The sequence below is a fragment of the Dipodomys spectabilis genome, unplaced genomic scaffold (assembly GCF_019054845.1).
Source record: "Dipodomys spectabilis isolate Male_0828 unplaced genomic scaffold, ASM1905484v1 ptg000069l, whole genome shotgun sequence".
Lineage (NCBI taxonomy): Eukaryota > Metazoa > Chordata > Mammalia > Rodentia > Heteromyidae > Dipodomys > Dipodomys spectabilis.
The window spans coordinates 4,499,680-4,641,436 of record NW_024870746.1 but is presented as its reverse complement, the minus strand read 5'-3'; the positions used below and the strand labels follow the sequence as shown (position 1 = coordinate 4,641,436).

At 45.5% G+C, this 141,757-nt stretch overlaps 3 protein-coding genes across 11 annotated transcripts in view; 2 read left to right on the top strand and 1 right to left on the bottom strand.

The window, feature by feature from the left end:
• The window catches only part of Pear1 (platelet endothelial aggregation receptor 1), a 23,985-nt gene extending 7,046 nt beyond the window's left edge, over nt 1-16,939 (top strand). For both annotated transcript variants that reach the window (XM_042682321.1, XM_042682322.1), the window contains exons 2-24: nt 3,152-3,248; nt 4,997-5,109; nt 5,718-5,822; nt 6,193-6,293; nt 7,142-7,234; nt 7,443-7,686; nt 7,986-8,106; nt 8,291-8,427; nt 8,540-8,752; nt 9,012-9,186; nt 9,281-9,401; nt 11,191-11,354; nt 11,446-11,548; nt 11,666-11,812; nt 12,020-12,145; nt 13,254-13,382; nt 13,493-13,621; nt 13,775-13,987; nt 14,733-14,821; nt 14,927-15,062; nt 15,229-15,297; nt 15,373-15,609; nt 16,062-16,939. In XM_042682321.1, coding sequence (XP_042538255.1) covers nt 5,006-5,109; nt 5,718-5,822; nt 6,193-6,293; nt 7,142-7,234; nt 7,443-7,686; nt 7,986-8,106; nt 8,291-8,427; nt 8,540-8,752; nt 9,012-9,186; nt 9,281-9,401; nt 11,191-11,354; nt 11,446-11,548; nt 11,666-11,812; nt 12,020-12,145; nt 13,254-13,382; nt 13,493-13,621; nt 13,775-13,987; nt 14,733-14,821; nt 14,927-15,062; nt 15,229-15,297; nt 15,373-15,609; nt 16,062-16,213 — 3,108 coding nt within the window. In that variant the 5' untranslated portion in view covers nt 3,152-3,248; nt 4,997-5,005 and the 3' untranslated portion in view covers nt 16,214-16,939. The remainder of the gene's footprint in view (nt 1-3,151; nt 3,249-4,996; nt 5,110-5,717; nt 5,823-6,192; nt 6,294-7,141; nt 7,235-7,442; nt 7,687-7,985; nt 8,107-8,290; nt 8,428-8,539; nt 8,753-9,011; nt 9,187-9,280; nt 9,402-11,190; nt 11,355-11,445; nt 11,549-11,665; nt 11,813-12,019; nt 12,146-13,253; nt 13,383-13,492; nt 13,622-13,774; nt 13,988-14,732; nt 14,822-14,926; nt 15,063-15,228; nt 15,298-15,372; nt 15,610-16,061) is intronic.
• Nucleotides 16,940-21,653: 4,714 nt separating this feature from the next.
• Nucleotides 21,654-32,986, top strand: Lrrc71 (leucine rich repeat containing 71). The gene is made up of 15 exons (XM_042682070.1): nt 21,654-21,813; nt 23,763-23,912; nt 24,299-24,427; nt 24,502-24,577; nt 24,767-24,844; nt 26,667-26,735; nt 26,961-27,120; nt 27,226-27,309; nt 27,406-27,495; nt 28,378-28,518; nt 28,703-28,796; nt 29,258-29,346; nt 30,858-30,972; nt 31,291-31,415; nt 32,714-32,986. The coding sequence occupies exons 1-15, from the start codon at nt 21,654-21,656 to the stop codon at nt 32,828-32,830; spliced, it is 1,677 nt and encodes a 558-aa protein (XP_042538004.1). The 3' UTR covers nt 32,831-32,986.
• A 1,367-nt stretch (nt 32,987-34,353) lies between these two features.
• On the bottom strand, nt 34,354-139,533 carry Arhgef11 (Rho guanine nucleotide exchange factor 11). 8 transcript variants are annotated; one of them, XM_042681691.1, is made up of 41 exons: nt 138,185-139,533; nt 84,430-84,521; nt 83,592-83,690; nt 80,096-80,145; nt 79,052-79,109; nt 77,818-77,996; nt 77,003-77,074; nt 71,382-71,501; nt 69,756-69,801; nt 69,087-69,163; nt 67,040-67,177; nt 62,502-62,576; nt 62,178-62,279; nt 61,048-61,146; nt 58,490-58,532; nt 57,292-57,388; nt 57,018-57,140; nt 54,672-54,695; nt 53,173-53,317; nt 52,766-52,865; nt 51,986-52,015; nt 49,029-49,155; nt 46,667-46,846; nt 46,534-46,581; nt 46,146-46,333; nt 45,750-45,896; nt 45,189-45,268; nt 44,906-45,031; nt 44,371-44,488; nt 43,433-43,611; nt 42,850-42,925; nt 42,353-42,520; nt 41,544-41,634; nt 41,140-41,265; nt 40,651-40,712; nt 39,658-39,867; nt 38,808-39,170; nt 37,542-37,637; nt 36,596-36,843; nt 36,225-36,414; nt 34,354-35,465 (listed from the first exon to the last, which is right to left on the bottom strand). In XM_042681691.1, exons 1-41 carry the CDS (start codon nt 138,214-138,216, stop codon nt 35,404-35,406), a joined length of 4,686 nt encoding a protein of 1,561 aa, XP_042537625.1. In that variant the 5' UTR covers nt 138,217-139,533; the 3' UTR covers nt 34,354-35,403. The 8 variants fall into 8 exon arrangements, with proteins under 8 accessions (XP_042537625.1, XP_042537626.1, XP_042537628.1 ...); XM_042681692.1 differs by having other exon boundaries at nt 52,766-52,862; nt 138,185-139,532; XM_042681694.1 differs by lacking the exon at nt 51,986-52,015 and having other exon boundaries at nt 52,766-52,862; nt 138,185-139,532.
• Nucleotides 139,534-141,757: the final 2,224 nt, after the last annotated feature.

Below are 141,757 nucleotides of genomic sequence, written 5' to 3'. Positions count from 1 at the left end.
GAGTTTTTGATGCAGAACAAGGAAGCACTGCCAGGTGGAGGCATGTCCCTGTAGTCCCAGTTATTCAGTGCTGAGGTGGGAAGATTTTCAGTTTGAGGCCAGTCTGGGCAACTTAGCAAGATCCTATTGAAAGAAAGAAAAGGGGGAAAGGAAGGGAAAGAGAGACAGAAAGAGTAAAACAGGAAGAGGCTCTAGCCCAAGGTTCTGATCCAGAGTGCTTACTGGAACCTCACCGAATCCTGGAAGATTTGAGGGAGCCTCCCATTTTACAGATGTGGAGATGGAGGCTCAAGCGATAGACAGGAGTACAAGATGAAAAGGGGAAGGGAGGAAGGAAGGGAGAACGAAGCGGGAGGGGAACGCGAGCGGGAGTTGGGGCTGGGCTGAGAGCTGGGGAAGCAGAATCCAGGCATCCTGCCTCGTCAACTGCCTCTGGCTTGAAGATGTACCTGGCCGGCAGCCCATCATTCTGGGGGGATCAGGTTCTAGGGGGGGAGCCTGGCCCCCTCCCATCCCTACTTCCTTTCTCTCTGTCAGCATTTTCGGCCCTATTCCCGGATCATCCTGGGGGTTCTTCAGAAAAATAAAAAACCCACAGTTTTTCCTGGAATTAATACTGAGAAGTTGTGATGGTGCCCAGGGGAGGGAAGGGGCCCTGTGGGGTGCTGGGTAAGAGAGGGACTGGGGGTGTGATCCTGAGGACAGTTAACATTAGTGGGGATGGCTCAAAGCACAGGATGAAAGCACCCCGTTTAACCTGCACAGTAGCCCGGATGGAGGAACACTGACACCCTTTCCATTCTACAGCGCTTGGAGCTGGAGTTGGGTGGAGGAGGCAGAGCTCAGGAATTGTCTTAAAGTCCTTCCTGCTGTCTCACTTCCATCAGTCCCAGTGCTGCTGCTTTCTATAGAGATAGGCCCTCTCTCCCATTGACCAAGAATTCTGCCAGCGTTCAGAGACCTCAGACTCATTGTTCTCCTCCCAGGGGCTGAGATGAAGTTTGGGGAAGAGCAGGGCCAGGATCTGGGCTGGGCCCTGTGTGGGCTGGGAAGAGGAGAGGCAGGAATGTTGGGCTCAAGCAGGCAGCTAGGGAGGGAAGAGGAGCACCCGGGCTGGCCAGGGGCCCAGCTGATCTGCATGTGGAGGTGGAGAGAGGCTCAGCTCAGTCTTATGCTCACTTTGCAATTCCCACGCCTCTATCAGGCAGCCCACCATCCCTCCCCTCTGGCCAGCCCCTTGACAGCTCCTCACTCTCATAACTCAGGCTGTTAAAAAAGCTACACAAAGCCCCTGGGCTTTCCTTCTGGGCTCAGGAAAGACTGGAATCATTGGGAGGCCTCTTGGCAGCTGTCTTGAGTTTGGATCCTCTTCTGACACCACTGGCTGTGTGGCCTACGTTTGCTGGCTGGCTGTTCTGTTTCCTTATCTGTAAAGTGGCCTCTAGTACTTTCTGCAGGGGCCTGATGGGAGCTTTATGGAGATGACCTATGCAAATTGCTCAGCACCCTTTTTGTCTCTACACATTGAACAATAGATACAGGGAGTCACATTTTTATTCATTTTTTTTTCTTTTTCTTTTTTGCCAGACCTGGAGCTTGAACTTGAGGCTTGGGCACTGTCTCTAAGCCTCTTTGTGCTCAAGACCAGTGCTCTACCACTTCAGCCACAGCGCCACTTCTGGCCTTTTCTGAGTAATTTATCTGCGATAAGAGTCTCACATACTTTCCTGCCCAGACTGGCTTTAAACCATGATCCTCAGATCTCAGCCTCCTGAGTAGCTAGGATTACAGCCAGTGCCTGGCTCACATTTTTATTCTTGTGAAAGGTTTGGGCTTCTCCAACCAGAGGCTTTGTGGAAGATAGGGGCTGAGGAGAGAATAGGTACCTTTGTATGCCAAGAAGTAGACCTGCAGTGGGGAGGTTGGGAGCCCCAAGGTGAGTGTACTGTGGGTCCCCAGGGCAGGGAAGAAAGGCAGATAGTGATGGACTAAAACCTCTTGGAATATAGTTACATGGGCCCAATGCTTCTGGGACTGGAAGGTTGTTAAGTGAGCACCGGGCAGAGTCATTGGCTCCCCAGCCTCTTGGGGAAAAAGTCTCAAAGAAGAACAAGTTTGGGAGTCCAGGCTGGGGCTATGTGCTCCTGATCTGGCTAGGGATGGCTAGGCCAAACCCTTCTCCCTTCCAGGACCCCCCTCATAGCTCTTCTCTGTCCTGTCCACTCACCGGTCTCCCCTAGCCCAACTTTGGCTTCCAGCCCTCTGGATTGAGCAGCTGATGCCTCCTCTACACTGCTTCCCTACCCTGAGGTAGCTTGAAAAAAGTTGGAACCTAGCCCCCAGCCAACCAGCTAAACTTTGGCCAGCCAGAGTCACCTTTTCTCCATGCCGCCACCTCCTTCTTCCTCCACAAGTCCATCCCAGAGATCCCAGGTAAACTGTGTCTTCTAACAGCTGATTGGTAGGAGGTGATCTTAGAGTCTGGGGACTGGTGCAGGCATGAGTCCTGCATCTTATCCTACTTGTACCTTAACCCAAGTCCTTCCTGATGAAACCTTTGTCCACCCCTCCATGACCACAGTGGCTAGGGTAGGGGGAGGCCACTGTGTGGCTTAGGGAAGAGGCTTCCACAGGGACAAGGATGATAACCTTGGCTTCAGGCAGACTGAGTTGAAATTTGAGCACTGGGACCTCCTGTCTGGGCCAGAGCTGGGAGGGTTAGAGATGTATTGGGGACTCAAGGTCCCTCCTAAGGGCCTGGCTGTCACGCATACCTGGGGGAGCAGTGAGGAGGTTTGATAGAGCGAGCTCCAGAGGTGGGCGGAGAGCAGGGCAGGGTGGGAAGGCAGGGTGAGGACACGGAGAGGAGGAACTGATTCTGGCGATGGAGCTGTGTGGGAAGTACATTTAGGCCACTGAAGCACATCTGAAGGGCAGCTTTGACTGTGGCTGAGTTCCCTGGTCACTGGGCCAAGTCCTGAACCTCCAAGAGTAGGCCAAGGGGCCAGTTCAGTAGCCAAAGGACCAGAAGATGGCCTCTGACTTTGGGTCCTTCCTGGAGTCCTATCGACTGCCTTGAGGGTTAGTGGGGGAGGGTGGAGTTCCCCATTCTCTGCACTTCCATCCAAACCAGGCTGTGTCCTATTTCCAGACTCCAGATCCTGAGCGCTGGGATCCCCCAGGAGGCCCTCTGGCTCTTCAGGCTCGCGCCAGCCCCTGGCTCACCTGAGTTCCCTTGATCCTACCTGGTGAGTTACTTGGGGGTTGGGTGGATTATGAGAAGGCTAGAGGTGGAGATGGACCCTATAGGAGGTATGATGGGGTGCAAGTGGCCCTGGATGACTGGAGGGAGTGGGTAAAAGTTTGCTATGGGGGAGAGGAGAGGAACCGGATTGCAGAGGAGCCCTTTCTAGATGATGGTGAGATTTGACTGCAGAAGGGTTAAAGGTATATGTATGGGGCGGGGGCGGAGAGAGTCTCTGCAGTGGGCAGCCTATCTCAGACTAAGACCTGCTGGGAAAGAGGGGGGCCTCCTGAGCGGAAATGAGGGAGAAGCTGGATCAGTGTGTGGGTGGGGGGCATGGGGTGGGGCTGGCTGTAAGCATTCCAGAGATACTCAGGGGGGTAAGGGGCCAACAACCACGACCTTTCTCTCTTCTTGAGGAAAAATTACAAGCAGATGTGTGCGCCCCGGGGAGGCTAGAGCAGGGAGCCTGTGCAAACTTTAAGAACATGAAGTGCAGAATCAGAAAGCACGGGGTGTGGGGGATGGACTCCAGCACCCAGCCTCTCTGGAGCCCAGGGGAGGAGCGAACGACTCATCCTTGGACCTGACCCTCTTCCCACCTGCTGGGCAAGGCTAGGGGTGCAGGGATAAAGAGAACCCATTTCCCTTTTGGCTGCCAGCTTTCAGAGGAAGGTGAGGCTCTCCAGCCTTCTGGTAGGGACAGGGACCTCTGTGTGCGGGATGACACCTAAAGCTGGATGTAAGGGTGTGATGGAAAATATTTCACAACTGGCTCTGGTGGGCAGTTTGGTTGTGATGTATGTGTAATGTTTACTGATTTCTGTGGTGTTAATTCCATTTCAAGTTCCTGATGTGATACCATGAAGTTAGGAAGGATACACAGAATTGCTTCTCCTGAGCCCAGAATGAGCTGGCTGCAACACACCAGTGGCAGTTAGGTGGCCTGGAACCAGCCCCATTCCCACCCCATAGAGCGGGAATCCTGTGAGACACACTATTTCCTCAGAACAATTTTGGCTGAAGAAGCCACCCTGTTGGAAAGTTCTTTCTGAGCCCAAATGGCTTCCCACACTGGTTGCAGTATCAAAGTGTCTTGAAGCTGGGCACTGGTGGCTCATGTCTGTAATCCTAGGTACTCAGGAGGCTGAGATCTGAGGATCATGGTTCAAAGCCAGTCCGAGCAGGAAAGTCTGTAAGATTCTTATCTCCAATTAACACCAGAAAACAGAAAGTGGAGTTGTGGCTCAATGTGGTAGGGTGCTAGCCTTGAGCAAAAAGAGCTCAGGGACAGCACCCAAGCCTTGAGTTCAAGCTCTACCATAGACCAAAAACAAAAGCAAAGTGTCTTGGGTGTGCCCTGGGCTAAGATCCTAGAGTCTTTGTCTCTGAAGTTCATGGACAGGAAACAGGCCTAGAACACTTACATGTGGGCAAGTGGTGCTTGGGGAGGGAGGAATTCAGAAGATAGGATGAGGCAGTCAGCTACTTGATAGATGAGCACTTCAGAAAGAACCAGGGTTATGGTGTCCAAGCAGACTACGAGCTGAGATCCTGTAGCATAGACATGTACCTCACACCCTGGAGTAAGATCTGGGGATGCTGGAGGCCAGGCAGCATGGGGATGGATGACCGGAGAGGTCAGCAGACTGGGCTCTTCTGCATGCCTGCTGCTCAGGTTGCCACAGACACTGTTCTCCTGACTGCTGCATACAGCACCACTTACCTGCTCTGTACCTGGCCTTGTTGCAGGCCTCCGAAATGTTGCCACCTCTGTGTCCCCTCCTTCTCCTCCTGGCCCTAGACCTGAGGCTGGCTAGAACACTCAACTCCAATGATCCCAATGCCTGCACCTTCTGGGAAAGGTGAGTAAGAGCCCTAACTTGTCCCTGGGGGTTCCTCCTCCCAGGTTCTTCTTTAGTCTGCCACCTTCCCATCATTGTTTCTTTCAGCCCTGCATGGCTGGCCTCTAATTCCTTCCCCATCTCTGCTCTTAGCCTCTGTCCTCCTCTCACTCTGTCCTTTTTCCATCCCTGTCCCTGAAAAACCCTTATGGGAGATCAGCTACAGGACAGAGCTTAGGGTGGGAGCCCTTTCTTGTGGAGCAGGCCCAGGGGCTTGCTAAGGGGGACAAGGGTGCTGGGAAATGGGTCTTAAACTGCTCATGATTACTCAGTCATTGCTTAGCTCCATCTTCCCAGGAAGGGAGCAGAAGAGGATGGAAAGCTCTGGACGACAAGGTGAGAAAAGTACACTGATAGGCAGCGTCCCCAGAACACTCCAATGCTGGGAGGACCTCTAGGCTTTAGAGGTGGGGAAGAATGAGGGCTTTATCCTAAGTTTAGGGGAGCAAGCCCAGATTTTGGGGTATTGGTTTCCCACTGGCCAAGCCCTCATCTCTGCTTCCCACTTCATCCCTGTGCCAGCTAAGGCATTACCCTACCCTCCTCCCTGACCTGTTCCCCTCTTTCAGCTTCACCACCACCACCAAGGAGTCCCACTCCCGTCCCTTCAGCCTTATTCCCACGGAGTCCTGCGAAAGGCCCTGGGAGGCTCCTCAGGCCTGCCCCCAGCCCACGTGAGTGCCTGCCCCTCCACGGGCAGGTGAGCTGCCTGCCCTGGCCCCTATACCCTGTTCTCTTCTTAGAACCTTTAGAATCCACAGGAAATATCTGACCTCAAGGCATTCTCAAATGTGTGTGTGTGTGTGTGTGCACGTACCCAATGGGATATATATGAATGTGCATTGTGTGTCTATGTGTTGTGTGTCTGTGGTGTGCATGTGTGCTGTACTGCATACATGTGTGTGTATGCTTGGTGGGGGAAAGGAGGGAATACTCTTCCCAGGTCCTCTCAGCCCAGGGTGTTGGACACTGGCCTCGCGCAGTGCTGTTTTGTGCTGAGGGTGGGCATCCAGGAGCACTGAGGGCAGCTCCTGGGCTCCCTAGGGTTGTGTACCGGACTGTGTACCGTCAAGTGGTGAAGATGGACTACCGCCCGCGCCTGCAGTGCTGCCAGGGCTTCTACGAGAGCAGTGGGGCCTGTGTCCGTGAGTGCTGCTTTGGGACGGGGCTTAGCCCACCCTTCTGAATTTTTCTATGCCCTGAAGGGTGGGGCGGCTCCTCTGCTCCTTGTCCAGCAGCCAGAGCAGCAGGTCCAGCAGATGGGGTAGAAATGGAGGTTGGCCTTGCCTTGCTCTGGAAGCCATTCATCTGGCAAGATACAGAGTTTGGGGCCAGGTGTTGACGTAGCCAAGGAGCTGGGATTCCCAGGAACTAGTCAGCATTTCACACCCCATAGCCATCTCTCCAGCTGACCTATCCCATCTCTCCATGTCCCTGAGCATGTCCCTGTCTGCATCTGTCTGTCCCAGAGTTTTCATCTTGTCTCTGGTTTCTCTCTGTGTCTGTCTCTGTATCTCTGTCTCTGTGTCTCAGGCTTGGTGTCTGGGTCTTTTTCTGTCTCTTCTGTTTCTGTGTCTCTATTGCTGTCTGACATTGACTTGTCACTGTCCAGTTTCTGCTGCTCCCCCTGTATTCCTGCCCTCCTTTCCCTTCAGCTCTGACCCATCACCAGCCTCCTCCTCCGGATTTTCCTCCCCCAAAGCCTGGCCCAACCCCATCTCAGTCCTCACCCTCTCTCTGGCAGCATCTGTGTCCAGCTCCAACTTGACAATCCCATTTTTCCAACCAGCTGCACAGAAAATTTCACACGAAGGGGCTGGGAAGTCAGAACTCTGGGTTCCTGTCAAGTTCTGATCCCACGTGCCTGGATCTAAGTCTTTTGTCATCTGAGAAGTGGCATGTGGTGAACTGTCCCCACAACTGAGCTTCAGAGAGAAGAGGTAGGAGGGGCAGGGCTGGAAGCATCCACTCATTCAACCCATCTTTGTCCCAGCACTCTGTGCCCAGGAGTGTGTCCATGGCCGCTGTGTGGCGCCCAATGAATGCCAGTGTGTGCCAGGCTGGCGGGGCACCGACTGCTCCAGTGGTGAGTGGCTGCCAACTCAGGTGGCTCCCTACCAGAGTTCAAGATCCCAGAGCAATTACCCAGAATCCACTGTAGCTGGTTGCCTTCTCCAGAGATGTGGTAGTGGGGTAGAGGAGGTGGATATGTAGGTGCTATGAGTCAGACACAGCCTAAGCGGGCTAGAGAGTGACTGGACCTCTGGTGATCCTCTTCTGTTCTCATCCCAAAGAGTGTGCCCCAGGAATGTGGGGGCTGAAGTGTGACAAGCCCTGCCTCTGTGGCAACAGCAGCTCCTGTGACCCCAAGAGCGGAGTGTGTTCTTGCCCCTCGGGCCTGCAGCCTCCAAATTGCCTTCAGTCCTGCTCCCCTGGACATTATGGCCCTGCCTGCCAATTCAGCTGCCAGTGCCATGGGGCACCCTGTGATCCCCAGACTGGAGCCTGCTTCTGCCCCCCAGGAAGAACAGGGCCCAGGTGAATAACTGGAGAAAGGACAACACACTAAGGAAGTAGCAGATTACGGGGCCACACAGATACACGTAGGCAGATGTGGGAACTCAGACAGGATCCCAAACATGGGGATGGAGTCGAGAGACAAGATGCAGGTCCCAGGAGAGACAACAGCCTGGGCAAAAGTGAGGAGGGGCCTGTAGAAGCACAGTGTGCAGGTGTGAATGGAGGTAGCTGTGTGCTGGTGGCCAGTCCTTGGAGGAAAGAGAGGAGACAGAAGGCACTGCTTGTTTACACCCTGACCCCACCTCCTTTTCCTGCAGTTGTGATGTGACCTGTCTACCGAGCACTGATGGCTTCTTTTGCCCTAGCATCTCTCCTTGTCAAAATGGGGGTGTCTTCCTGACCTCCCAAGGCTCCTGCAGCTGCCCTCCGGGCTGGATGGTATTAAGAATGGGGCTTGTGGGTACTGGATGGGAGTCTAAGGAGAATTCTGGGGATGCTCTGAGCAGGACTCAGGGGAGGGTGTCCTAATGGGGTGGGGTCTGGGTTGAACTGGGTGTCACAGAGTCTGGTGGCCATGGGGAGGGGGTTAGCTGGAGGCTCTGTCGACCTCTCACCCCCACAGGGCACCATCTGTTCCCTGCCCTGCCCAGAGGGCTTCTATGGACCCAACTGTTCCCAGGAATGTTACTGTCACAACGGTGGCCTCTGTGACAGATTCTCCGGGCAGTGCCACTGCGCTCCGGGCTACACCGGGGAGAGGTGAGCCGTGCAGCGGCGGGGAGGAGGTAGGGGAGGTGCAGAGGCTGGAGGAGGAGAGGGGCAGACCTGGAGGAGATAGGCGCAAGCAGGCTCACCCCGTCACCGCGCCCAGATGCCGTGAGGAGTGCCCCGTGGGCCGCTTCGGGCAAGACTGTGCCGAGATCTGCGACTGCGCCCTGGGCGCCCGCTGCTTCCCGGCCAATGGCGCGTGTCTGTGCGAACACGGCTTCACCGGAGACCGCTGCACCGAGCGCCTCTGCCCCGACGGCCTCTACGGCCTCAACTGCCAGACGGCCTGCAGCTGCGACCCGGAGCACAGCTTCAGGTGGGCGGCAGGCGGCCGGGGGAGAAGGCCTCGGGCGCACACCGAGCGCCCCGGGAGATGTCCGAGGGGCCACAGGTGTCACCGAGCGGGGAGCGCAGGGGCTCCGCGGAGGGGAGCACGCAGCCCCGGCGCCTCCTTGTCCCAGTCCGCTCTACCCCCGCCCCCCCGCGGCTCCCTTATCCCGAGGCTCCGCTCGCTCCCGCCCGGCGGAGAGAGGGGTCCCCGGCTCAGGCTCCGCCGCGCCCCGCCTCGCCCACAGCTGCCACCCGATGCACGGCGAGTGCTCGTGCCGGCCGGGCTGGGCCGGCCTCCACTGCAACGAGAGCTGCCCTCAGGACACGCACGGGCCCGGCTGCCAGGATCACTGCCTCTGCCTGCACGGCGGCGTCTGCCTGGCCGACAGCGGCCTCTGCCGGTGCGCGCCCGGCTACACGGTGAGGCGCGCCCCACGGCCGGCGGGGAGGGCCAGCCCCGGAGCCGCGCGGCCCTGCCCCGCGGCCCGCTCACCGGCCTGCCGCCCGCCTTCAGGGTCCTCACTGCGCTAGCCTCTGTCCCCCCGACACTTACGGGGCCAACTGCTCAGCCCGCTGCTCGTGCGAAAATGCCATCGCCTGCTCGCCCATCGACGGCACGTGTGTCTGCAAGGAAGGTGAGGGGATGAGGCGGGGATGGGGCGGCCGGGGGCGGGGCCGCGGGGCGAGGGCGGGGCGAGGGCGGGGCCGCGGGGGCGAGGGCGGGGCCGCGGGGCGAGGGCGGGGCCGGGGCGGGCGGGGGCGGGGCCGCGGGGCGAGGGCAGGGCCGCGGGGTGGGGCCGCGGGGCGAGGGCGGGGCCGCGGGGCGAGGGCGGGGCCGCGGGGCGAGGGCGGGGCCGGGGCGGCCGGGGGCGGGGCCGCGGGGCGAGGGCGCGGCCGGGGCGGCCGGGGCGGGGCCGTGGGGCGAGGGCGGGGCCGCGGGGTGGGGCCGCGGGACAAGGGCGGGGCCGCGGGGCGAGGGCGGGGCCGCGGGGCGAGGGCGGGGACGGAGACGGGGCCGCGGGGCGAGGGCGGGGACGGAGACGGGGCCGCGGGGCGAGGGCGGGGACGGGGACGGGGCCGCGGGGCGAAGGCGGGGCCGCGAGGCGAGGGCGGGGCCGCGGGGCGGGGCCGCGGGGCGAGGGCGGGGCCGCGGGGCGAGGGCGGGGCCGCGGGGCGGGGCCGCGAGGCGAGGGCGGGGCCGCGGGGCGGGGCCGCGGGGCGAGGGCGGGGCCGCGGGGCGAGGGCGGGGCCGCGGGGCGGGGCCGCGGGGCGGGGCCGCGGGGCGGGGCCGCGGGGCGAAGGCGGGGCCGCGGGGCGAGGGCGGGGCCGCGGGGCGAGGGCGGGGCCGCGGGGTGGGGCCGCGGGGCGAGGGCGGGGCCGCGGGGCGAGGGCGTGGCCGCGGGGCGAGGGCGGGGCGAGGGCGAGGGCGGGGCCGCGGGGCGAGGGCGGGCCCAGCGCCAGGGAAAGGCTGCCGGTGTGGGGAGGCAGAGTTTACTATGCGACAGCTGGACTGTGGGAAAGTATCCAGGCTATTTCCTTCCTGGAATATCCACTTTGCTTTTCTTCAAGCACACACACACACACACACACACACACACACACACACACGAATCGTACTTGTCCTTAAAGGCATAGGCCACCATGTGCCTCCTTAGTAACATATCTCACTCCCCCGCCCCCCCCCCCCCCCCGACAGAAACCCAATGGCAGTGCCAGTAAAGCCTTCAAAGGGTCGACCAAAGGGTGGCAATTTGTCAACCTCAAGGCTGAATTCTGGCACAGATGTGTTTTGTTTGGTTAGCTCTATAAACTTTAACAAACACCAAGTTGCCAATCTTCAGTATTCCCTATTGTTTGACCTCTGACCTGGGTTTATTTGATCTGGCCACGGTAAATATTTGGGTGTATTGCCAACCTCTTTCATTTTACAGAAGAAATAATGGAGACCTATGGTGGGGTATATCACTGAAAAGCATTTAGCCTGTGTGTGTGTGGGGGGGGGGGTGCACACGTGCATGCATGCACACGAGTACTAGTGCTTGAATTCAGGGCCTCACATTCTCACTTGGTGTTTTCATTCAAGGCTGGTGCTTTACCACTTGAGCCACAGCTCCACTTCCTTTTCTGGCTAGTTAATTGGAGATAAGAATCTCATAGACTTTTCTGCCTGGGCTGGCTTTAAACTGTGCTTCTCAGATCTGAGCCTCCTGAATAGCTAGGATTATAGGTGTGAGCTACTGGTACCCCGCTCTTCTAGCCTTCTGGTCAGCATCTAATAGCTCATATGCCAATCTTTTGTATGGTACAGTGAGCACCCGCTTGTACTCCCCTCATAGCAGAGAGCCTGGCATAGTCACTACCCTGTGTGGACTTGCCCAGGAGGGGAACAGGACCCCATGCCTACTTACAGGCTCTTCCCTTCAGGTTGGCAGCGTGGTAACTGCTCTGTGCCCTGCCCACCTGGAACCTGGGGCTTCGGTTGCAATGCCAGCTGCCAGTGTGCCAATGAGGGAGTCTGTAGTCCCCAAACTGGAGCGTGTTCTTGTACTCCTGGGTGGCATGGTGCCTACTGCCAGTTACCTTGTCCGGTATGTGCTCACAGCCTGTTTGTCTGGGGGAGGAAGAGGACATGGCATCTCTAGCTGACTGCTCCACCTTACTCTCCATTCCCACCCCAAGAAGGGACAGTTCGGCAAAGATTGTGCCAGTCACTGTGACTGTGAGCATGCTGACAGCTGCGAACCTATTCATGGACACTGCCAATGCCAGGCTGGCTGGATGGGTGAGCAATCAAAGTGTTCCAGTCCTAGGCCTACTGTGGAGTGGGAGCTGGGTCAGAAAGAGCCCTTGGGAAACCAGAGGGGCCCAGACCAGGCTCATCCTATGCTTTTCTCCCCAGGTACCCGCTGCCACCTGCCTTGTCCTGAGGGATTCTGGGGAGCCAACTGCAGCAACACCTGTACCTGCAAGAATGGGGGTACCTGCATCCCTGAAAATGGCAACTGCGTGTGTGTACCTGGCTTCCGAGGCCCTTCCTGCCAGAGATGTGAGGCTTCCTTTCCCCTCCCCATATTCCTCCTGCCCCACAGGACACAGTGCAGTGTCAGGTGCCAGAAGGTCCCCTCTACCTGTCTTGGTCTCTCCCTCTGAGTTTCATTTCCAGGACAGTTAGTATGTGGGAAAAAGGGATGGAGATGGTGGGTCCAAAGGCCAATTGGGCCCCTGCCTCAGTCACATGTACCTTCTTCCCCAGCCTGCCAGCCTGGCCGCTATGGAAAACGCTGTATACCCTGCAGATGCAACAACCACTCCTCCTGCCACCCATCCAACGGGACCTGTTATTGCCTGGCGGGCTGGATAGGCCCTGACTGCTCCCAACGTGCGTGCATGGTTGCTTGAGTGCCAGAGCATGCTGAGAGCCTGGGCGGAGCAGGGGATGGCTCCTTAGAATAAAGGGTCTGGACTCTCCTGAGTGAGCAATAGAAACAAATATTGGATATCGTCTGCACTTGGGGTACTAGTTCTAGGTGCTGAGGATGCAGCAATGAACAGAGAAGAATTCCATGCCCTTTGGCAGGGGAAACCTGAGAAAGCAATATTTTTTTTAATGGGAGTTTATCCTAAGCTCTACTTTGGATACATACATACATACATATATGTGTGTGTATAACATTTTCAATTTCTCTTTGTTCATTTAAATGCAAATACACAAAGATCATGTATATACATTTAAATGCATGAAGATCATGGAAAAGATTACCTCAAAGAGCCAGGCATGGTTGCACACACCTGTAAACCTAGCACTTGGGAGACTGAGGCTGGAGGATTGCAAGTTTGGCTTTGCAAATTTTGCAGGATTGCCAGCTTGAGATCTTGTCTCAAAAAAAATTGCATCGAGTAGCATGGATGTTATGTCTCTTATGTTTAAAAAACAAAGTAAGAGCTAAGCAATCCAGGGTACTTTAGAAGGCTTTTAGATATTTTGATATGGCCAAGTGCAGGTGTTAAGGGGAAAATGGGCGCGTGGGTCTGGCGCTGAGTGGAGACGCAGGGCTCCAGACAAGCATTTGTGAGTCCTTGGTGTGTAGATACTGTTCAAAGCCCCTCCCAGTGTTCCACCAGAGACAAGGCTGACTAAAAACTTCAGTGATAGCTGGGCGCCAGTGGCTCGCACCTGTAATCCTAGCTACTGAAGAGGCTGAGATCTGAGGATCATGGTTCTAAGCCAACCAGGGGAAGAAAAGTCCATGAGACTCTTATCTCCAATTAACCACTAGAAAACTGGAAGTGGCGCTGTAGCTCAAGTGGTAGAGCACTCGCCTTGAGCTGAAGAGCTCAGGGATCGTGCCCAAGCCCAGAGTTCAAGCCCCACGACCGACAAAACCAAAACTAAAACCACAACAAAAATTTCAGTGATGCTGAGAACTGGGAGTTCACCCAGGGAGAAATGGTCCTGCCCTGTGTGACAGACTTCTTGTCTCCTGTAGAATGCCCTTCAGGCCACTGGGGTGACAAATGTGCCCAGATCTGCCAGTGTCACCATGGTGGGGCCTGCCGCCCCCAGGATGGGAGCTGTGTCTGCACTCCAGGCTGGACAGGACTCCACTGCATGGAAGGTACCCACAGGAGGGGAACTCCATGCTTGTGCCCTCAGCCATGGCTCAAGAGGAGACTATAGCTTTTTGGTCCATGTGTTCTCTGCTTGTCTTCTTGACTGTCTCCCCAGGATGTCCATCGGGGATGTTTGGTGCCAACTGTTCGCAATCCTGCCAGTGTGGTCCTGGAGAGAAGTGCCACCCAGAGACAGGGGCCTGTGTGTGCCCCCCAGGGCACAGTGGTGCACCCTGCAGGATTGGTGAGTCCTTGGGCCCTTCTACCCACAATGTCTCTAGGACCCAGTCCTTTCATGACATTTCTGCCTCCCTACTGGATGCTTCTCCGATGCATGCACTCAAGCTCATCAACAGAACCAAAATGCCATGCTGAATCCCTACCCCATCTTACACAGGAAGCCTGGAGCCCTTCACCATGATGCCTACATCTCCAGTGGCCTATAACTCGCTGGGAGCAGTGATTGGCATTGCAGTGCTGGGGTCCCTTGTGGTGGCCCTGGTAGCATTGTTTATTGGTTACCGCCAATGGCAAAAGGGCAAGGAACATCAACATTTGGCTGTGGCGTACAGCACTGGACGGCTAGATGGCTCTGAATATGTCATGCCAGGTGAGCTGGCATGGAGTCACGAGGCACCAATGAGTGGTGGGCAGTGGGTTGCTTGGCCTAACTACAGGGGTAGGTGGGAAGCTGGGAGGAAGCTGGGAAAAGGTCAGGAAGACTAAAATACGGGTCCCCTGGACAGAGCAACTGTCACAGGGGCCCTAGCCCATATCTTTTCTTTTTCCTTCCTTCCTTCCTTCTTCCGTCCTTCCTTCCTTTCTTGTCAGTCATGGGGCCTGAACTTTGGGCATGGGCACTGTCCCTCAGCTCTTCAGTTCAAGGTTATCGCTCTACCATTTGAGCCACAGCACCACTTCTGGCTTTTTTCTGCTTATGTGGTGCTGAGGAATCGAACCCAGGGCCTCATGCATGCAAGGAAAGCACTCTACCACTGAGCTACCTTCCCAGCCCCTCCCTTCCTTTCCCTTTCCCTTCCCCCTCCCCTCCCCTCCCCTCCCTTCCCTTCCCCTCCCCTCCCCTCCCCTCCCCTCCCCTCCCCTTCGTGGTGCCAGGGTGTGTGAACTCAGAGTGAGTGCTGTTCCTGAGTTCTTTTGCTTAAGTCTGGTGTTCTACCACTTAGAGCCACAGCTCCACTTCTGGATCTTTGCTGGTTATCCAGAGACAAGTCTCACAAACTTTCCTGACCAGGTTGGCTTCAAACCATGATCCTCAGATCTCTGCATCCTAAGAAGCTAGGATTACACAAGGCAGCATGTTTCTAAGCTGCCTTGTGCCTATGTCTGTCTTACAGATGTCCCTCCAAGCTACAGTCACTACTACTCCAACCCCAGCTACCACACTCTGTCTCAGTGTTCTCCCAACCCCCCACCCCCTAACAAGGTCAGTGCTGGGGAGGGGATGCACTGCAGAGGGTTGGGCACAGATCTGGTTCTCTGGGAAGCCCTTTCCTTGTGTGAGCTCTCTCTGTGGCACTGTCCCCCTTAGGTTCCAGGCAGCCAGCTCTTTGCCAGCCTCCAGGCACCTGAGTGGTCAAGCGGAGCCCATGGACATGACAACCTTGCCACTCTGCCTGCTGACCGGAAGCACCGCCGGGAGCCCCCTCCTGGGCCTCTGGACAGGGGTAGGTGCCTGGAAGCCAAGACTTTGGGAGAAGGTGGGTGTTTTCAGCCCAGCCTGCTGCTCCATCCCAGTGTGTGCAGGGGAGGGTGAAAAGGCTCAGACTCTGTTCCAGAGGAGGCTGGACTCCAGAGGGGACCACAGTCTATGAGTTGCCTTTCCCTCCTCAGGTGGCAGCCTCCCAGACCGCAGCTACAGCTACAGCCATAGTAATGGTCCAGGCCCATTCTGTAATAAAGGTATGGGCAGAGGGACTGAGCTGGGTAAAGAAGCCAGTGTCTCCACTAAACCTAACTTCCTTCTTCAATCCTTAGGGCCTGCTTCTAAAGAAGGGCTGGGGGCCAGCATGGCTTCTCTGAGCAGTGAGAACCCCTATGCCACCATCCGGGACCTGCCCAGTCTGCCAGCGGGCCTCCGGGAGAGCAGCTATGTGGAGATGAAGGGCCCTCCCTCAGGATCTCCCCCCAGGCAGCCTCTTCAGCTCCCAGACAGCCTGAGGCGGCAACAGAGAGACAGTGGCACCTATGAACAGCCCAGCCCCCTGACCCATGGTGAGCCCTCTATCTCCCCTGGGCAGAGGCCAGAGAGAACTGGGCTGGGGGAGGTGGGAAGAGGAAAGGGACAGAGGGGGCACGATGTGGGGGCAAGAACAAGGCCTTTGGGGGTGAGATGTGGTGAAGTCACCTGGCCCTGTAGAACCTGTTTCTACTCTGCCCTGCAGAGTGGGATCCTACCTTTAGTGCTGAGGAGTTGAGATGGTGAAGGTGGTGCCCAGAGAAGTGAGAAGTGAATCAGATGACAGTGTCCAAATACCTTGGGTGAGGTGGGCTGGCCAAGGAGGCCTCTCCCCCTGGCCGCTCGGAGCCAAGGCTTCTGTTCAGCGCTACACAGCCAGGTGGCCAGAAACCCACCATCTCCAGGCAGGAGAGGCCTGATGGGGAGGGGCAGTGGGAGGTTGGAGAGTGAGCAAGTTCCTTCTCATCCCGTCCCCCTCTGTCTCCAGATCAAGATTCTCTGGGCTCCCAGCCCCCGCTTCCTCCAGGCCTCCCCCCTGGCCACTACGACTCACCCAAGAACAGCCATATCCCTGCACACTATGACTTGCCTCCAGTACGGCATCCTCCATCACCCCCACGTCAGCTCCAGGACTGTTGAGAAGCCAGGATGGTATGGCAGAGGCCAGCCCACCTGACCCTTGCTGCCAAGGCTGAGGACAGATCCTTGGGTACCCTGCCAGGAGCAGGGAGTGGACTGAAGGCTATGAACGTGAACATATTAATGAAGAAAGTGAATGGAGAGAAGGGATCCTGTCTCCCAGGTTCCACAAGGGAAGACACTGGTTGTAGCATGCTTGGATCCCTTTCCGGAACCCACTGTTCTCTGGGGGCCCCTCCGGGTCCTATGTGCATAAGCTGGTGTGTTGAACGACTCTGATTTCAGACTGATATTTTTGAATTGTATATTGGGTACCTTTCGTGTGTACGCCAGGCTGGGCTCTGTGCATGCGCATGTGTATATCTGGTTTCAGAGGGTTACTAGGCACAGGTCCTGCCCTCAGGCACACTGCATTTAGCCAGGAATTGGCTGTGGCAGTAAGCCCCTCACTGGCCCCTGATATTCCCTTAATAAGTCCTGCTGCTGCTGCTTCTCAGAATACAGGGGACTTGGGCTGTTCCCTCAAGTCTTCCTGTCTTCTTGTGTGCACCAATGCCCCTGGGCCAGTCAAAACGTTCAAAGTTCTCAAATGCTTGGCTACCTAGCTCATCTGGGCCTCATCTTCATCTTAGATTGTGTCTCCTGTCACTCTGCTCCAGTTACACTGGCATCCGGTTGCTGCTGCTACTGCTGCTATTGGTTACTCCTCCTCCTCCTCCTCCTCCTCCTCCTCCTCCTTCTCCTCCTCCTCCTCTTCCTCTTCCTCCTTCCCCTCCTCCTCTTCCTCCTTCTCCTCCTTCCTCTTCCTCTTCTTTCTTCATTCTTCTTCCTTCCTTCTTCTTTCTTCTTTTTTTGTGCTGGTACTGGGGCTTGAACTGAGGGCCTAGGCATTCTCCTTTAGCTTTGTCACTCAGCTTTAGAACTCTACCACTGGAGCCACAGCCCAACTTTCAGCTTTGTGGTGATTAATTGGAGATAAGAAGCTATCTTCAAATCTGAATCCTCAGATCTCAGCCTCGAGAGTAGCTAGGATTACAAGCATGAGCCGCCAGGGCTCAGCCTATCTGCTACTCTTCTTCTTATCCCAGGGACTTGCACATCTGCAGGGCTTGTCCTTCCTATCACTGGCTGACTCTTGCTTGTTCCTCAAGCTCCTCAGCACTCCACTGTTTAGCATCTTTCCTGTTTAGCATCAGTGGCAGCACCGTTCATTTTTGATGTACCTGCAGAAGGCCCACTGGTTATCAGATTCTACTCTAGTGTGTTATTTCCTGACACGTTATTAAATTAATATTTGCCTCCTTACTAGACTAAGCTCCACGAAGGCAGAACTCATGTTTATTATTTTTGTGCTGGTCCTGGGGCTTGAACTCAGGGCCTGGGCATTGTCCCTGAGCTTTTCTGCTCAAGGCTAGTCTCTACCCACTTACCTGAGCCACAGCTCCACTTCTGGCTTTTGGGTGGTTAATTGGTGATAAGAGTCTCTCTAACTTTCCTGATCAGGCTGGCTTTGAACCATGATCCTCAGATCTCAGCCTCCTGAGAAGATAGGATTACAGGCATGAGCCACTGGTGCCTCAGCCTTGGACTCAAGTTTATTATGCTCACTATGTATTCCCCTGGGCACATGGTAAGCATTCAATAAATGATCCCCAAAAGGTTGAGTGGCTGAGTGAATTAATGCACCATTGACTCTGGGGTAAGTGCCAAGACAGAAGGGCCAATTGTGTGCTCTGAATGTGAACAGACACTCAAAAGTGGTTTTTTCTGTGGGCAGCACACATAGGCAGAGGGTGCTGGGGTGGTGATGGATGGAACTGAATGCAGAGGCTGGAAGCCTCAGGAAAGAGAGAGAGGTACACTAAAGGAGCTCAGCTGGGTTTAGAATAGCACACCAACAAGGTTTGTAAGGATGTGATCTCATTAACTCAACAGTGGACCGTCAGGAAGCTAAACAGTTGGAGTTAAGAAATCCAGCATTGGCGGGCACTGGTGGCTCATGCCTGTAATCCTAGCTGCTCAGGAAGCTGAGATCTGAGGATCATGGATTCAAAGCCAGCCTGGGCAAGAAAGTCTATCAGATTTATCTCTAATTTACCACTCAGAAACTGGAAGTAGACTATGTCTCAAGGTGGTAGAACACTAGCCTTGTGTGAAAGAGCTCAGAGACAGCACCTCGGCCTTGAGTTCAAGTCCTGAATAAACAAACAAACAAGAAAGGAAACCCAGCATCACACCCATGAGGCCTGGCTGGCTGCCAGGATTCTTAACCCACACCCCCAATTTTTTGTCCCCCATTATCACACACACACACACACACACACACACACACACACACACACACACACACTTCTTGTGGTTACTATGTTACTGCTCATTTCCCTCCACTATGGTCCACTTAGGTCTTAGGGGGTCTAAGCCCTCACTAGACCCCAGCCAGGCCTGGTTTTCTTTTTTTTTTTTCTTTTGTCAGTCAGGATGGGGTTGATCTTGGGGCCTGGGCGCTCTCTCTACTTATGACGTCAGAAGAGTGAGACAATCCATCGAGGCACGGTTAAAGATGACAAAAAACGTTTACACTGTTTACACCAGAAAGGGGTCCTGAGACTACCTTGTCCTGGGCTACATACCCTGAACCAAGGGCAGCCTCGACCACCAAACCAGTAAGCCTCCAATGGGCAGCCCTGACCTTTATTAGTTGGTCTGCAAACCCTGATTAGTCGGTCTGCAAACCTCCAAACCTCAGACACCCAAAGCTCCAAAGCTCCAAAGGGGAAGGCTTTTCCTTTTCTTTCCTTCCTCCTCTCTGCAGGCCTCTCCCCGGGCCTGCCCTGCTCTGCTGCGGGAGGTGCCCTTCCACAGGCCTCGCTAGAGGAAGGTCCCAAATGGCTTCTTGAGGAGGCCCCAAATGACTTCCTTGAGAAGCCCCAAATGGCCTCCTCGGGCCTGCCCTGCTCTACTACGGCAGACATTGCTCTCTCCCTGCTACTCTCCTCAGAACTCCCAGTCTTTTTTTTTTTTTTTATTGTGAAGATACTGTACAGAGGGGTTACAATTACATGGGCAAGATAATGAGTACATTTCTTATCAAGCATTGTAGCCTCCTCCTTTGTTTCCCCTTCCCATCCCATCCTCCCCCCATCCCCCTCCCCCCCACCCCCCCACCCTCCTCCCCTCCCCACCAAAGTTGTAAAGTTTGTTTTGACATAATGACTTGTATGTCTCATTGTTGCAATGGGTCCATCTGTATCCCTATTTAAATGATTTGGTTTTTCCCTTCCCCTCCACAAATTATAACATCAAATACAGTGAAAGCAGGGATTATACTGTGGGGGAGGGACATACAAAGCAACAAAGAATCTTATAAATGTGTTAGAAACAATCACATGAAAGAAAAAAATTTGAATACATATCTTAGGGTTCATTTCCCTAACATCGACTTAACTGACCTTTTCTGCTTGACTCAGATATATACTAGTTATTGCAAATAAGGGAAACCATGGACCTATGTTTCTTTGGGCCTGGCTTACTTCACTTAATATAATTTTTTCTAAGTCTTTCCATTTCCTAACAAATAGGGCAATGTCATTCTTTCTGATGGAGGCATAGAATTCCATTGTGTATATATACCACTTTTTTTTTTTGGGGGTCCAGTCATGGGGCTTGAACTCTGGGCCTGGGCACTGTCCCTCAACTCTTCAGCTCAAGGCTAGTGCTCTACCACTTGAGCCACAGCGCCACTTCCGGCTTTTTTTCTTTTTGCTTATGTGGTGCTGGGGAATCAAACCCAGGGCCTCATGCATGCAAGGCAAGTGCTCTACCACTGAGCCACCTTCCCAGTCCCATATACCACATTTTCTTGATCCATTCATCTACTGAAGGGCATCTGGGTTGGTTCCATATCTTAGCTATGGTAAATAAGGCTGCAATAAACATAGTCATGCTGGTAGCTTTAGTGTGGTCTTGTTTGTGAACATTTGGGTAAATGCCCAAAAATAGGATTGCTGGGTCATAGGGGAGTTCTATGTGGAGTCAGTTTACACTCCCACCAACAATGCAGTAAGGTTCCTTTCTGTCCACATCCCCTCCAGCATCTGTTACCAGAGTTCTTGATTTTAGCCATTCTAACTGGGGTGAGGTGGTATCTCAATGTTGTTTTGATTTGCATTTCTTTTATGGCTAGAGAGGTTGAGCATTTCTTCATCTGTCTTCATGGCCTTCCTTCTTTCCTCTTCAGTGAAGTTTCTCTTTAAGTCTTTAGCCCACTTATTTATTGGGCAGTTGTTTCTTTGAAGATTTGTTGTTGGGGGATTTAATTTTTTGAGTTCCAGGTATATTTTAGATATGAGACCCTTGTCCGTTGTATGTCTAGTGAAGATCTTCTCCCAATCTGTGGGCTCTCTATTGATCTTGCTAGCTATGTCCTTTGCCATGCAGAAGCTCTGAAGCTTCATGCAGTCCCATTTGTCCAACCTTCTTTTGATTTGTTGTGTTTCTGGGTCTCTATTAAGAAAATTTCGGCCTGTGCCAAGGAGACCTAGGGTTTCTCCTATTCCGTCCTGTAGTGTTTTCAGAGTGTCTGCTTTGACTCCGAGGTCTTTGATCCATTTGGAAGAACTCCCAGTCTTTCCCCTACTCTCCTCAGGACTCTGAACAGCCTATAGAGGCTGCGCCCCGCCTCCTTTCGGCGGCAGCCCCGCCCCTCCGGCGGCACGGCACGCCCTCCGGCGGCACGGCACGCCCCCCCCCCGCAGCACACTCCGTGGGCGGTGACATCAGCCTCCATGCCCCGCCCCTTCCGCTGGCCCCGTCCGCGGAGCGGTGAGGCGCCTCCCTTGATGCCCGCCCCCTCCAGCGGGCCGGGCCACGGGGCCACGCTGACTATTGGGACCCCGCTGGTTATTACAAGCTCTTTTGCTCAAGGCTAGTGCTCTACCTTTTCGAGCCACAGCCCCACTTCCGGTTTTCTGGTATTTAATTCTCGGGCTGGCTTTGAACCTCGATCCTGAGATCTCAGCCTCCTGAATAGGATTACAGATGTGGGCCATCAGCGCCCGCCCGGCCAGTGCTGGTTTTCAGGGCTTACCGGCAGTCTCGGACTACTCTGGCCCCGCCCTTCCTTCTCTAGCCCCGCCCCTCTGGCCCGGCTGGCTCCACCCACCTGCCTTTAGCCCACGAGTTCCGACCCTGCAGCCTGCAGCGCCACTGCCAGCTCCGCTCGAGCGCAGCGGTTGCCTCTGTCCCTGGCCCGCACCCACCCGGGCGCGGTTGTCTAGGAGAGGGACGCGTAGGGCTTGGCTGCCGTAGGCTGGTCAACCCCGTAGGTCCAGACGGAAAAGAGACACCCCTGATCTGCAGCCAGGGTGATCCTGATCCTCAGGGTGAGCCACTAGGTCCTGTCAGGCCTTGCTGACCCCGCGAAGGTCCCAGAGCCATCAGCATGTCCAGCGAGCCGAGCGCGCTGGGGACCTCACCCCGGGCCCCACGTCCGGGGACACAGAAGTCATCTGGATCGGCGACCAAGAAGGGGGAGCGCGCCGTCAAGGAAAAGCCAGGGCCCGTCCTGCAGCCAGTAGGGGAGGAGGAGTCCAAAAATCCTGGTAGGCTGGGCTGGCGGCTGGGGTTGAGGGATCCAGCTTCTGTGCAGCTGGGGCCCAACCACCACTCCTTCACTCTGAACTCAAACTCTAGTATGGTTCCCCCTCCCCCCCCCGCCCCTCCCTCATTTAAGTAAGGGCTCTTTCTGTTGCAAATGTTCGAGCCCCAGCCAGAACTAGTTAATAACCATCAAGGGGGAATTTGTGGGATGGTTTCTTGATCCAAACTTGACAGCTTTGCCATCAGAGAGGACCAGGAAATTGCTGTCCCTGGAATGGAGATAACTTGGGAAAAGACTCCATTTGTCTACCTTTGCCAGGTGCCATCTTCCTCAAAATATTAGATGGGGGTAGGGGTAGTATGATAGTTGAAGAAAAAGCATCATCCAGAAGGAAGAGTCGAGAGAATAAAATGTGCTGCATTCTACGGTGTGCTAATACATATCAGTAATCCCAACACTCAGAAGTCTTCACAGGAGAATCTCAAGTTCAAGGCCAGTCTGGGCTACATAGAATCACCCTATCTTAAGAAAAGAAAAAGGAAGGCAAGTGCCAAGAGCACACTGTAATCCCTAGCTACTTAGGAGGCTGATATCTGAGGATCCAGGTTTGGAGCCAGCTTGGCAGATAAATCCAAGAGATTCTTATTTCCAATTAACCAATAAAGAGCTGGAAGTGGAGGCATGGTAGAGACAGCCATAAGCAAAAAAAAAGCTGAGTGAGAGCTCAGAGCCCTGAGTTCAAGCCCTGGTACACAACCCCTCCCCCCACATCAGGGAAGAAAAGAGAAATGATATTTACTGTATGGAAAGGGGTGTGAGGAGAGAGCAGGGAGATGAGCTACATGACTATTTTAACAGTAAATGTGATCTCGCAGGGTTCATTCATAGTGGTGAAATATGTGTGCATAGGGGTAGTAGGTTAGGCAGCCTGGGAGGTGGACAAATTGGTCAAAGATTGAATAGGGTGGGGAGTAAGAAACAATAATTCCTCATTTCTGGGCTGGATGCTGGGTGGGTGGGGATGGGAAAACTGGCAAGAACAGCATGAATCTCAGGCCTCCAGGGGGTGAAGTCAGCGGGGCAGCTGAAGTACTGAAGTGAGGAGAGACGTGGCTTTGGGAGCTGCTAATGTTCTGGCACGGCATGATAGAGATCCCTAAGGGAGGAAGAATATAAAGACAGTAGAGGGCTGAGGGCTCAGGTTGTAGAGAATTCTGTGGCTGGGGAGCTCCAGTGGTTTGGAAGAAAGGTAGGGGAGAATTCTAGTGATAGCTGCAAAAGATCCTAGATAGAGCAAGGTGGAGGTCACTGTGGCTTTAATAGGTGTCATTGTGCTCTAGCAGGTGTGGGGCTCAGATGTGAGGCTGAGAGGAGAAAGTGTGGAAGCATGATGGCTTGTTTCTCAAGAAGCTATGCGTCGAGGCTGTTAGAAAGGAGTGAGGGAGAGCAGAGGAGCAACCTCTTATTTGTAGTACCAGGCTTTGAACTCAGGGCTTCAGGCCCCTTGCTATGCAGTGTTCTAACACTTTCCTCCAGACTTCTAAAGTCTCTAGAACAGCTTGTTTTATTCTGTGGTGGTACTGGGCCTTAAGCTCAGGGACTGGGTATAGTCTTAGATTTTTTTCTCTTTCTTTCTTTTTTTTTTTTTTGCCAAAGGTTGGCAGTCTACCACTTGAGCCACAGTTCTACTGTCATTTTGGTAGTTAGTTGGAGATGAGTCTCACAGAGTTTCTGCCCAGGCTGGCTTTGAACCTCGACCCTCAGATCTCAGCCACTTGAGTAGCTAGGATTATAGGCATGAGCCACCAGCGCCTGGCTAGCGTTTTTGCAAAGCAGTTTCTTCCCTGCGCTGTGGTGACTGGGGGGTTGGCATGGGAACGGGGGCGTCTCGGGCTCTGCTGCCCCCTAGCGGCAGCGAACGACACTCGCTCACCCCCGTGCGCGCCGCAGAGGAGTACCAGTGCACCGGGGTCCTGGAGACGGACTTCGCCGAGCTCTGCACCAGATCAGGCTATACCGAGTTCCCCAAAGTTGTCGTCCGGCCCCGTCCCCACCAGGCCTTCGTTCCATCGGCTTCTTTGTCAGAAAAGCCTAACCCAGGTGAGTGACAGGGAGACTCTGGGTGTCTGGCAGGGCCACATTCCACCCCTAACCTCCCCTGCATGCACGGTGGGCAGGGATGAATGACCCGGATGCAAGGTGGGAGTGTGTGAGGCAGAATGTTTCTTTCTTTGTGTGTGTGTGTGTGTGCCAGTTGTGGAGCCTGAACTCTGGGTCTGGGTGCTGTCCCTCAGCTCTTCAGCTCAAGGCTAGTGCTCTACCATAAGAGGCAGAATGTTTCTAAAGCACAGATGAGGACAGGAGGATCTCCTGCTTTCCTCTCCACTGTGTGCTCCAGTCCTGTGGGACCTCCAAACCCACAGGCTGAGGGGGTTTGGGGCCTAACTGGCCATCTCTGTCCTCTCTCACTGCACTCCTGCCTCTAGATGAGCAGCGGCTGTCGGCATCCTGTAGCATCAACAGCATGGAGAGCAAATACGTATTTTTCCGGCCCACCATCCAGGTAGAGCTGGAGCAGGAGGACAACAAGCTAGTGAAGGAGATCTACATTCGCGGTGAGGGCCACTGTCCCTCCCCAGCTGCCCCAGCCCTTAGTAGCAGCTGAGGCATCTTCTTTGTCTCCTAGCAGGCTGGAAGGTTGATGACCGGATGCTGGGCATCTTCTCCAAATGCCTGCCTGCTCTCAGCCAGCTACAGGCCATCTAGTGAGAGGGCATGGATGGAGGGGTAGAAGGCCAGTGTGGAAGCTTGGGCTCCTGCTGACTTGGGAGAGAGCGGAAGGGGCACTGAAGAGTGAGGGGGTTGGAGAATGGTAGGGGGCCTGGCTGGGAGAACTGTGGGATGGGATTTCTAGGAGCTGACCTCCAGCTGTTCTGTGCTTCCTCCAAATCCAGCTTGTGGAAGGTGGGTCTCACTGATAAGACGCTGGCCACCTTCATCGCCATCCTACCTCTCTGTTCATCCACACTCAGGTCAGCAGAAGGAAGTGGCCCCTGAGGCCTGGGCAACCTGGCTGGGTGGTTAGGGGAAATGGTGAGTTAGATGGTTCAGCCAGCGTCTGCTGGATAAGGTATCTTCTACCCCGAGAAGCCATCCCATTTCAATCCATACAACATCCATCCTGTTGGCTCAGCCTTTGAGGGTTCATCACCTCTCTTCTCTATCAGTCTGCCACCAATTACTCTCTCCTTGGAGGTCATCTCCCTTGTTTCTTAGTCCAGTACAGGAGCTGGTAAGACACCATTCCAGCAGGAATTTGCAGAGGGGGAGATTAGAACCTAGGAATAAATATTGCAGGGTAGGGTCCCCACACTGTGGAAGCTGAGGAAGGGAACATGGGGGTAAAGAGAGCACTCACTCACTTTGTAGGTTTGGGTCAGGAAGACCTAGAAGGCTGCCTGGAGGAGGTGGTGCTGAGCCGAGCCTTAGACTCAGGGAGCAGGAACCAGATGTGAGGTAGCTAACAACAGCTGTAGTTTGGAGTCAAAAGGACCCCAAAGGAGCTGTCTGCTTTTTCTTCCATGCCATTACTAGCACTCAGGACCTGAGTGCTGGACCTTAGCTTTTTCACATAAGCCTAGTGTTCTACCAATTGAGCCTCAGCTCCACTTTCAACTTTTTGGTGGTTAAGTGAAGATAAGACTTTCACAGATGTTTCTGGCCAGGCTAGCTTCAAACCTGGATTCTCAGATGTCAGCCTCCTGAGTAGTTAGGATTACAAGCATGGTCCACCAGCTCCCACATGTCTGCTGTCTGCTCCTTCAGCACCCTTGATCTTACTTGGCAGATAGGACTTGTTGGATGGAGTAGACACTCTCCAAGGGTAGAGACTGTCTTCTTTGGCAGAGTAGCCAGCACTCCTTGTGTAGAATACCATGCAACACATTCCATTGCATTGTGGGAACTAGAAACCACGTAGCTCATAGAAAAAGAACGATATGAATTTGTTAGAATCGTTTTTACCAGCATGAAGATAATTTAAAATGAATTTTTATGTGAAAGAAAGGCAGCCTCACCTTTCCTGGAAGGCTGACCAAAAACGTATACCTCGTGGGAGAAAAGATTTAGTTTGAGAAATTTCTGAACCATTGGTTCACTTTTTGTTGTAACCTGGAATGATGATCTGTCTCAGGATCTGTCTGGAGGTTGCAGTAAAGCTCTTGGTTGGGACTGTGGTCATCTTAAGATGACAGAGGACTGAGAACCTGCTTCCAGGTTTGCACCTCTTCATAGGCTGTGGTCTTCATGATAGGAAAAGATAAAAGCCAAGTCTCTGTGTGTGTGTGTGTGCGTGTGTGTGTGTGTGTGTGTGTGTGTGTGTGCGTGTGCTGGTCCTGCGGGTTTGAACTCAGGGCGTTGGCATTGTCCTTGAGCTTTTCTGCTCAAGGCTTGTACTCTTACCATTTGAGCCATTGCTCCACTTCCAGCTTTTTACTGGTTAATTGGGTAAGGGTCTTCGAGGCTTTCCTGCCCAGGCTGGCACCATCCTCATATCTCAGCCTCCTGGGTAGCTAGGATTACAGGTGTGGAGTCACAGTCCTCTCATCACATTGCCCTATGCTGTTGGTAAGAAGTGAGTCACTGGATGGAGCCACGTGCAAGGGAAAGGATTGCACAGGAACTGTGTCTTGTTGGTAGGGAATCAGCTCACTACAGGTCAGCTTTGGGAGGTGGCCTGTTCATGTCGTCACACTTGTGAACTTTTGATTCTGTTTCCTGCCACACTTCCTCCTCCAAACCCTCCCTTGCCTGACCTCAGTGGTACCTAGTTCTCAGCTTCCCTCCCACCCTTAGGAAGGTGTCTCTGGAGGGGAACCCAATTCCGGAGCAATCCTATCACAAGCTCATGGCAGCAGACAGCACGTAAGACTCGTTGCCCTTGTTCCCCCTTCTTTGGGCCTGTGGCTCTCTTCCAAGCCATTTGTAGTTCCTTTAGCCTCTCCCCAGGGGTGCTCCTATTCTTTCTCCCCTTCAGACTGGGCTGCCTCCTTCATGTCCCCTGGTAACCCTGCTTCCCGTGAATGTCCAGTAGTTCCGTTCTTCCGTGATTGACTCCCCCCACCCCACCCCCTTCTCCCGCTGTTCCAGGATCATGCATTTGTCTCTGCGAAACAACAACATCGACGACCACGGGGCGCAGCTCCTGGGCCAGGCGCTGTCCACGCTGCACAGCTGCAACCGCACCCTGGTGTCGCTGAACCTGGGCTTCAACCACATCGGTGACGAGGGCGCGGGTTACATCGCGGACGTGCGTGTACAGTGCGGGCCGAGCCCGCCGGGGAGGGGCTGGGCAGGGGATCCGGGCACAGGGCCGGCCCTCCGCGCGCTCACGCGCCCGTCCTCCTGGGCGCAGGGCCTGAGGCTGAACCGCTCGCTGCTCTGGCTGTCCCTGGCGCACAACCGCATTCAGGACAAGGGCGCCCTGAAGCTTGCGGAGGTGAGTGTGCTGGTGGCCGGATGGGGCCGGGGAGCCGCCTGTGTGCCCCCCACCTGCCTCCGGGCGTCTGATGGTCGGATGCCGGCCACGCCCCAGGTCCTGCGTCCCTTTGAGCTCACGCACACAGAGGTGGTGGAGCGCCGGCGCCTCCTGCTGGAGAAAGGATCGCAGGAGCGGTCGCGATCGGTGAGCCGCAACCTGGTCCCAGGCCTGCTGTTCAGGTCCACTGCTTTTCAGCACGCCGGCCTCGCCGGACCTCCAATCTCCATGCCCACCCCTGTCCGACTGACTTCTGTACACTTCTACCTAACGTTCCCCAAGCCCCTGCTGGGGGTGTGTGTGGGGGGGGGCGCTCCAGTTTGCAGAGCCACCTGGGCTGGTGACAAACCGACACACACTGTAATCCCAGGTGGCAGAAGGTTCAAAGCAGGAGGTTCAAAACTTGGAGGTCAGTCTGGGCAACAAAGTGAGATGTCTCCAAAGAAACTAAGGCTCAGCTAGGTGCCAGTGGCTCACCCCGACAACCCTAGCTACCTGGGAGGCTGAGATGTGAGGATCAACATTTGAAGCCAGTCCAGGCAGACAAATCTTGCGAGTCTTATTACCAGTTAACCAGAAAAAAAAAAAAAGCTGTACTTTGAGGTGTAGCTCAGGTGGTAGAGTACCTGCTGTGAGCCTGTTTAGAGGTGAGGTCCTGAATTCGAGCCCCAGTACTAGTGTTTGCTCATGTGCACATGCTTGCGCTCTCTGTCTCTGTCTGTCTCTACCCTGCCCCCCCCCCCCCCCCCCCCAGCTCAGTGGTAGAGTGCTTGCAGGGCATTTTCAATCCCCAGCATCACAACAAATATAATGAAACTAGTTGTAGTTTCCTTCAATAGGAGAGTGAGCCACTCAGGGCTTTCCTTTATACTTCTATTTCCTGCCAACAGCTCTTCCACAGAGTAGGCATTTAGATAGGGAGATGGGTGCTGCCAACCCAGCTGCTACCCAGGCATAGGCTGCTCTCCATCTCCTGACTGATAAAGGACTTTAACAGTTTCCTCCACCCTCTCCTGTCTGTGAGCACAGCCCTCCTCCTCTAGACATGGGGACTCCCGCGAGAAGCCTCAGATGTCGGGTATCAGCAATGTTGCACTGGTGGACAAGTCAGAGAAGGCACAGGCAGCGAAAATGCCTAAGGGCCTGGGCAAGAAAAAGGAGAAGGCGGGGGTAGGTGTGTGGAATGAGGAAGCCTGGGCAGTGGATGGACTGAGAGGAGCTTCTGTGGTGTACAGAGTGGGTAGAAGGGGGGGGGGTCAAATGGTCTTTGAAAGGCCTTCTCAGGTTAGAGCCTTCCTATACCCATCCTTCTGGGAGGCAGGACTTTTTAACTCTCTTCTCCTATCCTCCACAGGAAGTGGTCAAAAAAGAAGAGAAGTCAGGGTCCGGGCAATCACCCACACAAGGAACTGCTAAGAAAGAAGACTTGGCAAAGTCAGCCAAGGGGAGTAAGTGTGAATACCTCTCTGGGTACCTCCCCCACGTGGAAGAAGGAACAGCCCTAGGAGGCTGTTCACAGTCAAGAGCTGATCTTGTCCATGTCTCTCTCTCTGGGTCCCATTTCTTTCTTATAGTTAGATGATGTGGAAAGCCTTGCTAGGTCCAGACACTGTGATTTCTTTCTTATAGTTAGATGATGTGGAAAGCCTTGCTAGGTCCAGACACTGTGATCCACTGCCTTCCACAGCTCATTTCTAGGAACTGGATCCCTGTGGCTCTGTCCTCAGAAAAAGAATCTACTTACCTAGCTGGGGGTGGGGGGAGGGTGTCTCTTGCAGCTGTTTGTATTGTACCCAAACCCAAAGCTCTTGGAGTTCAGCAAGCCTATCTGCCTGACCATTCTCTCTGGGGGAGCCTGAGTGGCGTCTGAGCTCTTCACTGTGCATTCTGGTTCCTCTTCTGGCCCCAGAGGTGACCATCCCTGAGCAGAAGCTAACTAAAGGAAAAACCATCAAGACTGGGGGAAAAGAGAAACGCAGCATCTTTATGGAGTCAGAGGTGAGCTACAAGAGGAACAGAACAAACTCCAGACCTCCCAAGCACACCTCCCTCTTGAGAACACAGTCTCTAGCCTGCCTTTTAATAGCAGCTGCTCCTTTTCCAACTCTCCTCCACTCTTAACCTGCCACGTCCCAAACCCCTCCATGACCAGGAATAACTGTGCAGTTCACTGGACCTTCCTCTCTGGCTTGAGCAGGGCCCACCTCCTTTCCTTCTCTAGCGTAATCCCCATGCTGGATGGGCTGCACAGTAGAGGCTGTGTCCTGATTACTGTCCCCACCATTTGTGCCTGTACAACTGCATGGCAAAGCTTGTTTCTGCCCCTCTTAGCAGTTCCCCAAGGCACTTTTAAATCCTCGCATTGGCGCACCATGTCTCATGCAAGGCTCTTCCTTAACCTTCTCCTTTGCCGCTGGATCCTCCCTCTTTTCCTGAACCAATGTGCTTCTTGCTTTGTACATCTTCCTGGGTCACCAACTTTCTAGCTCCCACTTCTCAGCCCATCATCCTGTCAGCTGCTCAAGAGTCTTTATCCTTAGATTTGGTCTCAACCCTACCACACAACAGCTAGGCAGGAAGGGCCTCCTTTTTATGTCATACCTGGTACCCAAGACAAGCTTGGAGGAAGTAGGATTCCTTTTTAATTCCCACTTTATAGTCATTTCCTGTCTCAGGAAAGCTGCTATTTCTCATTGGGACTGTCAGAGTTTTCCATTTTGCTTTAACTGTCATCTCACTACAGTCCCTTCTCATTGTCAGGTGTTAGGAAATACTCAGAAAAACCTTAGTGTTAGCAAATACTCAGAAAAATCTTATGTCGGGCTGGGAAGGTGGCTCAGTGGTAGAGCGCTTGCCTTGCATGCATGAGGCCCTGGGTTCGATTCCTCAGCACCATATAAGCAAAAAAGAAAAAAGCCCAAAGTGCACTGTGGCTCAAGTGGTAGAGCGCTAGTCTTGAGCTGAAGAGCTCAGGGGCAGTGCCCAGGCCCAGAGTTCAAGTCCCAGGACTGCAAACAAAACAAAAAGGACAACAAAACCACAAAAAAAACCCTCTGTACCCATGCTGTTTCATGCCTCCAGAGCTGGTGCACCTCCCGTGTTCTTTGCCTGCAATACTTTTTCTTCACTTGGAAATGTCCACACACTTCAGCTCCCAGGCCACCTCTTGGAGGCTACCTCTTGGCCCTGGCCTGGTGTAGGTGTCTCCCTCGTGCTCCCATACGCTCAGCTTACCTGCCAAGGAGCCATCCACATGCATTCTTCTTTCACTCTCTTGACTCTCTCACACTGAGCAGCTTCTTGAGGGTATGGACTTATTTATTTTGTATCCCTAGCACTCAGGACAGAGCCTGGACTATAGCCATCAGCCAAAACACGTATGTTGAATGGATGACTGGCCTGTTGACCAGTTCCCCTATCTGTTGCTGCAGTAATTATTGTATTTTACTTTTTGTATTGTATATTGTATTTTATTCATATGTTGTATATTATTTTGTATTGTATTTTAGCAGCTGGTTGCTGAAACTACTGAGATGGTCAACCCTCTCCTGGAGCCTGTGGAACACAGAGATGGGAAGGTTTTCATGCCTGGGAACAAAGTCCTTTTGCACCTCAACCTCCTTCGTAAGTTTGACAATCTTCCCTGCTCCTCATCCTGCCCAGAGGGTCCATACCTGGTTCTTCCATAGTTGGGCATTGTGTTGTCAGAGGCCTCTTGCATGGGGCTAGGGGAAGTGCAGGATCAGGAAGGTGGGCTGAGCATAGTAATTCATGAGAGAGGCATGAAAAGGGTCAAGTCAGACAAGGAGAAGAGGAACTGGAGGGAGTGGGGTGTAGGAGCTGTTAGGGAAAGGAGGCCTGGGCTGTCAACTCTGGGTGACCTGTAAGAGCCAGGCTGCTGAGTGCAGTACCTGAAACAACCTCCTTTGTGCTGTCCATCAGGAAATCGTATCACAGAGGTGGGGCTGGAAGGCTTCCTCACTGTAGTTCGGTACCAGGTACAGTTCTCCAAACAGAAGACTTCTTCGTCCAAGGGCCCAATGGGGTTGCTATGGCTGTCTCTAGCGGTAAGTCCTTCTCTCTCTCTCATGCCACTCCAGTAGGTAGCTGCTATTTTCCATTTCTAAGGATGATCTGTAGTCACTCCACCCACCCCACACCCCTGCTTTGAGTGTGTGTGTGTGTTGATCCCTGGGTTAGAACTAGCACTTACTAGGCAGTTATACTATGTCTTTTTTTTGGGGGTGGGGGGAGGTCGGTCATGAGGCTTCAACACTGGGCCTGGGCACTGTCCCTCAGCTCTTCAGCTCAAGGCTAGCGCTCTACCACTTGAGCCACAGCACCACCACTTCCATTTATCTAGTGGTTAATTTGAAGATAAGAGTTTCATAGGGGCTGGGAAGGTGGCTCAGTGGTAGAGTGCTTGCCTTGCATGCCTGAGGCCCTGGGTTCAATTCCTCAGCACCACATAAGCAAAAAGAAAAAGGCCGGAAGTGGCGCTGTGGCTCAAGTGGTAGAACACTAGCCTTGAGCTGAAGAGCTGAGGGACAGCGTGCAGGCCTAGACTTCAGGCCCCACGACCGGACCCAAAAAAAAAAAAAAAGAGTTTCATAGACTTTCCTGCTCAGGCTGGCTTTGAACCACGATCCTCAGATATCAGCCTCTTAAGTAGCTAGGATTACAGGCATGAGCCACTGATGCCTGGCTGCACACCTCTTGAGTCATACTTTTGTCTCAGCCTTTTGCTGGTGATTTTGGAGATGCAGACTTCCTGAGTAGCTCCTGGTGCCTGGCAATTCCCAGATTCTTTATCACATAAGTAGTCCTGAAGTTTGAACTCAGGGTCTGGGCACTGTCCCTGACTTTTTTTTTTTAATCAGTTGTGGGGCTTGAACTCTGGGCCTGAGCGCTGTCCCTCAGCTCTTCAGCTCAAGACTAGTGCTCTACCACTTTGAGCCACAGCACCACTTCTGGGTTTCTGGTGGTTAATTGGAGAGAAGAGTCTCACAGCCTTTGAACCGTGATCCTCAGATATCAGCCTCCTGAGTAGCTAGGATTACAGGCATGAGCCACGAGTGCCCAGCTGTCTCTGACTTTTTGCTCAAGGCTAGGGCTCTATCACTTGAGCCACAGCACCACTTCCCGCTGTTTAGGTGGTTAGTTGGAGATAGAGTCTCACATACTTTCCTGCCCAGGCTCAGATCCTCAGATCTCAGCTTCCAGAGTAGCTAGGATTACAGGCATGAGCCACCAGTGCCCAGCCTCCATTTGTCTTTTTGTAGGATTGGTGGCCTCAATCACTAACCTTTCCTGAAGTCTACAACTCCCTAACCTACTTTGCCACAGGGTTCTTTTTCTCTTTCAGAAAAACTACTTCCACCCACAGTGTCCCGCATATGCCATGATCCAGGAGCTGATGCTGCCAAGGGACCCCATCAAGTCCAAACTCAAGGAGGAGGAGGCCATTGCTTTCCCCACCTAGCCCCTTCCTGCTGTCTTCCTTGAGACTCTGGGCTACAGAAGCACCTTTGTCTCTGGGTGGGCTGGCCCCCTGGGAAGATTCATACCAGTAACAAAATCTGCTGTACTGTTCTTTGAAAACTGTCTCAGTACTATTTGGATTCTTGAGTCTGTTCATGTTTAGAAATGGCATGAGAGTGATGGTCTGAATCACTCTATGGTTCTCCTGGGGGTGATCTCAGCCCTTTTGGAAGCATTCTTCAGGGCCACTGTGCCTCTCTTCTGCTCTCTGGGTTCTTGTCCCAACAACTCACTCCTCCCTCTAGTGTCCCCAAAGGGCGTACCTTCCACCAGGATGTGTAAGTCAGCAGAGGGAAGGATCTGGAATGGAGCCTGTCACTAATGGCACAGATGTGAGATAGTGTAGGAATAAGTAGGGCTGAGGAACTGAGACCAGTCTCCATCCCCCATATCCCATTCCCACCCCCACTTCTGCTTATCTTCTTCACCCAGATGTTTAACTGGTTTTAAATCCTCTGGACAAGGTGCTAAAGTGTCTCAACATCTGTATAGCAAAGGCTAAGCATTAAACTTGAAAGCAAGGACACCCAGAGTGTGGGGGCTGCTGTAGTTTTGCCCTTCAGTATTGTCTCCAAGACTAGGCTCTGCAAAGCCCACCACTAACCCAGAAGGGCCTCCAGGAAAGGTACAGAGACAGCCAACCTTTCTCCACTCTGCACACACTGAACTGCTTCACATCCCCTCCACTGTGGTTTCTGTCTTCTCAGGGCAGCTGAGGCAGCTCCCCTGGTCTTCCCGCCTCAGCTGTCTCTGTACTGGTTACAGCCTCTATTTTCCCAACACAGAGCACACTAAGGTGCTTAGGATCAGCCGTCCCTACTTCCTCAAACCCAGGTCCACTAATGCTCCAGTGACCTCTCTAAGTCGTGGATGATGTGACTGTGTCTGCAGAAGGGAGGGGGAGAGGAGAAGATGGGGAGGGAAGAGGATGGGCAAGGAGCTATTCTCAGTTTGCTTAGATCCCTTGGTCTCTGGTGCCTGCTCCTGTGTAAAGCAAGTTCCATGTCTTTATGTGTTATACAACCACAGGCTGTGTAACATTTAGACAGTAAACTTTGAAGCTCTGGGAAAGAACACAGTTAAAACTTGAGCCTGGATGTCTGGGGTCAGGGATAAGGGCTGCTTCCTCTATTTCCTTATACCCAGTCCTAGATAGTCTTTTTCTTTTCTTTAATCAGCTGTGGGGCTTGAACTAAGGTCCTGGGTGTCCCTGAGTTTTTAACTAAGGTCCTGGGTATCCCTGAACTTTTTTACTCAAGGCTAGTGCTCTACCACTTTGAGCCACAGCTCTACTTCCAGTTTTCTAGTGATTGAGTCTCACTAACTTTCCTGCCCTGGCTGGCTTTGAACCTCGATTCTCAGATCTCAGCCTCCTGAATAGCTAGGATTACAGATGTGAGCCACCAATGCCTGGCTTTTAACACAGCAGTCCCGAGAATAACACACACAACCACAAATTAAGACTATTTAACTTTTCTTTAAAAAAAATCTTAACCATGAAAGAAAGAAAATAAGAGTATACATTATCTTAACAGCAAAACGTCATTTCCATATCTATATTTTATATATTATATATATTTATATATATATATGTATATATACACCTAGCACAGTGTGTATATTCATAAGTGGGAGGGGAGTGAGGATGAGTGGCTGGGCCCCTGGGAAGGTCTTAGGTTAGTTCGGGGACACCAGTACTCAAATTCCCTATGCACCTCCTGGGGCCGGCTTTCGGTTCCATACCTGCTACACTGGTTTTTGATGAGAGTAGAGGGGGAAGGGTGGACAAGGATGGGGTGAAAAGTTCCCCATGTGTCCTGTCTCCTTGTGCCCACACCAAGTCCCAGGGCATAGTGGGAGCTCTGTAGCTACGTGGAACTGGAGGCTTTGAGATCTTCCTGCCAGGGGACAGGTACAGTCTGGCCTGACTCTGCATTCAGGCCCTGACCCTGCAGCTGGGATGCTGACTAGAGTTTATGTGAAGCCCTCTCCCTCCCTGCCACTGCCTTCAGCACTCCAGGGACAGAAACGAAAAAGGTCAAGTTATTTACAATAGCAAAGATGCACATACAATACATACATATTTATAGGAAACCAAAGTGTCAAAGAGAGGGGTGGCACCAGCACTCCTGGGGCCTGTGGAGCAGGAGGAAGAAAGTGCATACACACCGAAGCCTCCTCCCATCACCTGCACACCTTAGGGTACCTTGCACAGTACCGAGTATGCCTGCTGTGTGGGGCAAGAGGGCCACTGTGAGTGTGAGCAGGACCTTTCAGATGTGGTCAGCATGCTTTGGGCATTGAGGCGTTGGAGGACTGGGTTAAAGGGAGGGGAAGAGACTGGAATTTGACTCCAATCTGAGCAGACCAAATAACATGCAGGTCTCCCCCCAAACCTCAGCTCCATGTTTCCCCAAAACTGCCCCTTCCACAAGGAGGGCATTTAGGGTCTGTCTCTGCTGTGCCCTGCTTCAGGCCCAACAGGGAGGAGACATACAGGATGTTGTTTGGAGGCTATGGTCCTGGTGATGCAGCTCTGTGTGTGGTGCTGCTGTCTTCCGGGGGGCTGTCGCAGCCTGTGGGAGGGTGGTGAGGGTGAGAAGCTTGCCAGTACCTGCGTTTTGTCTACAATGTCCCCAAGGATTTATTTCAGCACCATCCATCTGTGACAAAGCACTCCTTCAAAAACGGGCATTTCGGGCTGGGAAGTTGGCTTAGTGGTAAAGTGCTTGCCTCGTATGCCCTGGGTTCGATTCCTCAGCACCACATAAGCAGAAAAAAGCCAGAAGTGGCACTGTGGCTCACATGGTAGGGCGCTAGCCTTGAGCTGAAGAGCTGAGGGACAGCGCCCAGGGCCAGAGTTCAAGCCCATGACCAACAAAACAAAACAAAACAAAAAACCCCCTGGCATTTCTTGTGAGGCCTAAATGGGGCTGTCTAGTGAACTTCTATTTTGTTAGCTCCCACATACCCCCAGTCATTGATCAGGTGGATTTGTGCTTTTGTCTCCCTGAGTTAGGGCATGGCTGTATCCCTGGCCTACCTAATCTGCTTCTGAACTATTTAACAGGAACAGGTCAAAAAGGTGAGACCAGACCTCCCTGGTTCATTACCTCTAGCACAAGGGAAAAAGAGGGGTCAGTCTGGTTCTCACTTTTAGGGGAGCTTTTGCGACATTTCGTTAAAAAAGATTCCCTTCTGAAGCTCAGGGAATGAGTCAGTTATACTTAGGGGGAAATGCCCTTGAACCACCTTCTCTCACTGTGTGTGGTGACATTTTCTCACATGTTGGTGGACCCCCCCACTTCATGGAGGCAGGAATTAGCTTCACTCACCATCCTCAGGATAGGTCCTCAGTTCATGGCTGTTCTGGGGGTCAGAGGCCAGGGCTTCCCTGGCTGGAGGTAAAAGGGAGCTATCTGTCCATCTGGCTGTCTCCATTTGGAAACTACCCACAGGCGTGGTACCACCAGATGATTCTCCCCCAAGGGACTTGAGCAGCTCTCTGTGGGCCAGTTCCATGTCCTGGAAGAGGAAATATTTCTTGAGTTCTCCTATTCATAAGACCCCTAGGAATGGGGCTGTGATGTAAAGGCATGACTGGGTGGGCTGAGGGCAGGCCAGGTCCATGGCTCCCATAAAGACACACCTTTAGGAAATGGAGTAGACTGTATGCCTTTCAGGACCCAAGCCCTGTGCCACTCACCTTGAGCCTGTTGAGTTTAAGGGTGAGCTGCTCGATGGTACGGAAGATCATGCCCATGTCTCTGAGGGCCAGATTTGGGGGAGAGCGGCTGGGGTGTCTTTGATCTCTATTGTCATCTTGTAGCTGGGGTGGAGGCTCTGTCTGCCAGGTAGGGAGGCTGTCAGGTTGTGGGGGGCTTGTGGGTGCTCCTGTAGGGTCAGTGCTTGAGTCCAGGGGTCCTGTTGGCATGCTGACATAAAAACAGTTCCCTGTTCCCATAGCAAGAGAAAAAGATTAGGAGACAAACACAGAAACATCTGTTACCCTCTCATTCCCTTAATGTTCTCCAGCACCATTTAGAGATGGGCCAGGGAAGCTTCTAGAAACAACTTGGTTCATGTGGGCCCATTTTTAGATGGCTACATGCCAGGGGAAAATGCTCAGTGGTAGAAGGGAGAGGCAGGGCGTCTCATCTGGGGAAACAAGGGAGTAGCTCCCATCCCATGAGGAGAAGATGCTTCAGACCCTTTTGGGCAAGCAGGCAGCACCCTGCTTCAGCTCTGCTCTCATGTTACCATCCTCTAGAGCACCCAACCCATCAGAGGGCAGTCCGACAGCTGGAGGAAGAATGTGGAGGGCCCCTATGGCAGTAGCATTGGCAGTAGCACAGGTAAACACAAAGGAACCTGGGAGGCATGTAAGTCTGTATCTATAGTGCTACTAGAGTGGTGCCAGGCCTCTTCACCTCTTCCTAGAACTAGAACACAGGCTGCTTATGCCTATGTTTTAAAGGGGGCCTATTATACAGCTCCTGGAAAGAAATCAGTTCCTATAGAATAGGGTTGACTCCCTACCCATTCCAGACGCCTGATGGAGCATGCAGGGTACTTGTGGGCACTGGGCCCAGCTCCCTACAGGCCTCTGCCCAGCCTTGGCCTGGTTTTGACTCTAAGGAGAAGTTGATTACCCGTGGCCTGTGTTCCGCCTTCCACTTCAGGTGGCTTAGACTCTGACTGGCCATTCTCTGGTAGTCCAGGGACAAGTTTGTTGCCTGCCACCTCAGCTGCACCGACACCACCACCACCAGGCAGAGGAGACCAGAAGACAAGGGAAGGAGAGTGGAGCGGGGGGGGAGAGAGGGAAAGAAAGAGAGGGAGAGAGACAGGGAGAAGAGAGGAAGAGAGAGAAGGGGAAAGGGGGGGGCAGAAAGGACAAGAAAAAAGGAGGGTGGCAGAGAACAAGAAAAAGGGAAGAATAAAGTGAACACAAAATTTTATGTGATCACATCCCAGGGAGCTGCAGAGAACTTTCCACCAAGTCACCGAAAGAGAGGAGGAAGCAGGTCAGTTCCCAGAAACCCAGCAGAGGCAGTGCTTGGCAGATGGCATGGGGCGATGCAGGCATGAGGGGAGTATGAAAAGGCCCTCCTGGACCCCACCTCAGCCTCAAGCAACCCAGGCTTCATTTCATCTTTCCCAAAAACACTCCTCAGAACACCCTCTTCTTCAGTTCATTCTGCCCTTGGCCTCACTACTCTGACTAAAGCTGGCCTTAGCTTCTCTGCCTATCAGTCTTGTCACAAAGCTCTCCACAGTATTTCCCAACCCAAGGTATCCTCTACCTTGTGTACTCAGTCCTGCCCTTTCCATGTGCCCCCAGACTTGTCCCAAGCCCTTCCACTCTCCTCTGCTGTCTGTTCCCCTTCACTACTATAACTGGAGGGACAGGCTGTGATCATCTGCCCTTATCTTTGCAGGTCTGAGGTTTCTAGGAAGAGCCATACATCTTTTCCTTAGGACTGCAAGGTTGGTAAAGAACAGAATACTGATGGTTCGTGCTAGCTGGGCAGTAGGCAATATTTTCTTTTTCTTTTTTTTTAATTGTTGGTCTTGGGGCTTGAACTTAGGGCCTGGGTGCTCAAGGCTAGTGCTTTACCACTTTGAGCCACAGTGTCACTTCCATGTTTTCATGTTACAGAAGAAAGTTTAGAGGTGATCTGAATTTTGTCTAAGGTCACATTAAGTACTAAGCTAGGAATCTGAACCTTTCCTGTCTAACTCCAAAGCCATTTTAAGCACAATAATATCAATCTGCCTCCTTCTGACCCAGTCTACACTTTGCTCACATAGTACCCAGGATGAAGATGGAGAAGGAAGGGCCCAGCTGGAAGACTTGCCTCCACCTTAGCAAAAGCGGTGCTTGTATCGCCTGCAGAGACTTCAATGCATTTTACCTTTTCTTACGACTTTGTAACTTCCTGATGCTTCTGCATTCGCAATCTGTTCAGCTGAATTCCTATCCAGCTCGGGAGATTCCCAGATACCAGAGTTCCTAGTCCTTGGGGGAAGATGTGCTAGAGAACAGAAAGCCTCATCTTCCTGTCCTGGCTGACTTCTCTCTGGCTCTGGAATTTGGGCATTGTCCCTCTCACCCCCAGGGGGAGCTTGCCCTGGGGAGCCCGGGTCCCATGGGTGAGAGGTGATGCTGATGACAGAAGGAGTAGGTGTCAGGTCGTCCTCGGGCTCCCCAGCAGCCTGAGTCTCCATGGTGTGACCTGGAAGCAGGCTCCAGAGGATCAGGTGTCGCAGGTTCTCCACTGAGGAGGAAAAAGAGTGATGGCTTTCCTAGCACAAGACTCAACTATTCCTTCATGCCGTAACATGGTCAAGTCAATTTACCACGGCCACAGCAGGTCTGGAGAGCTCTAGCTAACTAGCTGGGGTACCATCTAGAAAAACCAGGGAGAGCCAGGAGCAGATGACCCATACCTGCGATCCTATCTATTCAGGAGGCTGAGATCTGAAGATTGAAGTTTGAGGCCAGCCCAAGTCAGAAATCTCATGCGATTCTTATCTCCAATTAACTAAAGCCAAAAGTGGAGCTGTACTTCAAGCGGTAGAGTGCTAACCTTAAGCTAAAAAGTTCAGGGACAGTGTCCAGGTCCTGAGTTCAAGTGCCAGGACTGGCACAAAACAAAACAAACCCAAACAACCCAGGGAGAATGAACTTTGAGTAGGTTAAGTCTACACTGAACATGTTCCTAAGGGACCAGAGGTTCATGAAAGGGGCATCAAAGCACTCACCATCTTCCAGGGCTGAATCAGCAAGTCCTTCCATGAACAGAGGGCCTGGGAGGACCAGGTGGATGGGATCCCTTGTCCTGATGTCCCTGTTCTCCCCATCCCCACAGGGGGAAGGGTGAGACAGAGTTCCCAGCTCCTCTTTCTCTGTACTGCCCTCCCGCCGCTCAGTCTTCTCTGGCTTCCCTTGGATTCCCTGCTGGAGCCCAGTGCCTGTTTTGAATGAGAGGAGAGGGTCAGGCAAGGGTATGTATAGAACGAGTCCATGGCTAGCTGTGAGTCCAAGAGGCAAGCACACCTTGGGAAACTACATAGCACTTGCTACGGCCAGCTACTGTCTCAGACTCTTGGCATACATCAGTAAATAAAACAAAGATCCCTTGCATTATTTTGGGACCTTAACTTCTAATTCAGGTCCATAGAGAAATAATAAATAAATTATGCCATTTGTTAGAAAGTAGTGAGCTCTACAGGCATTATTGCAAAGAGGATATTGCAAGGAAGGTCTGAAAGGAGGTGTGGAAGTTAGAAGGAAAAGCATTAGAAGCAAAAGGAAATGGAGCAGTAAGTTAGCCAAGAAGCCCAAGATTTCTCCCTGAACCCAAGAGTCTTAGTTATTTCACATACTATTTGAGTACTGTTCCCCTCCATCCCATCCCAGTATGAACATCTTAGACCCATTGTTCTATGTACCCTAATGTTTCCTGTGTTCTGCATGCATCTTGATGAGGCATTGAAAGGCCCTTGGAGTCAACCAGACTGCTTCTGTCTTCCTTCTTTCCCGACTTAATCCTGCCACTCTGGGAGGCAGAGGAGTCTGGTGAAGTGAGCTAGTGTCAGTTTGTTCTTCCTTCACGAGACTCCCTCCTCCTGTTTCTTCTCTACTAATTTGATCAAACCCCATACCTCTCGATCTGATGAATTTTCCCATCACTCCACACCCTCACCTGACCTGTGCCTGCCACAGACTAGATTAGACTTTGACAGGGTCCTTACCTCCAGGTGGCTCCTCAGGTTCTCGCTCACTTTGGTATACTTCCGAGTCATCTAGTCTTACCCTGAGGGGAGAAACCAACCACGTGTGAAAACAGATCATCTGGTAGTAGATCTGACTTTGCTAGCCAAGAGATCAAGATGTCATGAAATTCCAGGATGCCCTAGGTAGAACAGGCATTGAAAGAGCAGGGTCCTAGAAGCAAAGTGTGGGGTCTCATCACCTGCCTGGCAGATGACCTGGACAGAGGGTGGGTGCTAACCCAGCTTCTCTAGTCCCGAGTTCTACACCTGTGATCCTACTTCAGATATGGTTTCCATTATAGCCAGGGGACAGAAGGAAGAGAAAGATGGATATGTTTCTCCATCTGCTGGAGCTTGGGGCAGTTTCCTACTGAGGCTATCCACTGTAGGAGTGAAGGGCTTAGAAGCAGCAGGAAACAAGCAGCTTGGAGTGGGAATGGCTGGGGAACTGCAGGGCTAAGCACACACCTGCTGGGAGTGGGGTCCTGATGAAGTGGTTCCTGGGGGCCAGGAGGTGGGGGGTGAATGGGTGTTGGGGTAGCCCCGGGGTGCCTGGTGGCGTTCCGCACAGCCTCTTCTAAGAGTTCCATCCATCTGTTGCTCAGCAGGAAAAGAGAAGACTGATGGTTAAAAACAAGGCTAGGCAAACAAGGCTGCAGATCCCTCTGCTCCAAGGCCTCACAGTCCCTTCCACATCATATTCTAGAGACCCTTTGCTACAGTGACAACCCCCTTATGGTTTCTCTGGGCCTGTCCTGCCTTCCACTTTTCCTTCCCCAGTTCCTTTCCCAGTGACTGCTCTGGGGCCTGGCCCTGGCCTCACTGTCCACAATCATCATACACACCACCCTGGCCCCTCAATCAATTCTCACGTGTTCTTGTCTGATGATGTCAATGCGACCAGTTCATAAATTTGGGGAGGGCCCAGTTCAGAGGTGCAGATGATGAAGAATGCCCGTTTATCTAGGTGAGAAAAGAAAGGTTGAGGTCATGGATTGGAGGTGGCAGCTGTGACTATAGTCTGGGCCCAGACAAGCTTAAAGCCTTGGCTATCAACATAGATGAAAATACAGCATGAGGTAAATGTGAGTTACCAGAATTGAGAGGTAATTCAATGGCTACCCTCACTGCTCTGCTAGACTAATAACTGAGAACTGACCTGTGTATGGCGCATTTATACCTTTCATACCCATCATCTCTTTTGACTCTTTTAAGAGCATGATAGCTATTACCCAAGTGGTTGCCAAGTTCTGTCCCTAATCCCTGTCTCCCTGCTTAACTCTGACATCTGTCTTGGCTGTGTAGCAGGTATTATCTGCATTATCTGCAGCCATGTTCTGCTTGAGGCACTCTTGCAGCAAGAATGCCTGTCTTGTCCTTCTGTCCAGTTCTCCCAATCCTGTCCCAACATTCTCAGCCCAAACCAGGTATCTAATCCCACCCCTTAGTGCCCTGGAGGGTTACCACTCCTGCTCCGGGATAGTCCATTTGTAACATAGTCCCTATCATATTCTTCACCTTGCCTAATCTTCTGAAAAGACTGGGTCAGGATAAGAGGAAAGGAACACAGATGAACAAATCCTGCAAGGCCCCAGTTTGGCCCCACATCATTGCCTGCAAAAAGTTAACAGTGATCCTGGCCTAGAGCCCCAGGCCTGTCAGAATGTCTCCTTATAAGTACCTGTGGCCACAGAACGGATGAGCACAGCGTTAAGCTTCAGAACAGGGCTGAAGGTTTGCTTGCTGTCTGAGGAGCCCACAGCTGTCTTGCTGTGGCACTTGAGCAGTAGCCGCTCGTCCTGTCTCTGCAACAGCACTAGCAGGTCCTCCAGCAACAGCACGTGGAGGTCTGTGGGGATAACAGGGGTTTCAGGCATGCTCTGCTGCTTATTCATTCCTCAGTACAAGGGGATAAGAGGTTCTCAGATATCTGTGTCCAGGGACTAGGAAACCTTGGGAGTCTAATGATCCTAATTCCTTTTCTCTCTGGTTCCTTCCTTCCCATGCTGTGCTTAAGGAGCTCTGTGTTACTATCCAATTTTATTGTGACTCGCTATTAGCTACCCCACCCCCCCTTCAGAGCAACAGCTTCTTGACGTATGTGACAAGAGAGGGAAAGGCTCTGGAGAAGCCCACTCACCACAGATCCCTTCTCATTCCCAGGCCCCTGGTACATACCCAAAGTCTTATCCTTGCTGATCCTCCAAGTCAGAGGTCCCTCATGGATCATCTTCCTGGTTGTAAGATCCAGGCTCTGTTAAGGAGACACCATCACTCATTTGTAAGTATGCAAGAAGCTACCATATACAGACACTATCTTACGGCACTAGGAAAGTAGTGGGCAGGAAACACTTACTGTCCTTATGTTCTTGTGGGCAATAAAGAGAAATAAAAGAATGACTATGAAATCACATACCTTGTGGTACTGGGGAATATACTAAGGACTCTGGCTTGAGTCTCCCTCCATCAAGCTTCTATGACGTGCTGTCTACCTTCCTAGGAGGTCATGCTTTGTTTCCTACAAATGGTCTCCACCCCACCTCAAGTCCTATCTCATCTCACTCTGAATTCCAATATCTTGTACTTAGTGAGGATGTATACTGTGTCCATCACAGATGGGTGACAATAACTGTTACTCCCACAGCCCACCATGTTACCCTGTCACAGGTGCTCCATATACCTTGTCTCTTAAGATTAAGTTTTGCTTCTAAGGGTACCCTAAAAGTATACGTGAAAGGATGTAGGTGCAATTATCTCCTACCTTGAATTCTGCTGCCAGGGGATTGCTGGCCCTTTCCAGAGCAGTGGCATCCAGACGTTTCTGGTAGCTCTCTAATCGGTGCCGGTTCTCTGTCTGCTTCACTGCTTCATTCACAAATTTGAGAATCTCCCGGCACTGGTCCCGGGCCCGGCATAGCTTCTCATGCTCAGATGTGCCACCTACCAAATAGGCAAGCGGCAATGTTAAGGGCTCTGCTTTGGAAGTACATCACAGAGTCAGATCTTATCTGTCTACCCATATGCACTGTGACTAGCTTACCTCAAACCAGCAAGCAGGGGTGTAGATTAAGATCTCACATGGCAGGGTTAACTTTTACTAAGCCTTCTATACAGACATTATTGTATAGACACAGCTTTGAGAATACCTGCCTATGTCACAGTTCTGCTGTGGGTAATTACAGGAATTATGTCTGTTCGAAAGTTGAAGTTCTCAATACCCTCTATTCTGACCAATGTGTGAAATCCAAGTGAGTAAAAGATACTCATGATCTCAGGACAGTGATAAACTACAGCTAGACCCCCCCTTGTGTGGCTGTCTTCTATTCTTCTAGCGTTACCATATATGGTGCACCACAGACAGGTGTCCAATGAGTATGAATGGAGGTTAAAATCTAGCACCACTCCTGGTATGAAGCTACAATCATCCAGAGAGGAACCAGGTACCAGCCTGGTTCATTCACCTGGATGCTTTCTAGATCCGAACAAAAACCCCAATATAAGCCAGTAGTAGCCCACTTTTCTTGCTTATTGAGGACCTTTTATTTTCCAAGACACATTTATAATCATTTTCCCTTTTGAGACTCACCAGAACAGTACATAAGGGTCCAGTGATTTGCTCCATCATAGAGCAAGAACGCCAGAATGAGAATCTGAAAGGAGGTTGGGTATCCCCCAGAACTGGCCCTCCCCATGTCCTACCCTCTGTGTGCTTGATGATGTTCTCCAGTAGCAGGGGATACTTGGTGAGCCGCTGCATCTCAGAGATAATAAGGTCTCTAAGCTGTAGTCTTCGGCACTGAGGGTGGCTCTCAGCTTCCTATACAGCAGTAGGCACAAAGAAAAAGTTCAACTGTTGATAGGGAAATGACAAGAGGGGTATGAAAATGTCAAGCAGGTCCTAATCCCAGATGAGTAACTCAGAAATGGTGGCAGCTCTTCTTTCAGTGTTTAGGGAAGGTATGGAGGTGGAAAGGAGACAACAACACAAAGCAGGAGTGGTCAAAACAGAAGGGCAGGTATTCCTATTTTACAGATAAGGAAACTGGGATTAGTCTAAGTGCACACTAGTACTGATATACAAGCTAGGTCTTCTGGCTACTACCTCTAGATCAGAGGGCACCACTGCTTGTCCTCTTCAGTAGAAAGAAGAGGCTGGGGACCAGAAGGGAGAGGTCAGGAGATCCTTGGTGAAGTTGGTAGAGATGAGAGAGGACTGAGGTACAGTGCTATATACCTGCATGAAGAGCTGGAATCGGCTCTCCTTGCGCTGCTTGGTCTTGATCAGCTCTAGGGCTATTGACTGGTAGGAACAGAACTGTGCAGCCACTTGCTGGAGTTCTTCTCGAGCAGGACCGTCAAACTGAAGAGGCAGAATAACACCAATGCAGGTATCACAACCTCTGCCAGGAACTGGCTCCCGGAGTACCCTAGATTCTGCCAAATTCCCTAGACTTGAGTAATGGAACCCCGCCTTGTCCAATCTCCTCCTTGCCATTGGTAAAAGTTTGGAACCATACTCGAGCCAGCATGAGGTCACTGATGTCTTTGATGATGGGGCCCTCCTCCCGGAGCTTCTTCATGGCTTCGCACCAGGAATCTGGGGTGAGGAGAGATGAAATAGAAATGCCTGGGTTGCCGGGTGCTGGTGGCTCACGCCTGCAATTCTAGCTACTCAGGGGGCTGAGATGTGAGGATCATGGTTTAAAGCCATCCCAGGCAGGAAAGTCCATGAGACTCTTATCTCCAATAAACCACCAGAAAACCAGAAGTGGCGCTGTGGCTCAAGTGGTAGAGCGCTAGCCTTGAAGTGAAGAGCTGAGGGACAGTGCCCAGACAGCGTTCAAGTCCCACGACCGAAAAAAGAAACAAAACAACAAAACAAAAACAAAAACAAAAGAAATGCCTGGGTTAAGCTACATTGCCAGACTCTATGTTTGGGAGTGGGAGCAGGAGGGTTTTTCAGAGGACTGGCGGATATTTACACAGTAGGATCCAGGCTGGGGGTGGGGTGGGGGAGTGGCAAACTGGGACATGAGCTATAATTAGCAGAGGGAGTTTGAAGGGCCCCAGCTTCTTACTGTGAATCTCTATGAGTTCAGGCAGGTTAGGGAAGAGCCGAGACAGCTCCTCCCGTGGCATTAGGTTCTCTTTCTTCATTCGCTGGTAGAAGATGAGGTCCAAGACCCGGAGCGTGCGCAGGTGGGAAGCTTCAGTCACAAATAGCTCTGAGCAGTGGTTGTGACAAGACAGGGAGAAAACAGATCAGGAAGTATCTAGAGTCATTACTTGGTCCCTATACCATTCTAATTTTGAGAGAACATGAGGTTGATTTCTCTCATGACAAGGCTAGAATTGAGGTGGATCTAATTCTGTTTTCAGGGCCCACCTCTATTAACCTCTTCTCATGTCTTAGGTGTTCTGCACCTGTTCCCACAAAGTGGAAATGGAGATAGGGGAAGCAGGCAGATTCTCACCATTGATGACCTCTTGCCGATCAATCTCCCTCTGGGTCAGCCCTGCTACCACGTCCTTGCCCACCGTGTGCTGCCAATTTTGGGCATCAGGCTCTGGTTCCAGGTCAGACAGCTGGCCCAGATCATCCTCCAGGAGGTGGGGAAGGAGGACATCTGTGCAGAATCCCAGGCTGGGGGACTCAATGCTCCTGGGAAAAACAGGCAGCTTAGCTTGACCTCATGGGAGGAAGTGACTAGTTTTGGTCTTTCCCACTCCTACCCAATTTGCTTGTCCTGGACATATAAAGAAGAGATTTACACTTAGCCAGCTACTTTGAGTAAGAGAATGTCTGAGCAAGTATAGGCCACAGAAATACTAAACGCAAGTATTACTATGTCTACCACTCACCTGCGGCCCATTTTTGGAGTGAAGGGAGGGGTTGGGTTCTCAAGAGACCTGTGGAAGGAATGTTAACTCTCAGCAATTCTGAATCCCACCCCTTACCCAACAGCAATAGGTGGAGCCCCTGGAGGTTGCCTACCTAGTAGAGAGGCTAGAGGCAGAGGATGAGGCTGACTGGTGGAGGCGAGTTGCCTCAGCAGCAGCATCCATGTCAACATCACTTCGAGAACGAGGCACATTCTCTGCCTTCCGGGACCGCTTCATCTCTTCTCGGCCCTTGAGGCTCTCAGAGCGGCCCAGGCGAATCTCTGAGCGTGAACTGGCAGGGAGGGACAGGAGACTTTGGGATCTTATGTCCTTGCCAGATTTTACTTGTTGCCCCATCTAACAGTACTTCACTAATCCCACATGGCTAGAAAACCTGGGTACAGAAGCTTCTTAATGACAAGTCACACTGGCTTCTACACAAACTCCCTCTCTTCTAGGAAGCAAGAGGACTTGGGAGAATGCTTCAAGGGCCTTGGCTACAAGTAGGTTGGAGTTTGACTCTGTGCATTGTGCATCTCTGGGGCTTGGAAGTGTGGACAACTTCAGTGCTACTCTGTTCTCTGTGGAGTCCTGCAGTGCATCAGCAATGAAGACAGCTGGCATCTCTGACCCCTGGATGCCCCTGGATGCTGCCCCCGACTACTGTGGCCCTGCTGGACTGGCTTTTTGCTGATATTATTACTAATCTACATCCTGTTCTGCTTCTGGAACTAGAGAAGGCCTGGAAATATCTGGAGAGCTCTTAATAGCACAGCAAGGGAGCCAAAGGCCTTGCCCTGATCTCCATTCATCAGAGGATTCAACATGGAGCTTACCTCCTGGGGCCTGACAGTTTGTCTGTAAGGTTAAAAACAAACTACCAACTGATCCCCTACTGAACTCAGCCTCTCAGAAATTTGTTAGAACAATTCTAACCCATACTAACTAAAGACTATTTTCATCAGTGTCATCAGTGTATCACATAAGCACCACAAACCTCATCTGTTATGAGGCTGCAGAGCTACAACACTTTCTACAAGTGCCCAGAAATGAGTAACACCTTCTCAAAGAAGTGAGGCAGAAAGTCTAACTGGCCAAAAATTCCTAAGGGACTGACTTCTAGAACTGGGGCATTTTTATACCTGCTGAGTATCTACAACAATATCAGAACTGTTTGCTACTATTCTTCCAAGATTGAAAATGAATTTACAATAATTAAATCATAAGGCTTCTGCTTAAAATATCTTTAGCAAATTTACTTAGCATGGCCAAGAATGCAAATTTGTAAATAATCCCCAAATTGCAATGTTTCCTGCTCCCAAATTTATGTCAATTTCCACAATGGCAATGTCTTTTAACATGTGCTAAGTTTATAAAGGCTTAATATGAACAGAAAGAATAATACTGCATTTAAACAGGAGAATTGGATTTAGTTGATAGTTATTTCAAAAGCAAAATGGCATGAATATCCACATTGCTACTCACTGACTTGCCTGTGCCTACCTGCACTCCATCTCAGTGGTTTTCAGACTTGACTATACACAACGTTATTTCCCTATACACAAGACTGTAGAACTATACCTTAAGGCGACTTGGATCTGCACGCATATTTCTGATTATAGGCAATTTTCACTGTTAAGTGTGAGCTGTAGAAGCTTAGACATGACTTGATTGCTGTCATGCCATAGTCAAGAGCAAGTAAGTCCTAGAGCAGGTATAAATATCAGTCAAGGATTCTAGTTAGAACCTGACAGAGATGCAGAATATGAGATGCTAAGTCTCAGTTCTCTTCTTTTCTTTTGAGGTAGGATGTCACTATGTAGCTCTAGCTGGCTACACTGAACTCACAATCCTCTTGCCTCAATTTCTGAAGTCTGGGATTATAGGCATGAACTACCAAGCCTAGACACTGTTCTTTTGAAAAGGAAGGAACAGTCCATTTAAAATCATCCAGCTCTACATCTCTTTGCTAAAGACAACACCTCATGTTCACAATTGAATCGCTCATCTCTAAAGTGCTAGCAACAGAATCTTCTCTATTATTTTCTTTATTATAAGTAGCAAAGATTTTCTGCTGCCTGCCTGGGTCTTTTATTTTTCAGAAATTCCTTTACCCCACTCTATACAGCACTCTTATCTTGTTGCTTATTGTTTTCTGATTAGCTGTTGCATAATATAATCTTCTTGGAATGGAGGCTACTGAGTAGTCAGGTAGTGAATCCAAAGTAACTTCTAGTATTTACTAAGTTAAAATTTATGCCCAGTTTCTGTTCTTTCACTGGTCTAATTATCAATAAACAGTGTATCTTCTGAAGCTATTTAAGGTGGGGAGGTTGGGAGTAGAGAAGAAAACCTATAGAAGGACCTTATAGTCTAGTGGACAGGGGTAAGGCAGCTGGAGTTAAACTCTAGTGCCAAACTCTGCCCATGCCACATTTCTTGGGTGTTGGCACGCCCCATTCAGCTACTGCTACCTGTCACTCTCCAGCAGATCTTCAGGAAAACTTCCTGTTGAGAGTCGTTGCGTCCCTGGTTCTGGGGCATCATACTGTTGGCTGTTCTCAAAGTGCTGAATGATGTTCCTCACATTGCCTGGCTTGACTGCAGGCAAAAAGAAAATGAAGGATACTATGCTTTCTGTTCTGAGATGACTTCTCAAGGCCCTCACTCCCCTCTAGCCCAGAAGATAGCAATGAGCAAGCATGGATGAGGACAGTAAGGGACCAAGAGGCAGGAGACATGGCTCTAGTCCTGGCTTTTCTACGACTATGGAGCATGGCCTTGGGTGGTCACTTGACTTTTCTGGAGCTACTCTTTCCTTACGTACAAAATGAGAGGGTATGAAAGTACATTGTCTATGAAATTTTCTTTTGGCTCTCACATTCTTCTGCTTGAAACCCCTGACTAAGCTTTTTCTAAGCCACAGGACAAGTTTTTTTTTTTTTTTTTAAAAAGAAAAGCCAGGAATACCAAAAATATGTATCACATGAAAATGGGTCATATTGCCAACTCATATCAGGCATTTTTCAAACATTCTATTTTATTTTATTTTATTTATTTATTTTGGTCGGTCGTGGGGCTTGAACTCCAGGCTTGGGTGTGGTGCCTGTGCTCTTCAGCTCAAGGCACGCTCTACCGCTTGAACCACAGCACCACTTCTGGTTTTCTAGTGGTTTATTGGAGATAAGAGTCTCATGGACTTTCCTGCCTGGGCTGGCTTTGAACAGTGATCCTCAGATCTCAGCCTCCCGAGTAGCTAGGATTACAGGTGTGAGCCACTAGCGCCTGGCTTCAAACATTCTATTTTAGAACTCACTGTTTCTGTTTTTCTTTTTTCTTCTTGACTCTATCTTGTTTTACCTTCCCCCAGCCCATCTCTGCGCTTCATCAGTAAGAAACCTGACACTAGTCACTTAGGATGAAGTGGCATTCAAATCCTAGCCCCCTTTCTAAGCTTATAAAGGAAGACATCCTTGGATCAAGGAGACAGAGAGGGCAAGAGGAGGTCTGAAGACACACAGGAACTGTCACTTAGGAGGAGGACTTAGACCCAGGGCACAACAGTTGGCAGCCAGAGAAAAGCTGAGGAGTTTGTCTTCAGGGAAAAGCTCAGCTTGAGACCTATGAGATTACAGTAACTAAGCTTGCTTAAGACCAGTGGGACAGGGAAGGCAGTATAAATATCCTAGGCGGTCCAAGCCTGATCATAACTAGACTAAGAGACTTTAGAAATTCTCATATCCACATATACAGGCTTACAAACCTATTTCAAAACTTGACTTTCATAGGAAAATTTCTAAGCCAAAGAGAACAAAAGCCATTTTGTTGCTGTCTGTCTCCAATCCCACTCTTGAATCAGGCGGCTAGAGCAGTATTTTTCTGCAATGGCATAAGTGGTTGGGTTTAAGTTTTAGGTTGTCATCATCACTCCAATTTGGAAGTTAGCATCTGGATCATCATGCAGCCATAGCTCTGAACCAGTCTAGTTGGGTGATGATGTGAGAGCCTAGGAACATTCTATACCTGAAAGGCACAAGGTAGAAGCCATTGTCTTCTCTCCTACTAATTACTTAGAAAATGCCCAGTTTGCGACAGAGTTAAATACTAGCAATGACAAGAAATAGGTAAAGCCCCAAGATCTCTGTTACTCAGAGTAATAAGGGGAAATAGGTAGAAAGAATATTTCATTATTTATTTAGTAGCACTAGAGTTTGAGCTCAGGCCTTCTACCACTTGAGCCATATCCTTAGCCCAGAAGACATTTTTATTTATTTATTTATTTTTTGGGTCCCATCGTGGGGCCTGAACTCTGGGCCTAGGCGCTGTCCCTCAGCTCTTCAGCTCAAGGCTAGCACTCTACCACTTGAGCCACAGTGCCACTTCTGGCTTTTTTCTTTTTGCTTATATGGTGCTGAGGAATTGAACCCAGGGCCTCAGGCATGCAAGGCAAGCGCTCTACCACTGAGCCACCTTCCCAAGCCCCCAGAAGACATTTTTAAAAAGCAAAGTTTCACTAGTAGCCTCTGTTTCCCTTTCTCTGATTTCTGAATAATGGAACTGAATAAAAGTGAATTGTGTTGCTAGCAATCAGAAAAATAGTGGTGATAGTTGATAACTGTAAATGTCAAAAAAACTCTCAATGCTGTTTTTTGTGTTTTTTTTTGTCAGTCATGGGGCTTGAACTCTGGTCCTGGGCGCTGTCCCTCAGCTCTTCAGCTCAAGGCAAGCACTCTACCACTTGAGCTACAGTGCCACTTCTGGTTCTCTGGTCGTTTATTGGAGATAAGAGTTTCACGGACTTCCCTTCCCTGGGCTGGCTTTAAACTGTGACCCTCAAATCTCAGCATCCTGAGTAGCTAGGATTACAGGCTTGAGCCACCAGTGCCCGGCAATGCTGGGGTTTTGTAGCATTGGTGAGTGTTTGGTCTTTAGATACCTATTCACATTTGTCTGGTGTCCTGGGGACTTTAGAACCCCAAACAAAATCATACAAGTTCTGAATTAAAGAGCAGGTAGACACTTGGCATTCTTATCCTACCCCGAGATCAGCAACCTACTTAGGTACTGTCATAGTACAGAAAGATGACTGACACAACTATGGAAAGGTGACAGAGTTAAAGACAAAATGCTTCAGACTGTGGGGAAACTGCTAGAAGGCTGGTCTCTGCCAGAACCACCAGGAGGCCCTGCCTGGGGAAGGAAGACCCCTGTCCTTTGGAACCTAACACAGGCAGGATAGTCATGAAGCTCAGACAAGGACAGGTTCCTCCAGGGGTTTGTGTCACAGAGCAGCTTTAACAACAAGGATGAACATATAAGAGAAATGAAGAAAAGAAAAAGAGGAAAAGATAAGATGGAAAAGGGCCAAGATTTGGGAGATGGAAATTGGATGCTAATGCAAAGATAAATCCAAAGAAAATGGTCCTTTTACCTTCCACAGGGGACAAGGGAATATGAAATGCTAAAAGAAAAACAAACAAAAACAAAAGTAAACCATGAAAAGTCAAATTAATGTCTCAAGAATTAAAATAAAATATTGTATCAAGCTGGAATGAAACAGCAGTGGCAAAAATCAAAGTGGATCTAGAAGAATCCCTTCCTTCTCCCCTCCCCCAGTGCAGCAATTTCAGAAAGGGACACCACTGCCCTTTACAGATTACCACTGACAGGCTGGACTTAAGATACTGACTTGGCAGAGCCAACACTGGTTTCCAGATGCATGACACACAGCTAGTTAAGAGATTACTGGGAGGGTCAATTGTATTTTAGGTTACTGATGGCACTAGGGCAACTTCTGGGTCCCAAACTTGCCCCCAATCACCGTTTCTACTTAATAGCACTCAAATCCCTCATTAAGGGCCCACAACACAAGATCACAGGCGCATAGACAAATCCCATGGATGAGAGTGAAAAGGGTATTCATTATATGTCTCATGGATATTTAGTTGTTATAACTGGCTCTGAGTTTTCAGACTAAGACTTAGGGTTAGGCATAGCTTTTTTGTCTCTAAAATAGTCACCCTTATGTCCAAGAGGCTGCACTAGGAGTTCAGCAAGGGGAGAAAGCAGCAATATAAAGAGAAAGCTGCACTCTAAGAGTATAGGCCCGTGGCTCCCAGAGACACAGGAAGCCGTTCCTCCACCATAGTGGTATATGAAGGGCTGAGGTCTCTTTCCAAGGAGTAGCCAAGATTGTATCCCAAATACTCACTGCTCTGAGAAGAGCTTTTGGGCTTTCCAATGTACTTGAGGATGGGGTTTCGCTTCTTGTCCTCCAAGGCATCCTTTTCTTTCTTGGAATTGCTGCTCTGCTGAGAGAGAAGGCACTGAAATTTGGGGAAGGTCTTAATATCCATCATACATGGCTGTTAATCACTTTGCTCTTGCTCTCAACACTAGCCCTAAACAAACAACTGGAAAGTTGATTCATCTTTGTTCTCCAAGGCACATGTTCAACTCTGGTCAAGTGTGAAGGAAGGCAAGGCCTGCTCTCATCTGGGGATTCTGACTCCATATTCAAAGTAGAGGTATACAGCTACTTGCAAAATGGCTTTCCTGGTCTATCTCAGCACAGAGAATTGCCGAAAAGGAAGCTATAATCTAGAGGAGCTCTTTTACCTTCTTAGCCTTGGGGAAGAAAGGCAGCCACTTGTCCTTGTCAGGGGCAGACTGGGCCTTTTCAGCTGTATTGGAGGGCCGTGCCTCGCGAAGACGGATCCCAGCATGGTTCATGTAAGTATTTAGGGCAAAGCCCATGGGAGTACTGCAAGAAAGAAAGAGTGCTATGAACCAGAAAGCTCCAGGCATCTTCCTATCAGCAGGTGGAGGACCAAAATCTTGCTCCAAACTCAGTCTACTCAACCAGTTAGGAGAGTAGGAAAGGGGTAGTTATGGGTTAAGTTTTCCAAAGGGAGTCTGGAATAAGCACATGGGACAGCAGGCAGAAGCTGGTCAGATGCTGTGCATTGGCGGACACAGCTCCCAAGAGAAATCAAGCAGAATCTTCCCCATGAGGGGATGATGGTTGGTTAGGGGAGAAAACCAATTCCCTAAGATATGAGCAAACAATTCTCTAGCTGGTTAAGCCACGGGTAAACCAGGAAAACTGTATGAGGTTTGCAGCTAACATCCATAGGTGTGCAGTTGGGGAAGTGAAAGTGCCAACTAGCCTCTACCCAGGCATACTGCCTTTGCTATCCTCCCCTCCCTGAAAACAAGAGATGGAAAGATGCTGTCAAGGAGCTTCCAATTGCCACAAATGAAACTGTCCAGAGTTCTGTGCTTAAAAATGTATGTGGCCCACAATTCAGTAGACAGATTATCCACTTTGTGGATCCAATGTAATAAAGCTTTAGCGCTGGATTTACTGTCCTCTTAAAACAGACTTTAATCCATCTTTTCTCCCCTACTTAGTGTATAGTACTCAGAATTCAAACTTATTTTAACATAGCTACTAAACAATGTAGGCTACAAAACAAAACAAAAATTATAATATGTGCTAAGAGGAGATGTGTTACACTCAGCTCCCTCTGTGGGTGCTACCGTCACCATTCTTTCTTATTGTTTTTGGTGCTGGTTCTGGACCTTAAACTCAGGGCCTGAGTGTTGTCCCTGAGTATTATTGCTCAAGGCTAGTGCTCTACCATTTGAACCACAGTGTCAGTTCCAGCTTTTTGGTAGTTAATTGGAGATTTTTGATGGGTAATTAGTCTTATGGACTTTCTTGCCCAGGTTGGCTTCAGAACTTGATCCTCCTGCATAGCTAGGATTATAGGCTTAAGCCTCTGGTGCCCAGTTTCATCACTGCTTCTTTTAGAAGTGGTTTCAGGAAAAAACAACAACAACAACAAAAAAAACAGGGAAGGACTAATTTGGACTAAGCTGGTCTGGGAATGCTAGGAGGGCAGCTTGTCACAGGGACAAAAACTCACACTCCCAGACAGTGGTTCCTGAGCATGTGTTATTGTTACAGTCATCTGGGAATAAAACTTTCACAAATCATTATCCTACAAATGCCAGGAATCCCCTGTGGATGGCAGACATGGAAAGCAGAATAACTTAGCCTTACTCTTCCGAGCTTGAAAGTTGCAAATGAGCCACACCACAGATTCACTAACCTTCTGTCTTCCTCATATTTGGACCTGTAAGAAAATAAAGAATGAATGACTCAGACTGCAAGACACAGACTGATGGTTAGGGAGGAGGCTGGCAGGAGAGAATCACTTTTTTTTTTTTTTTTCTGTCAGTCTTGGGGCTTGAACTCTAGGTGCTGTCCCTGAACTCTTGGGTCAAGGCTAGTGCTCTACTACTGGAGCCATAGAGCCACTTCCAGTTTTCTGGTGGTTTATTAGAGATAAGAGTCTCATATACTTTCCTGCCCAGGCTGGCTTTGAATCATGATCTTCAGATCTCAGCCTCCTGAGTAGCTAGGATTACAGATGTGAGCCACTGGAGCCCCGCCAGTAATCACTTTCTTAGGGGAGGGAAAAGGAACTCTGAGATTTGCATTTGCTAAGCAGGTATTCTACTGCTTGAGCCACACTTCCAGGCCCTTTTATGCTATGGTTATTTTTCAGATGGAATCTTGCTTTTTTCTTCCTTCTAGGACTATGAGCCTCTACAATACCACCATACCCAGATTCTTCTGCTGCGATGTATCTTATGAATATTTTTCTGCCCTGGATAACCATAATTCTCCTAATCTGAGCTTCCTGCATAGCTAGAATGGTAGGCACACAACACTGCACCCAGCTATTAGTTGAGATGTATCTTATACTCTTTTTGCCCACTCTGGCCTTAAACCATGATCCTCCAAATAGCTGTAATTTTAGGCATGAATCACTGGTGCCTGGCTCCCCTATCATCCTTTTTGTAGGTCATAGGGCTTGAATTCTGGGCCTGGGCACTGTCCCTCAGCTCTTCAGCTCAAGGCTAGTCACAGACCCACTTCTGGTTTTCTGGTGGTTTATTGGAGATAAGAGTCTCATGAGTCTTTCCTGCCCAGGCTGGCTTTGAACTGAAATCCTCAGATCTCAGCTTCCTGAGTAGCTAGCTAGTATTACAGGCATGAGCCACCGACCCAGCTCTTATGAGGGTTCATGTGGAGCCTATTAACTGGCTTTCTTTGTTCTTCTGCCTCCCCAACAGTTTAGTTTCATGTGGATCCAATGGCTTCTCAGTGAGGGAGCACCGATATACAACCTCCCTGTGGTCCACAAGCTCTTCACGCTGTCACTCCTTTTATCTCTCTCTCTCCATCACATACTTTTTATTTTATTTTTTTTATTGTGAAAATACTGTACAGAGGGGTTACAATTACATGGGCAAGATAATGAGTACATTTCTTATCAAGCATTGTAGCCTCCTCCTTTGTTTCCCGTTCCCATTCCTTCCCAGCCCCCCCCCACCCCCCCACTCCATCACATACTTTTGACTCTGCTTACACTGGTTTCCTTAACTGTTCCTCATGTATCAAGCACATTCCTACTTTGCCTTGGCTATTCTCTCTGCCTAGAACCTTCTTCCCTGCGATGTTTTCAAGGGTAACCCCAACAGTCTCTTTAGCTGCTCAAGTGCTACTTTTTATCAGGTGGCTCACTCTGATGCTCTATTTAAAACTATACCCCATGACTCTGGTACTCCTGGCCCTGCATCCTCCTCTATCCTCCCTATCCCCCCGTGTTTGTTATTTCTGCCATACTAATACAATCTAGTTATTTCTCTTATATTGCAGCCACTTGCAACACAGCAAAAGCTTCACAAAGGAAAAATCCATGCACAAGTATCTGGCATACAATGGGAATGTCATTGATATTTTCTGAGTTGAAAATGTCAGTAGCAAGATCATTTAGGTTAACTTCCATCATTTTGTAGATAAGGATTCAAGATGGAATAACTTGACTAGGGCCACACTAATAACTCAGCAAAAGGCAGTATAGGGATAAAAGATGCTCCCATAAAGCCTGATCTGGGCCTCTAATCACAGGCATCCCTTGGGAGCTTTAAGAAATGGGACTGGAAAAGTTTAACAAAAGCAGATGTACCCTAAGTCCCCTAGAAAGCACATTAGTTTTTTGGATGTAGTTAGTAAAAAATGGTTGTTTTGGACTTCCTGAAGGAACTCCATCTATTAGAGATAGGGTATGCTGGTCTCGTTCAAAGACATATTAGAGGCAGGAAGGGAGGAAGGTCAGGAAGAAAGCTGGAAAGGGAAAGCAGAAAGAAAAGAACACTATGTTCCTAAAATCCATGGCTTGTCATAATCAATGACTGTCAGGAGCTCCTGTAATACCCTTGAACAGCAGGAGCTCTTAGCCTGAGAAATGCAGTGGGAAGGTTTGGCTAGTCTCGTCTTTTAGGGGAAGGAGAATCAGGCAAGAAATGGAGAGGGTTGAAAACAGACTCAAAACATCTGTCAACTTGTTTGGTATGTTCAGGGGATGGGAGTGGAACTGAAGACTCACAAGATATCTCCAAGGGCAGCCAGCTGCTTTTCAGCTATTTGACGCTCTTGCAGAGGGTCCCCATCCAGGTCTAGCAGGTCATTCTCACCATACAGGCTGCCTAGCCCCAGAGTGCGCTTTGTTCTACACCAGAAACACAAAGCAGAAGACAAATATACACACTGGACAGAACAAATACAAAGAGCGAGACAACACACATCACAGAGATAATGAGAAAGGCCAAGAGGGTTTGAGGGGAGAGGACTGGCATTGGTGGTAGGAGGGCTTGGCAAACCTATAGTCATGAATCTGCTCCTGGATCTCTGGCATGGCTGCCTCCTGGGCTTCACAGAGAATACCACGAGCATCCTCGCTGTTCCGTAGGCGAAAGTCTGTAATGGGAGCCCAGAGAACAAAGAATGGATGAGTTGTTAGGGGAGGAGGAGGATGTTGCTTCTGCTGAGCCTCTCAAGGAACTTCAGCATCCTGGGAGGAGAGGCTAGCTTTATGCCCCATTAAAAGAAGTGGAGTCCTCTATTCCATTCAAGTGATTTTTTAATTCAGGATTGGAATCTTCATGTCCAAGTCAAGGGCAAAAACATTTTCCTCCATCAGAGGAAATTTTGAAGCCCATCTCATTGGACATAATATCCACCATGCAGACTTATGAGAGGCTCATTCTCCTTTAATCTGGTCAAACAGATTACAGGAACAAAACAGGTAGGCCCTTCATGAAACCAAGAGATGTCCCAGGATTTAACTCCATGCAGACCAAGCCAAATCTGCATAAAGGGCCAGCTCATTTTGCTTTTGAATAAAAGCTGCATTCACTCTATTGTCTCTGCATGTAAGCTCTCCTTCCCACCATCCCTGCTATAAATGGCCCCTTCCCAAGCATAGCCTGCAACTTCCAGCTTCTAAAAGGCTGCCTGTGCATAACTTCTCAGAATGCTATCTTCTTTATAATGCCTCCTCTCAATTCTTCTGGAATTGAAGAAATGTCCTCATGCAGTCCATGGTCCTCACTCTGGACCAGTTATGTTATGTTAGGAGAAAGTAAGAAAACAAAACTAAAACCCAAAACAAGTGCTCCTAAACCCCCAAACCAAAAAACACTATAGAGATTCTGGCTGCAGGTGAGATGAGAGGGGTTTGGGATATATATTTTAAGAGTTCCTTAAGGGATTCTTCTGAGAATCCCTGGAAGGTTGGCAGAAATTAGCCCAGGTCTCCTAACACTGAGACCAAGTCATTCTGTAACAAGCTCCAGGAAGAGGCAGAGGCAGAAATTAGAGGCAGAGTGAGTTCCTAGGTAAGATCTGTCCTGTTTGTGCCTGTCCATGACCTAGTGAAGTGTTTTGGAGAAACCATCTCTGGATCTTTTCCCCTATTGAAGGATAATTATCCAGGGACAGGTTCATGTCCCTTTTGCATCCTGACAATTCAGTACAAGAAGGGCACTAGTAAGAGATGTATTAGCTGAGTCAACTTACCAATCTCAGCCTGTAACATCTCTGGGATCTTCACTCTGAGAGGCTACAATACAGAAGAGTGGGAAAAGTGGTGAGGTGGTTCCTGAGGAATGGACATGTGCAGATGAAGAGGGCTTAGCAATGCTATTTTCTCTCCTTTCTTGCCTATATCTCCCTCCCTCCTTTCATCTTTCTCTATTGTGTACCTGAATTTTAGTCCATGATTTTGATTTGTTTTGTTTTGTTTTTTGGGTCTGGTTGTGGGGCCTGAACTCTGGGCCTGGGTGCTGTCCCTCAGCTCTTCAGCTCAAGGCTAGCGCTCTACCACTTGAACCACAGCACCACTTCCGGCTTTTTTCTTTTTGTTTATGTGGTGCTGAGGAAGCGAACCCAGGGCCTCAGGCATGCAAGGCAAGCACTCTACCACTGAGCCACCTTCCCAGCCCTTAGTCCATGGTTTTGAGAAACAGGATCTGAGGCTACAGTGCAAGTTGGGACTGTATTCTGTATCCTGCATGAGATTTTTCACTCTTACTTCAAGGCCAACAGGGTACACAGAATGTACAAGTTCCAAAAGTAAACTAATGAGAGCCAGGCGCCAGTGGCTCACACTTGTAATTCTAGCTACGCAGGAGGCTGAGATCTGAGGATTGCTGTTCAAAGCCAGCCCAGTATCTTATCTCCAAAAAATCATCAGAAAGCCAGAAGTGGTGCTGTGGCTAAAGTGGTAGAGCACTTGCCTTGAGCTGAAGAACTCAGGGACAGCGCCCAGACCAGAGTTCAAGCCCCACAACCGACCAAAACAAACAAACAAACAAAAGTAAACTAATGATAATTTAGGTATATGACGAACTTCTTTCCTTATACCCAGGGAAAACTAGCCATATGTCATCTAGTCCTCGAGCTGCATGGTATTCAGCCTTTGCTGTATGAGTCTCCTGTTACCTGGATACCAAGGTGGTTCCATAACAACCAATGACTCTAATTTCCTTACTCAAGACCCACTTAACAGAGCAAATCTAAAAATATTGAGGAAAATCAATTTCCCCCAATCTCGTTAGCCCTAGTAGCTTATTGCTAGGAAAAAAAAATCAGTTTAGTTTAGCTGATCATATCAGAAAGCTGAGAATTGCCTTTTGTAAACAAAAATCTCTTGCCAGCAGGACTCTGAACACACCCCTGGAACTGAAGTCCAGACACACCAGGCTCATGTCTCAATCACCATAGGGTCTCCCATATTGCTCTCTGGGGAGCAATAGCAAGTCAAGCTGAGCTTCAGAAACCTGGGTCCTCTTTACCTATCATATCTGTCCTGAGACTATTTCTTCATCCGTGTGCGCGCGCGCGTGCGTGCGTGCGCGCGTGCGTGCGCGCGTGCGTGTGTGTGTGTGTGTATGTGTGTGTGTGTGTGTGTATGGGGGGAGGTGGCAAGAGGAAAGGGAGGGGAAACCGGCAGGGTTGGGGGAGTAATTAGAATTTGGTTCAATCTTTTCTTCCCAAACATTCTGGAGAAAGGCAGTATGTATTCTATATGTGGAACTAAAGAGGTATAGAGAGATCACTTTTTTTTTTTTTTTTTTGCTTGAGATTCTTTTGCTCAAGGCTGGCACTCTACCATTTGAGCCACAGTGCCACTTCTGGCTTTTTTGTTTATGTGGTACTAAGGAGTCAAGAGTTTCATGTATGCTAAGCAAGCACTCTACCACTAAGCCACATTCCCAACCCAGAGATCACTTTTTTGAGAGGAGAGATAAGAACAGACTCTAGAATTCTTTTTATTTTTTTGTCAGTTGTGGGGCCTGAACTCTGGGCCTGGGCGCTGTTCCTCAGCTCTTCAGCTCAAGGCTAGTGCTCTACCACTTGAGTCACAGTACCACTTCCAGTTTTCTGGTGGTTTATTGGAGATAAGCGTCTCATGGACTTTCCTTCCCGGGCTGGCTTTGAACCTCCATCCTCAGATCTCAGCCTCCTTAGTAATTAGGATTACAGGCATGAGCCACCAGCAACTGGTGACTCTAGAACTCTTAATCTCTCAGACTAGAGTTTCCCTCCCTTTTTCCTTAGCATATGTTAGCTATCCAAGGGAGGATTTTGTTGTGACATTTCCATACCTGTATACAATGTTTTCCAATCAATCTCTCCCTCTCTATTATTCTTTCTTGTCCTCCCTTTCTTCCTAATATAATTGCAAAAGGTTTCACTGTTCTATTTTCTTTTATTATTAAGTAGTTGTAGAAAGAGATTACAATTCCCCAAGTCAGGTTATGAGTACAATGCATCTTGATCTCATTGTCTTATTTTCATATGTGCTTACAATCTATTTTGACCATTTTCATTCTCTTTCACCCTTGTTAGTACGACCCCTTCTTGACTCTCCTTAACAAGGTCTGTTTATCTTCTCCTCTCTCATAACTCTCTATTGATCAATAGCTCTCATGGAGGTTTTTCATGTCATTTTAGTCTAGAGTTTTCTTTAAAAACCTGTCTCTGCTTGGCCTGAATGTCTTGCTTGCTTTTCCTGTCTTTTGCATACTCCAAAGTGTATAATAACATTGTAGTCCAAGCCATAATTGCCTTACCGCATTTTTCTCTAGGAAAATATTCCAGATGTCTTTTCCCAAGCTTCGGGAATCCTTGGAGTTTGTCTGTTGATAAACTTCTGCACACAAGTAAAAAAGCTAGGAGGAAGGAGAAACTGAATTACAGCAGTGGGTCTCAACCAGGGGTGACTGCTTATTTGGGAACTTTTGGCAATTTCTGGAGATATTTTTAGTTATCACAGCTACTGGAGGAGTGGATATTTTGGTATCTGATGGGTAGAGTCCACTGATACACCTGCACATCCTAAAATGAACAAGTCGACCACAACAAAGAATTCTCTAGTCCAAAATGTCGACAGTGCTGAGAATAGATGTTACAGAAACCTAAGGTAAAATGACAATCCCTGACTCTTTCTCGCAGGTACACCTATAGGGTTGATCACTCCTCCACTTGTACATTGTTCCCTGCAGGTTCATGTTTTATTTTTCATTGTCATATGCCCTGTCTCTTTCTGAATTGTTTGTGAGACACCAGCACTTGAGACTTAACAACTGAGTATTCAATCAATCACTGACAAGCAAATGGATGCTCATCCTGGCCTCTAATGTGGTATCTTCTCCAGAAAGACAAAAGAGCAGTCCATGTTGTGGGGAAGAGGCTTATTCTAAATAATACAACACTGACATTCTCTTCCAACTCTCTTCATTTCTAAGCAGCTCAGTTGAGCAGAATGAGAAAAATGGAAAGGCTGCTGACTCCATTTGCCATCCCTGGGCACAGTGGGCTCCATCCCTTCACATTCCTTCTTGCCATCACCTTAGCCCTTTGGCATCTTGTAATAACACTGTGTATTTGCAAAGGCTAGTTTCTCAACTCTCCAATCAAAAAACTGTAAGACCCATCCTCTCCAAGAAGACTTCCTAAACTGAGTGAATCTTTCTGGTTTAGCTCCTCTCAGTACTCCCTAGGTTAATATCATGACATAAAATGTCAAAGACAGCTGTGCTGAAAATCCCTTCTGCACAGATTTCATCTTCTGTTTTCAACTCTGTCCTTGAGGTGCCTGACTATGTCCACAGACCTCACTTGCAGCATTAGATATCTAGAGTTCAGGCACACAGGCCAGAGCACAGACAAGCATTCAACAAAATTAATGCTTCTGACTTACCAGTGGACTGGGGTCTGCTTGAGAGAAGATGTAGCGCAGAAAAACTGCCAGGTGAGCTGGGTGTGACTTCAGTTTCTCAAGATCCTGGAAGATGATGTCACTCTGGAAGGCAGAAGGATAAGAATGGCTGGAAGGCACAGAGGCAGGAGACAGCAGCACAGTCTGTTCCAGCTTTGCTCCCATGCTTTCCACCTTCCAGGCTTTTTTCAGTCAGGCTTCTTCCCCAATACACTTCTCACAGCTGGTGTGAGTTAAACTGCTTTTAGTCAAGGGCAGCTTGTATGACAGAACGATGATGAAAGGAGAAAACCAGGAAACCGTTACCTCGTTGTTGAAATAACCGGGGTCATAATCTTCCTCTGGGCCAATAATTAAAGGCTTTAAGCTTTGATCTACCGCCTGCAAAGAGAGGTAAGTTGCAGAGATGAGAAGTTACAGAGAACAGAGATTCAACCTTCTCAATGGAAGAAAGCCACACGGGTCTGGTAAACACTGGTACTTCACTACTGTCCCCAAATCTCAGAGCACAGATGCAAGGATTCTACTTGCAGGAAGCCAACTGCTTCTGGGTGGGGCACAGCTGACTTAGGACAGCCTGGTCACATGATATATGAAGATGGGAAGTAAGAGAAAAATGCTCTCTTCCTGTTTGCAAAAGATCTAGGGAGAGAATGTCAGCAACAAAATAACTAAGAGGCTATAACTCCTGCTTGACTGTTGGGTCAGGGACTCTGCTTTTTCCTAAATAGACTACATAGCTACCCTTCTCCCTAAATACACACCCTCTAAATCTGCTGTCTACCACAGTGCTACTCAAAAAGAGTTGTGCACATAGCAAGTACCAGTGGCTTAATAATTTTCAGAGAGACTAAGAGTGGATCTATCTCTCCCTGAATGAAATGAGATGAGGCTGATCTTTCTCAAATACCCCTTGGATTATTACCTTTGCTAAAAAAATCTATGGCAGATCTCCATTACCTATTAAAACCCAAACTCCTAAACCAGGAGCCAGTTGCTCATGCCTGTAATTTTATGAGATCTGAGGCTAGAGGTTAAAAGTCAGCCTGGGCAGACAAGTCCATAAGCCTCTTAACTCCAATTAACTATCAAAAAAGCTGAAAGTGAACCTGTGGCTCAAGTGATAGAGCACTAGCCTTAAGCAAAACACCTCAGGACAGTGCTCAGGCTCTGAGTTTAAGCCTTAGGACTGGCACACTAGCGAGCTTGCGTGTGCACACATACCATACCCCAAATCCCTTAGTTTGCTTCTCTGTTTCTCCCTTATGCTATTTTTTTTGTTTTGTTTTGTTTTTGGTGCCAGTCCTGAGCTCAAATTCAGGGCCTAGCACTCTACCACTTGAGCAACTTCTGGCTTTTTGGTGATTAACTGGAGCTTCCTGAATAGCTAGCATTACAGGCATGAGCCCCTAGCACCCAGCTTCCTAATGCTAGTTTTAATAAAAAATTAATCCTAAGTGACTGCCATTGCTCACCTATGAAAGAGGCTTCATATACATTAACTTTTTAGCTGGTTTCTGTGTAAAAATTTTCTCCTAAAGGTTTCTACAGTTTTCAAAGTCCTGCCTTCCACCGCCAACTATCTCCCACACTCATTTATTCATTTATTTTGTGTTAGTCTTGGGGCTTGAACTCAGGGTTTGGGTGCTGTCTCTGAGCTTTTTTTTTGCCCCCCTCAAAACTAGTGTTCTACCACTTGTGCCACAGCTCCATTTACAGCTTTTTGGGTAGTTAATTGGAGATAGTTTCATAGGCTTTCCTGCCCAGGCTGGCTTTGAACCTTGATCCTCAGACCTCAGCCTCTTGAATAGCTAGGGTTATAGGTGTTAGCAACCAGCACCTGGCTTTTTGCTTTCTGGCAGTGTTGAGTTTAAACTTAGGGCTTTGTGTTTGATAGGCAAGTGCTCTAACAATTGAGTCATACTCCCAGCTACTTTCAAAGCTTTTCCAGCAACTGTATTTTCCCTTCAGCTTAATCTCCCTCATTACCAATGATTCCCCAATAATGGCTGTTCCTGGAGCCCAACTAGCTCACTGTGCTTTCACACAGCCTAGGACACTCTCTTTCCAAGGGATTTTCTTCACAACACTTCTCTGCCTTTTCTGTTTTCTTGGATAATCACTGACTTTATGACAAGAAAGACTAAATCAAAGAAATGACTCTCCTGAATGTATCTCAGAGACTACAGCCTAATACTCCACTTATAACTGAAAAAAGGTAAAGGTAAGAGACTGACTGGCATACTCAAAGCTGCAGGGTTAGGTTAATGGGCTGGACTTGTACTTATTAGACATAGCCCAAGTATTCTCTTCTCCCATAACATCACAGTTTCTTACCCCATTGGGCTCCAGGATGAATTTACATTTGGCTCTACTTGGATCTTTGGTGAAAGGAATCAAAAAGAGAATTTTGTTGTTTGGGTCAAGAATTTTATTTTTATTTGAGTCAAGGTCTCACTATGTAGGCCAGGTTAGCTTCAAACTCTTGATGCCCCTGCCTTAATTTCTGGAGTGCTGGGATTACAGGTGTGTACCACCATGGGCAGGTGAGGGAATGACTATTTAAAAGTCTTTAAAGGGCTGGGAGTGTGGCTTAATGGTAGAGTGCTTGCCTAGTATTCATGAAGCCCTGAGTTTGATTCCCCAGTACCAAATAAACAGAAAAAGCCAGAAGTGGTGCTGTGGCTCAAGTGGTAGAGTGCTAGCCTTGAGCTAAAGAAGCTCAGGGATAGTGCCCAGGCTGGCAAAAAATTTTAAAAAGTCTTTAAAAATAAACATTTTAGAATTGTGTCACAGAAAATAAAGAGTACAGACAGGCATTGGTGGCTGATACCTGTAATCCTAGCTACTCAGGAGGCTGAGATCTGAGGATCATGGTTCAAAGCCATCTGGGCAGAGTGAGACTCATATTGCTAATAAACTATTCAGAAAAAGCTGGAAGTGGTGCTATGGCTCAAGTGGTAGAGCTCTAGCCTTGAGCACACAGAGGCTCAGGGACAGCAACCAGGTCCTTAATTTCAGGCCCGGCAAAAAAAGAAAAAAAAGAAAAAAAAAAGAGTAACCTATACTTCTATTCTCCCGCAGCTAACCATATTATAGACAGAATAGGTTTTCTCTTATTTTCTTACTAATATATATTATTAATAGTTATTGGAACTATATTTGCTCTTACTACACAAAAGTTGTAGTTTAGTTTTTGGAGAGTAAAAAAATTCAAAGGAGGAGAAAAGGGACTCATTTCCTCCATCCCTGCCCTAGTTAACCAAGTAAAGAACCTTTCTAACAGGATGTATGCCCAACACCCTCAGCATCCCCAACTTGGTTTTTAAGATCTAAAAAAGGAGAGGTAGGAGTAGACATGCAGTTTAGAAATGAAGAGACACGAGAGGATGTCCCACTTTCATCCTCAAGCCACTATTTCTGCTCCTTAGAGAAAAAAACTAACAGCTTCTCAAGTATTCTTCCAGAAGAAATCTCACAAAGGAGAATTCTCCTCTCCACCCCCCCCCCTTTTTAAATGTATATAGAGGCTTTCTGTCTACACTGTTTCATTCACATCTATCTAGGAAGAACTTCACAAAATTCGAATTCACATTTACATTGCATTTATAGTGAGAAATAGGTTTTATTTTTATTTAAAAAAAAATTTTTTTTTGATCTTGTCGTGGGGCTTGAACTCTGGGCCTAGGCGCTGTCCCTCAGCTCTTCAGCTCAAGGCTAGCGCTCTACCACTTGAGCCACAGCGTCACTTCCCGCTTTTTTCTTTTTGCTTATGTGGTGCTGAGGAATCGAACCCAGGGCCTCATGCATGCAAGGCAAGAAGTGCTCTACCACTGAGCCACCTTCCCAGCACCTGAGAAATAGGTTTTAAAATTAATTTAAATTTTAAAAAGTGGGTAAGTTTAAGGGAAAAAATTAGGTTATTTAAGCAATTAGCTATGGGTAAAAAAAAATTATGCTGGTAATTTTAAGTGCTACTTTAAATAGTGTGATAACAGCAATTGCCATTATTTTCTAGTAATGTGGTCTCTTCTGTTTGCATGAAGACACACAATTCACCGGCTGTCAAGGCAGGCCATTCCATTGCTAGGCAACACAGATTCTTTGCAGCTTTTGGTCTGAGCCAAAATCTGTCTTTCTGAAACAGCTCTGGACTTAGTTCTACCCTTGAGTGGAGAGGTTTTCAAATCAGATCTTTAGAACCCTTTGGCTCCATGAAGAACCTTTGAAGATATAGATGGGTTAGATGAGTGGACTGTTGATAAGAAAGATCTCAGTCTAGGCATTGACACACAGTGAGACCTAAGGAGGATACTCTTAGGGAGGAACACAAAGGTGCAATGCCTCTGTGCCTCTGATCATATAAAATAATATTTACTGAAATGAATTCCAAGACATGGAAAAAAGAAAGAAAGATTTCAGGAGCACCAAAACATTTATTTTTTATATTAGACTTCCAAATAATAAGGTTTTGTTTGAGGAAAAGATGTTGATAAGGAAAAAGAACACTGAAGATTAGTATTTTAGAGATACTAGCTCCTATATGAATCAGCCACTAAAACAAAGACCAGCTGTCTGCTTCTTAGCTATCATGTTCCCTACAGCTATATCCACTGAGTCTTCACATAGAACCTGAGTTCACCCGACTTCCATATTCCTATTGATAGTAGGTTCTTTCTTTGCTATTTGTTCTCTTAGTGGCTGTTCTCAAAGTGACTATTTCAAATTGTGTTGCCCAAATAGAGTTTGATCTGACTACTCAAGACTATGTACTGGCAGTAAGCCTCCAGATTGTAGTTCTGAAAAGGGGAAAGAAATATTGCAAGGTGATTCCAATTACTTACTTGGTCACTGGATGGGGGGACTGGTGCATCTGAGCCCTGCCGCCTGTGGTGCTGGGCAATCCTGGCCATGATCACAGGGGAGGTTCGAGGACTGTCTAGTCCAGGGTCTGACAGTACTGAGTTCCGATTCATCAATGACTAGAAGAACAGAGAATTCTGTGAGAATGAACCTTGTCGACAAGACTCACTGAAAGTCAGCTTACTTAGTAATGAAAATCATGTTTCCATTATACCGTATTTTTGATTCTATATATCTTATTTGATCCTCACAATATTCCTTAAGTAGACATTATTATCTGTCCCACTTTTCATATAAAGAACTAAGACTCAGAAAAGTTATGAAGCTTGAGTTCATAATGTATATACTGGATTCAATCCAAAAAGTCTCAATCCATAGCCTATACTCTTCATCATCAACAAATAATGTGAGTGATAAGATTATTTAGGCTTACCATTACTATCTCATCTTACTCATTTTCTTCCTACCTGACAGGAGCAGTCAGGAAATAAAATTCTGTTATCTAAACATTTTTTTCCTTTTCTTTTTGGGGGCATTGGGATTTAAACTCAGAGTCTTCGTTTTGGTGCGCTACCACCTGAGCCAACCCTCCAGCCTAAACACTAGGAATTAAAATGTTTCAACTACATATTCACATAATCTGGCTAAGTAAATGCTCTGCTGATGTCATCACATTTCTTCTACTCGTGTGTGTGTGTGTGTGTGTGTGTGTGTGTGTGTGTGTGTGTGTGTGTGTGTGTGTGTGTGTGTGTGTGTGTGTGTGTGTGTGTGTGTGTGTGTGTGTGTGTGTGTGTGTGTGTGTGTGTGTGTGTACACGAGTGCGCCTGTCCTGGGGCTTGAGCTCAGGGCCTAAGTTCTCTCCCTGAGCTTCTCTTTTTTTTTTTTTTTTTTTTTATAGTTATCAGATGCACATTTTATTTTTTTTTTTGTGCATGGTCTATTTTTATTTATTTTTAATTTTTTATTGTAAAGATACTATACAGAGGGTTACAGTTACATGAGTAAGGTAATGAGTACACTTCCTCTTTTTTTTTTTTTTTTTTTTTTGAGTTCGGTCGTGGGGCCTGAACTCTGGGCCTGGGCGCTGTCCCTCATCTCTTCAGCTCAAGGCTAGCGCTCTACCACTTGAGCCACAGTGCCACTTCCGGCTTTTTCTTTTTGCTTATGTGGTGCTAAGGAATCGAACCCATTGCCTCTGGCATGCAAAGCAAGCGCTTTACCACTGAGCCACCCTCCCAGCAGTACACTTCCTCTTGAGCATTGTTATCCCCTCCATTATCCCCCTACCATCCCTTCCCTCCCTACCTTCCCCGAGGTTCTTTTTTTTTTTTAATTGTGGTTAAGTGATTACATAATTTCCCAAATTTCACAGTACTGTGGAATAATGATGCTCATTTAAAGTCACAAGTTCATTCTAACTTTCCTGTAGCAAATTGTCTATTACAGTCTATAACATATAACGGTGTATACTATACACCATACATGTGATCAGCAGCATGGGGATATTTAGTAGTGGTTCGACCAGATGAGTGGGAGTTCTTTGTTTCTTAAGCCTGAGCTTCTCTTGCTCTAGCTACTGCTCTACCACCTAAGCCACAATTAAATTTCCAGCTTTTTTTTTGGATCTTACTTGAAGGGTTGCACAAACTTTCCTGTACAGGCTGACTTCAAACCACCATCCTCAGATCTTAGCCTTCTGAGTAGGTAGGAATACGGGTGTAAGCCACCAGCACCCAGCAGAGACTACCACTTTTGATGAGGTTGGTTTCATTAATCTAAGATGTTATTTCAAACTATACAGACATGTTTTAAGTCCTGCTTCTTTAGTCTCAAAGGTCTATGACTAATGATAAAATACAAGCCAGATTTTGCAATCTAGTATATATGATAAATTTGAACACTCTTTTTTGGAACCCACAGCATAAGTAACTAAATCTTTGGAACAGGAACAGCAAAGGGGTTAAAGGCCTACGTGTGGCCAGTGAGTCTCAGGAGCTGAGGGTAAGGGACCCTCCTGATGGTACTCACTTCACTGATAGAAGGAATGCGTTCTGTCCCAGAGTCCAAGCCACCATCTGCCTCCTGGTAATCCAGAGAGAAACGGCCTAAGGAAAAAAAAGAATTTAGATAGAAAGGAAGGAGCTCAAGCCTAAGGGAAACAAGAACACTTATTCTGGTCACTTGTATATAAGAACAGGAAAATGAAGCAATGCCTTCCTTTTTCTTGCCAGTTTTTCTTCAGCTCTCTCATGTTGCTACCACTAGACTCTCCCAGCATACTACCTTCCACTCTTACCATATCTGCCTTTCACCTACCTCACCCCTATACACAGGGCATGTATCCTCTTGATGTTAAAGACTGGAGTTCTACCTCACAATTATTCTCAATCCTAAACCTATCCATCCCCAACCCTCTTTTAGTCACTATCCCTTCTCACAAGTTGAGCACCCAAGAGCCAGGTGCAACTAGGCAGGCTGCTGTCTCGACCATAGTCATCTGGTACCTTCCTGGTCCTTTCATCCAGTGTTGTTAGTTAGCTGGTTATTTCAACTGCTTCCACTGGCCCATTATTCTGTTTCCCTAAGGACAGATACTATGTATTTTCTTTCTCACAATCTGTCCCATGGAAGATGACAATAAATAAAAAGCTGGAATAGAGCTATATGCCAGAGAAAAAAGAGGTGATGGGGACTCACCTTCTGATGGTCTCTGGCTGCTGTCACCATAGAGTGGAAGTATGTCCTAAAAGAGAAAGGCCCAGAGGGAGGGCAAATTCTGTGAGCCTCTTTCTCCTTTTTCCCTCCACCAATCAGAGCCGTATTTTCTTATAGTTAGTGATCATTGCCTCAAAAATGCATTAGAATAAATATTGCTCTAAGTGTACAGTATGAGAGAATGGTGACCCCTAATGGTGAGAAGGGAACTTAACCACTGGTAAAATGCAAAAATCTCACTTCTCAAAGCATTTATTGCCTTATTTGGGGTAGATATAGGAAAAAACTTCTTAAGGATTAGAGAATGCCAAAAGCTCAAGCAGTCATTGAGGAAAGCTGTGTAAGATATACCCCTAGAATCTTGAGAAGAATAGGTGTCAGTTTGGAGCTGACTGCCCTAGACATGTCAAAGAAGTAAGACTGATAGTACTTTATTATGTACAAAGCACACTCTTATACTGTGGTTAATCTTTCAGCAAATGAGTGACAAATAATACTCTCATAAGTGAGGAAATAGAAGCTTAGATCTTCATTTGCCCAAGCTACACAGTAGGTCAACTCTAAAACCACGGTAGGAGCCCAGATCTCCAGATTCTAAGCTCAGTGTCTCAGATCCATTATTTTATGAATACATGGATATCAACGGTGGTGGCAGCAGCAGCAGTAAACATGCACTGGCTCCTGTGACAAGGGTGTGCTTCAATTATGACAATACCCTAGTAATTGTATCTCTATAGTGATCTCCATTTTGTAAATGAGGAAAGTGAGATTTAGTAACTTGCCCAAGAATCTTAAAACTGGTGGGAACTAGTGCTAGGTTTTAAATCTAGATGGTCCATGTCCACAACGTGAATTGTCCCTTGGAAAATGAATGTTTTAAATTTACTTCCCCAATTTTTTTATTTGAGTGATCTAAAAAAAGAAAGTAGATATGCCTTAAATAATTTTCTGTTGGTCTGGGCAAATACTGTTCTCCTAAAGACTGTTTCTTCAAAGCTACTTCAGTATTTCTCCAAAGAACTGAGGCTCGATAGACACAAGATGCCAATAGTAGACTCAGAAGAGAACACATAAAGAACCCTCCTCCCTAGAATTTTCCACAAAGTGTGGCTAGCTGTTATGGTGCATTCCCTCTCAACTAACTAGGGATCCTTTACATGAGGTGATTTTTATGCTAGTATTTCTTTGAGAAGACCCATTATTTAAAGGATAATGTGGTAGGAAAAGCTACCAGATGAGTAAAAATTAGGGTAGGAATACATTAATTATGAAGAAACAGCCCAGAAGAGAAGGATAGCTAGAAGACTAAAATTGTTAATCTTTATTTTGTATTTGTTCTTTTCATTGCAATTAGAAGTTCTAGAAGTACAAGAAGCAGACTTTTTCTTCACATAATATTCTAGGTTTCAGGATATGCTGAGCCTCTTTGGTGTTAAATACTCTAAGAACCACTAACTTTTTCCTTTATAAAATACTAACACTTACTATCTAAGCCTGAGGTCCTGCCATGACTCAGAAAGCCTTCTGTCTGTCCTTGCTTTCTTCTTCTGTCTACACCCAGTCCAACTGCATAGTGCCTTTCCTAGACCTATGCCTACCATCACTCACCACTAAGCCACCAGTCTCCTGCTGGATCTTCAGCTGTAACTGAGTGACTCGTCGCCGGGCACCTTCGATCTGCTCTTCCAGCAGGCTGGCAGGGTTCCGGCTATACACCTCACAGATACGCTAGGGAGGGGGTGAGGAGGAAAAGGAGGAGGGGAAAAGGCAGAGGGTGGTTAGTAGAAAATGGATGACTCATCAGGGAAGGAAAACAGGTAGTTATTCCGAAACAAAGAGTAGAGAGAAGCTCTGCCTGCTAGAAGATGCACAGTATTTCACCACCATTTAGGATCGGAAAAGATAGGTGATGAGAAACAGAACACATGAGACAGCAGGAGAAAGAAAACAACACAAAAGCCTGCCCTACTCTAACCTTAGGGCTTGGCCTAAGTCCTAATATCCTAAATGAAGTCTTCCTCAACTCTTACTCAAGTGTGAAATATTAAACTGTCTAAACAGTATACAAAAAGTGCTATAGAGGAAATGAACAATAAAACCAGACCAGAGTAGAAAGATGCCTGACCAGAACAGTTGGTCTTCCTGCCCAACCATCAGAAAGAAAGCTTCTGGACAGCAGGTACCACCTCATCCCTTGTTTCACATTGCTTACACCATGGGAGTAGAGTAGAGCACAGGGGCTTGGGGAGAATGAATTTGAATTGTGGTACTTCCACTTACAATATAGACTTGGGCAAGCTTAAATACATCCTCACCAATAAAATGGAGAAGATAGTATCTGCCTCATGGGATGGTTATTAAGATCTGGATGGGATTATGTAAAGTATTTAGCAAATATATAGCACATAGTTACACACTTGAAAATATGGCAGCTATTAATATTTTACCACAAAAATACTTGATAAATCTTGCTGGTTAAATAGATAAAGATGTTGGGCACATATGTTAGCTAAGCTCATTTGAGATATCCTGCTACCTGATGACAACCTTATGAAAATTTCTTATGTGTTTTATCTTTTCCAAACCTATCAAGCCCCAACCCTGCCCTCAATCCCAGCAGATAATATCATCTGGTAAGAACTTTCTCAGCTTTACTCACTTCAAAGCATCTGCAGCTGTCTCTCTGTCTCAGGAGAGAAACTGCCTAAATAATTTACAAAGTGAGTCCCTCCAGGTATTTTGGATACTTCCTGGACACTGTTCACTTATGTTCAAAGTCCGCTTTTCTTCAATAACGCCTTCCTTACTCTACAAAAATGTTCAAGTTCCACGACTGAAAACAAAACCACAACAAAGCCCTTTCCACAAACTCAAGATTATTTTTCAAATCACTGCCCTGTTTTTTCTTCCCTTCTTTTGTCACCAAATATTTCAAAACAGTAGCCTATATCTTTAGAACTTTTTCCCTACCCCATTCTTTGCCTTCTAGTCATTCAGCCAGCATTTGTAGCCAAATGTCTTCCCCATTATTTCAAACAGCTACTCTTTCAAAGATAAAACGTAATAGCAAATGCTATACTATGTGCCACAAAAACACCTATGTTCGTCTGTTCTCAGCTCTCACTTCTCTCCTCTTCTCTTTACACTGGTGCCGTGGGTGATCTCTTCAGGACAGTGTCAATGATTACCTTCAGACTGAAGACATCTGAATTTCTTTTTAACTTCAGCCCTGTCATATCCATATGCCCAGAGGACAGTCTATCTGAATATCTCATGGTCTGTCCAAGTCAATAGCTCCAAAACTGACCTTCATTATTTTCCCCTAAGCTCTGCTCCTCTATTATCTTGTTATATCAATGGCATCATTATTCTAACCAAGTACCCACAGGGCCTTTCATTACCAGCTGGTAAGTTTCTCTGATTTGATCTCTGAGAGGCCCTCTATTGTAATCCCTTCATTTTCATTGTATCTCCTCCAGTTCTTGTTAAATCTTTATCTTTTACATACCACAGCCTTCTAGATTTCCTTACGTCATTTTATTTAACACATTTCTCCAAAGAACACTGATTTGAAAATGTGATCAGTCCATTACACAGAGTCCTTTAATTTCCACTGCTTTCAAACAAACTCCAAACTCCTATTTATTGCCAAATTACTTTCCAACCACCACCACTCCTACTGCTAGTTTCAATGTTCTAGGCATAGCAGACTGAATCAAACTCAAGCATCACCTCATGAAACCTTCTGATAACTGAATAAATAATTATTCCTTCTTTTGCACTGTTACAACATTTTTGTTATCGTTGTTAGTCATAGGGTTTGAACTCTGGGCCTGGGCGCTGTCCCTGAGTTCTTCAGCTCAGGCACCACTTCTGTTGGTTAACTGGAGATAAGAGTGTCATGGACTTTCCTGCCCAGGCTACTTTTGAACTATGATCCTTAGATCTCAGCCTCCTAAATAGCTAGGATTACAGAGGCTTTAGATTTTTTTAAAAATTATAATTGAGCCAGGCGCCAGTAGCCATGCCTATAATCCTATCTACTAAGGAGGCTGAGAGCTGAGGATTGTGGTTTGAAGCCAATCTGGACAGGAAAGTCTAACACACTCTTAACTCCAATTAATTCCCCATACACACCAAAAAAAAAAAAAAAAAAAAGCCTGAAATGGAGCTGTGGTTCAAATGGTAGAGCATTAGCTTTGAGTAAAAAAAAAGCTCGAGGACAGTGTTCTGGCTATGAGTTCAAGCCCCAGGACCGACACCTCCCCCCTCCACCGAATATATGTACATATGTATATGTGTATATATATATATGTATTACATATACATATCGTTGAGATAAAATTCATATATAAGCTCCTTATTTAAAATACGTAATTCAGTGGATTTTTTTTGTCAGTTGTGGGTCTTGAACTCTGGGCCTGGTTGCTGTCCCTGAGCTCTTCAGCTCAAGGCTAGTGCTCTACCACTTGAGCCACAGCACCACTTCTGGTTTTCTGGTGGTCAATTGGAGATAAGAGTCTCATGGACTTTCCTGCCTGGAGTTGGCTTTGAACCATGATCCTCAAATGTCACCCTCCTAAATAGCTAGGATTACAGGTGTGAGCCACAGGAGCCTGGCCTAATTCAGCACTTTTTTAGTATATTTCCACAGTTGTGCAATCATGTCTATTATCAAATTCTGGAACATTTACATCACCTCAATAAGAAAGCTGTTACCTGTAAGCAGAGACTGCTAATTTCTCCTTTCTTTCACTCTCTAGTACCACTAATCAATTTTCTATAACCAAGAATCTGACTACATAAGAGTCAATATTTATATTTGTATATAAAAGAGTCAATTTACAGACTGTGCTTGGCTCTTGGCTGTTTTCAGGATTCATTCATGTTGTAGCATGTATCAGTACTTTATTTCTTTTTTTTTTTTTTCGGTCTCTTGTGGGGCTTAAACTCTGGGCCTGCACGCTGTCCCTGAGCTCTTCAGCTTAAGGCGAGAGCTCTACCACTTGAGCCACAGCACCAATTCCGGTTTTCTAGTGGTTAATTGGAGATAAGAGTCTCACAGACTTTCCTACTTCCCTGCCCAGGCAGGCTTTGAACTGTGATCCTCATATCTCAGCCTCCTGAGTAGCTAGGATTATAGGCATGCGCCACTGGCCCTTGGTTCTTTATTCCTTTTTTGTTTTTTTGTCATCGGTCATGGGGCTTGAACTCTGGGTCTGGGTGCTGTCCCTCAGCTCTTCAGCTCAAGACAAGCATTCTACCACTTTTCTGGTGGTTAATTGGAGATAAGAGTCTCACAGACTTTCCTACTTTCCTGCCCGGCTAGGAGTGAGCTACTAGCACCTGGCCTCTTTATTCCTTTTTATGGCTGAATAATAGCCCAGTGTGTGGACATGCCACATTTTGCTTTTCTATTCAGTTTGTAGACTTTGGGCTGGTTCTATTTTTCGCTATAATAAGGCTGTATGAATGATCATGTGGAAGTTTTTGTGTAAAAATATGCTTTAATTCTTTTGGGAATGTATCTAGAAGTGGATATACTGGGTCAGATAGTATCTGTGTTAAGCATTTCCAGGAAATGTCTGTTTTCCAGTATGACTGCAATATTTGACATTACCACCATGAGGAGTAGATATGAATCAGTGACTATGCAGACAAATTAATAAACAAGTATTTCTTAGATTTTTCTACCTCCTTTAACAACACTCAGCATTTTCCAGTATTTGGCTATAGCCATTCTATGGTAAGAAATGTATCTTGTCATTTTGGTGAGCATAATCCTTGTGTGCATAACAAGTGAATGCTTATTGGCCACTTAAATGACTTCTTTAGAGAACTTTTTATTAAAATTCTTTAACTTTTTTTATGTATAATCATGAGTGTTTATTTAGAACAAAGCTTGTAACAAATATCCTAAAAATCAATTTAAAAAACAATGTTTTGTATTAATGGACATCCTAAAGTTTTGTTTTTTAGAGGGCTGAGGGTCAAACACAGGACCTTCGTACATGCTAGACAAACACTACCACTGAGTTACATCACTAACACTTAACAAGTTTTTAATTGAGTTGTCTTTTTACTGCTGAATTCTAAGAGTCCTTTATGTATTCTGGTAATTAGACCTTTAACAAATATATGATCTATAAATTGTTCTTCTATTCTGTAGGCTGTCCTTTTACTTTGTGTGTGTGTATGTGTGTGTGTGTGTGTGTGCTGGTCCTAAGGCTTAAACTCAGGGCCTGAGCGTTGTTCTTGAGCTTTTTTGCTCATGCTAGCACTCTAACACTTGAACCACAGCTCCACTTATGGCTTTTTGGGTAGTTTAGTGGAGATAAAAAGCCTCATGGATTTTCTTGCCTGGGCTGGCTTTGAATCGTGATCCTCAGAGCTCAGCGTCCTAAGTAGCTAGAATTACAGGTGTGAGCCACTGGTGCCTGGCTTAATTTCTTGATATTGTCTCTTCATGCACAATGTTGTAATTTAAGATTATCAATATTTGTAGGTTGTGCTTTTATTTATTTAACTTTTTGCATGCCCATACTGGCCTTAAACTTTGGGCCTCACTCTTATCATTCAGCCTTTTTACTCAACAGCTGGCACTCTACCATTTAAGACATGCTTCCAGTTTTGGTTTTTTGCTGGTTAACTGGAGACAAGACTCTCACAGATTTGTGAACCTGAGATGGCTTCAAAGATTTTGTGTTTAGTGTCATATCAAAGAAACCATTGCTAATCCAAGGTGATAAAAGATTTATATCTCTTTTCTTCTAAGAGTTTCATAAATAATTTTAGTTCTTACATTTAAGTCTTTGATCCATTTTGAGTTAAATTTTGCTAAGTGAGTGGAACAGGGGTCCAAATTCATTCTTTGCATGTAGATATCCAGTTGTCACAGCACCATGTGTCAAAAAGACTATTCTTTCTCCACTGAATTGTCTTGGCACCTTTGTTGAAAAAAATCAATTGACCATAGATGTATGGATTCATTTCTAAACTCTAATTCTATTCTATTGACTCATAGTCTATCCTTCTATCAGTACCATTAGCACTGATTAGTCTATGTCAATATATAACTATCAGCATTTTCCTAGCCCCAAGTTTTACTTTTAAGGTTTTACTGTGATTGGAGATAGTCTGTAAATTAAGTTGTACATTCTGGAAAACTGCTCTATTATAGTATTATTTCACTAAGACAATGGCCTGTTTACCATTAGCAGTGACCTCACCTGTAATTCTTTTTCCTCCTGCCTCAGCATATTCCTGAGGATCTGGGTAGCATGTTTTTGAACTTCAGGATCCTAGAATAGAAAAATATAGTAACGGTAAGACTTAACTGTTTTAGATTTGCTAATTCCTGGACAAGAAATGATCTAAGAGTAGAATCTGAGTCCCAAGCACATTGTGTATAACATTTAGTACATTGCTGGAATGCAGTAAACATAAAGTCTTATTTTGACTTTATTCCTGAACTTCCCTGAAACTTTGGCTGTAATCACCTTTGATATCAAATTTCCAACTTCTCTACAGACTTGCTGGCTTGGCCTTCTTACCAATCAGAAAATCCTACTTCTTATATCTTACCTATCTGTTTCCTGTCCTCTTTTGACCCTTTTCTGATTCCTTTCCTCTATGGACTGGGCTTCATATCCCACTCCTTCAGGTAGTCCTCTTTCTCTAGGAAGCCATTCCCCTATCCTTGAATTCACAACACACCATGCTAACATTAACTGGCTACAGTCTCTACTGGATGCCTATGTCCATGCCCGGAAAAGGCACTCTCTCCTATCAGGAACATTCTCAGAGGGCCTCTAGAAGACCTTCCACACATTTAGCGAACACACTGAATGTTATCTGATAAATCTTCCCAAGTATTTATGGGGGAGGAGAGTATTAAGGCATGGAACATCCTGTACAATAGGATGTTCTCATCTCTTTGGTGGTGTTCATGTTTTCTTATGAAACCCTACTTAATTTAATCTTCACTGGGTAGCTTCTTCAAAGGGACTCTAAAGTGAAGAGAAGGAGCCAAGAAACCCATTACCTGCAGAGGTTTGGGTCCTGTGATGCGTTGTGGAGGTGGCAGGGGTGGAGGAGGTGGTGGTGGTGGAACTGCAGGAGTAATTCGAGGAGCTCCTGCCAGGGATGGGTCCTGTTGCAGCCCAGAGACACCAACAGATGAAGGTGAAGAGCCCAGGAGGGTCAGTGCAACATAGGCACCAGCTGGAGAGAACAAAGAGAAGCTCTCTTTGAGTAGCACTGTTCTGAAGAGCAGCTACTCAAACTCCAAAGGAGCATTTTTTTTCCCTTCTCTTTTCATTAAGCTCATAGTACTATAGATTGTTTATCCTTACTTTTAAGGCCCTATACTATTCCTACAGAGCACCAACAGAGTTCCACTCTTCCCCCATCCTTAATTCAGAAACCTCAACCAAAACCTACCCCTGAATATCTGGGAATACTCTACATGGATTACCACATCTGACCATTTTTTAGGGGGGGGGGGGTGGGCTCTTACGTAACACAGACTGGCTTTGAACCTGAGCTATTCCTGCCTCAGCCTGTTGAGTTCTGGAATTACAGCTGTGCACCACTGTGCCCATATTCCTTTTTTAATCTCACTCAATTAAAGCAGCCAATGTAAAGACCTAAGGTACCGCCTGTGTGGTATATGGTTCGTACTCAAATTTTAGACATCACTCCCCAACTTCCTATGCCCTTTAATCCCTTCTTCAATATTTGTTGCCTCTATTTGATTATTTGTACACACCTGATTTTGGTGTCTTCTTGGCTACTGAGTATTTTTGTTCCCCTCCCCATGAAATAAAAACCAAGTGAAATGTCTATGGATGGGAAAGGAGAGAGAATAATATTTGAGTGAGGTATGTTATTAGTAGAATATGGTCTAAACAGAGTGGCAAAGGTGAGTTAAAAATGAAGATGTCAGGCTGGGAAGGTGGCTCAGTGGTAGAGCGCATGCCTTGAATGCCAGAGGCCCTGGGTTCGATTCCTCAGCACCACATAAGCAAAAAGAAAAAAGCCAGAAGTGGTGCTGTGGCTCAAGTGGTAGAGCGCTAGCTTTGAGCTGAAGAGCTGAGGGACAGCGCCCAGGCCCAGAGTTCAGGCCCCATGACCGGAAATAAAAAAATAATAATAAAAATGAAGATGTCTGATGAGAGACTAGTAGTGTTTCCTCTTGAAGCCTTCATGGTCAGCAAACCCCTCTTGTCTTCCCTCAGTCCACTTGTCACTTGTTTTGTTACGCCTCTCCAACTTACATTTGATAAGCTTCACCACCTCCAGGTGTGAACTATTGGTCACCATGGTGCCGTTGACCTGTTTGAGAGACAAATATATATTGAGAAATACTGCTGGAAAAGGGGCTCTTTTTTGTCTGTAATGTCACTCTTGAGGAAGCCATTTCCCAAAGCTCCATTCACGTTTGCTCAAATTCACATTGAGTTTTTTCCTGTTCACATATGCCATGTGTTTTGCTCTAGCATTATCCTCTAAGTTTTCAGGGATAAAACTTATGTCATCAACTGTTCATTTCTTTCTTTTTTTTTCTTCTTTTTTTGTTGGTCATGGGGCGTGAACTCTGGGCCTGGGCACTATCCCTCAGCTCTTCAGCTCAAGGCTAGTGCTCTACTACTTGAGCCACAGCATCACTTCCAGTTTTCTGAGTGGTTTATTGGAGATAAGAGTCTCACAGAGTTTCCTGCCCAGGCTGGCTTTCAACAGTGATCCTCAGATCTCAGCCTCCCGAGTAGCTAGGATTATAGGCATGAGCCACTGACGCTGGACAACTGTTCATTTCTTTAGTCATTTTATTTATTTGGGTGTATGTTTTCCCAACCATTTATCTCACACACATGTATGTCAATTGGTCTGTGTGCTTCTTCATTATTAGAGGACTAGGCGTCTCTGCCTATAGGATTTCCTTAATGCTTCTAAGGACTCCAGGTTTCAAAGACAGACCTGAATAGGCAGGACAGATTTCAGTAGTTTTAAACAGGAAAAGACCCCAGGTCAGCACTATATGAAAGACTATCAGGCTGAGAATCTGAAGACAACTCCCTCTCAATTTTTGTCATCTGTAAAATGGGGCTAAAACCTATTCTAGAGTAAATGGACTCTGAATATGAGACTTTAAGACACCAGACTTAAGTTTCTTCATCTTCTTCTATGATGTTCCCTTGGTATAAACACCTGATTTGATGAGGGTTGGTATCAAAATAGAAGTTTGTAGAACAGGTCAAGGGCAGAAATGCTCCTGCATAACCTTCTTCCTCTTTTGTGAAGTAGATATTGGGACTACTTACTTTGATAATCCGGTCTCCTTCTTTCACACCTGCTTTCATAGCTGCACCTCCTGTAGGGAGAAGACCTGATCAGTAGAACCCCACAACTCCCCCCAAAGGCTACTGAATCTACAGCAGGGTCCCAGGGAAGAAGGGAAGACCATCCTCTTTGATACTTTATCTCATTTCTCTGTATGATGCAGATTAAATGCTAGGTGGACCTTCATTCTGCTCCAGAAACGGAATGGCTAGAGAAGCTAGAGAAGACTACATAAGGTCACATCTGCTATTATTCCTTCCATCTAGGTCACAGGCCAGACGTGTGACAGCCAGCCAAGATGAGAGGCAAACAGGGCTGAGAAGAATATGTATGCTTTATTTGAATGAGTCTAGTTATACCCCAAATTTTGATAATAGTAACTTACTATCCAGTAAAAAAAAAAAGATTACTGGATTAAATATAATTAGTAAAGTAGTAATTATTAAGAGCAATTTGGAGGCCAGGTACTGGTGACTCATGCTTGTAATCCTAATTACTCAGAAGGCTGTGATAAGGTTAGTGGTTCAAAGCCAGCCTGGGCTGAAAAGCCCATGAGGCTCTATCTCCAATTAGACTCCAAGAAGACAGAAATGGAGCAGTTACTCAAGTGGGAGAGTGCTAGCCTTGAGCAAAAAGAGCTCAGGAACAGCATCCAGGACCATAGTTCAAGCCCCAAGACAAGAAGAAGAAAGAAGAGGAGGAATAGAAGAGGAGGAAGAGATTAAGAGTTTTCAAAATGGTGGTTCTTAAGCTTGAGAAGTTCATAAAGATGTCCTAAAGTCTCATATCATTAAAGATATTAACCCCTCTGTACACCTTAACACTAACAATAAAATTATATTTAAAAAGATACTGATATTGGGGCTGGGAAGGTGGCTTAGTGGTAGAGTGCTTGCCTTGCATGCATAAGGCCCTGGGTTCAATTCCTCAGCACTACATAAGCAGAAAAAGCCGGAAGTGGCGCTGTGGCTCAAGTGGTAATGCGCTAGCCTTGAGCTGAAGAGCTGAGGGACAGTGCCTAGGCCTAGAGTTCAGGCCCTACGACTCGCAAAAAAAAAAAAAAAAAAAAAGATATCAATATAGTGTTTTAAAAAAAGAATTATAAACTATGTATAGTTTCTCCCTTAGAAATGGACCAGATTTAGGGTTTCTGATGATAGGTAAGAGGTGTGAAGATCATGTTTTTTTGTTGTTGTTGTTTTGCAGTGGGCCTGGGCCCTGTCCCTGAGCTCTTCAGCTCAAGGCGAGAACTCCACCACTTGAGCCACAGCGCCATTTCCAGTTTTCTGGTGGTTAATTGGAGATAAGAGTCTCACAGACTTTCCTGCCTGGGCTGGCTTTGAACAGTGATGCTCAGATCTCAGCCTCCTTAGTAGTTAGGATTACAGGTCTGAGCCATTGGCACCCGGCAGACCATATTTTTTATATTTTCAGGTTCTTGATTTTTTGAGTGTTTTTGACCACTATGTATTTTTAAATGGCTTACATGCCTAACTTAATTTATATTCAGGAAGCACAAGAAAAATCTACAGCTGAAACGAGTTGTGAAAAGCATAAAAAGATTTTGTAAACATTCCTCATGATGATCAATTAAATCTGGTAAATTGTAGTCATCTGATCAAAACAAAATTCCTGTAAGCATATCTAGATGTTTCAAGTATATAAAGGAAAAGAATGCAGCAATGACTACATTCCAATTTGGCTTTTCAATACAGGATTCAAGATTCTCCTTGTCTAAAAAGAGCTACTTATGAAAGAGTTTGCAACACACAGTCATGTAAAAGTCAGACTAGAACTATCTTGCTAGAATATATAATATACAAGGTACTTCCAATAGCTTAAGTGACTTTAAAAAGTATATCCCTGGTGATTCAATACTTCTGGGCAGGAGCAAGGATTTCAATTATCCTATGGCCTTAGTAATTATATACACAGAACACAGACTATATTTTGAGAAACAGTGAATAATCTAGTATGTGGATAAGACAGTACGAACTGCTTTATTACTCTTATGATTTCAATGCCAACCAAATGAAGTCTCTTCCACTTTCCTTCCCCAAACACAAACACATGCACAAACACTCCAAGGCCTACATTTTATTGCAAGTTATTTTTTTGTTCTCTTTTCTCTGGGTCTAACTCTGCTCAGCCTAAGTGGAGGGGGAAAGTTAAGGGGAGCTGAATCCACACTTCATTGGAGGGGATCCCAGACTTTCTGTATCTAATAGACCGCAGAGGCAAAGTACAAGTTATTGGCAGTCCCACTAGCTGTCTCATCCTAGTCCAGGAATCCTGAAAAACAAGGAAAGCAAAGAATAAAACTATAATTTCAAGCTATACCCTAGGATATGAAAAACAAACCTCTCACTGGTAAAAGTTAGTACCTAAATATAAGAAGTCATAATGATTTGCATTCTTATATAGCCCACACATCTTGTTTTGGTCAAATATTTGAAATTCTCTTTACTTTTCCCTTAAAATATACATTAAGTATATTTTCCTTTTTCCTCTTATCCCTAGGGTAAAATGCCAGCCTTCGCCCTGCCTTTTCCTGTATTCTACATGCCCAGCCTATGATGCTCCGTATCTCTAGCCCTATCCCATTTGCTATACTATAGTTCACCTCTTTTAGGTATACCTACTTTATACTCTCCCTCCTAATTGTCATCTTTACGGAATCTAGTGATTAGTTAGTTAGTGATTAGTTAGTACGGAATCTAGTGATTGTTAGTATAATGATTCTATTAGTTGGCACAGAACAGAGCTATGACTATTCACCACCCTGCTCTACATAGCTGGTCACATAATGGATTTAATGGATTTGTCCATGAAAATGGAATCCCACTCTTCACTCTTCTCACCAAATTCCTATTCTGCTGATCTGTTTTTCATTTTTGTGTTTCAGACTACCCCTGAAATCTTGTTTTTCTTAAAAGGGTTTCCTAAAGTGATGAGGAGGGAAATGACTATGCTTGGAACCCCAAACTACCAAATACGTTTCCAAATGTTTCATTTGACATAATGTCCAACAAACATAATTTATCCTTCGGTAATTTATTACTTGAAGTGGATTGATCGCAAATATGTTCTAAGACTATTTGGACCCATGTGACTAGGTCAAATGTAAACCTAAAAGAAAGTAACCATGTGTACTTTTAGCTACATAATGTAAAGGTAAGTAGGAAAGAAGACAGCCTTTGATTCCTCTATGACAACATAAACCTAGTATAAGGCATTCTCTTTGATGGCATCTAGGCATCGGCTGTTCAGTTCATTTTCCAATTTCCAACTGAGGAAGCAGCTATGAAATGGCTCAGCATTTCAGAATTTCCCCCAGACATCTGTAGGGACAAGCCTTACAGTAATTCATTCCTGCCCCTCAGGGCTCCCCAAAGCACACACTCTCCAAGTCTAGCACTTTCAACATACAATGTGCCTTCAAAGAACCACTGTGGACAGGAGGAATGCAGCACTCACCAGGCCGTACAGATTGTACCAGGACAATGCGATCCCCACTGACTGTGAAGCCAAAGCCATGCTGGTCCTTTTGGATGATGACACAGCGCTGAACAAGACCTGGTGAGAAGGAGAGATTAGGCCAGCAGCCTCAGGAAGCACCCAGCTCTGTTTCTTTTTCTTAAGTCTTATATACAAGCAAATAAAATTTACACTGAAATTCCATCTTGTATCAGCCAGAATAGCAGTCATCAATAAAATAACAACAAATGTTGACAAGATGCAGGAGGAACCAGGCACCAGTGGCTCATGCCTGTAATCCTAGCTACTTAAGAGTCTGATATCTGAGGATCGTGGTTCAAAGCCAGCCTGGGCAGAAAAGTCCATGAGACTCTTATTTCCAATTAACCATCAGAAAACTGGAAGTGGCACTGTAGCTCAAGCTGCAGAGTACTTGCCTTGAGCTGAAGAGATCAGGGACAGTGCCCAGACCCAGAGTTCAAGCCCCATGACAGATCAAGAAGAAAAAAGAAACAAAGGTTATGACTACCAATTGTTTCCACCCCTGTGAACATTTGTCATCCACTGTACACAAGAATACTGTAATGGCTCAAGCACGGACTCCAGAGTTAAAATAGAACTAATTCTAAATCCTGATCTGTCAACAAGTGTGTGAAGTTAGACAAGTTTCCTAGCTCTTCTGTACCTCAACAGTTTCATCAGTAAAATAAAGATAATAAAACCCACTTTCTAGTTTGATGTAAGGAGGCAGTTGGTATGGGACTCATGCCCAAAACACATTATGTACTGCATGAATGTACACCTCTCTATCTACACTGATGCTCAAGAAGGTAGTTACCTGTTGTCTCTGAGGTGTCAGAGGGCTGGCGATGGTGGGAAGGGGACTTGCGTTCAGATGTGGAATCTCCCAGAGAAGACAGGCTACTTAACCTGCAGAGTAAGAAAACCACATCAGTGAGCTGGGCAGGGAGAAACCAGTATTAGGATGCTCTATTGAAAAGGGCCCTGAGTCTTGGACAATGAGACCCTGACCCGCCCACCTTTCAGCCTACTCCAACTGATAGGTACTTAGCTGAGTCTGTGCTGCTGACACTACCACCTATCTGGAATCCTAGTCTGCAGAGAAAGCACGATTTCTTTAATACTCAACAGGTTATGAAAGGAAACGGTCCTTCTCAGAGTCTGATGACAAAGAGACAATTGCAAGAGGGGGATATGCATATATACACACATTTGTTGGGTCTTACCAGGCTGCAATGGGGCTGATGGAACACAACGGAGCAGCAGAGAAAATGAATGCAAGAAAAAGGCAGGGAAAAAACAAACAAGCAAAAAGCTAGTTAGTTTTAGGTGATGATTTGCAAAAGGAAGGAGGGAAGGACACAGTGGGTCAGACATTCAGAAGCCTTCATGAGCATAGCAGAACACTAGATTGGCTATAGCAGAAACAAACTCCTCTATTTTATTTACTTATTGACTATTACTAGATTGTGCTGGTACTGGGGCTTGAACTCAGGGTCTTGAGCTCTTGCTCTGCTTTTTTTACTCACAGCTGCATGCTACCACTTGAGCCGTATCTCATTTCAGCTTTTTGCTAGTTAATTCGATTTGTCTGCCCAGGATGGCTTTAAACCTCAGCCTTCAGATCTCAGCCTCCTGAGTAGCTAAGATTACAGGTGTCAGCCACTAGTGCCTGACTTAGACTCCTCATTTCAGTTTCATTTTTTTATCCCTCAAAATTCCAACTTTCCAAAATGGCAGTCTCCTAGATAGCAACTGGGTATTTAGTACTAACTTATAGTATAACTGGTAACGTCCACATTTTTTCTTTTTTCTTCTGCTTTTAAATAGAAAACAAAGGAAGCGATAGCTCAAGCCTCTGAAAATTCCATTTATCTTTTGTGTACCCATGGGAGAACAGGCATCTGATCTGTTATGTTTGGTGGTAATATATACAACCCTATAATCAGCCCCGTTCCCATCGCTGACCTGAGGCATCTTGCTTACAAACTATTGAAGAGCCTAAAACCTCAATGTACCATAAGACCATCAGCCGATCATTGCTTGATCTCTTAATTAGGACCCCTATAGAAAGAGAAAAAACTAAATTCACTGCTGGAGCCCTCCTTTTTAGAAAAGTACACAAGTTGCCAGTTCCTGAATCATAGCTGTTGCCTCTCAAAAAAGAAACAATTCCTATCCTATTTCTAACTACAGAAAATTACTTAAATAGAAGATTACTGATGGACCCACCATGTGTAATGGTAAAGCGTTGGAAATTTTATATATATGTGTGTATAAATGTATATATATGTGTGTATATACATTCACAAAAGGTGACTGGCTGAGTATATTGTTTTGTATCAATGTAATGACAGAACCTGGCCACATAAAGCAACTTGGAAGTACTTTATAAATGATAAGGAAAAATCTCCACGATATGTTAAGGGGAAAAAAGCATGACATAGAATTATCTAGATAGGGGCTGGGAAGGTGGCTCAGTGGTAGAGCGCTTGCCTTGCATGCATGATGCCCTGGGTTCGATTCCTCAGCACCACATAAGCAAAAAGAAAAAAAGCCGGAAGTGGCGCTGTGGCTCAAGTGGTAGAGCGCTAGCCTTAAGCTGAAATGCTGAGGGACAGTGCTCAGGCCCAGAGTTCAGGCCCCGCGACTGGACCCCCCCCCAAAAAAAAAGAATTATGTAGATATACAAAACTGAAGATAAAAGAGGAAGTAATTTGTTTAGATATATTTTTATATTTGCTTATGCAAAAGATTTAATATATCATTGGAAGGAAACAAACAAATATAACACTGGCTGTCTCTGAGGAAGAAAGTAGATGGCTAGAGCATGGGGATGAAACTTCATTATTTTCTCTTTTGTAGTTTGAAAATTCTAAACCGCTGGGTGTCAATGGCTCACATCTGTACTGTAATCCTAGCTACTGAGAAGACTGAGATTTGAAAATCACAATTCAAAGACAACCTGGGCAGGAAAGTCTGTGAGAATCTTATCTCCAATTAACCACTCAAAAGAAGTGGAGCTGTGGCTCAAGTGGTAGAGTGCTAGTGTTAAGGGAAAAAAAATGCTCAGGGACAGCATCTAGGCCTTGAGTTCAAGCTTAGGACTCTCTTTCTCTCTGAACCATGTAGAGATACAACTTTTTCAAAAATCAAATTAAAATACAAAGGAGGTGATTTTTCTTTCCCCTCAGAATGGTTATTACCCTCTTACCTGGACAGGTGAGACTGCTTTTTACTGGCCGAACTTTGGGTCAGAGACAGAAGGATACCAGGAAAGAGAATGTAGGACCCAGGAAGGAGCAATGTGGGGAAAGGAGGAACAAAGAAAACAAAATGACATAAACTGGACAAGCCACTGGAGATGGCTGATACAAAACAAAACCACAATAGAGCTAAGACAAACCCAGGGGTAGAAACAGACCACAATATAGTAATGAGCTTACTAAAATGTAAATTTAACCAGGCCATTTATTGTTTAATAATAATTTCCTCTTTTCCTTATTTGTGCACATGAGCGTGTGTGTGTGTGTGTGTGTGTATGCGCGTGCGCATGCGTGCATGTTAGTCCTGGGCCTTGAACTCAGGGCCTGGGTCCTGTACCTGCTCTTTTTTGCTCAAGGATAGCATGTTACTATTTCAACCACAGCTACATTTCCAGCTTTTTGGTGGTTAATTGGAAGTAAGAATATCATAGGCTTTCCTTCCTAGGCTAACTTGGAATCATAATCTTCAGATCCCAGCCTCTTGAGTAGCTAGGATTATAGGAATGTGTCACTGGTGCCTGATTGCTGCTTAAAATCTTTTGTCTCAGCTAGGCATTGGTGGCTCATGCCAATAATCCTAGCTACTTAGGAGGCTGAGATCTGAGGATTGCAGTTCAAAACCAGGCTGGATAGGAAAGTCTGTGAGTCTCTTATATTGAATTAACCACTCAAAAGCCAGAAGTTGAGCTATGGCTCAAATGGTAATTTTATGCTAGCCTTGAGCAAAAGAGCTCAGGGACAGGGACCAGGCCCTGAGTTCAAGCCCCATGACCACCACCATAACCAAGAACAAAATCTAGTCTCTCATTGTACTCAAGAGAAAGGTAGTCCTCTTTCTAAACTAGACCATTAGCCACAGCATCTCACAGAATATATCTAGCGGGACAGCCCAGTGTCGGGTCAGCATTTCTCTGATGGCTTTCACAGCTCTCAGACCTAGTCTTCCTGAAGTACAAATACCCAATGGGAAATCCTTGCCTGGACAAGGCTGGAATGTCTGTGAAGGTGGAGATGGTCTTGTTGCTCAGTGTCCTCAGTGTCTGACACAGCAGGATTAGAGTTTATTCCCATTTTTAAATGCACAGAGAGGTTAAATAAAAGTAACATGTATATAATGTTGGTCTGACTTAAAATCTGTGCTCCTAAGTGAAAAAGTATTTACAATATGTGCCCATAACATGCATAGTATATAATACATATCACATGTTCACATACATATGCCACATATAAACACATACAATATACATACATGTTTACAATATGTGCATACAAAATGTATAATGCATGTAAAGTTTTAGTCGGGTCAAGAAAAGGATAGGCTGAGCTAGATCTTCATGAGTTTGGGACAAAGAAATATTCCTGAGTCCCTCAAAATCCAGGAAAAGAGCCATGCTGCCCAGACCCTTGCTCCAGATAAAGTCCATACTTTAAACCCTGACCTATATTACTACTTACTAGTTGGTTTCCCTTATTTCCTCTGTGTGTGTGTGTGTGTGTGTGTGTGTGTGTGTGTGTGTGTGTGTGTGTGTGTGTGTGTGTGTGTGTGTGTGTGTGTGTGTGTGTGTGTTGGTACTGGGGCTTGAGCTCAAGACTTCATGTGTTCTCTCTTTGCTTCTTTGCTTAAGGCTGGCACTCTACACTTGAGCCACTCTTCCAGACACTCCTCAGCTTTCTTTCCTGTTGGTTACTTGGAGAGAAGAGTCTCTTGGATTTTTCTGCCTGGGCTTCAAACCTCGACTTCAAATCTCAATCTCCAGCACGGTTAGGAATACAGGTGTAAGCCAGCAGTGCCCAGCTCCACTGTGGAGTTTTAAGTAGGCTCTTCTAGAATCCTAATTTCCCATGAACTCAGCTTTTAGGTAAGATCTCTCTATGGTTTGAGACTCTCAAACAGTGCCTCCATGGCCTACACATTCCTGTGGTAAGGGCTGTGAGGAGAAAGAGCTTGTATAGACAACCTCTGCTGATGTACAAATGTCAGCTCTCCCATCCTCAACTTGGGGGTGGACAAATGGAGTACAGCCAATTAAAAAAAAATTTTGTGCTAGGAATGTGGCTTAGTGGTAGAGTGCTTGCCTAGCATGCATGGAGCCCTGGGTTCAATTCCTCAGTACCGCATAAATAGAAAAGGCTGGAAGTGGCGTTGTGGCTTAAGTGGATGAGTACTAGCCTTGAGCAAAAGGAGCTCAGGGACAGCACCCAGGCCCAGAATTCAAATGCCAGGACTTCCAAAAAGAAGAAACGAAAAGAACAAAAAAGGGCTGGGAAGGTGGCTCAGTGGTAGAGCACTTGCCTTGCATGCCTGAGGTCATGGGTTCGATTCCTCAGCACCATATAAGCAAAAAGAAAAAAGCCGGAAGTGGCACTGTGGCTCAAGTGGTAGAGCGCTAGCCTTGAGCTGAAGAGCTGAGGGACAGTGCCCAGGCCCAGAGTTCAGGGCCCACAACTGGACCCCCTCCCCACCCAAAAAAAAGAAAAGGAAAGAACAAAAAAGAAAAAGAAATAAAATTGTAGTATTTTTAACATTGGGTTAAATGCAATATATCAATTGTATGTATGTGTAAATGTATAACTCCTGGACTTGAACCCAGGGCCTGGGAGCTGTCTCTGAACTTTTTTTTTTTGCCCAAGGCTAAAGCTGCACCACTTCAGCCATAATACTACTTCTGGCTTTTTTTTTGCTGGTTAATTAGAGGTAAAGAGTCTCATGGACTTTCTTGCCTGGGCTGGTTTCCAACCACAATTCTCAGATCTCAGCCTCCTGAGTAACTAGGATAACAGGCTTGAGCCACTACTGCCTGGCTTCAAATATTTTTGCCTTTGACTACTAGATGGATTGTATATTATACAGTCACTTGTATCCTATTTCTATTAGATAGCATTGGCCTGCTTTCTTAGTCATAGATAAAATTACCTGTTTAGAGAGATCTGTTCATCTTTCTAATGGTATGATCTTCAGCACTTCTAGCCAAAGAAAACTAGAAGTTCACTCAGTCGTTCCTCCAGTAACTTGTCTCCAACAGCACTTGTTATATGCATGCCAAGCACCCCGGATATAGTTGTCAACTAGTCTCCCTTGTTTGTTGACTGTGACCTCCTGAAGGATGGAGGTACACCAAATTTACCTATTTCACAGTGAGTGGAGTGGCAGCCATCTTCAGTAATTATCAGAGAACAAGCCAATACTGCTCTGCATTATGCATCCTTCTTTTCACTCCAAACTCAATACCTCACCAGCCTCCCTGCCTCTATCGGCACAGAATCACATGAGTTTAGCATCATCTGTCACATATTCTTTTGAAAAGGCTCAGTGCAATGCCTGGACTGTGCCTAGAAATTAAAACTGATATTAATGAGTATCACGTGGAGTTAGAATGAGTTTGCATCTTTGAGGGCAAATTATTTACCCTTTGTGAATCTTACTAGCTATCTATCCTTCAGGTCTATTTTAAGAATTCATGGGGTAGGAATGGAGTTGGGGAAATGGCTTAAGTGGTAGAGTGTCTATCTAGCAAGAGCTAGACTCTAATTTCAAACTCCAGTGCACGCACACATGTACATGCACATGCACATGCTCTCTCTCTCTTACACACACACACATATACGCACAAACACGTTATAAGGTCCAAAGATTAACATAATTAGTAAGCCTCTGCCAAAATAATAACCTGCTTTGCAACACAAAATATATAAGCTTTGAGTATCTATAGATAACTTATAGATCTCCAAAGAGATGATTCATTGTTGATTATCATATTTATTTCATATTTACTTATTTTTGTCAACATCCTCTACCTTTAAAAAAAAAACCTTTAAAAAAAGAAAGATTAATATCTCAAGACAGAAGTGTAGATGAGGTGTGGTGGCAGAGGCTGGGGCATAATGGTGTACCCTGCCTACAATCCCAGCTACTCAGAAGGATCTTGTTTAGAGGTTGGTCCCAGGCAAAAGTGAGACCTTATCTGAAAAAAAAAAAAAAGGTGGCAGGGGTGGGAGGTGGGGGAGGACGGGGGACTGACAGCATGGCTTAAGTGGCAGAGCACCTGCCTAACAAGTGTGAAGCTCTAAGTTTAAATCTTACTACAGAAAGGGAGTGGGGGAGGATGCAGAGACCAGGAGACATGGATATTAGTGCTAATTCTGTAATTCAGTATCTGTGAAATTGGACAACATAAAGCAAGTTCCAAGAAGATCCAAGATCTGACTAGGATGGTGCTGGTGGTGGGCAAAGCCCTGTGTTGAGGATCGCCAAGGCTGCTGCATCAGAAGGGAAGGTAAAGCCATGTCAGAAAGAGTAAGAATGCAGCTTAGACATCAGAGTTCTACACCAACTCTCCCTTTTTGTATACTTTTGAAAAAAGAGAACAAAATTATACATAATAAGTATTTAATGTTACAGGCAATCATTTAATCTTTACAAGAACCTGGTGAGGTAACATTGCTATTTTCCTCCACAGGTGAGGAAAATGAGATTGAGAGAAGTTAAATAAATTGCCTAAGGTCACACAGATATTAGTATCAGGATATGGCCTCTAGCGTGCTTACAATAAAGTCTTCTCTTCTTCCACGGCACTTTGTCATCTCTACAATGAGGGTCTGAGCTAGATCATCCTTTCTTATTCTAACACTGAATGATTCTTTCTTCCTCGTGAATTTTCTTCAGTATGTCTGATCTTTCTTTGTATTCAGGAAGCGATCAGGAAAAACTAAATTTGACCTGGAAAGATTCTTCTTACAGAATAAAGGCAGGCTGTGGCTGTTTTTTTTTTTTTTTCCCTGTGGGCAGCACACACAGGCAGAGGGTGCTGGGGTGATAATGGATGGAAATGAGTGCTGGAAGCCTCAGGAAAGAGGAGAGAGGTACACTAAAGAAGCTCAGCTGGGTTTAGAATAGCACCCCAACAAGGTTTGTAAGGATGTGATCTCATCAACTCATCACTGAACAGTCTCCAGACCTCCAGGAGGCTAAACAGATGGGAGTTAAGAAACACAGCATTGGTGGGCCCTGATGGCTCATGCCTATAATCCTAGCTACTTAAGAAAGTAGGCCTCGAGGAACATCATTCAAAGGCAGCCCAGATAGGAAAGTCTATGAGACTCTTTTTTTTTTTTTTTTTTTTTTGGTCCGGTCGTGGGGCCTGGACTCTGGGCCTGGGTGCTGTCCCTCAGCTCTTCAGCTCAAGGCTAGCACTCTACCACTTGAGCCACAGCGCCACTTCCGGTTTTTTTTCCTGCTTATGTGGTGCTGAGGAATTGAACCCAGGGCCTCAAGTATGCAAGGCAAGCACTCTACCACTGAGCCACCTTCCCAGCCCCTATGAGACTCTTATCTCCAATTAAGGACCAAAAAAGCCAAAGTGGAGCGCTCAAGTGGCAGAGCACTAGCTTTAAGCACAAAAGCTCAGAGACAGTGACTAGGCACAAAGTTCAAGCCCTAGGATCAACACCCAAATAAACAAAAAAACCCATGAAGAATGAAAGTCTGAAGCCAAGTGCTGAAGGCTCATGACTATAACCCTAGCTACTCAAAAGGTTGAGATCCAAGGACCACTGCTCAGTGTCAGTCCAAACAAACGAGATGCTTATCTCCAATTGACCAGGAAAAAGCTAGAAGTGAAGGCATGGCTCAAGTTGTAGAGTGCCAGCAATGAGCTTTTCTAACCCAAGTGAGAGAATGAATGCCTGTCCCAGGATTAAAAATTTAGGAGGTTTGGATATAAGGGGTCTCAATCTATAGGCGGAGTATTTCTTTTCTTTTCTGATGGTACTTAGATTTACATTCAGGGCCTTGAACAATCTACTATGAACCATGTTCTGAGCCCTGGAACAGGATTTAAATGGTAGAGGTAGCTCTGGGTCTTTGCCATATTATTATCAATATGTGATGGTGGTTGTGGTATTGAATACCTCTAAGCCTCAGTTTTTACAAGAACAAGGTGGGAAGAACAAGCTTTGTATTAAAGTAATTATTTGTTATCCTAAAATCCTAAATGATCCTAAAATCATTAAAAGGTATACTGTCTTCACCTAGCATTTTCCTAAAAAGATAATATTTTTCTGAAGGATAGCTTCCTAAAGAGAGTAACATCTTAAACATTAACTTTCAAAAGACCAGGCCTCCTCAAATTAAAGCATACACTGCTTTATGCCTAACATAAATGGAATTACTGTTTGACTCAATTTTTTGCTATTAGCATGAATAAAGGATAGGCCATAACAGATAACTCAGAATAATGGCCAATCCATGATGTCATCATTTCACTTTGATAGGAAAGTACTGAGTTAGAGTTAGAAAAATAATTAGTTTATGATTTTAACTGCTGAGTATAAACCACATAATGAATAACTTGTGGAGGTAATGTGAGATTGCAGTAAAATGATTGTTTTTCTCTGCAATCCTCTTCCTGCCTCAGGACCCTACAGTCTTTCTTTATTGAGTTGCCTGCATGCAGATAGATATAAACAAAGCCTGAGCCACCAACGGTGATGTTGGGAGGGAAGACACCCCTCCCTATTTTTAATTGGTGACTTCAAGGTGCCTGCCACAAGTAGAATGTGGGTTGGTGGGAGAGGTTCTTACCCAGCAGGTATTCCTATTCTAATTCTCTAAAGATTCTCTGTTACAATCCTGTCCTTTAGGAAGCCTTCCTCAATTAACTCTAATGCTTCTCACTAAAATATGTAAGACCAGGACTTGTGCTACATCACATATCCTTGCCTCTACATTACTCTTAAAGGGAACTCATGCATTCTGTGTGTTCTCATAAAATTGCCTACCCTCAAGGACAGACTCTTCTATTTGGTGTTTCTTTGGCATTCACTGGGGTTGCTACCACCAGATATGGCTGAACTATACAATCTCTCTAGTAGCCAGATCAATTTCATCAGCAAAGAATCTGTTACAAACTTTTCTGATCCTTATTCTATCCCTCAGATCTGACTGGAAAAAGCCACTGTTTGTAGAATATATGCCTAGCCTAACAATAGACTTGTGCCTGCCTGATAGAAGGTGTAACATGGCAGGCCACAAACCAAAAGAATGATCTACTGATCCTGTCTATCCAGGCACTTCAAGTCTGCAGAAATAGATTATACACATGAAGAGGAACCAACTGCTGCCTTCTCTGTTGAGGGAGATCCCAGTTCATTTTGTAGGAATACAAGGGGTTCAGAGCAGTGGCTCCTGCCATTTCCAGCAAATGCTGCTGTTTCTACATATAGTCTTATTAAATGATATATTTGATACTGAAACAGTAAAATAAGCACTGAATAAACAAAAATTACTGGTGCTGGGAAATGTGTTTATAATCCCCCTGAAGGTTAGAAAGAATGACAAGCATTTGTTCTATAGCATAAAATTTGACTATTTATTATCAAAAAGTCATTAAATAAGGTGTACTGGGAATTTGATGCTTGAAGTATAATCCTGGTTCTAAAATATGGTTGTGCGCGTGCGTGTGCGTGTGCGTGTGTGTGTGTGTGTGTGTGTGTGCTGGGAATGGGCAGAATAAAAGATGGATAGACCAGATGGTCTCTGTAATTCCTTTCCAAGGACCTGGATACACAGTACTGACTTTCTGAGGCACAAGTCACTTTCTAATGAAGTTTTAATTATGTCCACAAGGGAATACCCTGAATTTGGAAAATGAAAATCTGAAAAACTTCACTTCTAGTAGACAAACCTGGATTGACTTAGGAGAGGAAAAAAAATGGCAACTGAACAAATCAATGCAGACCTTAAGTCTTCACTAGGTGAGACACATGGTATATATACAGTCATGTGTCACTGTGAGGATACATTCTGAAAAATGCGGCACCAAGCAATTTCATTGTTGAACATACATACACAGAGTACTATACAAGTGGTTATGACATCACTACATGATAAAATCTTTGGAACCACCAATGTGTATGTAGTCCATGGATTACTGAATTGCTGTTATGAGGTATGTTACTGTATCCTCAATGAAAATTTGTTGAATGATGAGCAACCTTGAAATCTGACCTACTTCTAAACTTGAGGGCTCCAAATAGTTCACCCTTGCCCTTCAGTCCAGTTTTCTAGAGCTAAATTCAATCATTACCTTCGCTAATAAACTTTCTAATTTGTCTAACTTCCCCAATGACCTTTCCAATAACTAAATTCATTTCTAATATACTTGAGTCCCTACTGAACCACTCAGCCCTTGATTGTTTTCTAATTATTTTATCCATATTGATTATAACTCCCTCTAACTAGCTAATAAACTCCATAAAAGCTGACGAAGCTCACAGTAACAAGCATATTGTTGAACACACATTCAATAAATACTGGAGACTGACTCACAAGTCATCACCAATGATCATAATGGTAAGAGCTAGAATGTCTTTTTTTTTGTTAGTTATGAGGCTTGAACTCAGGACCTGGGCACTGTCCCTGAGCTTTTTTGCTCAAGGCTAGTGCTCTACTACTTTGAGCCACAGCACCACTGCTGGTTTTCTGGTGGTTAATTGGAGATAAGAGTCTCATGGACTTTCCTGCCCAGGCTGGCTTTGAACCGTGATCCTCAGATCTCAGCCTCCTAAGTAGCTAGGATTACAGGTATGAGCTACCAGTGCCCAGCTAGAATGTCTTTAAAGAGGGATAAATCAGTATGATTATGAGCATAGAGTCTTAAGTCCCCCTCCCAGATGTAAATGTCCCAGCTATTAGTTATGTAATCTCAGGCAGAACACAACATTTTGCATCAGCTTCCTCATCCACAAATGGGGCAGTAATAGTAACCACTATGGAGACTACTAGGACTGAAGTAATTAAAACCAGAGAAAATGCTCAGGCCAGGGGCTGATAATAAGAGCTCAACAAATTTTCGCCATTTTTATCTAGTTAACTCTTGTAACAACCCCATGGCTATTTATGTTGCCGTTTTATAGATGAGGAAACTGGGCTAAAGACTGAGAGACTTGCTTGTTTGTGCATCTAGTAAGATGGAGGTGGTATATCTCATGCAGTTCCACTAATGCTTCCAGGGGTAGAGAAAGCCTTCAATATCCATTTTATTTACTTGCCACAGATCTGTCTTGAACTTACTTCTGTGTTGAGAAACCTCAGATCTCAGATTCAAGAAGCCAGGGATTTTATTTGATTGATTTCAATTAAGATTATGGCCTGGTAAAGTGGGATATACCTGTAATCTGGGCTACATAATAAAATACTGTCTAAAAATAAATAAAATAAAGAGCTACAGATGTTGCTCAGTGCCATGCATAAGGCAAGCTTAAGGCCCTGGGTTCAGTCCTCTGCAAATATCCTCCACTACCAATTCAGATTCTGCTAACATTTACTGGGCTTCTGCTGTGAGACAAGTGTTAGATTGAGGATCATTTGATCCTCAGAAAAACTGAAAATACCTACTTTATAAGTAGGAAAACTTAAGTTTGGGGACTACAAAGGACTGGCCTGACTGAGACCCAAAGATTGATGAGATCTATAAGTAGGACTGGAACTCAGATACCTGACTCCAAATCCAATAAGTAGCCAATCCTCATCAAGCCAGTCTGGCACAGGTGTAAAACACAGTACACACTAAGTTATACATTGCTGGCCAAATGCACAGAGTTTGGCATAAAAATCTTAATGCCAACACTTGTTGCTTTCAACTTCATCGATAGAAAAATTAACTATTTCAGGGCTGGGAAGGTGGCTCAGTGGTAGAGCGCTTGCCTTGCATGCATGAGGCCCTGGGTTCGATTCCTCAGCACCACATAAGCAAAAAGAAAAAAAACCGGAAGTGGCGCTGTGGCTCAAGTGTAGAGCGCTAGCCTTGAGCTGAAGAGCTGAGGGACAGCGCCCAGGCCCAGAGTTCAGGCCCCATGACCGGACCCCCCCAAAAAAGAAAAATTAACTATTTCAATGAAATGAATAAATGTTAGAATTTATTAGAGTTTAGCACACAATAAATGCCCAAAATGTTCGCTAATATCACCATGAGAAGTGAATTTAAGTTCCTCCCTTACATTAGTCTAACATTTTCCTACCCATTATTTAGAAACATCCCTGTAAGATAGACCGATGGAGAAAGAGATTAAGTCGATTCAAGGTTAGGGGCTGACCTCCTTTCAGCATACAGTTCTTTTTGTTGTTGTTGTTGTTGGTCATGGGGCCTGAACTCTGGGCTTGGATGCTGTCCCACAGCTCTTCAGCTCAAGGCTAACATTCTACCACTTGAGCCACAGTACCACTTCTGACATTTTCTACTTATGTGGTGCTGAGGAATCGAACCCAGGGCCTTATGAATGCAAGGCAAGCACTCTACCACTGAGCCACCTTCCCAGCCACTTAGCATACCGTTCTTAAACAGATCCTGCTACTTTGCCTTTCTGAATTTTTCAAAATTATCTAGAATTTCAGAGTATATAACCTCTCATTCAGTTCAGAAGGAAAACCTATAGTCCTAAGACTCCTAATTGCCCCTTTTGAGCTTTAGGGATTTACCCCGCCCCCTACCAAAATGAGTGCTGGGCAAGCTACTCCAAGTGGAAAATTCAACTCCATCCCAGGCGGAAACCCCAAATCTCTGCTGTTCCAGCAGATTTCCAGGACGTGCTGGCTCCCAGAAACCACAATTACAGGCAAGCTCAAGGCAGAGGAGTAATTAGGCCCATACCATCAGCTCAGCAGTCTCTTGGCCTGTCCCTCCAGGGCTGACTCCATCTCTCTACCGCTCCCATCTCCCAACCCAAACCGCATCACAACTACTGCACAGTAGCAACATGCAATGGGAATTTCCATCCTTTCTGTCTTACAGCCCCTACTCCATGTCCAGGAAACTGAAAAAGGGTGGAGTGAGGAGAGAAACCATCTCATGGATACAACTAATGGCAGCAAAGGCTGAAAATATTTTCACCAAAAGAGAAGTTCTTGTCCGGCGCCCTCCTCTCTCTATGTCCCCTATGCTGCCCCAAAAATGACATGGGAAAGAGTTCTGTGGTAAGAATCCCAAATGTGAAATAAAAAGATCTCGTGAATAATAAATAACAATTTCAATCTCTCTAGAAAGGGAATGGTCTTGGATGAAAATAGGATGTAGAAAAAATTGTATTTACAGGAACAAAGAAATTTTATCTCCAAGAGGGATCCTGGAAGAAATTTGCCTTTCCCAAAGTCAGGTTCTTCGCTTGGATCATAGGAAGGAACACCAGGCCTTGCCTTCATTTGTAAACATACTGCTCTTCTATTGATGAGACTGGTGTTCCCATTATTTCAAACTTTAGCACACTGATACTTCATGCAGTACTTCCCCTCTTCCTTTCAGTGCTTCTTCCCATTTCATGGGTCAAGTGGATTTTTTCAGTATAGCTTGATAATTGCCTCAAGTAAATCATTAAAAAAGAGAGAGCTAGCCAGGCACTGGTAGCTCACACCTATAATCTTAGCTATTCTGAAGATTGCAGTTCAAAGCCAGATCAGGCAAGAAAGTCCATGAGATTTATCTCTAACCACCAGAAAACTTTAAGTGGTGCTATAGCTCAAAGTGCTAGTGCACTAGCCTTGAGCAGAAGAGCTCAAGTTCAAGACCCCAAGTTCAAGACCCACAACTACCACCACCACCGCCACCAAAAAACAGAGAGAGAGAAGAAGGGAGGGAGGGAGAGAGGGAGAAAGGGAGAAAGAGAGAGAGAGAGAGAGAGAGAGAGAGAAAGCTGTCCAGCGCTGGTGGCTCACGCCTGTAATCCTACCTACTCAGGAGGCAAAGATCTGAGGACCATGGTTCGAAGCCAGCCTTTCCAATTAACAATAACCAAAAAAAAAAAACAAACCCAAAAGTGGAGCTATGAATCAAGTGGTAGAGTGCTAGCCTTAAGCACAAAAACTCAGGGACAGCACCCAGGTCCAGAGTCAAACCTCAGGACTGGCAAAGATAGATGATAGATAGATAGATAGATAGGGCTCCTCCTTATTGCTCCCAGTATTCTAGTGTACCATTTCTACCTATCCCAGTATAATGTGTTAAAGTCTTTCAATGGGTCTGAGTTCCCTGGATCATCTTGGGACTCTGAGAAGGTGTTACTAATGTTGAATTGTCAAAAAGATAAGGATGGAATGGTATCCCAAACAGAAATTGGATATCACTGTTATTTATAGTAATGGTTCAGAGGACAGAACTGAAGGCTCTCAGTATAGTTTCTCAAAGCCATTCCACAGCTTCCTCCATGCCCCAAATTGTGTTTTACAAAGCAGAAAAAAAAATCACCTAAACTTGACTTAAAACACATTAATATCACAAAGCCTTCCTTAATTTAGCCTCTCTTGACTGACCTCTCTCCTAGACTAGCAAAACCTCAGTCCTCATAAATATACTCTGTACTTGCTTAGTTTCTTACAACAAAACCAAGGTGGAACAGATAATATATGCTTATTCAAACCACTGATTTCAAGTTATATCCAGCATGACCAAAAATACGAACAGCTTCTTGGAGTTTATCTTAAAAAATCCTTTTTTATGTGTTTAAAAAGACACTTTTTTAACCTATTATCAACATAATCGAACTAGGCTATAAACTCCTAAAAGGAAAAGAACATGTCTTCTACTTTTGAAATACCTTTGTATCCTCTTCTCCTCTGCTGGCTAGCTAGATGTAATAAGTCCTTGGACACATCACACACACATCACACACACACACACACACACACACACACACACACACACACACACACACACACACACACACACACACACACACACACACACACACACACACACACACACACACACACACACACACACCCCTATACAGAATCCACATAAAATATAGGATTTGTCAAGTGGAGACAGCACACCTGTAATCTTAGTTACTCAGGAGACTTGAGATCTGAGGATTAGTGGTTCAAAGCCAGCCTAGGCATGAAAGCCCGTGAAACTCTCATCTCCAATTAACCACCAAAAAGTCAGAAGTGGTGTTGTGGTTCAAGTGGTAGAGCACTTGAATTCAAGTTCCAAGATTGGTACGATTTTACACACACACATACACACACACACACACACACACACACACACACACACACACAGATTTGTTTAATCTATTTGTTTGGCAAACAAGATGACAAATGGCTCTGGCACAAGTCACAAATCTGAGACCAGATAGCCAAAGAGATATTCAAGATGGAATATACAATGACATGAGCTAAGAATCTGAGTGTTAGTTAATTAGATAATTCCAAGGGTCCTTCCAACTCTGAAGTTTCTGATCTGAAAGCTGAAGGAGGAAAGAAGCCAGGAAACATTCTATCAAAAGCACTATAATCACAGGGTAGAAGTGAGTAGCATCTTTTTTCCGTGTCTCTTTGGGTTTAGAAAAACAGGTTCTGAGGGAAAAATAAATGAATCCTTTCCACCTGTTATACCTCATGACAGAGAAAAATGCTCTGGGTGGAGATCTAACACTTTACTTTCTTGGTAACAGTAGGGAAAGTCAAGAGATCCTGAAGTTCTGCTCTGGGACAGAGCCTGGGTCAGAAAGGCAGTGAGATGACAGCAGTGACTGATGGAAAAGTTTTATCATTTCCTGGCAGCTCCTTTAATGATTTGATTGATATGTAATGTCACTTCCATTATCCACTTAGTATAAATGTGCCATGGGATTGGGCCAGAGGATGCATAAACTTTACACCATAGACTTGAATAAAGATAAGACTCTTACAGGGCCAGGCTGGCCAAGTCCTTTAAATCCTGACTTGGATCAGAATTTCTTCCCTAGACGTTCTACATGGGCAGGCAGCTAAGAATCAGGAAAGGCAGCAGAGATGCCAAGACATGACTTACTTTATGGGGAAATAAACAGAGCTTTTGCCTGTGCTACCCTTGCTTTCTACATGTTACAATGTAGATAGGAATGACAGGATAGAAAGGAGGAAGAAAAATACTGGGAGAAGGGATGAGTTAAAGATGAAATAATACAGATGTGAGATGAAAACACATAGTGAAGAAGGGGATGGAATATGGAATTCACAAAAGACAGAGATGACTAATAGCAAGAGAATGAGAATAAAGATTTGGTTACAGGACTTCATGGAAAGATGTGATGAAACAAGAAGAAATGAGCAGAAAAGAATAAACACTGAAAAAGGCAGAGAAGTATACTGCAAAACTATTTTAAGTCACACTAACTCAGGAGTTGATATAGACTCAAAGCCAGCCAGACTCTCTCAGACTCTGGCACCAGGGGTATTAAATACAACTTCTTATTACAGTTCTTGGGTTAAGATGTATAAAAGGGCTGTGAAATCATTAATTAGAGCAGAGTGTCTGGCACAACACAGGATGATGGACTAGCGAGAAAGGGAGTTACTACTGAAGGAAGTGAGTAGTCAGCATCCGGGGGTAAGAACCAGGCTTGTGTAGGATTTTGAATTAAGGTGCTTTTCCTTTCCCTAGAAGGATCTCAGTTTCTAATCTGGCCATGCAGAACTCAACACAATTTTCCCTCCTTGATGCAAATACTATTTGAAGTGATATTTTCTTTGATCATCTTACCTAAAATTTCAATCTACACATTGCTAACATTTCCTGTTTTATCTTTTTAGCCATTAGTATACAGCATATTTTAATTGACTTCTGATTTAATTTGTTTAAAATGTAAGCTTCAGTTGGGCGCCGGTGGCTCATGCCTGTAATCCTAGCTACTCAGGAGGCTGAGATCTGAGGACCATGGTTCAAAGCCAGCCAGGGCAGGAAGTCCATGAGACTCTTATCTCCAATAAACCACTAGAAAACCGGAAGTGGCACTGTGGCTCAAGCTATAGAGTGTTCGCCTTGAGCTGAAGAGCACAGGGACAGTGCCCAAGCCCAGAGTTCAAGCCCCATGACCTAAATAAATAAATAAATAAATAAAATATAAGCTTCAAAAAGGCAAACTATTTTTATGTACTGTTATCATAGTTTTAGGGATTCTAACAGTTCCTGGAACACAGCGGATGCTCAAAGTGAAGGAACACATACTAAATGAAAGAATACACTTAATTCTATTTAAACCTAATCCTACTTAATTCTCAGTTACCTGAGAGAATGAATAAAGAAAAAAATTCTGCTAGGCGCTCATGGCTCACACCTATAATCCTAGCTACTCAGGAGGCTTAGATCTGATGGCTGCAATTCAGTTCAAATCCAGCCTGGGCAGAAAAGTCCATGAGACTCTTATCTCCAATTAATCACCAGTGGTGCTGTGACTCAGAGTGGTAGAGCACTAGCCTTGAATGAAAAAGCTCAGAGACAGTGCCCATGTCTTGAGTTCAAGCTCCATGACCGACTAAAACAAAAACAAAAAATTATTTTTTATATTACTCAAACTAGAAAAGAATGCAAATCTACTTTGCATAGAACTGCAAATGTTAAGAGTTAGAGAATCTCAATATCCTCATTCCACAGACAAGGAAAGGGAGGAGCAAAGCCTTTCATAACATGTGGAAGCCCTATTTGAAGATGGGCCTTTTGGAGGTAATTATGGTTAGGTAAAGTCATGAGAGGGGGACCCACATGATCAGACTAGTACCCTTAGAAGAAGGGATGGTGGAGATGCTAGAGACATGTGAACACGCGGTGAGAAGGCAGCCATCTGCCAGCCAGGAAAAGAGCCTTATCAAAACTTGACCGTGAGCTGGGCACCGGTGGCTCACGCCGGTAATCCCAGCTACTCAGGAGCTGAGGTCTGAAGACATAGTTCAAAGCCAGCCCAGGCAGGAAAGTCCATGAGACTCTTATCTCCAACCAACCACTAGAAAAAAATAAAAAACCGGAAGTGGCACTGTGGCTCAAATGGTAGAGCCCTAGCCTTGAGTTGAAATGCTGAGGGACAGTGCCCAGGCCCAGAGATCAAGCCCCATGACCAAGAAAACAAACAAAAAAAAAACATGAAAACTTGACCATGTTGGCATCCTCATCTTAAGACCTCCAGCTTCTAGAACTTGAGAAATAAATGTCTTGTTTTAGGTCACTCAGTCTAGTATTTTTATAGACTGACTAGGTAAAAGCCTTTTAGGGTCCCCTAGTAACAGAACAATAATTACTCTGGGGCTCAGTCTTAAGGTTACACCAACGCTTTGGGATATGTTTGTGTGTAAGGCGCATCCTGAGTCCACTAGGAGAAGCTGGGTTAAGTATTATCTCTACCTCTTTCTATTCAATTTCTTTTCTTTGCTTTTTTTTTTTTGTCAGTTATGGGACTTGAACTCAGAGCCTTTGTGTTCAAGCTAGCGCTCTATCACTCGAGCCACAGCACCACTTCTGGTTTTTCAGTGGTTAATTAGAATGAATCTCACAGGAACTTTTCTGCCCAAGCTGGCTTCAAACCATGTTCCTCAGATCTCAGCTTCCTGAGTAGGATTACAGGCATGACACCAGCTCAATTTCTTTTTTTTTTTTTTCTTCTTTTTTTTGGTCGGTCGTGGGGCCTGAACTCTAGAGCCTGGGCACTGTCCTTCAGCTCTTCAGCTCAAGGCTAGTGCTCTACCATTGAGCCACAGCATCACTTCTGGCTTTGTCTGCATATGTGGTGCTGAGGAATTGAACCCAGGGCCTCAAGCTCAATTTCTTTCTTTCTTTCTTTTCTTTGTGTCGGTCATGGGGCTTGAACTCTGGGCCTGGGCGCTGTCCCTCAGCTCTTCAGCTCAAGGCGAGTGCTCTACCACTTGAGCTACAGCGCCACTTCCGGTTTTCTGGTGGTTTATTGGAGATAAGAGTCTCACGGTCTCTCCTGCCCGGGCTGGCTTTGAACCGCGATCCTCAGATCTCAGCCTCCTGAGTAGCTAGGCTTACAGGCGTGAGCCACCAGCGCCCGGCCTCAAGCTCAATTTCTAAGAGACTTTTACTGTCCTAGGGAGCCAATTGCCTCCTCTTTGAGTGGGATGCAAAAAGAACTGCTCTCTTAAGTCCAGCTTCATTCCTTCATAGGGTGGGGAAAGAAACAAAAAACAAGGCTAGGCTTTGCTTTGAAAAGCTTTTCCTCACAGCATTGTTGAGCCATAAATTGCACCCAAGAGTTACAGATAAGAGATGGTGATGAAGTCCACGGGAAGTGAAAGGTCAAATTGCCAGGTATATTACCTATAGATAATTAAAACTGAACTTAATCCTAGGGGCATTTTAGTACTAACATTCCTGTATAACTTTTAAAAACTGTCTGACAGGGTCTGGGAAGGTAGCTCAGTGGTGAGAGTGCCTGCCTTGCATACGGCATGAGGCCCTGGGTTCAATTCCTCAGCACCACACAAGCAGAAAAAGTCGGAAGTGGTGCTGTAGTTCAAGTGCTAGTGCTAGAGCTTTTCTTTGTTGTTTCTGTTTTCTTTTCCTTTTGTCTAGTTTGTGCATTTATCTGTCTTTGGGAGAGTAAGGGGGAACACAGAAATGGAGGAATAAAAAGTGAACAAATGCAGCAGTGGTAATGTGTAAAGTCCGCTCCTGGATGGCTAGTGGACTCCACCCTCCTCGAAGCAAAGTCTCCACCCAGTACCTGCGTTACCTAGGCAACTGGGACACCTGGAAGAGGTCACATCTGCATCCGCTGAGGTCACATCTGAATTTGATGTGGCCACACCTTTCCCCGCCCATACCCTAGATAAGGCCTAGCCCAGGCCCAGAAGCCCGCTCTCTGCTCTCTCTCTCTCTCTGCTCTTTTCTAGCTCTTTCTCAGCTCTTTCTTTCTCTTCTCTTTCCCAGCTCCCTTCTCTTTCCTAACTCTCTTTCCCACCTTTCCCAGACGTTCTTTTCTAGCTCTCTCTCTGCTCTTCTCTACCTCTTTCTCAGCTCTTTCCCAGCCTTGTGGAGGACCAACCTGGCCTGGTCCCAGCAGGTCTACTGAATAAACCTACCCCTTACCTGAATACCATGTGCGTGGTGCTGTTCTTACTCGGCTACCTCTTTTTAAAAAACCTAACAATAAGGTATTATGTAAAAATAAACTACACAGGGACCTGGGAATGTGGCTTAGTGGTAGACTGCTTGCCCTAGCATGCATTTAGCCCTGGGTTCGATTCCTCAGTACCACATATGCAGAAAAAGCCAGAAGTGGCCGGGCACCAGTGGCTCATGCCACTCAGAAGGCTGAGATCTGAGGATCACAATTCAAAGCCAGCCGTGCAGTAAATTCTGTGAGACTCTATCTCTAATAAACCACTAGAAAACCGGAAGTGGTGCTGTGGCTCAAGCAGTAGAGCACTAGCCTTGAACTGAGGAGCACAGGGACAGTGCCCAGGCCGAGCTGAAGTCCCACAAAAAAAAAAAAAAAAAAGCCAGAAGTGGCGCCATGGCTCAAGTGGTAGAGTAATCTTAAGCAAAAGAAGCTCAGGGACGTGCCCAGGCCCTAGTTCAAGCCCCAGGATTGGCAAAAAATAAAATAAACTATACAACTGTAGGTGGATATGGGAGGGTAAAACTAGGAAGGGGAGACACTGTCCAAAAAGAAATGTACTCATTACCTAACTAATGTAACTGTAACCTCCTCTGTACACCACATTTATAATTACAATAAAAATATAACAAAAATACCTGTCTGTACTAGCTTTTAAAATCATGGCTTTCAGGTGACCTCCTTTATCCTATGAAAAATCTGCATACTAAGAAAAAAATATTTAGGGCTGAGAATGTGGCTTATTGGTAGAGTGATTGCCTAGCATGCATGAAGCCCTGGGTTCAGCTCCCTAGTACCACATACACATAAAAGGCCAGAAATGGTGCTGTGGCTCAAGTGGTAGAGTGCTAGCCTTGAGCTTCTTAAGAAGCCCAGGGACAGAGTCCAGACCCTGAGGATTGGCAAAAAAAAAAAAAGAGCAAAATATTCATACTTAATATGGTTCTTAAGTGGTCTAGAGATTTTTAGGATCACATTTATCTTTACTGATAGTTAATGATTGTTACAAAGAAATGCTTTGGATATCTGTGACATATCTTAAGGTAAAGGCATCTCCTCAGGAAACTTACTTTAACTTTGGGAAGCTAAGAAAACAAAACACCCCCCCCCCCAAGTCTGTGCAATGTACAAATGAGAGAAATTTAGCCCAAGTCCACAGAGCAAATTGTACACAGAATTCACTGTGCAACAGTTATCAAAACACAAATTTTAAAAGATTTTAACTAAGCAAGCCTTAATAAACATGTATGTAAACATATATAATAATATCATAGGTATATGTGGTGTGTGTATATGTATATGTATGTTTGTAATTGTGAGAATACTTGAAGAGATTAGAAAGAGGTGGGATGAAAAGATAATGTTAGAGATGTTAAAGGGTGAGCAATACAATTGCAATACATTGCAAATACATTGCAAATGAAGATGGCAAATCTGAAAGCTGCTGAATAATGATGTAGGTGTTAAGAAAAAGGGAGAATAGATAAGGGGTCAAGCTGATTAAAGTCAAGTATGGTATAAGCATGTCTGAAGTATCACTGAAGCCCCCTTGAACAATTAAAATGTACTTTAACAAAACTGGAAGTAAAAAAGTTACCCATGTTTTTTCATTACACCACCTAAAGAAGAGGGATGACTGGTGGGCTAACTGATCTGCTCTAAGTCTTTGGTTTGTGGTGATTAAGTCTGGGTTACAGTAACTTTCTGAACTACTGTAAAATAATAAAACTATTTTCAGAGTAAAAAAAAAAAAGTTATCCAGAATAGCTGGGCCTGGTGGCTCATGACTATAATCCTAGCTTCTCAGGAGGCTGAGATCTAAGAATCATGGTTTGAAGCCAGCTCAGGCAGGAAAGTGTCAGATTTTTATGTCCAATCAACCACTAAAAAGCCAAAAGTAGAGCTGTGGCTCAAGTGGTAAAAAACAAGCCTCAAGTGAAAAAGCTAAGGATAGGGCCCAAGATCTGAGTTCAAGCCTCAGTACCAGCAAAAATAAAAATAAAAAAGGTATCACCAGAATAAATAGCCTTCTTTTATTTCTTAGGTTCTAAATTTACGTCTGAATAATAATTTGTTATAAATATGACTCTTTCTCAACACATACAGATCAATGAGTACAACTAAGCAGAGGCTGAGGCTGGCTAACCTAGCTGTGTGTGTTTGTACATCAGCTAGCCAGTGCACAGGCCAAGGCTAGCTAACATGGCTTTGTGTGTATGGTACTGTCACTTGAACTCTGAGCCTCATACTCTTGCTGGGCTTTTGACTCACTCAGCACTGGCACACACTACTCTTCAGCTTGAGCCATACCTTCTGGCTTTTTGCTGGTTAAGTGGAGATAAGAGGCTCCTGAATTTTGTCTGCTTGGGATGGCTTCAAACCATGATTTTCAGACCTCAGCCCCCTGAGTAGTTAGAATTATAGGCATGAGCCACCCATGCCTAGATAACCTGGCTTTAAAGTCTGAAGACCTTAAACTACCAGGACTTATAATTTTAGCTCTCAGCCATTGTAAGGTCCTACCTAACATTCAATACACATTGGCTGAATTTCAATTGGAACTTCTCTTGCCTTCTTTCAACATGAACTTGTTGCCTTGAGCACCTATCAAGTTAAATTATATCCTTTCCTCAACAAAGAAAAATCCACAGCTAACTTACTCAATGGGGAAAGACAGACTGTCTTGCCTCTAACATAAGCAACAAGATTAGAATGTTCACTCTTGTCACTTCTAATTAATATTGTACTGAGTGAAGGGAATGCTCTAGTCAGAATGATTAGGTAAGAAAAGATAAAAAGATACCCAAATTGAAAATGAAGAAATCAAGCTTTTCACCAATGACATGACCAAGCATATAGAAGAGTTTAAGGAGTCCATATAAAATGATTAAAAATACTAAGTATTTACAGAATGCAAAATATCAGATAAAAATGTATTTTTATATACTAACAATGAATAATACAAAAATGAAATTAAGAAAACAATTTTGGGTTGGAGAAAACAGTCTTGGTTCAGTGGCAGTGTTTGGCTAAGCAGGCCAAAAGGAAAATGTTACGTTTTAATGGCAACAAAAAGGAATAAAATACAAGCCAGGTACAGGTGGCTCAGGCCTGCTACTACTCATAAGACTGAGAAATCTGAGGATCATGGTTCAAAGACAGCCTGGGCAGAAAAGTCCATGAGATTCTTAACTCCAATTAACCACCACAAAACTGGAAGTGGCACTGTGGCTCAAAGTAGTAGGCTAGCCTTGAGCAAAATTTGAGGTCAGAGGCAGGGCCCAGACCCTGAGTTCAAACCCCATGACTGACAAACAAAAAAGAAAAGAAAAGGAAGAAAGAAACAGAATACACAGGAGGAGCCAGGCATTGGTGGCTCATGCCTATAATCCTAATTACTCAGGAAGGTAAGATCTGAGGATCATGGTTCAAAGCCAGCCTGGGCAGAAAAGTCCATGAGACTCATTTCCAGAAGTGGCACTGTGGCTCAAGAGTTAGAGCGCTGGGCTGGGAAGTTGGCTCAGTGGTAGAGCACTTGCCTCGCATGCCTGAGGCCCTGGGTTCAATTCCTCAGCACCACATAAGCAAAAAGAAAAAAGCCGGAAGTGGTGCTGTGGCTCAAGTGGTAGAGCGCTAGCCTTGAGCTGAAGAGCTGAGGGACAGCACCCAGGCCCAGAGTTCAGGCCCGATGACCAGACCCAAAAAAAAAAAAAAAAAGAGAGCGCTAGCCTTGAACACAAAGAGCTCAGGGACAGCACCTAGGCCCTAAGTTCAAGTCTCAGGACCAGCTTAAAAAAAAATACGTAGGAGGTTGGAGGTGTTTCGGTAGTAGAGCACCTATCTAGCAATATCAAGACTCTGAATTCAAACCGTAGCATGGCAAGAGAAAAGAAAAAGAAAAGGGGGGGGGGGGGGGAGATAAAAAAGAAAAGAAAGAGAACAACAACAACAACAACAAGGAATGGGGATAAATTATAAAAATAAGCATAAGATTTGCATATTGAAAACTATAAAATCATTAAAATAAATCACATGGAAATAGACTCATGTTTATGGAATAGATTTAAGATTGCTACAATGGCATTGTTCTACAAATGGGTCTATATATTCAATTAAATCCCTATTAGAGTCCCAGAATTTTGGGTTTATGTTTTTATGGCAGAGATTAACAATTTGACTCTAAAATATGAAAATAAGTAGCTAAAACAATCTTGAAGAGAATAAAGTTGGAGGACTCATCATTCTTGATTTCAAAATCTATTACACAAAGCTATAGTAAATGAAATTGGCATAAGGATAGACATATGGATAAATCAGAGAATCCAAAAATATACTCTCACATACATGATCAATTGATTTTGATAAGGGTTCTCTGACAACTTGATAGAAAAAAAAATAAGTCATTTCAATAAATGGTGCTAAGACACATGGATATCTACATGTAAAAGACTAATCCATCATGCCCCCAAATTAACTCAAAATGGATCATAGATCTAAATAAAACTATTAAGCAGTAAAATTCTAGAAGACAACATAAAATAAATTTTTGTGCTCATTAGTCAATTGTTTCTTGTATATGCTATCAAAAGCATGAGTGGCAAAAGGGAAAAAAAACAGAAAAATTAGATTTTACCAAAATCAAGAAAAAATTGTGCTTCAAAGAACATGAAGAAGAAACTGAAAAGATAAGCCATAAAATAGGAGAAAACAACTGCAAATCATATATCTAACAAGGAACTTGTAACTAGAATATATAAAGAACTCTTATACACTACTTGAAAATGTGTATATGTGTAGAGGGGAGATATTAAAGCAACATTCATAGAGGGGGTGAACTTCTTCAAAGTACATGGTATATATCTACAGAATCACAATGAAAATCCCTTGTACTGTTGATATATGCTAAAAAAAAAAAATTAATAATAACAACAAAGAAGCCGGGTGCCTGTGGCTCATGCCTACAATCCTAGCTACATAGGAAGCTGAAATCTGAGGATCGTAGATCAAACTCAACCAGGGCAGAAAAGTCCCCATGAGACTCTTATCTCCAATTAATCACTCAAAAATCAGAAGTGGTGCTGTGGCTCAAGTGGTAGAGTGCTAGCCTTGAGTACAAAGAAGCTCAGAGACTGTGCCCAGGCCCTGAGTTCAAGCCCCATAACTGACAACAACAACAAAAAATACAAATTGTGAGCACCTGTAAAGATACCACTAATCATTAAAAAATGCAAATAAAAATAAGATACCATTGAACATCAACTTGGATGGCCAAAACAAAAATATATAATGTAAAATAATAAACGTTGGTGAGGATGTAGAGGAAATTAGAAAGTGAAAGAGTGCTGCCACTTTGGAAAATAGGCAGTTCTATGAGCTCCCAGAGGCAGGAATTGTCTTGTTCATCTTTGTAGCCTTAGGACCTATCGCTATGCTTGCACTCCAGGTACTAAATGCAGAGTGTAAGTCTGCTAACAGTTATAAGATGGATTGTTTGATCCTGGAGGGCTTTAATGCCTGGAGCAAGGGCATGTACAAGTCAGTGCCTCTTACACTACATGAGGAAGAAACATGGGAATGGAAAATCAGCCATGGACTCTTTCTGCCCTGGCTCAATAGGGCTGTTTCTTAAGGGGAACTACATACTCATTTATTCAGCCATGTGACAGGACCACTTTACTATTAATCCCTGCCCTCTGGCAATTCTCAACTTAAAAAGAGAAGAGACTCTTTTCTAATAGTGAAGAGTGACTTGATGACTAATGAGAGGTCTTAGAAATAAATTGGAGAATACCTTTTCAGGAACCAATAATGAAACAACACAAGTGTAGTAAATATGTTTGGCCAGGAGCCTTAACCCAACAGTAGGAGTGAGTACTTTCCAAAACCATTTCAGGTGTGGAACATGGTTAAAAAAAAGAAAGAAAGAATCTACTTTTAGCTAGATGCTGTGACTCAGGCTCATAATTCTAGCTACTTGAGAGGCTAAGATCTGAGAATCAAGGTTCTGAGCCAGCGTGAACAAGAAAGTCCTTGATACTCATATCTCCAATAAACTAGAAAAAGAACAACAACAAACAAACAAAAAACAAAACAAATAACAGAGGTGTAGCTGTGGCTTAAGTGGTTCAGCACTAGTCTTGAACACAAAAGTTTGGGGACAGCATCCAGTTGAGTTCAAGCCCCAGAACAGGGGAAAAAAAAAAAAGTACCTACTTTGAATAATATTATTGGCTTTAAAACTACCTTTTTTTCCTTTTGTTTTTAAAAACAGTACTGAGGCTTTAACTGCACACCTCATGTCCTCACTCTCCTTTTTTTACTTATGGCTGACATTCTACCACTTGAGGCTTGCCTTCATTTCTGGCTTTTTGCTGGTTAACTGGAAATAAAATTCTCTCAGATTTGTCTGTCCAGGTTAGCTTCAAACCTTGATCCTCAGATCTGTTTCCTGAGTAGCAGATTATAGGCATGAACCACTGATACCTGGCTTAAAACTACCTTCCTTTCTGACAAGCAAGCAATATTCTTTAGCTCTAAAATTAAAAGTGCAGGTCTAGATTAGTGTTACCTAAATTATTCAACTTTACAAACTAATAAAACCCAAAATTTTCTACCAGAGGAAGTGGGAAAGGAAAGATCTAACGTACTTTACCTTCTAATGTCCAGAAGAAATTTCCTTATGTGCAAAATAGGACAGATCCTGTGACAACTAGGCTAAACAGAAATTAAATTAACACTCTCATGTCTTTTTACTACCTCCCTTTCACCAGATTCTGGGAAATATTCTGGGGAAATAAAATTTAAAGTATGTTTTCACTTCGAAATGTGTAGGATATAGCTGGGCACTGGTGGGTCAGTCCTATGATCCTAGCTACTCAGGAGGCAGAGATCTGAGGATCAAGATTCAAAGCCAGACTGGACAGCAAAGTCCAGTCTCCAATTAACCACCAAAAAGCCAGAAGTGGAACTGTGGTAAAACATTAGCCTTGAGTGAAAAAACTAAGGAAGAACATTCAGGCCTATTAACCAGGAAAAGTGAATTAAAGCTTTAATCAGGGATAGTTACATATACACTAACAAGGTTAAAATTAAAAAGACTGATCATACCAATTGTTAGTCAAGGTATACAGATATAAATTGCTTGTTGAGAATGTAAAATAATAAAACTACCACAAAAAAACAAAATTCGGCTGCCTGGGTACATTTCTTTTTGAATAGTGTCACCCCTCCCTCATCTTCTCCCAGTTTTTTCCTCTTCCAATCACCCTCCCCCACAGTTATTTAGTTCATTTCCAACATAGTGTCTACTGAGTATCATTGCTGAATTCGTTCACACTTTGTCAAAAAGAAATGTACTCAAATACCTTATGTAATAATTACATCTAATTGCAATTACAACAATTTAGCAATTAAAACAATTTGGCAACTTATTACAATGTTAAACATATCTACTAGCAATTCTTCTAGGATTAATACAATAAGAAAGAAAATAGGCGGAAGTGACTCACACCAATAATCATAGTTACTCAGAAAGCTGAGATCTAAAGACCAAGGTTAAAAACCAACCTTGGCAGGCAAATCCATAAGACTCTCACCTTTCATTAACCAGCAAAAAGCCAGAAGTGGAGGTCTGTTTAAGTGGCAGAATGCCAGCCTTGAGCAAGAAAACCAAGAATGCAGAGCTCTAAGTTCAAGTCCCAGTTTTAGCATACACATACACACATACCAAAAAAGAAAATGTACAAATGTACAAAGACATATACCTAAATGTTCATAATGGTTTAGAAATAGTAGCCCAAAGGTCTATCAACAGTTTAATGGAAACAGAAATTAGCCATAAAGTGGAATACTATATTATCTATGCTAAAGGAGGGGCAAAACAAAGTGGTTCAAAGTCAGGCTAGATATTAAAGTCTTGCATTCCTGTTCCAGTTTTGGTTCTATGTGTTTGACAAGCAAGCTACCTAATTTATGCTTTAGTTTTTTCATGAAGACTAATCACAGGATTGTTGTAATAAGACTGTATATGCAAAAATCCTCATCAAAACCCAACAAACTAAACCCAGAAACAGGGGCAAAGGATTATATACCATGAACAGTGGGACTTATCTTAAGAACGAAAGGTTGTTTTAATATATAAAAATTAATCTGTGATATATATTAAGAAAATCATCACTTCAATGGATGTAAAAAAGTAGCTGACAGAGGCTAGGTATGTAGCTTAGTGGTAGAGTGCTTGCCTAGTATACATGAAGCCCTAGGTTTGATTCCTCAGTATCACATAAACAGAAAAAGCCAGAAGTGGCGCTGTGGGTCAAATGGTAGAGTGCCAGCCTTGAGCAAAAGAAGCTCAGGATAGTGCCCAGGCCCTGAGTTCAATACCCAGGACTGGCCAAAAAAAAAAAAAGTAAGTAGCTAACAAAACCCAACAGCATTTTATAAGAAAAACTTCATCAAACTGGGAACAGAAGAGTGTTTCCTCTTCTGGATGACTATAATCTAAAATGACAAAACAGAACAAAAACATAACATACTTAGCTGGTGAAAAAAATTGAATGCTCTAAGATCAGGAATAAAATAAGGATTGCAACTCTTACCACTGCTATTCAACATTTTACTGGAGGATACAGCCAGGAGCAATCAGCCAAGAAAAAGAAATAAAAAGCCATTCAGATTGGAAAGGAAAAAGAGAATTTATCTCTACACACAGATGAATGATCTTGCTGTAGAATAACCTAAGGAATCTATACACATACAGACAGAAAATTAAAACACCCTATTAAAACCTATAAACAAGATCATCAAGGTTGCAGAATATAACAGCAACTATATATTATACATTAGTAATAAAATATGCAAAAAACCCAGGGGGCATTTACCTTTGAAAAGGAAAAAGAACTTAAAAATTTTGACAGAAAATATGTAAGTATTAAGACATACACTGACAGTTAAAAAACAGCATTAAAAGACCTAAATAAGTGAAAAGATAGGAATGTTTAGGATTACTCCAAAAATTGATCTACAGATTCAATACAATTCCTATCATTTCCTTCAAGTTGGCAAGATGACTCCAAAATTCACATGGAAATGATAGGTAGCTAGCCATCAGTGATGGGAACATACGAAACAACAAGAAAAACACACACACACACAAACTTAACATGGAAGATGAGATCGCAATGGTCTCTGAGGGAAAACATTGTATTGTATTGTAATTAAAACTTCTCTACTCACAGGTGATCTCAGCACTGTAGACAACCAGGGACAGCAACTTCTTACAGGGACAGCAACTTTTTTTTTTTTTTTGGTCTGGTTTTGGGGCCTGAACTCTGGACCTGGGCGCTGTCCCTCAGCTCTTCAGCTCAAGGCTAGCGCTCTACCACTTGAGCCACAGCGCTACTTCCGGCTTTTTTCTTTTTGCTTATATGGTGCTGAGGAATCGAACCCAGGGCCTCAGGCATGCAAGGCAAGTGCTCTACCACTGAGCCAACTTCCCAGCCCAGGGACAGCAACTTCTTACAGGCAATTTCAATAAGTACTCAAACCCCAAAGGCTAATGCTACTGTTTTCACCCTAGAGAAGGCTCACTAGTCTACTAAAGTATATTTGTAATATATTCTTAAACTGCTTTTGTTTCCACAAATTTAACTAAAAGCAGAAGAAAAGCTTGGCCACTCTGCTTGTCTTTGCCCTAAGTTGTTCTCTCTAAAATCCCTTTGGAAGTATGTTGGGTTCTAGAAAAGACTGGACTGATCATAACATCTTTATGACAAAGTACTGAAACTGCCCTAAAAACAGCAGACATACAGCCTCCAAAAGAGGACAATTACCTATAATGCTTAAGGCTATGCCCTGGAGTAAGAGGATCCTAGCAAGGGAGCCAGATTATTCCCCTCAAGTGAAGAGAGTGGTAACTCCAGATCTCAAGAGAGAATAAGAACAAAGACAAGGCTGGGTGCAGGTGTTCAAGCCTACAGTCCTTGCTACTCAGGAAGCTGTGATTGTGCGGTTGCAAGCCAGCCCGAGCAAGAAAGTCTGTGAGACTCTTATCTCCAATTAACCGCGCTAATGGCTCATGCCTATAATCCTAGCTACTTGGGAGGCTGAGATCTGAGGATCGCTGTTCAAAGCCAGCCAAGGCAGGAAAGTCTGTGAGATTCTTATCTCCAATTAACCACCAGAAAACTGGAAGTGGAGCTGCGGCTCAAGTGGTAGAGCACTAGCCTTGCCCTGAAGAGCTCAGGGACAGTGCCCAGGCCCCGAGTTCAAGCCCCACAACCAAAAAAAAAAAAAAAAAGTAAATAAAGGACACTCTTGAAAATAAAAGAAAACCTCCAAAGGTAAATAATTTGCATTCCCCAATTTCAAAACCTACAAAGCTACCATGTGGTAATGGCTAAATAACAGATAAGTCAATGAAATGAAACTGTGACCCCCTGATTCTCAACAAGGGTGCTAAGACAATTCAATGGAGAATGGCTGTCTTTCTAACAAACAGTGTTAGAAGAACCAAATATCAAGATGCAAATGTATGACATAATGCTGAGCACTGGTGGCTCACGCTTGTAATCCTAGCTACTCAGGAGGCTGAGATCTGAGGATCACTGTTCAAAGCCAGTCTGGGCAGGAAAAGTCTGTGAGACTTTGATCTCCAATAAACAGCCAGAAAACCAGAAGTGATGCTGTGGCTGGTAGAGTGCTAGCCTTGAGCTGAAGAGCTCAGGGACAACGCCCAAGCCCAGAGTTCAAGCCCCACAACCGACCAAAAAAAAAAAAAGTATGACACAATACCTTACATTATCTTCAAAAAATCTATTTCAAATGGATAATAGACTGTAAGAAGTAAAAAGCATAAAACTTCTAGAAGAAACACCAGAGTAAATCTTTGTGACTTTGAGTTAGGCAATGTTTTCTTAGGCCTGGTAAGTTCTAATTTGTTGCTGTGTTCAGAAACAAAACAAAAACAATATATCTGACATCATTAAAAATTAAAGCTCACAGACACATACTTGTAATCCTAGCTACTCAGGAAGCTGAGATCTGAGTATCACAGTTTGATGCTACCTCCACAGGAAAGGCCATGAGACTTTTATCTCTAATTAACCAGGCAAACAAACAAAAAAAAAAGCCAGAAATGGCACTGTATCTCAAGTGGAAGAGCACTAGCTTTGGGCAAAAAAGCTCAGGGATGGTGCTCTGGCCCTGAGTTCAAGACCCAGGACCAGCATAAACAAAAACCTGTGCATCAAAGGAATCCAAAGGGCAGGAGGTATGGCTCAATACCATACACACAAAAAGACAATCCACAAAACGCAAGACATCATTTGTTAATTATAACTAACAAGGATCTAGCATCCAAAATCTATAAAGATCTCTTGCAACTACACAATTAAAAAAAAAAACCCGTCAAAGGATTTGAACAGACACTTTTCTAAAGAGATATAAATGAATAAGCATAAGAAATAAAAATCAAGCTGAGTACCAGTGACTCATAAGTAATCCTAGCTACGCAGGAGGGTGAGATCTGAGGATTGAGGTTCAAAGCCAGCCTTGGCAGGAAAGTCCATGAGACTCTCATCTCCAATTAACCAATAAAAGAACTCAGCACTGGTGGCTCATACCGAGAATCCTAGCTACTCAAGAGGCTGAGATTTGAGGATTGAAGTTCAAAGCCACATCAGGCAGGAAATTCTGTGGGGCTCTTATCTCCAATTAGCCACCAGAAAAACAGAAGTGAGTCTGAGCAAAGAAAAGCTTTGGGTCAGAGTCCAGGTCCTGAGTTTAAGCTGCAGGAGAGAGAGAGAGAGAGGAGGGAGAGGAGAGAGAGAGAGAGAGAGAGAGAGAGAGAGAGAGAGAGAGAGAGAGAGAGAGAGAGAGAGAGAGCCCATGTGCGCATACACACACACACAAAGCAAAATAAACAAAAAGTGCAAATCTAAACCACAGAGAAGCTAGGGCTCTGATAGCTCACTCCTGTTAATCTGGATACTTAGGAAGCAGAGATTTGAGGACATGGTTTCAAGGTAGCCCAGGCAGAGACAGCCAAAAAAAGCCAAAAGTGCTGGTATGGTTCAAGTGGTAGAGCACCAACCAGAGCAAAAAAGCTATGGGAGAGCACTCTGGACTGGGTCAAGTCCCAGTACACACACACACAAACAATAAAAAAGAGATAACTGTACACACACATACACATACACTAACAACAAAAAAGAGATAACTGTATATATCCATTAAGATGACTAGTAAAATAACTGTAGAGAAATTTGGCTGCTAAAAGGAATACAAACTGATGTGATGACTTTGGAAAACATTTTGGTAGTTCCCCAAAATGCTAAACACTGAGCTACCAGAAGATCTAGTAATTCTTCTCTAAGATATATATATCTAACAAATAAAAACATGGGCTAGGAATGTGGCTTAGTGGTAGAATGATTGCCTAGCATGCATGAAGCTCTGGGTTCGATTCCTCAGTACCACATAAGCAGAAGCAGAAGTGGTGTTGTGACTCAAGTAGTACAGAGTGCTAGCCTTGAGCAAAAGAAGCTCAGGGACAGTGCCAAGGCGCTGAATTCAAGTCCAAGGACTGGCAAAAAACAAACAAAAACCAAAACATGTCCACACAAAACTGGTACACAAATATTCACAAGTAGTATAACTGCCTCCAAATAGAAACATCTAAAACACATCAACCAATGTGGATAAACAAAAGGTGCATTAGCTATACAAAATATTAATAATGAAGTATGCTGTAACACAATGAATCTTCAAAATATCAGCAAAGAAGCCAGACACAAGGGCCTCACGATTCAATTTACATTAAATGTTGAAAACAGGCAAATCCATATAGACAGAAGGTAGATAAGGGACTGCCTGAGGTTGTGTAGAGAAAGAATAGGAAGTTTCTAATGGCCCAAGGTTACTTTTGAAGGTGATTAAGAAGTTTGAAAATGAGATGAGAATGATGACTTTAAGGGTAAATTTTGCATCATGTGAATTACTTCTCAATAAAAGGTATTTACTACAAAAAACAAAAACCAGAATATATGTGAAAACACTCAAACTCTAAAGCTAAGAAGTGGAGCACAAACACGAGGGATTATTATGATTCAAAATAAGTGGCTGTGGAATGTGAAGTCATGAAGGTGAAGTAGCAATTAAATTGGCCAATTCACTAATCCTCAAAACCTTGTGTATAGGTATGGAAGGTGCCTAGACTGCTATATACACTGCTGGCAACATTGACCGGGATCAGTAAACATTTCGTGTTAAAGTCAATTAATTGTCAGGCAAGACTTGAAAGCAAAATCAGAGATTCCTCATTTCTACCTAACTGCCTTGTAGACAAGCACTATATATGTGGGCTGAGAGCTCTTTCAGTAAAGCATTATGTTGCTAATAGGTTCTGAGGTCTTCTTCCCAGTTGGCATTAGATACCTTAAAGGCAGGGAGATATCCAGTATCCTCTGCAAAGCATGTACTAAAGCAAGGACTACATAATATAAGGCAGATGCAAATGCTTAAAATGATGATGAGTGTTGAAAGGAGAGTGCATTAAGTCTAACGGAGAGCTAAAGAAGGACCCCAGATTCCAGTAGGACTCATGCTGCCACCTCTCACCCATCACTCATCAGCCCTCCCCCCACATCTTCCCAAACACAAGAGTTCCTAGCAATGGTAATATTTCTGCCCTAGCCAATTTATTTGCTAATCTTGTAGTTTTCATTTTAAAGGCTCTTCAGGAGATGGATGATGACAGTTTGGGTTGCCATACAAGTGAGCAGACTCCCTAGTTAATTATTACCAGGGAGGAAAGGTACCTCATTCTTGGGAAGAAAAGATGGAGAAGCTGAATTGTATCAGAATGGGGAAAATTCCAAAGGCTGGAAAGAGCCGTCAAAACAATGTATATCTCAGGAAACACAGTACTGGAAGGAGAAAATTACCTGGAGAGAGATGCCTTCCTCATTATTCCCAGGCTCTTCCTTACAGTATATGATCAGGATACTATACAACAATATGAAGTATAAATGTATAATGCTCAGTACGGTAATGATTATTATACTGAGTATAATAATCTACCCTTTGCCTGGTTTACACCCTGGCTCTTGCAACAGCACCCTAATAAAAGGGTTTGATCATCAAGAAAAGAAATGAAATGAACCAGACTCCCATGAAGAGCCCCTGATGACTTAAGTATTACACTGGAAGCAGTGGCAGGTCATCAACAGAGACAGCCTCAGTTTTGTATCTCTGTACTCTTCTCTACAGAAGTAAAGACAACTTTAATAAAGAAACTCTTTGGAGATTCCTTTCTCTAGGCAATTTCCTATCCTTTTGCTCATTCTGTGCTCCCTACCTATTAAAACACTATTTCAAGACTCTCCTTCTGGAACACATACAAGTTTCTTCATTGAACTGGACTTTTCCAAAGTAACCAAGCTCACAGGACGCTCAAAGCCCCCACGCTGTGGGTGATTTAAGAACAGCATATCAAGACTGGGTGCCGCTGGCTCACTGAAAAATACCAGGTACTAACTACAGTGTACATAAAGATAAGGGCCCTGCTTAAAGGTGCCACACTGATGGGTGAAGCACTGAGTTATTGCTGAGATTTTTTTTCCTACCCTCACAGAAGCTTACCAAGTCCCAGAATGCCACTCTTTCCCCATCATTAACCAATTAGGAGGCAAAAAGAGAGTTACCTTTTTGGATGAGAAACATAAACCTCAGGCCTTCAGGAGGCCATAGACATGGAAGATTCTATTGGGAAGAAAAAAGAAAGCCAGACTTGTTTTCTGGTTTACTTGTCTTTTCCTAGAGTTCTCCTTTATTACTATTGTCTGGCAACTCAGATATCTGGCTCCCCCATAAGACTTAACCTACTTTTTAAAAATTTAATTAAGTTTCTTATTGTGAAAATACTGTACAGAGGGGTTACAGTTACATGAGCAAGGTACTAAGTACATTTCTTATCCAGCATTGATGCCTCCTCCTTTGTTTTTCCCCTACCATCCCTTCCCTCCCACCTCCTCAGCTATACCCCCCCATCTCCACCCCACCCCCGACTTACCTATTTTTTTCTTTTTTCGCTATTAAGTCTTGGAGTATAAGAAAACAAAAGTAGCATTAGGCTACAGATTGACAGCCATAAAAAAATTTAAGATCTCCAATTCTTTTACTTCATTATAGATCTTAGGCAAGTCACAACAACATCCCTGAGCTTATTTCTCCATCTATAAAATGGGACTGGAGGGCTGGGAAGGTGGCTCAGTGGTAGAGCGCTTGCCTTGCATGCATGAGGCCCTGGGTTCGATTCCTCAGCACCACATAAGCATAAAGAAAAAAGCCGGGGGCTGGGAAGGTGGCTCAGTGGTAGAGCGCTTGCCTTGCATGCCTGAGGCCCTGGGTTCGATTCCTCAGCACCACATAAGCAAAAAGAAAAAAGCCGGAAGTGGCGCTGTGGCTCAAGTGGTAGAGCGCTAGCCTTGAGCTGAAGAGCTGGGGGACATGCCCAGGCCCAGAGTTCAGGCCCCACGACTAGACCAAAAAAAAGAAAAAAGAAAAAGAAAAAAGAAAAAAGCCAGAAGTGGTGCTGTGGCTCAAGTGGTAGAGTTCTAGCCTTGAGCGGAAGAGCTGAGGGACAGCGCCCAGGCCCAAAGTTCAGGCCCCACGGCTGGACCCAAAAAAAAAAAAAAAAAAATGGGACTGGACTATATCTGAGATAATGACAAAAATACTTCACCAATTACACACTGTACTACAGGAATACAAAAAAGCCAGGCCATCACTGCCTTCTTGTCTCTCTCCTAAAGCCTCCCTCCTTAAAGCCTCTATCCTCTCCCCATCAATAACTTCCTTTACTTAAAAAGTGACTTTGCAGCCGGGCACTGGTGGCTCACGCCTGTCACCCTAGCTACTCAGGAGGCAGAGATCTGAGGATCATGGTTCAAAGCCAGCCTGGGCAGAAAAAAGTCCCCATGAGATTCTTACCTTTATTCAATTAACCACTGAAAAACCTGAAGTGGTACTGTAGCTCAATGAAGTAGAATTTTAACCTTGAACAAAAGAGCTCAGGGACAGCGACCAAGCCCTGAGTTCAAACTCTAAAACTGAAGGAAAAAACAAACAAACAAAAAAACCCTGACTTTGCCTCTAGTCTCTACCATTTTACTGAATCATCTCTCTTGCCTTTTCCATAACAGTTATGAATACAGATTTTCCATTTTGGATCATCACTACTACTAATGCTTTATAATTACTTTTTTCTTGTCTTGATTCAACAAAATAAGAACACGTCCCAGTGTATTTCTAGAACACTGCCGAATATTTAACATATACTTAATAAATACTGGGCAATTGCTCTAAAACTTGAACCAAGCCTTGTCACCTGTCCAGAGGCTAACGAAGCCCAAAGCAATTCTCTATCCCAGATCATTCTTCTGACTTCCAGGCCTGTATCTAGTTGCTTAGGTCTCTCACAAGTACTTCAAAATGTCCAAAAGGAACACTGACCAGTCTCCTTTCTTTATCAATCATGTTCTTCTCTACAATCCTTTTTCAATAAATAGTACTACCCAGCAGCCAAATCCATTAAGGGCTTCATCCTTGTTTCATATTCCCTCATTCCTTCCCACCCCATAAAAACAACTATTAAATCTCTAATCCCTCATTTTTCTCCATCTCCAAGGACATTGCTATAGAAACTGTATCATATTACAATGTTCTCTCAATCCATTTACACTGTTCATACTTTTTTTTTGGCTTTAAACTCCGGGCTTTGTGCTTGTTAGTCAGATACTCTATCACTTGAGCCATGTCTCCAGCCCTTTTACATCATCAACTTTATTATTATTACTATTATTATTATCACTATTACTGTGCCGGTCTTTGGGGTTGAACTCAGGGTCTGAGCACTGTGTCAGAGCTTTAATGCTCAAAGATAGCAGCCTACCACTTAAGCTACACCTTCACTTCCCAGCTTTTTGGTGGTTAACTGGAGAAAAGAATCTCTTGGACTTTCTTGCCTGGGTTAGCTTTGAACCGAGACCCTCAAATCTTAACCTCCTGAGTAACTAGGATTATGGGTATAAGTCATCAGTGCTTAGCTCTTTTTTTTGCCTTATTTTTCATGTAGGGTCTCTAGATTTTGCCAGGAACAGACCTCAAGTAATGAGCTATGGCCTCCTGCCTACCTGAGACAGCAGATGTGCATACCCCACTATGCCAGTCTTAATGAGATGGAGTTTGACAGTTTTTGCCTTGGCTGGCCTTGAACCACAATATTCCCAGTATCCTCTGTAAATCCCTGATTTTCCTTGGCTTTATTCCTTTATTCTTTTTATTTTATTTTTTTATTTTTTGGGGGTCCGGTCGTGGGGCCTGAACTCTGGGCCTGGGCGCTGTCCCTCAGCTCTTCAGCTCAAGGCTAGCGCTCTACCTCTTGAGCCACAGCGCCACTTCCGGCTTTTTTCTTTTTGCTTATGTGGTGCTGAGGAATCGAACCCAGGGCTTCATGCATGCAAGGCAAGCAATCTACCACTGAGCCACCTTCCCAGCCCTTCTTTATTCTTTTAATCAAATGTTTATACTGTAGCCAAGGTGATCTTGTTTTTGTCAAAGCCTATCTGATTTGTTACTCCTTATTTAAAATCTCACAGTGGTCTTCCACTGTCCTTAGGATCAAGTCAAAACCCTTAACAAAGAATTACCTTCAGGCCCTCCAATTTCATTTAATTAACTGTTCTATGATCTCACAGTAAGATCATGCTACTTTCATTTCCCACAACACCAACCTCTTTCTTGCCTTCAGGCTTCTTTCTTCACATGTTGTTAGATCTACCTGGGCTGGACTTTCCTTCTCTCCTGCCTGATTCATTTTGTAACCTCAATCTGAAATTCTCTTCGTCCAGAAAAACCTCTTGCCATGTTCCTCCCATGTGCTCAGACTGATGTTATAGAAGTGAGTAACTTTGGTTGTTATACAATTCTAGCTTACTTCTGTCACCAACTTGAGAGGATGGTATGCAATGTATTCAAGCTGGATCCTCAGTGTCTAGCACCACAGAATGTGAAGACCTATTACATCAACCTTCTTATTTGAAAGAATGGCATGAATGTTCCTAATTCTGAAAAGACACTGAGAAAACACTGAAACCCAGTGATGTTTCCCTTTGTCCCCAGGGCTCTGAGATGAGGGTCTACAGTTCTAGTCTCATACAAGGTCCCATTCACACAGCTATTCACTACACTTTCTCCAGCCACCTCCCAGAACAACAGTGGCCTTTCTCTTCAGTGTGAGTCTCTTGGAGAGAAGTTTCTAAGAGCCTTGCTTTGGGAAATTAATGGGATCCAGCTTAGGGCAGCCAGTACAATAGCAGGGTGGGCTCTGTGCCCTCAGACCTCTGCTGAAAAAGGAAGCCGGAAACCAATCTGCCAATGGGAAATCCCTAGAACTCTAAAGAGCTGAAAGCAACCCCAATAGGGCTTCTTTGTCCCTGGAAGATATTCCAAACACCCAAGACTAGCACCCAATAAGAACAGGCATTTTCTGGTCTCAGTTCCTGGCAGCAGAGTTTAGATCTGCTTTAATGAATAAACTCCCTTTGCTAGGTATGGAGGGAATCAGCAATGTTAACTACAAGTGTTTGGGAGTAGTGCTCAGGGCCCTGAGTTCAAGTATGGGGGTGGGAGTGGGGGCGGGTAAAGGTGGAGGGAGGGAGGGAGGGAGGGAAGGAGAAAAGGGGGGAGAGAGGGAGAGGAAGGGAGGGGGGGGGAGGGAGAGACGCTACCGTTCAAGTCTAGAAACAACATCTTTGTATAAAGAAAATACCTTTCAGCTGGGCACAGGTGGCTCATACCTGTAATCCTAGCTACTCAGGAGGCTGAGATCTGAGGATCAAGGTTCAAGGCCAGCCAGGGAAGGAAAGTCCATGAGACTCTTATCTCCAATAAGCCACTAGAAAACCGGAAGTGGCCCTGTGGCTCAAGTGGTACAGCACTCTTCTTGAGCTGAAGAGTGCAGGGACAACACCTAGGCCCAGAGTTCAAGCCCCAGGACCGACCAAAAAAAAAAGAAGAAAATACCTTTCAAGACAGGGCTGGTAGCTCATGCTTATAATCCTAGTTACTCAGGAGGCTGAGATCTGAAGACAGTCCAGGTAGAAAGTCCTTGAGACTCTTGTTTCTAATTAACCACCAAAAAGGCAAAAAGTGTAGCAATGGCTTAAGTGGTAGAGCACCATCCTTGGGCAAAAAAAGCCAAGTGAGCCTCTGAAGCCCTGAGTTCAGGCCCTAGAACCCACACACAAAAAGAAAATACCTGTCATAAATAGAACTAAACTGAGCACCAGAAGACAACCCAGAAAAACGAAGATAGCACTCTTGAACGCTAAGTAACAGGACAAGACAGACAGAAAGAAAGACAAACAGGGAGGGAGGGAGGGAGGGAGGGAGGGAGGGAGGAAGGAAGGAAGGAAGGAAGGAAGGAAGGAAGGAAGGAGGGAGGGAGGGAGGGAAGAAAGGAAGGAAGGAAGGAGGAAAGGAAGGAATGGAGGAAGGAAATAAAACATGCAAAATGGAACAGCACTGCCATTTAGTTATAATAGTCTACCATGTGCTAGACATTTTGCCAGAAATGTTACACAAATTCTTTTATACAAATAAAAGGAGAGCTGAAGTACTGTATGAATATTCAAAGTAGGCTGAATAATATAAATGTATAGGTTTGATGGTCTCAAAAAGGTTTTCTTGGGGCTGGGAAGGTGGCTCAGTGGTAGAGGGCTTGCCTTGCATGCCTGAGTCCCTGGGTTTGATTCCCCAGCACCACATAAGCAAAAAAAAGCAGGAAGTGGCGCTGTGGCTCAAGAGGTAGACCGCTAGCCTTGAGCTGAAGAGCTGAGGGACAGCACCCAGGCCCAGAATTCTGGCCCCATGACTGGACCCCCCCCCCAAAAAAAAAAAGGTTTTTTTGAAGGAAGTAAGACTAATGGGGCAGAGGTGAGGGAAACAAAGAATACTGACACAAAGGGTGAAAGAATGAGGAGGAGCTAGAAAACAGGTTAATCAAGCCAGACTCAGATGGCTCATACCTGTAATCCTAGCTACTCAGGAGGCTGATATCTGAGTATCACGGTTCAAAGCAGGATCGAGCAGGAAAGTCCATGGGACTTCTATCTCCAATTAACTGCCAAAAAAGCAAAAGTGGAGCTGTGGCTCGAGCTGGCAGAGCACCAGCCTTGAATGAAAAAGCTCACCTCTGTATAGCACCTTTATAATAACAATCAAAAAGCAAGCAAGCAGCCAGACAGTGGTGGCTCATACCTGTAATCCTAGCTACTCAGGAGGCTGAGAACTGAGGACTGTGGTTCAAAGCCAGCCCAGGCAAGAAAGTCTTTGAGACTCTATCTCCAGAAAACCAGAAGTGGTGTTGTGGCTCAAGTGGTAGAGAGCTCACCTTGAGCTGAAGAGCTCAGGGACGGCACCCAGGCCCAGAGTTCAAGCCCTACAACCGCCCCCACCCCCCAAAAAAGCAAGCAAGCAAGCAGGGTCGTAAGGATCAGTAAGAACACATAAAATTATGAGATGTAGGAGGGACTGAAGGAAGAAGTCAACAATCACAGACTTGAGGAGAGAGCTGGAGCTAGAAAAGACCTGAGTTTCAAGCAAAATCTACATTGGGTTGAGATCTCAGGCACTAGATTTTTAACTACTGTCCTGTGTTTGTTCATTATGCTTCTAAAGCCATGGCCTGTCAGTCTTCATTTGAGAATCAGCATGGGCCTCTGGGTAATCCAAGCACTGGTCTTCCAGTGGCAGCTGAGGAAAGTTCAGACTAATCTAGGGTTTCTGCCAAACCAAATTCCTTAACAGCACTCACCATATGTTTGGCACTATAGAATTTGCAAAATGCTTTTACAAAGATCATACTGATCACCCAGCTAGTTACTGGGTACAGGCTCACACAACAGTCTGTATTATGCTACTAGGATGGTTTCTACATCCCTGGAGAGTGACATGAAAATTGGGTATGCACCTATTAAATATATACTAATCGCCTCAAATTTCCTAAGAGATCTCCTAGAATGGACTGTGTCATCCCTGTGGTATGTGTCCTAAGCTACCCCTGGTCTGTCTTTAAAGGCTACACTGAAAAACTCAAACTATTCCATAGGCTTAACCTGCTATATGTTAGTAGCTCAGTTCTGTAATCCTACTCAGGAGGCTGAGATCTGAGGATGGTTCAAAGCCAGCCTGGGCAGGAAAGTCTGTGAGACTCTTATCTCCAAATAATCACCAGAAAAGCAGAAGTGGAACTGTGGCTCAAAAATCTGTGGCAAGGGCTGGAAATGTGGCTTCATGGTAGAGTGCTTGCCCTAGCATGTGTGAAGCCCTGGGTTCAATTCTTCAGTACCACATAAACAGAAAAAGTAGGCAATGGTGCTCTGGCTCAAGTAGAAGAGTGCTAGCCTTCAGCAAAAGAAGCACAGGGACAGTGCTGGGCCCTGAGTTCAAGCACCAGGACTGGCAAACAAACAAACAAACAACAAAACTGTGGCCCTCTACTGCAGCAGTCTTGAGCAAAAGGGCTCAGGAACAGCACCCAGGCACCGAGTTCAAGCCCCACAACCAACTAAAAAAAGAAAAAGAAAAAAAAGGCCTATCCTGAGTCTTACCAATATGCTGTATTCAGTGAATTTCTGGCTACCAGTAGGAGACCAAGTGACTTTTGATGAAGTCTTATTCTATCAAAGCACTACCTTTCTAGTCTTTCTAGTCAGCTAGTCTCAAGATTTGGGAATCATATTTGACTCAGCTCTAACACACCTCATTGATTCTTCTTCCAAAATGTCTTATTTTTTTTTCCTGGTCATGAGCTTGAAATTAGGGCCTGGTCATTATTGCTGAACTTTTTTTGCTCATGGCTACTACTCTACCACTTTGAGCCACAGTGCCACTTCCAGTTTTATGGTGGGTTAATTAGAAATAAAAGTCTAATGGACTTTACTAGCTGGGCTAGCTTCGAACCATAATCCTCAGGATCTCAACCTCCTGAATAGCTATTATAAGCATGAGCCACTGGCTCCAAAATGTCTTCTGAAACTTGCAAGTTCTCTATTCCTACTATTACCTGTGATCCAGAAACCAATCATCTTTTGACAAAATTGCTAAAAAAAAAAAAAAAACCCAAAAACAAAAAACCCAGACACTTGTAGCTTACCTTCCTCATTCAAGCTGTCTTGCAATCTACATACTAACATCTGAATTTTCTCTATAAACTAGTATGTGAATTTTCTATCACCATACAAATACATACACTTTCACTGGTTCCCTTTTCCCTATCACACAATGTGTGAATATCTTTTTTCCCGACTCACCCCTTGTCAACCACCTCTCTGGACTCTACAAATACCAACAATCTTACCATTTTCAAGCCACACCATGTTTGGTTGTGCAGAAGCTTTCCCCATGTTATTTTCCTTGTCCAAAATTGCCTCCTTTCCCTTCCACCTAAGTAATCTTAACTATCTATTCTCACTAGCATCAACTTTCTAGTCTTCTTCTTTTTTTTTTTTTGGTTGGTCGTGGAACCTGAACTCTGGGCCTGGGCAACTGTCCCTCAGCTCTTCAGCTCAAGGCTAGCTCTTTACCACTGGAGCCACAGTGCCACTCCTGGCTTTTTTTCTATGTGGTGCTGAGGAATTGAACCCAGGGCCTCATGCATGCAAGGCAAGCACTCTACCACTGAGCCACCTTCCCAGCCCAACTTTCTAGTCTTCTGTAAATATATATTAAGGTCCCACTAAGTAGCTCAGGCTGGGCTCAAACTCATGATCCTATCTTCTTGCCTCAGATTCCTAAACACTGGGATTACAAGCAGGGCTACCAATGTACTGTTTTGGTATACAAAAAGATTTAGCAATTATGCACAATTTTATACTGTTCTGGGCTGTTTCATTAACATTCCCAATAAGAATGTTAAGCTCCACATTCTTGTGTGTTATCTAACAGAACACTAAGAACTGAACTGAGCATGGAGCCATTTGATAAATATTTGCAGTCTAATCAACTGACTTCTAAATGCTGTAGATCTTAGGTCACTACTTGGAAGGCTGTGTGATTTGAGACTAGATCATGACAAGTGAGTATACATCTCATCATAGCACCTTATAGTAGCTGTTCCTCAAATACTAAAGAGAAAGAAGCAAGGGCTGGGAATAAAGATGTTGAAATAATTCCACTGCAACTTTTCAAAGCCCCTTTCTCATACCACCTTATATTAGTTGGCTGATGTTTAGGATGAGGAAGAAAATCTTAATGAAGTCAATAAAGATGGAGGGATGCTAGTGACCCTAGGGTTTACACTAAGGCCAGAATTAAGACAGTAAAAGGCTTTACAACTGCTGAAGTCATGGAATCACCTTCCACAGGGATCACTGAAAACAGAACAAACTCCCAACCTGTCTTTACCACCAATCTGGAGTCAAGAAGAAAGAGCAAGGTGATTCCTTAAGGTCCTACTGGATTCCTATGATTTTCCCTCCAAATCTTAATGTCTTAGCACCACAAATCTGGGTATACTTACAAACCATAAAAATACCTTCTAGCCAGGCGCCAGTGGCTCACACCTGTAATCGTAGCTACTCAGGAGTCTGAGCTCTGAGGATCACAGTTCAAAGCCAGCCTGGGCAGGAAAGTCTGTGAGACTCTTATCTCCAAATAATCACCAGAAAAGCCGAAGTGGAATCGAGGCTCTAGGTAGAGCACTCACCTTGAGCTGAAGAGCTCAAGAGGGACAGCACAACCGACAAAAAAAAAAAACCCTTCTAAAAATTACTGCCATAATATTAGGAGCTACCGGCTTCCAGTTCCTCCCTAATGTTTCCACATCCCTGTACTGCCATTTTCCTTCCTACTTTCATCAAACAGCCATTTCCTATTTCCTTTCATTTTCACTGGTTTTCCAGACGGCCAGAAGTGATTCCTGAAAGGAAGTCTTGATTCACTGAAAGAAAAGACACAAGGGCTGGGAAGGTGGCTCAGTGGTAGAGTGCTTGCCTTGCATGCATGAGGCCCTGGGTTCGATTCTTTACCAACACATAAGCAGAAAAAGCTGGAAGTGGTCTGTGGCTCAAGTGGTAGAGCGCTAGCCTTGAGCTGATGAGCTAAGGGACAGAACCCAGGCCTAGAGTTCAGGCCCCATGCCTGGCAAAAAAGAAGAAAGAAAGAAAGAAAAGACACAAGACGTTTGGTTTTCAGACTCAAGCCTGTAGTCTTAGGTAGCCAGAGGAGGCCAAGATCTAAGGATCCCAGTTCAAAACCAGTCCAGGCAGACAAATCTGAAAGACTTTAAAAAAAAAAATCTCCAATTAACCATCCAAAAGCTGGAATGGAACTGGAAGCATAAATGGAAGAGTGCTAGCCTAAGCAAAAGTGCTACAGAGGAGTTCTGGGAATGTGACTCAGTGGTAGAGTGCTTGCCTGCATGCATGAGGCCCTGGGTTCAATTCTTCAGCACCACATAAACAGAAAAAATTGGAAGTGGCGCTGTGGCTCATGTGGTAATGCTCTAGCCTTGAGCTAAAGAGCTCAGGGACAGTGCCTAGGCCCAGAGTTCAGGCCCCACAACCGACAATAAATAAATAAATAAATAACAGAAGAGTGCCAGACCTGGAGTCCAAGCCCCAGTGCTGGCACACACACAAAAAAGGAAAACTAAGTTCCACAGCAGTTAAGCTACCTAGTTAGAGGGAAAGCTGGCCCCAGTACCCAGATCTATCAACTAGGATACTGGTTTCTTCCCTCAACTCAAAATCACCTTTCACAGATGAAACCTGGCTTTATTTTAATTTTTTTTTTAATTTTTTTTTTTTTTTGCCAGTCTTGGGGCTTGAACTCGGCCTGGGCACTGTTCTTGAGCTTCTTTTGCTCAAGGCTAGCACTCTACCATTTGAGCCAGCTTTTTCTATAAATGTGGTACTAAGGAATCGAACCCAGGGCTTCATGCATGCTAGGCAAGCACTCTACCACTAAGTCACATTCCCAGCCTGTATTTTAAATTTTTTTTGGAGACCAGATCCTCCTACTTGTCTAATAGAGTGAAGGAATGACCTCGGATGCCACTTGCAGGTCTATCCTAAGCCTTTCCCAGTATGGTAATGAGGAAAAGAAGGAAGAACATAAAGTCCCCCCAAAAAAGTTTCCAAGCTGCATGATAAATCTTTCAATTAAGTTTTGAAACAATAAACCAATAAACAGATTTTAACAGCAATGCCACTATGAAAATAGTGAAAGCAGATTCAGTCAATATAGATTAAAGTAACTCATCCTATACTTTACAGAATTCACAGCTAACAAAACCCTTTCACCGGGGCTGGGAAGGTGGCTCAGTGGTAGAGTGCTTGCCTTGCATGCTCGAAGCCCTGGGTTCGATTCCTCAGCACCATATAAGCAAAAAGAAAAAAGCCGGAAGAGGCACTGTGGCTCAAGTGGTAGAGTGCTAGCCTTGAGCTGAAGAGCTGAGGGACAGCGCCCAGGCCCAGAGTTCAGGCCCCACGACCGGACCAAAAAAAAAAACAACAAAAAAACAAAAAAACCCCTTTCACCTATGTAAGAATCCTGGGTCTTTAAAAGAACACTAATCCAAACTCCAGTTACCACTCTAGTCCATAGAGATTACAAGCTTCTAGAATGTCCTTATCTTTATATTGACTTACAGATTGGATTTCTTTTGTACCCTTCACAAAATATTTTATTTTATTTCATTTTTTCAGCAGCACTAATGTTAGAACTCAGTCCTCATATTTGGTTAGGCAGGTGTTCTTAACCACTAAACCTCACTTCTAGCACTGATTTTTGCTCATTATTTTTGAAATAGGGACTCACTTCCTTCCCAGGTATGAATCATCTATGTTTGAGACATCTCACATAGCTAGGTAACAGGTGAACACAACCTTGTCTAGCAATTCCTTAAGATGGGGTTACGTAAACTTTTTTCCCTGAATTGGTCCTGAACCATGATCTTCCCAATCTCAAACTGCTAGGATTACAGCTGTGTGTCTGTGTGTGTGTATAGGATTACAGCTGTGTGTGTGTGTGTGTGTGTGTGTGTGTGTGTGTGTGTGTGTGTGTGTGTGTGTGTGTGTGTGTGTGTGTGTGTGTGTGTGTGTGTGTGTGTGTGTGTGTGTGTGTGTGTGTGTTGGTTTCGGGACTTGAACTCAGGACTTGGGTGCTGTCCTTGACATTTTTTTGCTCAGGGCTCTACTTCTGACTTTTGGGTGGTTAATCAGGGACTTCCTACCTTGGCTGGCTTGGAGCTACAATCTTCAGATCTCAGCCTCTTGAGTAGCTAGGATTATACAGATGTGAGCCACCAGTGCCCAGCTTGGCTCTTCTATTTTTATAAACACATGCATTTTTATATTTCATTTATGCTTCTAAGCAGAAGGACAGGGGGCTCTGCCTGGCAGTATTTATAAAAAAAGCTTTAACAAATGTATTAACTAAAAAGTGCTCTACCAGTAATGTTTCTGAGTATCTAAAATTAATCTTAGCCTGCTTCTGCTCATAATGGTGATTAATCGCCAAATGTTTCATCTGCAAATCCAATGCCATCTCTAATCTTGTATCCCTAGATATAAACAAATGCTGTATTTTGAAAAAGACTCAGAACTTCAGAGTACTTACTAGTTGTAGCTCTAGATCTCTATCATGGTTCTAGAAGGCCAACCTTCTGAAGGAAGCAGAAGCTCAAATAAATGCCTGGAGATTTCTTGTCTCAGAGCTACATAAAGACCAGAAACTCAAGAAGAAAGAGATTCTTTACAGGGATCTGGATTGATTGATTTGCTTGTATTGGGAGATTAAACTTAGGGGCCATTTACTTACTTGGCTTGCTTGCTTGGCTGGTACTACACCAACTTGAACTATACCTCCAGCCTAGCTTTGGCTGGTTAACTGGAGATGAAGTCTCAGGGGCACAGTCTGTTTGGACTGGCTTTGAACTTCAATCTTCCAGGTCTCAGGCTCCTAAGTAGCTAGTATTACAGGTGTGATTCACCTGCGTCTGACTGGATCTGGGTTTATTTTGAATTATGAAAGTCATATGCTTCTACAATAAGGAATAGCCAGAGATAAACAAATCCTTTCTGGGGCTAGAGTGTAGCTCAGTCATAAAGTACTTGCTTAGTATTCAAGAGACCCTGGGTTCCATCTTTAGTACTAGAAAAGAAGCAAAAAGAAGGAATGAAAGCAGAAAAGAGAAGAAGGAAAGGACACAAAATAACTCCTTTCTATCTCTATAACTGAACATTCAGTGAGTCCAGTAAATGAAGTCTCTCCCTTTCATCAAAATTCCCTGCAAGAGACTCAACAACTTTACTTGTCAGTCTTATAGTATCTCACCAAACTATGACCACTATAAAAAATATTCCTTCTGGGCTGGGAAGGTGGCTCAGTGGTAGAGTGCTTGCCTTGCATGCCTGAGGCCCTGGGTTCGATTCCTCAGCACCACATAAGCAAAAAGAAAAAAAAAAAAAAAAAAGCTGGAAGTGGCGCTGTGGCTCAAGTGGTAGAGCACTAGCCTTGAGCTGAGGAGCTGAGGGACAGTGCCCAGGCCCAGAGTTCAGGCCCCACGACTGGACCGGTACATGGTCTCCCTCATAAGTGGATGCTAAATCCAAAAGGTTAGGTGATACGACAAAACTAACAGGACTTAAGAAACAAAGAACTCCCGCTCATCTGGTTGAACCACTACTAAATATCCTCATGCTGCTGATCACAAATATGGTATATAACATGTGAACACTGTTATATATTATAGACTGTGGTAGACAATTTGCTCCAGGGAAGTTAGAATGAACTTGTGACTTTGAAATTATGTAATCATTTAATCACAATCAAAAAAAAAAAAAAAAAAGAACCTCGGGGAAGGGAGGGAGGGAGGGGATGGTAGGGGGAAAACAATGGAGGGGGTAACAATGTTCAAGAGGAAGTGTACTCATAACCTCACTCATGTAACTATAACCCTCTGTATAGTAGCTTTACAATAAAAAAAAAAAAAAAAAAGGAAGTGGCGCTGTAGCTCAAGTGGTAGAGCGCTGGCCTTGAGCTGAAGAGCTGAGGGACAGCGCCCAGGCCCAGAGTTCAAGCCCCACGACCGACAAAAAAAAAAAAAAATATTCCTTCTTTCTAAACTTATGCTCTTCTGCAAAAAGAAAACTATTTTACTTTTTAATTTAAAAAAATCAATAAGTCTATGGTGACTCATGCCTATAATACTAGGTACTTAGGAGGCTGAAATTTGAGGATTGTGTTTCAAAGCCAGCCCGGCCAGGAAGTCTGTGACTCTTTTCTTCAATTAATCATAAAAAGCTGGAAGTGGAAAGATAAGGGACAGAGCCCAGGTCCTGAGGTTAAGCCTCGGAACCGGCAAAAAAAAATCCTTACTTTGTTTTGGTCTACTTAGCTTAGTAAGTAGTGCATAAGCCCAAATCAAATCCATGAACTTACCATCTAAAGTTTATATGAAATTTTACAATTTAGAAAATAAGTTGAAATATATTATTTCATCTGATTTCTTCCCTTGAACATTCTTGCTAGGGATATGCAATAAACATAATCTTCAAATAGCACGCAGCATACAAGTATGACCTGGAAAGTACTTTACATAATGAAATACTACTGTTTTACATGAGGAAATCAGAGGAGGCACGTGACTTGCCCAAGGTCACATAGTACAGGGGAAAACCAGGGCTCAAACCAAGAATTCCAGGCTTAAATGCAGTACTTCTCTGATTTGGTCCTCATTTGAGGAAACAGTGCAAAGAAAAGCTGTTTCATGGATGCAAACTTCTAACTCAGGGCCATCTCAAAAATACTTGCCACAGTTGGCTGGCTTAGCAAAATGTTATCACTACTATAAATAATTAAATATCATAATCTCTGCTCACAATATCTAAAAAATACATTTTTATAAAGTCTTGAAAAGAATATAGAGGCAATAAATTGTTCATGGGCAAAAACTAAAAGAGACAAGAACAGCTATACTATCTCATCTTTCAGTAATTAGTGATGAACAATAAAAGACAAAGATCACTTGGCAATTACCTCCTGCATTCGATGGCTACAAGAGTTACTAGCCAACTGAGAAAAGTAAGTGTAAGATTGCCAAATACTCGCCAGGCACCAGTGTCTCATATCTGTAATTCTAGCTACTCAGGACACTGAGATCTGGGGATTGCAGTTCAAAGCCAGCTCAGGCAGGAAGGTCAGTAGACTCTTATCTCCAATTAACCACCAGAAAACTGGAAGTGGCATTGTGGCTCAAGTGGTAGAGCACTAGACTTGAGCACAAAGGAGGCTGAGGCTCAGGGACAGTGCCCAGGCCTTGAGTTCAAGTCCTAAAACTAACAAAAAAAAAAAAAAATTACCAAATTGATATTTCCACAGTTATCTTTAAGCCAAAATCTGTTTCCAAACATATCCATATCCCACCATATTCCTTATCTTATAGAAAATACATATCACCTACAGAACCTGCTTTAATTGGTCTAATTTTGATTACATTTGAAAGTAACATGAATGCTGAAAACACCCAAAATGGAAGAATTTGCAGTTCTTGAAGGTCCATTCATTTCAATATCTGTCAAACATTTCTAGAGCACTTAACACACACATACACACGCACACACAAACACTAAGCTGGGCACACAGGACATGAAACAGGTAAATCAAACATAGTCTTTACACTTTCATCAAACTGACAAACTTGTCTTTGGAAGATGTTTTGTTTTTTGAGCCTGTTTATGTAACACAAACTGACCTTGAGTTTCCTATGTAGCTCAGACTGTTTTCAAACTCTTCATCCTCCTATCTTAGCCTCCTGAGCGCTGGGATTATAGGACTGTAAACCACCATGTTTGGCTAGGTAGCTTCTTGTGTTTCTCAGTTACCCAGTTAGACTGTGTGTTCTTTGCAAGGACTCTACACTTTTATTTTCTAAAACACTCTTAAAGAATCTATACAAGCCTCCCTTCACAGCAAACTGATAAACTGAAAGAGAATAGATTCTCTAACTTCATGTCTGCAGCATTTCCTTCCAATTGGCCCCTTCATTAAGGTATAAGGCAATGAACTATTCAAAATTCATATGGTATAGGGTCTAGAATGTCAAAAGGTCCAACCAAATGAGCTATCCAGTACATAGAGTAGGAGACAGGTAGAAGGGGTCCTAAGTTCCAGAAATGACCCTCTTACGAGGGAGTCAGTCTGGGAAAGACAAAGAAAGTCCCCATCCTCAAATCTACAATATCCCATAGGAGAACATGGTGCTTTAACTTTAAGAAGTACAGGTACAAAGTGGGGGGGAATGCCTGGCCTCTGAAGAAGCCTACCCTGCTGCCAAAGAGAGCAAAATGGGGGCCTCACACATTCTACATAATGAGTCTATAAACTTAGTCAAACAGGATGGAGCAATAACAAAGGCAAGCTAGGCATTCCAAATCAGAAGACTTGGGTTTGATTCCTCAGTACCATGTAAACAGAAAAGCCCAAAATGGTACTGTGGGGCTGAGAAGGTGGCTCAGTGGTTAAAGCACTTGCCTTGCATGCCTGAGGCCCTGGGTTCAATTCCTCAGCACCACATAAGCAAAAAGAAAAAAGCCAGAAGTGGCGCTGTGGCTCAAGCGGTAGAGCGCTAGCCTTGAGCTGAAGAGCTGAGGGACAGTGCCCAGGCCCAGAGTTCAGGCCCCATGACCGGACCCAAAAAAAAAAAAACAACAACCCAAAATGGTACTGTGGCTAAAGAGTAGAGTGCCACCCTTGAGCAAAATAAGCTCAGGGACAGTGCTGACAGCTCCTGAGTTCAAGCCCTAGGACCTGGGGGGGAGGGGAGCAGCAGGGGGGAGACATACTGTATGAAAGCACTTAGAAAACCTTACATACTATATAGATCTTGGTAGTCTCTGTGAGGATATCCAAACTCTCAGAGGAACAGTGCAGCACTTAATATGCCTAAACCAAGAAACTTTACTCCTCCTCCTCCTCCTCCTAGTTTTCCTCCACCTTGATTTTCTTCTTCTGACATAACTCAATTCCTAGAAACAGTTTACCAACCAAACCTGAAAAAGGCAGGAGCACTAACCTCCAAGAGATGAAAAAGAAAGGACAGTTGTATACAGCATCTCATCTCTTTGCCCTGACATGCCTCAGTTACCACCCTCCGGGGCCAAACTACAGAGAAACCAATGGGAAGGAGAAGGGAGTTGGGAATACTCATATATCCTTTGGGAATACTCATATAGCCTTTCCTCTACTGCCAAAGTTCTTCGTCTGAGGACTGCTGAACAAATGGGATAAATGGGACTCTTTGGCAATACAGATTAGTGTTTAGGAAGTAGATGATAGGCATTTTAGGCCAGGTTCCATTGTAAAAATGAAATTATTAGCATGGATAACCACAGGTTAACTGAAAGAACATGAGCAGCTGCTTCCTGGAAGATAGTCTTCCTGCTTGGTACTCAAACTTGTAAGCCTGCTATTCAGGAGGCTGAGATCTGGGGGTTGGGGTTTGAAGCCAGCAGGGCAGGAAAGTCCTTGAGACTCTTATCTCCAAAAAACTACCAAAAAAAACCCCAAAAACCAGTAAAGCTGTGGCTCAAGTGGTAGAGTGCTAACGTTGAGCAAAAGAAGCTCAGGGACAGTGCCCAGGCCCTCAGTTCAAGTCCCAGACCAGCACAAAAGAAGGAAGGAAGGGAGGGAGGGAGGGAGGGAGGGAGGGAGGGAAGAAGAGAGGGAGGGAGGGAGGGAGGGAGGGAGGGAGAGAGGGAAGAAGGGAGGGAGGGAGGGAGGGAGGGAGGGAAAAAAGGAAAGAAGGAAAGAAGGAAGGAGGGAGTCTTCCTTATCTCATCAATATTTCTTCACAGGCTCAGTCTTTTCATTCGCTTATTCAGTCCCCCAATCTTTCACCAACACAGTGAGTGTGCAGCACCCAAAGAACACACCTCCCTCAAGTCTTTGGGAGGGAAAGGTTGAGGAGAAGGAAAGGAAAAGGGAGAAACCTTACAAACTTGTACTCATCCTTTCAAGGAAAGAATTAAAAACACACTGTAATGTTACCAGTGACAGAAGAGGCTGGGCAGATTCTTAGGAGGAAAAGATGAAGCATCTGCTCAGGTGACTCCCATCCCCGGGGTCTCTGCCCATCAAACCTAAGAACCTAAAACAACTCCTTCTGGCTCCAGGAAGAAGGAATGTCTATTTTGCAAAGTCAAACTTAATAAGAATTGCTGAGCGCCAGTGGCTTATGCCTGTAATTCTAGCTACTCAGGAGGCTGCGATCTGAGGATCATGGTTTAAAGCCAGTCCGGGCAGGAAAGTCAGTGAGACTTTTATCTCCAGTTAACCACCAGAAAACCAAAAGTGGCGCTGTGACTCAAGTGGTAGAGCACTTGCCTTGAGCTGAAAAGCTCAAGGACAGCACCCAGGCCCAGACTTCAAGTCCCAGGACAGACAAAAAAAGAAAGAAAGAAAGAAACCACTTAACATTTGTAACATGAAACTAAGAGCATCAGCCAGTTGACAGGTCTCTGTTTCAACTCTAAGCTTAGAGGGGAGGATATTCTTTTTTTTTTTTCTCTTTTTGGGTCCGGTCGTGGGGCCTGAATTCTGGGCCTGAGCTCTGTCCCTCAGCTCTTCAGCTCAAAGCTGGCACTCCAACACTTGAGCCACAGCACCACTTCTGGCTTTTTTTCTTATGTGCTGCTGGAGAATCGAACCCAGGGCCTCAAGCATGCAAGGCAAGTGCTCTACCACCGAGCCACCTTCCCAGCCCCGAGGGGAGGATATTCTAATGGGACCTAAGCATTTGTGGGTTCTATCAAACATTGGTAAAAATCCAGACCTATGTGGTACAATCACTTGGGCTAAGAACACCTTCCCCATTCTAGAAATGGAATCCACCCCATCACCATTCCCCACCTACTAGCATGGTGGAGGACTATGCCCAGTTCAGGGCCTTTCTCCAACAACTCCAGCACCTAAAGCCTATCTCCAGCCATCCATGGGAGTTCACATGACCAGGCCTGCTTTTTGGCTGCCCGCCCATAGGCTGGCAAGTTAGGAACTCAAATGCAGACTCTAGCCTAGACAAAGTCAAAAGCCATGGAAGCACTGCCCTCTCCTTCCCTTCTTCTGGCTTTACTGCTAGTTGCTTAAAGACACTGAATCAGAAAGTATGTTTTCAACAGGGACACATACAGAAGTAACATAAACATACATGCCAACAGTCCCCAGAGATCAATGCTCTACCCTACCAATTTCCACAACTCACAGATTCTTTTTTTTCCCCCCACCCTTTATCAAGATGCAAGCCATCACCTCCCCGCTTTTCCTTTATTAAGTGCTTAAAAACCAAATTCTTAGCAAACCTACCTGTCTATACTCTGAGGTAACCTTACACTCATGGTTTCTCGGTGTCCCCAGGGTTCCAGAATCTTGAAGTCTTGGCGTCTTGATCAAGACTAAATCTCGTTGCAATTTTTAAGAAAGGTAAGAGGAGGGCCGTCCAACTTGAAGATTGAATCCTTTTTTCTTCCAGCTCTCAGGACCCTGGTGACTGCAGCTCCATTCTACTTCTACCAGTTAACATGGTCTCCTTTTTTGGCCCCTTTCCCCTCCCCCCGCTTAAAAAAAAAACACGAAAAGAAAAGAGGAAAAACTATGACCTTCTTAAAAACCAAAATCCCAACCACAAATCTCTTCAAGTTTAGCACTGTGGGCTAAAAAAAAAAAAAAAAAGAATCACATAAAGAAAGTGCGTTCAAATATCAGTCTTAACTGCAAAACACAGATAAAAAACATCCTTTTAATCCAGTTTTCCCAGCTGTCCTTCTGTTGGCAAGGAAGCCTCAAGCTCCAAAAGGTGGAAAAAAATTTTTTTCTGATCTCCAATGTTTAAATTGACAACAGCAGAGTCATTCGAGGGAAGGAAAGAAAAAACAAGATGACTATATTCGAAATGACACTTGGAAAAAAATCTTCCAGGTGATTGTACAATTAAAAAAAAATAAATAAAACCATACAATAGTATGTACACTGCACCACTCCTTATCAGTCCAACGCGACCATTCCCAATCCTGGGAATAAAAATCAGTGGATTTTTCTTTAAAAATAAAAAAAGGAAGCTTTTACATTCAAGATTCTTAAATTCTGAAATAACCACACACAAAAACAACAAAAATCACAGAACATCTAAAAGGCTGTTGACGTTTTTTAAACGGCAGCACTGCCCCACAAACCAGAGAGAAGCTCTGAAAATATTCCTTCCTTTTTCTTTTCCCTTTAAACTTGCAGGTTCCTCCACCTACCTCAGCCGGATCCTCTGACCCAGCCTACGTTCGGCCTTTTTCTGAAAGACAATTTCCTGAGTTACTTCTGCTGGTTTGCAGCTCCACATCCAGGCTCTGAAATTCTCTCTCGCCTCAGCCTCCATGAAACGGAGATTTCGCTTCCTCTCGTTCCCTTTCTCTCTCTCTCTCTCTCTTTTGCTCCCGATCAAAAAAAAAAACACAAAACAAAAATTGCTTCCTTATTATTATTCCTTTTGGACAATTATTGTGGATTTGAGTTCGGGTGGATTTTTCCTCCGCATCAGCTCCTAGAAAATCCGGACGCCTCGGCCTCTTTCCTCCCTCGCGTCCCTACCCAAGCTCAGGCAGGAGCCCACAGCTCCCGCCGCGGGACCACCAGCCGGGCCTGGGCTCCCCGCCCCGCTCGTCCGCCCGGCCGCCCGCCGCGCTCCGGCCTCCGCAGCCGCTCGGGACTCGGGTTCGGGTGCTGGTTGAGAAGAAGCGGCGGCGTCCCGCGTCGGGCTCCCGGCGTCGCGGCCCCGCTCGCCTCCTTCCGGGCCCCTTCCCCCTCCTCTGCTCACCGCTTGTCGGGCGCAGGCCCGGCCGGCGCCCCCTCCCGCCCGGCTCGGCGCCCGCTCCCGCCCCGCTCGGCGCCCTGCTCCTTCCCCGAGAGCCTTTCTCCTTCCCTCGCTCCGAAGGGGGCGTGGCCGCGGGCTCCTCCCCTTCGCCGCGCTGCGCCGCGCCGCGCCGCGCCGCGCCGCGCCGGCCCCCGCCTGCCGGCCTTTCCCCTCACGCCGCCGCGGCCAAGCGGGATGGGGGGGGGGGGGGGGGGGCGGGGCTGGCTGACTGAAAGCCCTTCCCTTGGCCGCCCGCCCCCCTGGCCCGGGCCGGCTGGGGCCCGGCCCAGCCCAGCACAGGCCTCGCCTCTCGCCCGGCCTCCTGCTACTCTCGTCTCCCGCTCCTCTCCCGGTCCTCTCCTGGGCCCCTCGGTCGCCTGTCCTGCCTCAGCGCGGCCTAGCAGGTCCCGGTGCGGCCTGCGGGCGACCTGGCTCCACCCCGCGCGGCCTTGAGCGCCGCCACCTTGGGCCCTTTCCCTGACTCAGCCCCTGGTCCCCACCTTTGTTTCCCACGGCTTCCCACCCACCCTGCCGCGGCGCCCGCGGTGCTCAGGGATCACCGCTGTGGCCCGTCCTCTCTAGTATTTTCCAAGGGTCTGTCGTGGATTAGCACGGGTGCCATACCGGGCCGTTGGTTAAGTCGATGGAATAGGCTTTCCACGGCTATTCTATTTTCATAACTTACAATCTTACAGTCGCAGTGTGTCTACCTGGCATTGGTCAGGTCTCCAGGGTTGTGATTAAAAGTAAGATTCAAGCCAGGCGCTGGTGGCTCAAGCCTGTAATCCAAACTACTCAGGAGGCTGAGATCTGAGGATCGCTGTTCAAAGCCAGCCGGGGCAGGAAGGACCGTGAGACTCTTACCTCCAACAAAGCGCCAGAAAACTGGAAGTGGTGCTGTGGCTCAAGTGGTAGAGCGCTAGCTTTGAGCTCAAGAGCTGAGGGACAGCGCCCAGGCCCAGAGTTCAAGCCCCATGACTGACAAAAAAGAAAAAGAAAAAAAGATTCAAAGGGAACTCTTCTGTCTGGACTGGAGAGTGGACTTTGTCTTTTGAACTAGAGAAATACTCTACAGTCATGGTATGTTTGCATATATGCTGTCTTCCACATTCCCTGTTCTTGCAGGTGGAGGGGGGGGGTAGGTATGTACTTGTAAATTTACTCATGCACATTCCTAACCTCTGAGTGCCCCCCCCCCCACACACACACTTGTGCATAGCAAAGAAGAAAAGGGAAAAAGTAACTGATAAGTACCAACTGAGGATTTACTAGAACCCAGAGTTTTCCATAAACTCTATCCAGTACAGCTTGGCAAATAGTAAATGTTCACCAAAGGCCAATTGTGTTAGTGGCCTGGTCCCCAGCCTGAGAGTGGTGAAAGTGGTGAAAGCTTTAAAGGGGAAGAAGGGTTCTTAGGTTCCTTGTGAAGGATCTCTAAGTCATCAGAACCGGTGCCCTGAAAGAGAGTTAGGAACCTCAGTCTTTTCCTCTCTTGCTCCCTTGGTAAGGTGAGTGATTTTGCTTTTCTATGCATTTTCGGTGTAATGTGTTGCTTAGCTATAGACTCAGAGGAACAGGGCCAGTTGATCATGAATTGAAACCTCCATACTGAGCCAAGTAAATCTTTGGTCTTTCATAAATTATCTCAGGTGTTTATTACAGTGACAGAAAGCTAACACAAACCTGCTGCCTATCCACCAATCCCTAAGTTAGAACCCCAAAGATGCATTCTGCCCCACACTTGACACAGTACAGGCCAAATTGCTTCTGGTTTTATTGTCTTTCCCATACCACTTGTGCAGAGAATATTCCCAAATGTAGCTGGGTGCCGGTGGCTCACGTCTAGCTACTTAAGGAGGCTGAGATCTGAGGATCGCTGTTCAAAGCCAGCAGAGCAGGAAAAGTCTGTGAGAATCTTATCTCCATTAAACTACTAGAAAACTGGAAGTGGTGCTGTGGCTCAAATGGTAGAGTGCTCACTTTGAGCTGAAGAGTTGAGGGACAGCACCCAGGCCCAGAGTTTAAGCCTCATGACCAGA

Coding starts and splice junctions, on each gene's coding strand:
- Lrrc71 (XM_042682070.1), top strand. CDS start 21,654: ATGTCCAGCGAGCCGAGCGCGCTGGGGACCTCACCCCGGGCCCCACGT. Junction 21,814..23,762: donor GGAGGAGTCCAAAAATCCTG/GTAGGCTGGGCT, acceptor TGCGCGCCGCAG/AGGAGTACCAGTGCACCGGG. Junction 29,347..30,857: donor GCATCTTTATGGAGTCAGAG/GTGAGCTACAAG, acceptor ATTGTATTTTAG/CAGCTGGTTGCTGAAACTAC.
- Arhgef11 (XM_042681691.1), bottom strand. CDS start 138,216: ATGAGTGTAAGGTTACCTCAGAGTATAGACAG. Junction 69,164..69,755: donor CAGCCAGAGACCATCAGAAG/GTGAGTCCCCAT, acceptor TTTTTTCCTTAG/GCCGTTTCTCTCTGGATTAC. Junction 46,334..46,533: donor ACTCCAAAAATGGGCCGCAG/GTGAGTGGTAGA, acceptor TGTTTTTCCCAG/GAGCATTGAGTCCCCCAGCC.